The sequence below is a fragment of the Engraulis encrasicolus genome, chromosome 12, assembly GCF_034702125.1.
Source record: "Engraulis encrasicolus isolate BLACKSEA-1 chromosome 12, IST_EnEncr_1.0, whole genome shotgun sequence".
In the NCBI taxonomy this organism is placed as follows: Eukaryota; Metazoa; Chordata; class Actinopteri; order Clupeiformes; family Engraulidae; genus Engraulis; species Engraulis encrasicolus.
The window spans coordinates 9,346,613-9,490,791 of NC_085868.1; the positions used below are offsets into that span (position 1 = coordinate 9,346,613).

Genomic DNA, 144,179 nt, shown 5'->3' on the forward strand with positions numbered 1-144,179 from the left:
GAAAGAATTGTTCAGAAGAGTTCAATAATGGGCTATGACGTGGTGTGATTTCAGTGGGTAGCCTATACAAAATACAGATGTGCTTGTCCGTTGATGTCAATAGGCCTAGCCTATCTTTTGTTATTTAGAAGGAAAGATTGTTTTGTTTAAATAGGCAGCTGGCAATTTTATCATATGCTAGGCCTATAATTTGCTCGAGTTGCATATGTTTGTTAGTCGCTTTGGACAAATCCATCCGCTAAAAATATTGCAATGTAATCAATGAGTGTATGCTCGAATGTTATTTGAAATGAAGGTCATTTTAAGTAGGCTACCTATATGCAGCTTTGGCTGTGTTGTGCTGGTTGAAAGGACACACTGGTGGTAAATTCAATGGCACATGCAATGGTTACAGTGTGCGATGGAATTGGACATAGCTACAACACAGGCCTGCGCACGTAGGAACAGGGCAAACGTGATAGACGATGGAGGGAGGTATGGTGCACATTGCACTGCACAATCAATTATTATTTATTAAAGAATTCGTCTAGCAGTTAAAAATGACAGCCTTGGCAACACCGATAATCTCAAGCCAACAAATGCCCACTCTTGGCAAGTCTGGGGGCGATCGCAAAAAAACTTAATTTCATTATGAACTTGTGAACTTTTCCTGTATCTATTGCGCATGCTACTCCTGGCGAAGAATAAATAGCCTAATACATAAACAATCACAACTAATCATAGAAGGGTAAACGTTGCCTCTAATAGTGTAACATTTATTCTCATATAGCATGTAGAAATCTTTATTTCCTCCCCCACCCTCCCGAAAAGAAAGCTAGAGTGGGTAGGCTACTTAATTAAATTCTAATTAGGACACTATCAATATGCTATTTAGCCAAGTAGCCATTGTGAGAAGCCGTCCTTTTAAGGCGGCAAATGGACTCCGGCTCTTATCTTGCCTTCAAGAGACGCCTTGAGAGGGGTTGCAAAAGATAATTTATAGCTTTTAATTACTCTTCATTCCGCGTGATCAGCTTGGCGTTCATCACCGGAGAGTGAATAAAACCCAGTCAAAAGCACTGTCACTATCCCCTGGCAAGACGCTTAATCAAAGCAAGCAGAGCCATATTACACACAGCTCGAAGCGCTACGCAATTTCTAAGGTGCTGATAAAGGCCACTGAATAATGCGGGAGTCATCGGAGACACCATTTACAGAAATGACTTTATTGACGGTTTAACGTTTGTAATTCATTTTACCTTTCATCTACTGGGTCTGGATTTGTTACAGTAATGAGATGATAAATGGCCTGACGGCCCGTGCCCCGTATAGCCTATTGAATGTAACACTCACAGCCTTTTGCTAAATGTCCCCGAAATCACTTAAAAATCGATGTTGCAACTATTTTAATTTCATTATGGCCCAGTTTGAAATATCGTCAATTTTCCCCTCTGTGAGTCACAGCACTAACAGATAGTTAGGAATCACACTTTTGTGAGAAATGTGTAATTGCAAAAGCCTATAGTGGATGCTGTTTGCTTAGAGATGCCGTTTCACTTGATCATATGGATGTATCCAAGTCGGTGGCGACGCATAGCCTGGTTTAGTACTGAACAGGTCATTTGGCTTCAAATACATTGGGCGAAAATAAACATGGGGAATAAACCCATCTAAACCCATCTCACTGTTGCACAAGTGAATATGTAGTCTAAATCGTTAAAATGAAGGAAAAGAAAAATAACCCACGCGGTATATTGCACGCTGAATGATTGGCCTCGCATCCTATTGGTAGACACCCCCCACACCCCCACCCCCGAACGGAAGGAGAATGGGTCCTCTTGAGAGTCACCAGTTGCAATTATGTGACAGTGAGATCAAACTGTAGCCTACACACATCACCACCTTAACCTGTCCCTGACGGAAACGCGTGCGTAAACGCGTGCGTAAAGCAGGTCCGTGTACCTGCCAGTCCTAACGAACCATTTCAATTAGCCTATCACAGAGGACATGTGGGGTTGAATACGGCGGATGGGTCAGTTAAACCATTGAGAAATTGAAATTGCCTTCGGATTTGGCGTCTGAAGTGTGGAGTTACGAGCAGTAAGCAGCCAGTGAACATGTGCTATAGCCTACTGAAGGCTTTTTGTTTCTGAACGTGCAGGTTTTGTGCAGGGCCAAATCGTTGAATAAGTTTATTGTCTTCTGGCCTGGATCAAACGGGAACATGTCATGATGGACTGTATAACACACGTGGCAGCGAAGAGTAGACTAGTGAACTTTCACTAAACGAATATACTAAAACGATTATTCGGTGTACGATATAATAGTTGGCTGCCTATATCCCATTATCCTAGCTATGAAATGAATATGCGCATTAATAATAAACATTGTTGTGAGAGGATGCATTTGTTGAGGAACCAATGGGGCTATGCATTAGCCTAGGGTACTGATGAGACAGACAGATAGATATTTTAATGTAGCTTTAGACTATGGCTATTGGCCATTGGCTACATTATCCGTGCATTTAATATTATTATGTGTGTCCTATCTGGTCATAAACGAATTTATTTTTTAGGCCACAGTCGTACACTGTAATAGTATGCAGCATATACCCCCCCACATACACACACGCGCGCGCGCCCCCGCGCGCACACACACGCACACTGTCAGCAGAGCTCTGACATACTTTCTTGGCAACTTCAAATAATCCTGCTCCCACCACAATGAAAGAGGTATTTTAAAAGAAAAGATATGTTAACGTGGTCGCGGTGAAGAACAAATACAAATAAGGCCATGATGTAATGGAATGTATTTCGGTTTGTGTTGTCAAAAACTAACTCATTTAAATAGTATACGGAATTACACCATTGGCAACATTTGGACACTTACCATTTGGTGCGCTATCCACTTGACTGGAAAGAGGTCGCGGGGTAGATCATTTTTAAAGATGGCATACAGCGTCTCATTTTAACCTATGGTAGGTAAAAGGAAGCCAAATCCAGGGCATTTGTTTTGGAATTATGCTGCTTCCCAGTGGCCACGTCGGGAACGGGTTGTAGCCTAATGCAAAAACACATCAAATTCGTGTCACGTTCAATTCCCTTTCAATAGTTTCCTTCTGAAATTGTCATGCAAAATACGCACGCATGGGGTCCTCATAGACAAGAGGAGAAAAGGAAATGCTATGGGACAAAAGTTCACTACATGAGTTCAAAGGTTAACCACCCATTTATAAAAAGCTGTTTAAAAAAAAAAAAAAAACTTGGCATTTGATGTCTTTTATAGGCTACAAAGCAGACTTAGTGCAACATAGGCCTAAACAACAACTAGGGTTTATTATTTATCATTACAAATCGCAGGTGAAGTTAAATAGATTAGGCCTACCTAACTAAATTATTTCGTTGAGAGATTTTAACTAATTTACAGGTAGGTTCGGACGTAGCACCCTGCGACAACCACACCTGAATGACATCGCGACTGCGTGAAGACTGATGTGAAGGACTTTAATTGTTTTGATTTAGCGTTTTCAGTGTTCCATGTGGTCAAAATTGGGAAAATATTAGCACAATCAAAAGAATGACGGTGTGAACACTGTTTCCTACATCATTGCGACAACCACAAAATTAACCTGCAGAGAGCAAACCCATGGGACAACAGCGCTTACAAGTTTTACCTTTATCACATATCAACCTATTATTATTATTATTATTATTATTATTATTATTATTATTATTATTATTCTCAGCCTATAATTATTATAGGCCTAGTTTATGTAGGAAAAAAGGCCTAACTAATGCTCTCGTGAATCCGCCTATGGGCCTAGTGCACTGGAAAATGATTGTGTGGACATTGCTTTAAAATTCAGACAACACAATGTGTTGTGTGTTGTTAGTGTGCTGGTCTTACCACTCTCGGCATTTTGAGAGGGCTACGGGTGAGAAGCCACTTTGTACGGCTCGTTCGTTCTTGACGGGGCTCTGCTGCCCTCCAGACAATCCGCTTCAGCCTTTTCACGCAGATGCGCTACGTAGTCTACTCACCTAGAAATCAGTGCCGTGGCGCAGCGCTGGCCCGCCAGATGTAAAATGAGTGTTTCCCGCCATCTGCTGGCGGCAGGAAAAGCGCGTTGAAGGAACAAGCAGCCCACAAGTAGTGTGGAGTGGAATAGCTTTGTATGTAGTGCCCTCTACCGATGAAACGATTTACAACACGTTTTCCTAGATGATAGGCCTATTACAACTGAAGGCGTCCTCAAAGACGTTTGGTTTCCTGGGTTCTCTGATGAATCTTTTGAGAAACCTCAGCATACTTGCATATATATATATGCCTACATACATAACAGGCTCCTCGTGGAACTTGTTGGTTCCACAGATGACTTGTTGGGGTTCCTCCACATTGGCGAACACGTTGGAGAACATTTAATATTACTGTGTAATTTCCACACCCAGTGAAAACAGTGTAAAACAGTTCTACTGCAGAACTCTGCTTGGCACATCTGCTACACTCACCGCACTAAATCACATTTCCATTCTGGTCACGGGAGCCTATGTTCAGAGGTGTCAAAAGTAAAAGTAAAAGTAAAATAAAGAAACGCAGTTTCTTTCCAACACAAGTAACTTATCCGAAACAAGTGGACCCGTGTAGCCTGTACTTGTCTTACGATGAGCTAACTATGCAATGGTTGGATCAAGTTTGTGGTGGGTCCTTGTAAGGTTTTCAGTGTTTTTCAGTAACAACACAGTCCATCTCATTAGGTACAGTGCAGTAACAACCGTATCTCACTCATTTCGTGAAGTATTCACGAAAAAAATAGATCAATTTTCGTGGTGCATTCACGTTATTGCCCGCCTTTCGTAAAGTCTTCACGAAAATAATAGATTAATTTTCACGCTGCCTATTCACTTGAATTGCCCGACTGTTGCCTAGCGACCCACTAGTTTGATGCCCTTTCGGTAGCCTACCGTCACATGGTAATCAAACATTTCAAACAAGCAATTTAGGGTTAGGTTTAGGGTCAAGGTTAGGGTTAAGGTTAGGGTTAAGTTTAGGGTTAGGGTTAAAGGGACAGTTTGGTCAATTTCAACATGCAGTTGTATTGCTCACGCTACCCTTGACTTGTCAGTACCTGGTGAAGCCACATTTTTTTGACTCGGCCCTTTCCGAGATCTGAGCTATTCTAATGGAGGCAGCGTTTGTTTACATTTTTAAAAAATGAAACATAGGCCAACTCCAAATATTTTCCCAAAAGGTACTGCTGTTTGCTAGTTGTCTGCTGATGTTTTATAACCTTTTGGATGTTTTTGGGAATAAATAAAAATGTTTTTTTGAAATGTAAACAAAGAGCTGCCCCCATTACAATGACCAGGATCTCGGAAACGGCTGAAGAAGAAAAAAAAAAAATCTCAGGCACTGACAAGTCCAGGGTAGTGTGAGAATTACAACTGCATGTTGAAATTGACTAAACTGTCCCTTTAAGTTTAGGGTTAGGGTTAGGTTTAGGTTTAGGTTTAGGGGACATAAGGCGTAAGTACCGAAAGGGCGTCGAATTAGTGAGTCCCGAGTGTATCAGCAGTGTTCTGTCAGCACCCCCTCCCCGCCCCTGCAGACGTTTGGATAACCATAGCAGCAGTGGGGAAATTCAAGTGAATAGGCAGCGTGAAAATTAATCTATTATTTTCGTGAAGACTTTACGAAAGGCGGGCAATAACGTGAATGCACCACGAAAATTGATCTATTTTTTTCGTGAATACTTCACGAAAGGCGTGAGATAGGGCTCGCAGTAAATGGTGTAACAGCTATGTAATGCCATGTGCTAGTGTTGTAATTACACCACAAATGTACTTTTACTTTTAATTTTGACACCTCTGCCTATGTTCCCCGGGTCCTATGTTCCCCTGTCTTTGTATGGGACCAGGGAACTTAGGACCCTTTTTCTAAAAAAGGGTTCTATGTTGCCCGCGTTGCATGTTTCCGAGTTTTCAAATTGCGCCCTTCCCAAAACCATCCCTAAACCTAACCTGTCAGTAATGCAATGTTTCTGAGTTGTAAATTTGTGCCCTGACCAAAACTATCCCTAAACCTAATCTGTCAGAGGTGCAACAACAACCTGCGCTTTGCCATGCGGCAGCAGTCTACTTGGAAGCAGCGGGGAACATAGAACCCTTTTTTGAAAAAAGGGTCCTAAGTTCCAAGGTTGTGGGGAACATAGGACCCGGGGAACATAGGGATGACCCGCTGGTCACGGCACCTGTGTATCCTGGCTCTTCCTGTGCAGTCTCAATCGCAGCGACCCTACGAAATGGGAGCACAGGTACAATACCACTGTGCTCAGGTGTTGCCAATATCTTGATTACGGCACACCTTTGGTGTTGCGTTGTTTCAATAAACTTCTGAAATTCCTCTTGTCTGGATTTATTTTCATCTAGCGTTGCATTAAGTTTTCATCCAAATCTTGTTTGCTGGTTTTCTTCATGCCTGGGATCATAGGTGTGAACAGATAGGGACAAGGTGGTGCGAAAGCCCCTGCCCCTTTGCCCTCGTGGACAAAGAATGCCCTTTTTGAAAGTTATTTTTTGGAAGGTTTTTTTTTTGTCACAATTTGATTTAATTGAATGATTCATGATCAAAAGCACGTGACAACAATGCCCCGAAATACTGTATAGCCTCTTTAGCCTAGTAACACAGACAAAAAATCCTTATGCCTCCAACCCCCCCTTCAGTACCTGCCCTCCAAAATGTCTGTGTACGCCACTGCCTGAGGTGGTACAAGATGTGCATTTGTGGCAAGGAATAAGCTCCACCGCATCATCAAGTCTATCTTTGGTGTCTTGGACTGGTCAAGAATGTCCCTAATGTTTCTTGACCTTGAATGGGTAGATAATGATGGATCTCTGAACAGGGTTGAACATACAAGATCTGTGTGGAGAACATTCCAATGTTTTTTAATGATCTGAGTGATCTGACTGCTGAGGGGTGTAGGTGGTACAGCATATCAGAGAATGGTCTATCTTTTTCTCTGGTCAAAAAACCTGTGTGCTTGATTTACTTTGACCAGTGCCTGGTCCAATGTTTTCCTGCTGTAGCCTTTGTGCGAAAAATGTACACATTTTTCAGATTCAGTCTGGAAGCCATGATCATCACTATTGTTCAAAAAGCTGACTTTGTGGAGGTCATATTCCATGTTAAACTTAATTGTGTTGTGCAGGCAGTTGATATACAGCAGAATATAGTTCAGAAGATGTTCTGAGCCCTGCTATACAAATAAAAAAAGGATGCTGTTTGAAAAAGGTTATTGGAATAGATAGGGAGTTTGCGTTAGTTCTGCCAGGAAGACTCAAGTCACGCATGCATTTTGCGGAGCCAATCGGCGGTCGGCATTTCCTTTATAGTGACGTGTCTAACTCTCCCCTCTTGCTGGCCTAGGTGCGGCCAGTTCAAAATCTCCTCCTCCATCCCCACCACCACCAGGTTGGTCCAGTCTACCTGTCCGGGGGTTAAAGGTCCAGTTCCTGCTGCATGGCTCTGGCAGGCTCTACTGGATCCGCTGACGCAAGACCTGGGCCAATGATTGGACCTACGCCAAAGACTGTCTACCTTCTGCCAATTTCTATTGTCAATTATGTTAACATTAAATCGTTTAAAACTAATTCCTCTCTCTGAGTCTTTCTGGCTGAAATAACTTTCTTCCAACATGCCTAGAATGAGATTGGCAGGAGGAAAAACAGCACCCATAGCTACCCCCATTGTCTGCAGATAAAAGTTCTGACCAAAAAGAAAATAGTTCTACTCTACCCTCTACTCTTCTGCTGTTTTGACTTACGGCTACATGCCATGTACGTATGAATTGTGCTACACAAATTAAGTTATTATTATTATTATTATTATTATTATTATTATTATTATTAATCCCAATGATGGGATTAGTAAACGTTAGGTTACGTAAACTATTAGTAAACGTAATGACGTTAGTAGAAGTAATGACGTTACAAAAAAGCCTATCTTGCATCTTTGTAAAAGGAAAAAAGAGGAAAAAGGGAAGTGACAAATTCAAAGAAAAGGAAGTGCAAAGATGAACAGATGACTAATGCAGTAAAACTCAGTTCCTTAACCTTGTTCTTGAGCCGCTGTAGCCGGCGTGAACAAGACAAATGTCCTTATACAAGGACAGACTGCTTTCTTTTAACAAACTTCAGCCATTACAGACAGAAGATGACAGAAGACGGAATATACGCAAATGCTGATGATTTTCAGATGAGTTGTGAGGTTTCTGTGGGAAAAGAGAGCAATGTATACGCTAATATCAGGCCTGAAGATGCTGTAGTTTCCAAGCCCTCTGCGGCTGTGAGGGACTACTCCAGATGGGCTATTATGGGTCTGGGGCTGCTGTGTGTTCTACTGCTTGCACTCAGCATAGGTGTGAGTGTTCAATGCATGAAGGAGAGAGACCAGCTACAGGCTGAGAAACAGCAGCTGCTATCCAGCTACTTGGACATCAACATGGAGCGGGATCAGTTACAGACCAACAACACCAACCTGACCAGACAGGTGGACCAGCTACATGCCACCGAGATCGAGCTGCAAGACCGAATCTCTATATTGACAAAGCCATGTCCCTCAGGATGGGTCTATCACTTCAACACCAAATGCTACCGCTTCAATCCCAATCCCAAAAGTTGGTCTGAAAGCAGAGCACGCTGTCAAAGCCTTGGAGGAGACCTGGTGGTGATTAGCAGCAGGGAGGAGCAGGATTTCATTCATGGACTGGCTAGAGGGAAAAATGTTTGGATTGGCCTGATGAGGGTGAATGGAAAATGGAGATGGGTGAATGACGATGAAGCCTCCATCACTTTCTGGGGTGGCGGGCAACCCAATGATGTCGGAGAGGAATGTGTGGTGCTTAACTCAAGCGAAAACCCCTCACGCAACTGGCATGATTACCTTTGCGGGATAACGCATGCCGGTATCTGTCAGATTTCTGCTTACATGTAGACCTTTCTTCAAAAGAAACTGCACTATATGGACATTTTAATTGGTACAGTACATGCCTTATCAAATGTTAGCTTAAATGCTATTCCTTAATGTAGGCCTACCATTGAAGTCTTCAGCTGAAGCACTGTTCAACTCTGTGATTTTGACGACTCATTGTCATTTCCTTGCATAGTAGTTGAATCAGTTTTAAAGTTTTAAATTTAGATTAGATTAGATTCTTTATTGTCCCATAGGGATATTTGGTTTCACATCAGACTGTTCAGTTCCATCAGGTTAGATCTTGTAGTACACATCTCATTTGCTATACATAGGCTATAGACACAATTTTCACACATAGACACATAAACATCCTCAGACATTCACCACCTACAATACATATACACACACATATAGTCATATACACTTTTGAAGTCAGAATTGTTACTTGTTGGGAAGAATAAGGCAAGTGCGCTTTGAGGAGAGACCCGAGTAGGGTGGGGTGCAGTGGATGAGTCTGTCACTGGGGCCGGAAATACATTACAGATACTGAGGTGCACATTGACTTGTAGCCTTCATATGTAGAAATGAAAGTCTTTGTGATGGAGATGGTGTCTGTTTGTTTGGGCACACTGTAAAGGAAAATCAATCTATGAGACTCTTTTAACAATACTGAGGTCCAAAAAATGACATGTAGCTTTTCGAAGTGGAGGCTGAGAGTCTGTGTGACGGTGTCATTTTCTGTGTTTACTTGGAGATCAGTGTACACTGTAAATACCGTAGATAGGCTACCTATGAGAATGTTACAGATATGAGGTTCAAAAAATGACACATAGCCCTCGTTAGGGGAAACAGAGATTCTTTGTGGAGGGGATGTCACCTGTAGTGTAGATGGTGGCATGGGCAGATTTATATGAACTGGGGGTGACATAGTCGACAAAGCAGTAAAAGGTTAGGCTTACTCCTTTCACTTCCTTTTTACACCATCTAGTGGTCCTGTGTCTCCAGCAAAAGAAATCTGCTGCCTAGGATAACTTGAATATGTGAATCATGTCACAACCAACTTCCTGTAGCATTCCATGACGTGTGACACAGAGGGCGAGTGATGTTTCTCAAGATGGTGTTTCTCAAGCATGGCCACACGAGAGTGCAAAATAAAGATTGACCTTTGAATATCTTCCGCATTGACACTTAGACAGTGATACAATCTGATGAAGGTGTCATGAGTCATGGAAACGATGAACACAGAACGCTTTCTCGCAGAAAATACAAAAAGGGGGCTTTACCTTTGGCCCAGAAGTTAGCAGTTTTAGAAAAATATATATATGGGTCACTGACAGATAAGGGTTTGTACAATGAGACATTATAAAATGTTTCAATACATAATTCTAAAAAAATCCATAAGGATTTTTAAAATATATATAATTCTATAAAATATATATAATCTATATAATATATAATCTATAATTTGTATTTCTGTGTGTTTCATGCAATGACAAATAGCTTTTCAACTTTTCTTTACAAAATGAATGTCTCGTTGCCCCTAAAACGTGAAATGGCATAACGGCAATATCATGTGAAATATTGGGTATTTACTTTCAAATGCACAGAATAAAAGGGTGCTTGCCATTCCATAACTGGCAAAGAGATCACATTAATATTATTTCAGAACTGAATTTTATGTGATATTATTGTGTAGAAACAGACAAATGCTGAGCCATCTATGGCACTTTCTAAATTACTCTAGACAAAGCATTTTAAAACGAGAAAAAAAGTTGTCAGCACATTCAAATAGAGGACTGTAGCTTAGTCACTGCGAAATTTCCTGCAATACAAGAACATATTAATTGAAAATTATGGTTACATCAATTGACACAAGCCTGTAACCAGTCTGTATCAATTGATGCAACCAGTATTTCCCATATGACAATCTTGATTTTAGAGTCAGTTTCTTCTTTACAGTAACATTAACGCTAAATTTTGTGCATGTGAGGTTCTCTCTCAAATTTGCTAGTGTTGTGAAGTAGCAATATGATACACTGTACCACAAGTAACAAGTAGGTACACACACTGAAGGTAGCTGTCACTAAACCATCCAGGCATGTTAGGCAATTATTGTAATATTTTCCTTGTTCAAATAGGCCATGTTAATGTTTTTACCGTGCTCATGTGGCTCTCACTCATGCTGGGATTTTCGCCTGGAATCTTCCACCCAAAGGATGAATTCTGTTACATTACTTACACCGCAAGGGCTGTGTCGAATGAGAGCACAAATCATTTTTTAAAAACTGTATGCAACATGACAACAGAATAAGTCAAATGTAGACGGTATGGGTCACTATTGTCCCAATAGTAATGGTGGGGTGGCGTCCACGCCAATGTCTTATCCTATGTGTATCGCTCGGTGCGTAATTCCAAGAGCAGTATAATGAAAAGGAAGAAAGGAGTCGCACACTGGAGCTGAATGCAAGATCAAAAACTGTATTAAACAAAGCCGAAAAAAGTAAATAAAACCGACAGACAGGGGACAAACGTTTCGGGTCTAGCCCATCATCAGTGTTCCCAGTTTGATACAGTTTTTGATCTTGCATTCAGCTCCAGTGTGCGACTCCTTTCTTCCTTTTCACTATTGTCCCAAACAATTTAGATGGTGCACTATTAGAAGCCAGAGGGCTACAGATTTGGTGCTTGGGCCTGTGGTGGTGATGCTTACCTCAGAGGCAGACTGAGCTTCATAGATAGTGTGCTGCAGCACATTACACGTCAAAGGTTGAGGAGCCTTCTTAGAGATGGTGACGGAGCCAAGCAGCATGGCAGCACAGTGGCTTGTTCCGAGTGCAGGAGGAGGCCTACAGCATCATAGCCGAACAGGAATAACAGGTTTCTTCCGCAGTGTGATCAGAGAGATAGTCACGGATGGCCATGCCTCAACAAAAACATCACAGCGAAAGCTAGATGTTCTTTCCTGTTGTAGTCATATCTGGAAATTATATTTAGTAGTTACATAAATCAAATGATGGGAGACACGCATACCTACATCAGAACTGTAGGCTACCATGTGCAATGGAGTCAGCAATTAATAACAATCTATCCTGCCATCAAAATGTAAACATCTATGCTATTAAACATTACAATGTGTTCCAATAGCATCCCCTGAGATGATATTGATACTTTGAGGAAGCAGCATACCTAGACAAAACATTGTTGCAATGGTATATTGCCAAAAGTATTCACTAAGCTGCCTTGACTCACACATGGACTTAAGATTCCTAACCCATGGGGTTAAATATAATGTCTGGCCACCTTTTGTCACATCTATTCTTGCAACGCTGTCCACAAGATTGAGGAGTGTGTTTACAGGCAATAGGAATTTTCTACCATTTTTCCAAAAGTGCATCGGTGATGTTTGTCGAGGAGGCCTGGCTCTCAGTCGCAGCTCTAATTCATCTCAAAGGTGTTCTATCAAGTTCAGGTCAGGAATCTGTGTAGGCCAGTCGATTTCATCCACACCATACTTTGTCAGCCATGTCTTTATGGACCTTACTTTGCGCACTTGTGCACGGTCATGTTAGGAGAGGAAGGGACCCACTCCACACTGTTCCCACAGGGTTGGGAGCATGGAGTTCTCAAAAATGTTTTGGGATCCTGAAATATATTAGCATAGTAAACTAGCCCCACCCGCCAACGGCCAAAATTATTTTTTTGCCTGCGAGTGGGTCTAGCCTCAGACAATGCCCCGGGCCCTGAAACTGGCGGACCAATCACAATTCAGGAGATTTGATTTGACTCTTGGACGCAAAGTGAGCAGGGTTTTGAGCCTTGAGGGTCAGAGCGTTTGCCTGTAGGCACAGACACGGTTTGAAAAACAACAGGTTGTTCCCATCAACAGTCTTCCGATGTCTCATTGATCGGGGCCAGGCTAAATATTCACATTCTATCTCACATTTAGTCTGGCTTGCCAAGCTAGAAACATATAGCATTTCGTATCATCCTGAAGCAACTGAGGTGTGCAAAAGTGCCTGTTTGAACAGAGCACCCAAACACCTTGTGAGAATGTGCAAATATATATTTTTATTTTTTCATTTTCCCTAAGCCTTCATGACCTCTTCTTTTCTGAAAATATACACAAAGTTATAAGTTCTATGCTCTGTTATTTTACACCTTAACTATAGGGAGGGAAAGTAATCTCATCGCCCCCTGCTGGCAACGTTCCAACCCCCTGCAACAAATGAATGTTTTTTTTTTCTTTGAAAAATTACATCTCGGCCCTGACGACGAAGTAGAAGTAGTGGCAGTCATATTATGGGCATGTTGGCCCGTTTTATCGAATCAGGTGGTAAAATGTTCGGTTTTTCACTGATCTGAGCTGATTTTAATATTCTTTAAAAAGCTAATACAGAACTACACTGACTGGCATGTGTGGCTTGTTTACTCCATGTAATTAGCATAGCCAAATTAGCATAGCCAAACATGAGCCAGAGAGGTGGTTACTCGTCACCACAGAAGCCATCATATCTACTAGAGAATTTAGAACCATACCAAAATGATCGCGTGTATACATGTGTAATAAGAAGACAATGTGGAACTCATAGGATTACAAGAATGTGAAGATATGCGAAGAACTTGCGTTCGTTCGCGTTCATTTGTTTCTCTGTGTTGTCAACGAGGCGCGAAGCACAGCATGCTGGGAGCTGTAGTCCGTTTCCGACCAGATTGGCACAATTTCTATTTTTCTTAAAAGGGCAAAAAATGACTCAAGATTTTCACAGGTAGTAGTTCATGCTATTGTGTACGCTGAAAAATGTGTCTGGTGTTATAGTTCCAAGTCATATCTTTGTGGGATTTAAAAAAAAACTTGTCTATGGGAGTTTCAATAGGATCACCCTGGTGTTTGGAACGTAACCGCTAGGATCGCTGTTTTCCACTTTCCCTCCCAATAGAAGGCATCACCATTGACAGCAGTATCTTTTACACAGCTCCCTCTGGTGGTTTAAACAACAAAAATAAGTTGTAAACACATTGGCATTCAGGTGTAATGAGTGTGAAATGTAAATCGGAACTTACACTGAAATACAAACCAGTCTAATAAAAAAATAAGAGAGTTCAGTTCATTTGCACATTTTTTTGTTTCCATTAGCCAATCTATTTCTATATGTGAATGCCACATTTGAACGATGCAGCTCAACATTGTTTATGTAACTGTGACATCGTTAACTATTCCACTCCCTTTCGTGCGTGACTTTACCTGGCGTACAAGGAAGTACCTGAGTTAAATTCGGAGAGTACAGGCACCCCCTTGCACAAAAAACAAAGTTCTAGGCTACTGTTGAGTGTTGACAAAATGATACTCTATGACTACTCTGGTCTCTACGAACAACAGAATAATGACATAAATATTCAAGTGCATTCGTTTTACCCGCAGGTACCGACGCAGACCTTGGACCGTCGTCGTGTGTTAAATGAGGGCTTGGAGAAAATGCCACGGAAAATAGGTAGGTAGCCTAACCCTCGAAATCGGCCATGACATTGCGTAGGCTAATTGCCACCTCTTTGACTTTGTATTACAGTTGCTGTACATTATGCCTCAGAAACCAAGAATTGTTTCATATCATAGGCTATACAGATGGATTTGGGGCACGAGACCACGGCTATAAAGGAGTGCGTGTGAAGAACACAGTGAAGGAATTGATAAAGCAGCAGCGCGTGGAAGGCCCACAGTGCCAGGTAGGTGAAGTGATATTTTAAGTAACACGATTTAAGTGCGCGTTTTCTGTCAACAGTTTAATTAACTTTAATTAACTCAATTAACAGGTTTTGACTCTAGACTATTATTAACTCCGTTACGCATTCAGGGTAGGCTTAAAGGTCGATCGCTTCCCGAGTCCAAACCCAATAAAACAGTGACACAAGATGATAGGCCTACTTAACAACACTTTATTTCAAATTTGATATCATTATCTCCATAAAGAATATGTTGGGGATTTTATACAGGACCGTGGAAATAGGCCTATGCCAAGAACCTGACCAAGAAGTAATCCAGGTTATTAACCTCGTGGTAGCAGTAAATCATCTAATACTAGAGCCTAGAGTCCTTATCTTCTTAGTAAATAAATGACACATGTGGGCTATCTATTAGCAGATTTACCACTTCATTCAGGTTATTGTTTTCCCACTCTGTCTTTTTGTAACTGTATCAGACGCACTGTTAATGGCACAGAACAATTTTCTGCAAGGACAATAACCAATATCTATCTAACAACTATGCTACCATGTTCTTGGAATCCTCCCTACTTGGAATGATAATAATAATAATTAAGCACTCAGAGAGGGTCACTGACTCAATAACTCCTATAATACAAGATTGTTCAAGTCTTTCTGCCTTGTGGAGTCAGAAACTGGAATGTCAAAATTCTCCCCATCAGGCCATGGGGAAGAATCTTTCAAGAAATTCCTGGATCACCACCAACATTTAATCACTTGTTCATTTTGTCATTTCCAACAACTACAGACAGACAAAAAAAAAAACAATCCAATGCAGCCGAAAACATAACTAGCAAAGTCTTGCTGAGACAAGCCCACTTAATAATAACAAAAGCTACTATCTCTATACTAATAATAATAACAACGACAGTATGGCGGATATGTGCAAATATCACACCGTTCCCATTGCCAACAGTCAAACCGAACAAACAACATTCCAATCATATTGCAGCTTCGTGATCCACAGTTCTTGACTTGCAGTTATGGAAGTACTGCGCCTGTGGAGTGTCAAAATAACCCATGAGAAAAGTGGCTCTTGATTCACAAGAACTCACTAGACACACTTTTCTAATCAACTTTTAATCATTGACATGGATTTCAAGCGCCACTGGAATCTATGATGGCCAGTGTTCTAAAAGCTGCACTGTGCAGAATGTGTCTAGAATTTGGTACGGCAACTATGCTGCTCATTGAAACTGTGCTGCCTATTACCAAATTTGATCTTTTCATGAATATTTACTAAATAATAATATTTACTGGTATAACCAAAGTACAGTAAGTTTTGAAGCTGAAAATGTATATTTCTGGATATTCAAAATGGCGGACCATGGAGAAGATCCCCCTGTTCATGTATGAATAGTGCAATTTTCCCAGTCATAATGAATACATAGAATTTAGTGAAGTATTCATGAAAAAGGTAACATTTGTATATATAGGCAGCATGAATTCTGGAAATAAACCACAAAACATATTACACGTTGCACCTTTAAAGGGACACTGTGTGAGATTTTTAGTTGTTTATTTCCAGAATTCATGCTGCCCATTCACTAATGTTACCTTTTTCATGAATACTGACCACCACCATCAAAGTCTAAGTATTCATTATGACTGGAAAAATTTCACTTTTCATACATGAAAAGGGGGATCTTCTCCATGGGCCGCCATTTTGAATTTCCAAAAATAGCCATTTTTAGCTGCAAAAATGGCTGTACTTGGACCACACTAGAAAATATTTGTTTATTACTCAGTAAACTTTCATGTAAAGATCAAATTTGGCAATAGGCAACCCAGTTTCAATGAGCAGCATAGTTGCAGTACCTTTTTTGACCATTTTCTGCACAGTGTCCCTTTAAGGCGAACTAGGGCGAGTCCAAAAGCTCAATTTGGCAAGACCAGCGTCAGTTTGTTTGAAAATCTGATGGGAGGTTTTAGAATAATGTATTGAAAGTCCTAGTTGTTCAAACTCTTATTTGTCAATGTCAAATATGTGCCTGTGTTTCATTTTTATTTGTTGGGATACAACAACACAGAAGTTCAAAGATGTGAACTCAAAGATACTGCATTCCATTCAGTCAAATAGAAATACTGTAGTATTGCTCTACACATGCTATTTCATAACGTCAATGGTAATTGATTGAACAATGTGTCTTTTGATGGCTTCACAGTTCCTCCCAGGACAGGAAGCAGGAAGTGAATACCCAGGTATGTGTTATGTAGGATAATTGGATTTATACAAAGTGGTATTTTTCGACATGACATAATCATGTCCTTTGCTGTTTCAGTTTTGACATCCATCCTACAAGTAAGGAAAAGACCTTCTGTTGACTCCTTCAATCATATCCAGGCGAAAAGGCTGTGTACAAGCAACCACAACATACCGGTAAGGTGGCTAATGCTACTTTTCTTTTTCCTTCACTGTGTGCTTGTGTTTGTGCTGCTAACTCCTTACTTGGCGTCGGCGCCATACATATGGCATAAAAGTGTCAAAACAGTGTTATGACACAGTCATGAACGAGCCATAAACATAACATCGATGTCATAAACGTTTTATGGTCATGAAAAGTTGCAGCTGTCTTTACCATAACCGAATGTGACTTTATGACAACAGTCATACTATTTTTGACATGTTTGACAGTGTCAAGACACTGTTATGACACTGTCATGTCATGCTTATGACCCAAGTGTCAAGTAAACTGTTACCGTGTTTGTTTCCCCAAACAATAATGGAGGTTGGCATTAAACTAATCTTGTAAAATTGAGATTCGAAATGCAAAACAACTCCAGAATGATTATTTCCAGATTTTTAATTGTAAATCAATGACCCTTTTAATTTCCCTACGCCATTGAGTGTCTTACAATCAAAATAATGAATAATGAATAAGTCCAATGGAATGTATAATCTTTTGGTTTTTAGTCCCTGCAGAAAGAAGTCCAAGCATATGATGAGAACCCTGCGCTGCCTGAATTCATGACCAGCCGGCTCCATCGAGCCACTCTCTTTACTGGCACCGTGACGGTACAAGATCGAGGCCCACACCCTTCCACCCTGCCTAACCTTAACCTTAATACCCAAACCATGGCCACATTTTCCAGTTCTGACTCCCTCTTTGCTCCATGCTCTCAGCCACAAATGTTTGGCATGGCTTCATCATCTTCACCCAAGATCTTCCATTCGCAGTCACAAATAAGAAACAGCAGCAGTGTCACCCAGGGTTCCTTCCTTCAGTGGCAGATCCAGCAAGAGGAGGAGAAACTCGCTGACCTGACCAGTGACCAGTTAATCTTGCAGGATGGTGATGGAGACACGTAAGTGTATTTGAAATAGAATTGAAAATGAACTGACACAGACAGCAGTACATAGACTTCCAGATTGAAAAAAAACAACATCTGTGTAACTGCAAAGTGCAAGGTTACACATTTTAGCCACATAATAATCAAGCACGTATTATACTTATTATTCAATTCTCTCCCAGATACCTCCATATCGCTGTGGCACAGGGCAGGAGGGCATTTGCCTATGTGTTGGCGAAGAAAATGGCAGTGATGGGAGTGCTTGACATGAAAGAACACAACAACCAGGTGACACATTTACCTTTATTGCACTTTCTGTGTTCGACACTCGCTTCCAAAGTTGTTTATTTACCACTTGTGTGCCAACTAGTTGTCCAGGCACACTGGAACACTTGTGCAGGCTCTCTGAGTGGTCTAACTGTGTCTATGTAAATTTGAAGCGAAATTTGCCTTAAGCTGAAATACATTTTCACAAGGCCGGCCACGTCGCAGTGCATGCCGGCAACTTGAATTAAGAGCCTTATTAACCTGCAAAAATGTTGAATGGAAGTCAATAGGGCGAGTCGAGCTAAAATCCTGATTCGGTTTGACATGTGCTCAGGCAAGAAATGCTATTTTAGTTTTTGTGCTAGAATACTGTAGGTAATAGACCACAACATGCGCCTCACGTATTTGACGTGAACTGAGGCTAAAGGGGCGCAGCCAACCTGACCAGACATGCGACTTCTCTTGTCTAGTCCAAATAATTACATCATTTTGCATGCACACAACTCACAACATGCTTGTGAAGTAAAGCCAGCAACCATTAATGGTTATCTGAGGTACAGCATATGTTTGATTTAGGTGGAATGGTGAGGTGGATCAGGAAAATAGGTTTGCTCGGTCCATTACAGCCCAGTCAATTTTCTTCCAAGGCCCATGAGCCGACCGGAAGGGGTGGAGATTTAGGCATCCCATAAAAGTGCATAGTTTAAGCATATGGGAGAGAAGAGATGAACTGGCATTTCCAGTTGGCTAGTCAGGCATACTTTTCAGGCATGTAAGGTATGTTCTTTTTTTGCAGAGTGCACTACAAGTGAGTGTAGCAGCAAACCACCACCTCATCACTCAGGATCTGTTGGGTCTTGGGGCCCAGATGGACACAGTGGACTGCTGGGGCCGCTCTCCTCTACACGTGTGTGCCGAAAAGGGCCATATTCACACTCTAAAGGTATGTGCCTTAATGCAAACTTTCAATGACCATCCCCTCCAGACTAAAAACAAAGTTAAAGGGACACTGTGCAGGAAATGGTCAAAAAAGGTACTGCTATTGCCAAATTTGTGGTCCAAGTACAGTCATTTTTGCAGCTAAAAATGACTAATTTTGGAAATTCAAAATGGCGAACCACGAAGAAGATCCCCCTTTTCATGTATGAAAAGTGCAAATTTTCCAGTCATAGTGAATACTTAGAATTTGATGGTGGTGGTAAGTATTCATGAAAAAGGTAACATTAGTGAATGGGCAGCATGAATTCTGGAAATAAACAACTAAAAATCTCACACAGAAACAGATTACATGACGTACATTTTTAAAAGAATGTAGTATTCCATATCAATCTGCACTGGCTCAATCATTTTTTTGTATGACCAGTGCATGAAAAGAAATTGACAATAAAGCCGACTTGACTTGACCAACAACCTCCTTCACTGGATCACCGCTCTTCAAAGATCAACGTTTCCACTGTAACCCTTTAGGAGAAATCCTCCGTCTCACAACTCCATGCCCCTAGTGTTGTGGTGAATTGCTTTGTGGCATATACAGTAGACCTTGACAAATACAACGATTGTACCTCTTCTGACTTCCAACTTTTAAATTTAATTTTTACAATACAACTTTGAATCATAGCAAACATTGAAACATTGCCCACATGCAGCAGGATTGAAATGTAAGTTTCTGATTTTTTTTAGGTTATTCAAGAGTACATGCAAAGCTACAGCCACCAGATGGACGTAGACAACAAAAATTATGACGGTGAGTGATGATAATCCTCCACCATTTTTTACATACTAGCGCCTTGACTTGACAATGCAGCGGTTCCCAATCATTTGCTGCTGGGAACCCCTTTTGGACTCGAGATATTTTTCGTGACTCCCCCCGCCACCTCCCATTTTCCAAATGCAAAAACATATTTTTAGTTTTAAGTTTAAGTTTCAATATAGATAAATACATTTATTACTCATTTAAGTGAATTTAAGTGGTCATTTTATCCGCCCCCCTTCACATGAAATATGACATTTTGTAAGGGAATCTCAGGAAAGACATTTTCAGCACAACTAAGTTATATTCATGGGACCGAGAGAAAGTGGGGTCTGTTTTGAAGGTGGCTGCCTTCTATGTAGGCCTAGAGTGGGTTGATCCTGGTTTGCGTTCATACTTGTAGTACGGCCCTTGGAGGACTTCTACGGCCCTTGGAGGAATTTGAAGTGGCCCTTCGAATGGAAAAGGTTCCCCACCCCTGCCTTAAAGGTTCCTGACCCCCAGTTTGTGAACCAGTCCTAATGGACCTTGCCAGCAACCTGAAACTTCGATTGACCTCTTCTCTCCTCCGCCACCACAGGGCTGACTCCTCTGCACATTGCCGTCCTCTCTCACAATGCCACGATCCAGGATCTGCTGAACCACGTGGGTCCAGTTTCCCTGGAGACTATGCAATTGGAACAAAGGAGGAGGCAGCTGAAGGACTGTATCCAGACTCTGATGGACATGGGTGCATCCTGTGGGACACAGGTGAGGACATGCTGGTTCATGAGGATAATAACTAACATCTTCTAGCAGAGTAAGATAAATCAAGCCCATACCTTTCTGGGATCCATGTAATATCAGGTGAACACCCATTAAGGAGACCTTCGATTAGGAGACCTTTAGGAGAATTTAGGTTGAAAATAAATGGAGTTCAGCTTAGCGCTGTAGATGGAGGTATCGCACATCTTATGCAAGGCTGACAAATGTCAATTTTGCAGCAAAGCTCATCATTTGTACATGTAAATGCAAAGATTGAACAGACTGTTGTGCAGTGCCATACTGTATGTGCGTTCTTGAAAACTGATCTGTAATGATCACGGTCTCCTTCCCAAGGACACTAAAAGTGGACGGTCAGCCCTGCACATGGCGGCTGAGCAAGCCAACGTGGAGCTACTGCGCCTCTTCCTTGACCAGCCACAGTACCTGTCTTTTGTCAATCTGAAGGTGAGCCAAAATTGGTAATAAACTATTGTTTCCCAGTCAAAGGAAATCTCTGTATTTTACCCATACGTTTTACTGCATTTTGAGCTAGTCTGTTATGAATTTGTGAGAAGGATCTGTTTTATAGGTGAAAACAAAGCATTTTACATTCTGCAGAGAGTGTTTGCTAAATCCCTCCCTTTCTTTCCTCTGCCTATTTCTTTCATCTCAACACAGGCCTACAATGGGAACACAGCCCTGCACATGGCCAGTTCCCTATCTGGCCGCGTGACCCAGGTGGAGGCTGTGAGGATGCTGATGCGTAAAGGAGCCGACCCCAGTGCCAAGAACCTGGAGAATGAGCAACCTCTTCAGCTGGTTCCAGAGGGAGAGATGGGAGAACAGGTGAGGAGGGTTCACACTGTGTTGTACCTTATCTACACAACCGCTCAAAGGTTTTAGAACACCACACCTTATATACATGGGTTTCTTGTATACAAACATTACTGTCTGCGCACACAACTGAGAATCCCCCTGCAACCTCTGATTGTTTGGAAACTGTTCCAAAAATGTGCTCAAGTCGATCATCACTTCTTGTTGTTTTTGTTCATGCACCCCTAGTGTCTATCACCTACTGTAGTTGGCCAGGTCGTGCTACTCATCTAAAATTACACATTAGTGTGCGCTGTGGTAAGAAGGTTTTCTGTGCCGACCCCTTCCAGAGCATTGAGAATGTGCCAGGGGACATGCAGTGGGGTCACTATCTCCTGTGTTTGTGTATGGCAGCCTACATGCATGGCCCGCTATACCAGTTCTTTCTTGAGAAATGAGTCGTGATTCTATTCCAAAACGATTGTAGAAGGACATCTAAAGCCTACTGCATACAGTACGTACTGTAGAGACTATGTAAGCCTACACAGGGTCCCTCCATGCAATTGAACAAATCTCCAGACACTTGCATCTCAAAAAATGATTGTCCCTTAGACATCCAAGAGAAAGGATCACAGTCTCCTTTCCAAATTACAGGCCATTTTATATGAGGAAGGCAGTGTTGACCTCATTCAGCCATTGTTTCTCGGAAAATGTGCACAATAGCAGGAGAAATGCGTTCACAGTCAGGGTTGCGTCCTAACAGGTCACCTTTCACAGAAGTGTGGTTGACTTGGAGTCGCATGTGGTCTTTTGCTGTTCTATTTCCTTTATTTGTCAGCAATGTACTTAAAAATGAACGTCTGAAACCCACTTTAACCCACTGACTGCTATGGGCAGTCATGGGTGAGCGGTTAGGGCGCCAGAGGTTGCCAGTTCGACTCCCTACCCACCAGGTTGATGGGGTGAGTAATTGATCAGTGCTGTCCCCCATCCTCCTCCCATGACTGAGGTACCCTGAGCATGTTACCATCCCACCGCACTGCTCCCCATGGGGCGCCACTGAGGGCTGCCCCCATGCACGGGTGAGGCATAAATGCAATTTCGTTGTGTGCAGTGTGCAGTGTTCACTTGTGTGCTGTGGAGTGCTGTGTCACAATGACAATGGGAGTTGGAGTTTCCCAATGGGCTTTCTATCTTTTCTTCTTTTCTCTCTGATGCCACTAAGGCACCTTCAAAAACACCTGCTAAATGGGAAAAGGTGCTCTAAGCCTATAATAACCTAAATATCTCAGGCTCAGAAGCACATTAAAAACATGAAATAAGTTGCATTTAAAAGCGATTTTTTTCGTTTCAAATATTTACGAAACTTAAATTCAATGTTTAATTGTCTGTCTGTCTTCCCATGCGTATCATGTATTCTATGTTAGATGCATTCACTTTTTTCCCTACACTGTTGTCTGATTGTATCACCTAACAGCATTTTATGATTTCACTTGTAGGTCCGCAGTATCCTGAAAGGCCGTAATGCTTGGACAGTCCCTCTGTAGGTTCTTCAAACAACACTGTCAGTTAGACAGTCAAACATTTGTACAGAAACCATTTGCAAGGATATTGCAGATGTACGTTGTTTTTATGAAACAGACCAATTGTGTTTGCTACTATGTAGCAAAAACACTCGTGAAGTGTTGGGTATATATGAAGAGTTTCGTTGCAAAAAGACGCAGCCACCATTTTTGACTTCTATATTTTATTAACCTTTAAGAGTGTACCGTCACACCGGTGTGACGGGAATGTTTGGGCAGTGAAAGGTCTATAGAATTCTGGGTGTCATTCAATACAATTTGGAATTTTAGAATCTTGCATTGTTATAGAACGCATTCTTTTTATAGAATGTTCAAAAACCCACCCTCTTAAATGTCTGTTCAGAAGTCCCATCATCTACGTGTATGTGTGAATTCCTGCCATTCACCTAATTTGAGAACATGCTTTTCAGACCTATATAAAAAGCATTTTGCAATGCAATGCAATGGAATTTCCAATACAAAAATGTCAAAAATTGGCCAAAATGCTCCAAAATGGATACAGTATATGTCATTTTGCAACAAAGCTTTTCATATACATGATGCATATCGGGGCAGCCGTAGCCTAATGGATAGAGAGCTGACCTTAAAGGTGCACTGTGTAATATTTTAAGCATTTTCTTTCCAGAATTCATGCTACCCATTCACAAATGTTGTGAATGGGCAGCATTGTACCGCCATTTAATTCTACGTATTCATCATTACAGGGAAAATTGCACTTATCATACATGAAAAGGGGGATCTTCTCCATCTCCGCCATTTAGAATTTTTGACAATAGAAATTTTCAGCTGCACTATTAAATTATATTAATTTATTATTGAATACATATTCATGAAAAGATCAGATCTGGCAATAGGAAGCACAGTTTCAGTGAGCTGCATCTACTAGCATCTACTCTGACCACCATCCTTACACAGTGCACCTTTAAGTTCAGAGGGTTGCCGGTTCGAGTCCCACCCTTACCTCTCCGTACACCTCCATCCATGGCTGAAGTGCCCTTGAGCAAGGCACCTAACCCCACATTGCTCCAGGAACTGTAAATGTAAACTGTAAATATAAACTGTAAATAATTTTAAGTCGCTTTGGATAAAAGCGAAGCCAGCCAAGTGTAATGTAATGCCAAGTAAAAAGAACATGATGCCTATCACAGCCCTAGAAATTATAACGTTCTATCTGACATCCAGGGCCGGATTAGCACACAGGCTAGATATGGCTGCAGCCTAGGGGCCCACACCATCCAGGGGCCTGCTGATTGGTTAAAGTGAGGAAAACAATTTTGCAGAGTTGCATATGCAGTAATGAAAAAAGTATCTTGTGTTAATTCTCCCCCTAAATAATTAATAGCTCGGAACTATGACACTTTGTCATTTTGTCGTGATTTTTTTCCCCTGCCAGGGGCCTATGGCAACCTGTAGCCTAGGGGCCATCTAAATCCGGCCCTGTTGACATCATTATCAAAATGGACTTATTTACTTATTTAAATTACATTAGTGCTTATTAATATAATAGGGGGTGTATGCCTTTTTGTAGTTAAATCATAGTAACAAAAATGCTGTTGATACTTGTTACAAAGCTTTAAGTGCCCGACAGTGAAAACATGAAATGCAAATTAAACGGACCAGTCATGTTCCAGATTTGTATTATACCAATTGTAGCAACCTAGCCTGTGGGACAAAAAAATCTGGATCACCCTTTGCAGATTCATGGCTTTCAAAGTTTGCACATGTCAGCCACTTAAATGGAAATGTCACTATTTCAAAGCTCAAAGATCTTGGAAATAGTTGAAGAAAAAATTAATGTGTCTTCACCCCCCCTTAAAGCACAATGAATGCTCCCTGTAAATAGATCATTAAAATGTACATTTATTTTAAAATAACATGCCTCAACAAAATTAGAATAACAGCAAGTCTATTTTCACTCTAAACTATAGAACAACTTGAATGTTTAGTGTGTAATTATCCAAATGATGCTGTATGAGATGAGAAATAAAAAAAATCTTCCATACATGGGAAAATAAAAATATAACAATAATTTAAAAATGATTTAAAAAAAAAATGATGAGAGGGAGAGAGAGAGAGAGAGAGAGAGAGAGAGAGAGAGAGAGAGAGAGAGAGAGAGAGAGAGAGAGAGAGAGAGAGAGAGAGAGAGAGAGAGAGAGAGAGAGAGAGAGAAGCAAGCCTAAGGAGTGATTGACTGCTGCCTTCCTATTGCTCTCTCAATACTAGAGGTCTTGAATTTGTATACGAATTGTTGGCACTGGCACTGATTTGAAAATGAAACTAACTAGAAGTTAACTTGTAATTTTGGAGAGTAACCTTGAAAATGATCACGATAACTTATTTGGATAAAAAGGACATAAAAATAGTTCATGTCAGTGAAGGAGAGTGCCTTTGTGGAGAACCACTAATGTAGTTGTGGAATTCAAATTCAGCATTCTGTAATGGTCAAAGGCTGACCAACTATGTGGAAATTATAAGGTGGTGGGTATTATTGATTATTTAGGTGTTTGATGTTATTGTTTTTTCGGTGTCTATTCTAATATTGTTTTTGGTGACATACTTTATCTACTTATACTGTACCTTTAACATTATGGAAATATTCTCTGTGGAGTTTATGTGTATCCTGTAAAGCAGGGGTGTCAAACACAAGGCCCGGGGGCCGGATGCAGCATGGCAGATGGTTCAATCCATCCCCAGACTCATAGAAAGAAACTTAGAATGACAAAAAAGAAGTAAATCTCCAGCCCATTACAAAGTTGCTGCAGATCTCTGAGATTTCAGGTTTTCAATACTTCAGAGCAAACTTACGTTTCCTCGCTGTTTACAGTCAATGCTTATGATTTAACCACTGTCATCCACTTCCAGATGACTCGCAATCTGATTCCGATATCAAGTAGACATTCTTGATTACTTCACGTTACTGGTCTGGCCCAGTTAAGATGAAATTACTGTTATGTGGCCCCTGAGTTGAAATGAGTTTGACAGCCCTGCTGTAAAGTGTGTGTGTATATACATGTATACACTCTGTATGTATATACGATGGTGTGGTTATATGATTGCATTTTTGCCTTCAGCCATTTTAGACATTAAAGCAAGAAATATTAATTGTTTAAAATAAACAACTCAGGAAGTAGTGATCAGGTTTTAAAGGACAAGACCGTTTTTAGAATCAACAGTTATTTATAGGGTAAAATACTGTGTTCTACTCACCCGTGGTAGTTTTGTGTCATTTGAAGCAGTCCCAAAGACTGAAGGTTTGATGACGCCACTCTTCCAGTCAAGTAAATGCAGGCTCTAAAGACTTAATTCTTACATATTTTAATTATGATACAGTAACACTAATAGCATGCAGTCAATGTTTTTGGTATAAATAAGGGCCCGATTGCAAAAAATGGTCTTGTCTTTTAAATACATAAAAGTATAATAAGTCTAAGGAAAATATAATGAAAGCATAGGTATAAATTGTATAACTCTGTTGCTTAGCTAGGGAAAATCAATCATGTAACGTTCTGTCTATGCAACATTTTGGGTAGCACTTAACGCTGGTGACATGAGATGACACGCATGACATGAGTGTCTTAACAGTGTCGTAATACAGTCATGGACGTGTCATAAACATGATATCAATGCAATGATCATTTAATGACTGTTGACATTAAGTGACATTTGGTTTTGGTAAAGACAGCCCAAACAACTTTTCATGACCACAAAACATTTGACATTGACATAACGTTCATGACATGGGTATAACACTGGTGCCAAGTAAAGTGTAACCTATTTTTGTTAGGCCTACTAGTGTTTTCATTGGTATGCTATACTGTATATATTTTGGAGCTTGAAAACGTGTCACGCTTTATTCAAATGTCTTCACTTCTAGTCATATTTAACATTACAGGAGACTGTTAACGTGGAAAATCATATGAATATATACAAATTTTCAACAATGAAAACAATATTCTTTTTCGTTGGTGTTGGGAATATCCAGTATCCTTTTGTTATGTTTGTGACCCAAATAAAAAAAGATTATAATTTTGCTTCGGGATTCTGTGGTCATTTGTGATGTTAAAGGGGTATGCCACTATTTTGGGGCTTAATACAGTTAAAATTGTTGGCCAGGGTTTATAAAGGTGGTAAAGTGTCTTATTTTTAATGTAAGCCGTTGTCTTGCTTGCTTAACATGAGTTTTTGATGTACTGTATACATTTTCTCTTTGCGCTTTTTGCATGGCCGACCTGAATGATGAGATACATTCACAGCACAGGCCAAATGTCAGAGGCGTCAAAAGTAAAAGTAAATTTATGGTGTAAGTAAAACACTAGCACATAATATTACATAGCTGTTAAACCATTTGCTCTATTGTACAGTACCTAATGATGCAGATAGACTGTTACTTAAAAACACTTAAAACCTAACACGAACCACCACACACTTGATCCAACTAATGCAGAGTCAGCTGATTGTAAGACCAGTACACTGATCTACTTTTTACTCAGAGTTACCCATGTTGGAAGCAACTGTTTCATCTGAAGCATTACTCCTTTTGCTAAAATTTGGACTTTTGGGGTAGGCCTTTTATGATGCCCAGAATGGTAAATGTTGCGTAGAATTCATTCAATTACAAGTGTCACTTTCTGAGATTAACTGAAAAATAGAATACCAAGCATAGATTGTGAAACTTCATGTGGTATCAATATTTAAAAATTGTTATTTATAAAAGGTCAAAGTATGCAGATATGTGCATAGCCCATGGTGCAATAGGCCTGTTGACAAAACCACGACGGGCGATTTTCTGAGCTTCCATGTTGAGTTCTGAGAACCCTGTTGGTGCTCACTACTGTAGATGATAGGTCCCAGGGCCTCCAGTATTGTGTGAAGTGCTCCAGTCGTCCTTAAAATGACACTGTGTGAGATTTTTAGTTGTTTATTTCCAGAATTCATGCTACCCATTCATTAATGTTACCTTTTTCATGAATACTTACCACCACCATCAAATTCTAAGTATTCATTATGACTGGAAAAATTGCACTTTTCATACATGAAAAAGGGGATCTTCTCTATGGTCCGCCATTTTGAATTTCTAGAAATAGCCATTTTTAGCTGCAAAAATGACTGTACTTGGGCCATGTTAGGAAATATTAGTTTATTACTCAGTAAACTGAAAAGATCAAATTTGGCAATAGGCAACCCAGTTTCAATGAGCAGCATAGTTGCAGTACCTTTTTTGACCATTTCCTGCACAGTGTACCTTTAAGCAAGTGCACTCGGTCGCACGTGGTTGCATGCATAGTTTTTGGCACGCAGCAAGCATGTCCCGGCCTAGAGAGGTTGTTAGGCCTCCCTTAGCGAAAAAAAAGTGTACCGCGAGTAGGCCTATACTGCATTTGTACTAAAGTGTGTACTAAAGTGTACTAGTATACTGCTTTGAAATAGGCCTACACTTTTTTTATTTCATACTTCAGTGTACTAGAAAGTATATGTCATACTTCAGACTAAATTGGAACATAGTAAGTAGGCCTAGGCCTATATAAAAATAGGCTTTCAGCCTACCATACAGTTCATATTAAGACCCTAAAAGCATACTTTAAATAGGCACTTCAAAGCATAACATATTTAATAAAGTGTACTTTAAGGACACTTAGTTATAGTATATAATAATCTGGCATTCTACGGTTTTTGTGGCTATTTCAGACACACAGGCCTATTTACTAGGCCTATAGGCCTAAATATAAACACATTAGGCCCTCACTGTACAATTTAGCCTATAGAACTACACTATTCAGACATGAATGCCAAAATGTACGTTTTTTTTTTTTTAAAGGGACACTGTGTGAGAATTGTAGTTGTTTATTTCCAGAATTCATGCTGCCCATTCACTAAAGTTACCCTTTTCATGAATACTTACCGCCACCATCAAATTCTAAGTAGGCCTATTCAATATGACTGGAAAATGTTCACTTTTCATACATGAAAAGGGGGATCTTCTCCATGGTCAGCCATTTTGAATGTCCAAAAATAGTCATTTTTAGCTGCAAAAATGTGGTGTGTAGCCTACTTGGATCACACTAGAAAATATTTGTTTATTTGTAGCAAACTTTCATGTAGGCCTAAAGATCAAATTTGGCAATAGGCAGCCCAGTTTCAATGGGCAGTAGTTGCAGTACCTTTTTGACCATTTCCTGCACAGTGTACCTTTAAAGAAAAGAAAAAAGAAAGAAATCTCCCTAAAGCATGAATTGAAACCGAAGGTCACTCAAACCCTGCAGACGGTGCGGATGGTGCTTGAAACTGGAAGGTGGTGTCATCAGGCTACCTGTTTCGGGGTGTGGCCACGATGCTACCTAAACCTAGTGGGAAGAAGCTCTGTGTCTGCGCTGACGGAGTCCGCGCCGGAGGTCAGCCATTTAGTAGATTCTATAGCCTATGTTCTTTTTTTATTATCACCGTCGGGAGTGTTTGAGCCCTTGGACCCTGGGTGTCTTTTAATGTATCCTCCCTGCTCTCGCTTTCTTTCAGAAACGATGAGTCGCGCTATCTGCCTGGCTCTACTTATTGTAGTTAACCTCCACCAAGGTAAGCTATCTCGTAGACCTACTGTAATCAACTGAGACAGAAACTAAGTAACCCTTAGATGTAAATGATAACGGAGTATTCTTTTAATAAACAAGTGTTTAATTCAGATAAGACGCAGGCCTACGCTATCGATATGATACATTCATTGATTGAAGACACCTGGCTATTGAAGTCAACGTCGCTTCAGGTGTGTTTACCTGAATTTTTATGCTATGGCTACCTAAACTGTTTTTCTGCTCTGGACAGGTTCTCTCACTACTAACTTTCCAGTTTTTCAGGTTTAGTCTCTCTCTCTCTCTCTCTCTCTCTCTCTCTCTCTCTCTCTCTCTCTCTCTCTCTCTCTCTCTCTCTCTCTCTCTCTCTCTCTCTGTCACACACGTCATTGTGTCTTTCATCACATGGTTCACTACATTTCTTTCTCTCTGTTTCATCACAGCTGTCTTTGCCATCCAAGTGATTGTACCCCAGACTGAGCGCAGCACTGCTCTCTTTGCCTCTGTCACCTTGCGATGTGATTACTCCACCTCAGCCAATCCAGCGGATGTGTTGGTGAAATGGCGATACAAGTCTTTCTGCCAGGATCCAGTGCTGGAATATCATTCCACAGGTGACCTTCAATGCACTTGTTACTTCAGAAGTACTGGGTACTCATAAGCTTATGGTATATGGATGTTACACAGTGCATCGTAGAGCCGACCTGACATGAATAGCCCATCTGATACTTCACCCCATTCTGCCCAAACGGAAGATATCCATCAGTCAAGCCTGAGTTGTACAATCAATATTTTCATCACCTAACATTTAAACGTTGTTATATGTTGGCAGTCGTGGGTAAGCGGTTAGGGCGTCAGACTTGTATCCCAAAGGTTGCCGGTTCGACTCCAGGTTGGTGGGGAGAGTAATTAACCGGTGCTCTCCCTCATTTTCTTCCATGACTGAGGTACCCTGAGCATGGTACCATCCCGCTGCACTGCTCCCTAGGGGCGCCATTGGGGACTGCCCCCTTGCACGGGTGAGGCATAAATACACTTTCATTGTGTGCAGTGTGCAATGAGCACTTGTGCCGAGTAGTGTTAGTGTCACAATGACAATGGGAGTTGGAGTTTCCCAGTTGGCCTTTCACTTTCATGTTTAGTAATATGGTATAATGCAAAAAGTAAAGTCTCTGAATACTAGCCTGATAAACCTATACTGTACTATAACTTTGTGTACTACTGGACTAGTAGACTGTAAATATTAAATCTGGCACGGCACCATTAATAAGGTTATGGAGCTAATCAGGGCCTGATTAACGCACAGGCTAGACATGGCTGCAGCCTAGGGCCTCATGCCTGCCAGGGGTTGGCCAAAGGAGTTAACATTTCAATAATTGTGTATTTATATCAAGGATACAGTATTGGAAAAAAAATGCCTGCCATACTACATGGAGTTTTAAATCTTGATAATACACGTCATCCTTCATTCTTATCTTGGAGTTAGGACACCCAATATTGTCCCAAGATTTTGCCTTTCGAGGGGCCCCACGGCAACCTGTAGCCAGATTAATACAGGTTAAATCGATTCAAACGGTTTAACTGCACACAATTGCCCAGCACAGTCATTTCATCACTTTGCTTAAGCCTTTACATTGACTCGGTAAACAGATTCAGAAAAAAATAGATACACACAGAGCGTTGTGATTGAAGGATGAATTGCCTCCAGTTCTTGACCAACATGCCAGGAGATAACGTTTTCCCTCTTGGCATGTTAGTGTGGTTTACTAATGTACTTGAATACAGTTTGTATCTTCAAAATTTGAGTGTTTGTCTGCTGGTGAGGCGGGAGGGAGGAACTTTAAGCAACTGTTATTGTATTGTATGGGTTGACACAAAATACTGTATGTTGCATGTTTGAGGCCAGCAATTCCTGGAAGAATTTCAACAGTTAACCTTCCTATTGAACATGATCAAGACCATGGTGATGCATATTTTGTGCAACGGGGACTTGTCTGACCCATATCATACCAAAGGATGGCTAATTTCAGTAAACTAACTAGCTCAGGGGATTGCACCCCTTTTCACAACCATAGTCTAGATCTGTGTGCGTCAGTGCTCCTTTGGGGTCTATGTATAAAATATTGAATTCAGAGATGCAATAGATTATAATAATGCAGTTCTTAACTGATGGGAATATTGAAGACAGACTGGGATACTTCTCAGTGACTAGACCCAGGGATGACAGGAGCACAGAGCATACTATTCAAGGTTTTTATTTTTTGGAGCACTAAGTGAGTGACGTTTCGACGCACTTGCGTCTTCTTCAGAGTCGCAGGTGCGTGGAAGCGTCAGTCACTTTGTGCACCAAAAAATCAAAAACCTTGAGTAGTATGCTGTGTGCTCCGGTCATCCCTGGGTCTAGTCACTGAGAAGTATCCCAGTCTGTCTTCATTCTGCGGTCTGGACTGTGAGCACCACAAGGGCTGAATCGCAGACATCCTTCCTTTAATGGGAATATTGTTTAGCTTATTTTTGCTTATTTTGTCTTGGGGTGTGTCCTGCGAGAAAATGTGGAAATTCAGTTAAAAAGGTTTGAACCAGGTCCGTATAATCTGTGTAATCTGATATAATCCGTGTAATCTGTGCCTGCATGGTATGTGTATTTGTCAATCTGACAAATCAACTAGGTGTTATGCTACCTAGGTGAAGCAATGTCAGAGGTTGTGTGTTCATACAGTTGCTCCATAATGGCATATGAAAGTGCATTAAACAGCAATAATGTATTTTGTTCTCTCCCTTTCGGCGTACCAAGCTGCATTGCAACTGGGTCAGGATCCATCTAATGACTGTCCCGATCGGCAGCGCACAGTTCGTGTTGTTGCTCAGAAAAGGGGCACCAATGAGCCTACACTGGGTGCCGAATATCGCGAACGGAAGATCTCCATCCAGAACAGTACGTTTTCTTTCTTAATCATTCAGTGTCCTGCAGTAAGCAAAAAGTGAATTAGTCAATTAATCAATCAAAAGGATATATAGTATAGCACATAATCATATTTTGTTGTCATTCAATATCCTCTTGAAAGGAAAAAAATATGGATAGTATCAACCAAAAGCTAATGTAAATAAATATGATTCTAGTTAATATCAACCTTACGAGTTTATCAAAGGCAGATGGAAATAAAGCTGTTTTTAGCCATTGCTCAGATATCTGTTTGCAGCATAATGGATGAATGCCAATTCACCCTGTCTGGATTGAAGTCTCTTGAGGTACCCAAATGCTGGAACCAGCTTCCTGTCCAAATTAGAACTGCCCCAGCAGTTCATTTTCATCTGCCTTAAGTCATAGCTAGTCATCTACTCTCTACAATACTTTCTACGTTCTATAATATTTTTTTCTTCTCTTTACTCTTCAGCACATTGAATGACAGTCATGTATGATAATGCGCTATATAAATCCTATTGCTATTGCTAAGCAGTGTTCTACATCTATGGAGCGCATGTATCATAATCATGTGCAGAGATGGATCCAGAACTGTCATTAGCAAGCATGTAGCTGATCAAAAATGGGCAAAATAGCCATAGTGGTTACAGAGTTTTGACTTTTAGTGCCAAGGGATCATTTGAAAAAACTCCCGCACACTGACCATTTCGCTGTTTTCTTTAAGATACGTTTCGTATACTTTACCTGATGAAGGTCTAGGACCGAAACGCCATGTATTAAAGAAAACAGCGAAATTGAGTTTTTTTCCAATTGGCTGCTGAGTGACCCATGGGCCATCTCCGACGCACCTGCCAGCTGAGGTGTGCGGAAAAAAAAATTCTGGTCAAGTTTAACGTAGTGCTGAGAGTAACGAATTCAATTTCACTTGACTATGCTCTTAGTAGCAGGGTTCTGAAATCCTGTGCTGATCAACTAGCCCCCGTATATGCTGAGATCTTTAATTTGTCACTTGCCCAAGCCGTTGTCCCATCTTGTTTTAAACACTCAATCATAGTTCCTGTGCCCAAGAACAGCAAGCCAGCAGGCCTGAATGACTATCGCCCAGTGGCCCTTACATCAGCAGTTATGAAGTGCTTTGAGAGGCTTGTGAAAAAACACATATGTGACACCCTGCCCAGTGCTTTCGATCCTCACCAATTTGCCTGTAGAGCAAACAGAAGCAGGGACGATGCCATCTCAAGCCTTCTACATACCACACTGTCCCACCAGGATGAGGGGAGGGAGAATTATGTTAGAATGCTGTTCATAGATTACAGTTCAGCATTCAACTCAGAATAGGTGTCACTTCAAGTCAGCTGACCCTCAACATTGGCTCGCCCCAGGGTTGTGTTTTGAGCCCACTGCTCTATAACATCTACACGCATGACTGTACAACCACCAGCAGCTCAAATTCCATCTTAAAGTTCGCTGACGACACCGTGGTGCTGGGTCTCATCTCAAACAACAACGAGACAGCCTACCTGAATGAGGTGGATGACCTAGCACTGTGGTGTCAGTCCAACAACCTGGCCCTGAACGTCAGCAAGACGAAAGAAATGGTAGTGGACTTCAGGAAGGTGCAGAGCAGGGCATACACGCCACTTACCATCAGCGGGGAGCCTGTGGAGAGGGTCTCAAATTACAAGTACCTGGGAGTACACCTGACTGAGGACCTCTCCTGGTCACTACACACTCAACACCTGACACCTTTCTCCGCCTACTGAGGAAGTTTAAGGTCTCCACTCCCATCCTGACCACCTTCTATTCATCAGCGGTGGAAAGTGTGTTAACAGGCTGTTTTACGGCCTGGTTTGGAAGCTGCACACAACAACAACAGAAGGACCTACAGAGAGTGGTGCGCTCTGCAGAGCGCACTATCAAAGCCAACCTTCCAGGACTCTTGGGCCTTTACACTAAGAGAGTGGTAGCCAGGGCTAGGAAGATTATGCAGAATGTCTCACACCCTGACTCTTACATGTTCACCCTACTTAAGTCCTGCAGACGTCTCAGAACCATTCAGGCCAGAACAGACAGAATGAGGAAAAGTTTTTACCCCCAGGCAGTGCGACTGCTGAACAGAGACTTTTTTAAATAATAATTTTCTTTGTTTTTTTCTTTAACTTATTTCTCACCTTTTATTTCCTTTTTTACTTTACTTCTTTAATTTTTAATTTTTAAGATGCAGAGCTGATGACCCCATCATCATTTCACTACAAATAATATGTAGACCTATGTGACAAATAAAAGAACTTGACCTTGAACTTGAACTTGGTATACTCCCTTGGAGTGAATAAACCGTGATGTTTGTTTGTTTGTTTGTTTGTTTGTTTGTTTGTTTGTTTGTTTGTTTGTTTCTGCAGAAGCTGATCTGATTATCAATGAGGTGATGTGGTGGGACCATGGGGTGTACTATTGTTCCATTGATGCCGCTGGTGACACCAGCGGAGACTCAGACAAAGAGATCAAACTTATTGTTTAAAATAAACAACTCAGGAAGTAGTGATCAGGTTTTAAAGGACAAGACCGTTTTTAGAATCAACAGTTATTTATAGGGTAAAATACTGTGTTCTACTCACCCGTGGTAGTTTTGTGTCATTTGAAGCAGTCCCAAAGACTGAAGGTTTGATGACGCCACTCTTCCAGTCAAGTAAATGCAGGCTCTAAAGACTTAATTCTTACATATTTTAATTATGATACAGTAACACTAATAGCATGCAGTCAATGTTTTTGGTATAAATAAGGGCCCGATTGCAAAAAATGGTCTTGTCTTTTAAATACATAAAAGTATAATAAGTCTAAGGAAAATATAATGAAAGCATAGGTATAAATTGTATAACTGTGTTGCTTAGCTATTGAATATCAATCATGTAACATTCTGTCTATGCAACATTTTGGGTAATACTTATCGCTGGTGCAATGCACATGACATGAGTGTCTTAACAGTGTCGTAATACAGTTATGGACGTGTCATAAACATGATATCGATGCAATGATCATTTTATGACTGTTGACATTAAGTGACATTCGGTTTTGGTAAAGACAGCCCAAACAACTTTTCATGACCACAAAACATTTGACATTGACATAACGTTCATGACTTATTCATGACATGGGTATAACGCTGGCGCCAAGTAAAGTGTATCCTATTTTTGTTAGGCCTACTAGTGTTTTCATTGGTATGCTATACTGTATATATTTTGGAGCATGAAAATGTGTCACGCTTTATTCAACTGTCTTCACTTCTAGTCGTATATAACATTACAGGAGACTGTTAACGTGGAAAATCATATGAATTTATACACATTTTCAACAATGAAAACAATATTCTTTTTCTTTGGTGTTGGGAATATCCAGTATCCTTTTGTTATGTTTTGTTATGACCCAAATAATAAAATATTATAATTTTGCTTCGGGATTCTGTGGTCATTTGTGATGTTAAAGGGGTATGCCACTATTTTGGGGCTTAATACAGTTAAAATTGTTGGCCAGGGTTTATAAAGGTGGTAAAGTGTCTTATTTTTAATGTAAGCCGTTGTCTTGCTTGCTTAACATGAGTTTTTGATGTACTGTATACATTTTCTCTTTGCGCTTTTTGCATGGCCGACCTGAATGATGAGATGCATTCACAGCACAGGCCAAATGTCAGAGGCGTCAAGAGTCAAAGTAAATTCATGGTGTAAGTAAAACACTAGCACATAATATTACATAGCTGTTAAACCATTTGCTCTATTGTACAGTACCTAATGATGCAGATAGACTGTTACTTAAAAACACTTCAAACCTAACACACACTTGATCCAACTAATGCAGAGTCAGCTGATTGTAAGACCAGTACACTGATCTACTTTTTACTCAGAGTTACCCATGTTGGAAGCAACTGTTTCATCTGAAGCATTACTCCTTTTGCTAAAATTTGGACTTTTGGGGCAGGCCTTTTATGATAAATGGTAAATGTTGCGTACAATTTATTCAATTACAAGTGTCACTCTCTGAGATTAACTGAAAGATAGAACACCAAGCATAGATTGTGAAACTTCATGTGGTATCAATATTTAAAAATTGTTATTTATAAAAGGTCAAAGTATGCAGATATGTGCATAGCCCATGGTGCAATAAGCCTGTTGACAAAACCACGAGGGGCGATTTTCTGAACTTCCATGTTGAGTTCTGAGAGCCCTGTTGGCTATGTGCTCACTACTGTAGATGATAGGGCCCAGGGCCTCCAGTATTGTGTGAAGTGCTCCAGTCGTCCTTAAAATGACACTGTGTGAGATTTTTAGTTGTTTATTTCCAGAATTCATGCTACCCATTCATTAATGTTACCTTTTTCATGAATACTTACCACCACCATCAAATTCTAAGTATTCATTATGACTGGAAAAATTGCACTTTTCATACATGAAAAAGGGGATCTTCTCCATGGTCCGCCATTTTGAATTTCTAGAAATAGCCATTTTTAGCTGCAAAAATGACTGTACTTGGGCCATGTTAGGAAATATTAGTTTATTACTCAGTAAACTGAAAAGATCAAATTTGCCAATAGGCAACCCAGTTTCAATGAGCAGCATAGTTGCAGTACCTTTTTTGACCATTTCCTGCACAGTGTACCTTTAAGCAAGTGCACTCGGTCGCACGTGGTTGCATGCATAGTTTTTGGCACGCAGCAAGCATGTACCGGCCTAGAGAGGTTGTTAGGCCTCCCTTAGCGGGAAAAAAAGTGTACCGTGAGTAGGCCTATACTGCATTTGTACTAAAGTGTGTACTAAAGTGTACTAGTATACTGCTTTGAAATAGGCCTACACTTTTTTTATTTCATACTTCAGTGTTCTAGAAAGTATGTCATACTTCAGACTAAATTGGAACATTGTAAGTAGGCCTATGTAAAAATAGGCTTTCAGCCTACCATACAGTTCATATTAAGACCCTAAAAGCATACTTTAAATAGGCCTACTTCAAAGCATAACATATTTAATAAAGTGGTATTTAATAAACACTTAGTTATAATATATAATAATCTGGCATTCTACGTTTTTGTGGCTATTTCAGACACACAGGCCTATTAACTAGGCCTACAGGCCTAAACATGTACACATTAACTGTACCATTTAGCCTATAGAACTACACTATTCAGACATGAATGCCAATTTTTTTTTTTTTTTTTTTTTTTTTTAAGGGACACTGTGTGAGAATTGTAGTTGTTTATTTCCAGAATTCATGCTGCCCATTCACTAAAGTTACCCTTTTCATACTTACCACCACCATCAAATTCTAAGTAGGCCTATTCAATATGACTGGAAAATGTTCACTTTTCATACATGAAAAGGGGGATCTTCTCCATGGTCAGCCATTTTGAATGTCCAAAAATAGTCATTTTTAGCTGCAAAAATGTGGTGTGTAGCCTACTTGGATCACACTAGAAAATATTTGTTTATTTGTAGCAAACTTTCATGTAGGCCTAAAGATCAAATTTGGCAATAGGCAGCCCAGTTTCAATGGGCAGTAGTTGCAGTACCTTTTTGACCATTTCCTGCACAGTGTACCTTTAAAGAAAAAAATAAAGAAAGAAACCTCCCCAAAGCATGAAATGCAACCGAAAGGCAAGAAAGGTTACTTAAACCCTGCAGACGGAGCGGATGGTGGTTGAAACTGGAAGGTGGTGTCATCAGGCTACCTGTTTCGGGGTGTGGCCACGATGCTACCTAAACCTAGTGGGAAGAAGCTCTGTGTCTGCGCTGACGGAGTCCGCGCCGGAGGTCAGCAATTTAGTAGGCCTATTAGCCTATGTTCTTTTTTATTCTCACCGTTGGGAGTGTTTGAGTCCTTGGACCCTGGGTGTCTTTTAATCTATCCTCCCTGCTCTCGCTTTCTTTCAGACACGATGAGTCGCGCTATCTGCCTGGCTCTACTTATTGTAGTTAACCTCCACAAAGGTAAGCTATCTCGTAGACCTACTGTAATCAACTGAGACAGAAACTAAGTAACCCTTAGATGTAAATGATAACGGAGTATTCTTTTAATAAACAAGTGTTTAATTCAGATAAGACGCAGGCCTACGCTATCGATATGATACATTCATTGATTGAAGACACCTGGCTATTGAAGTCAACGTCGCTTCAGGTGTGTTTACCTGAATTTTTATGCTATGGCTACCTAAACTGTTTTTCTGCTCTGGACAGGTTCTTAAATCGATTATATCGAACGTGGTGTTACTTGTAACTCAATAGGCATATGCATGAAAGCAATCATGATGCTACTAATTGATCTCCACTGAAATATTGTTACAAAGTGATCATAGAGCGCGCATTTGCGTTAGTGAGTCAGAAATTCTTTGTTTGTGTGTTGGCCTAGTGAAACTGGGGGCTGAAAGAATTTCCTGTTCTCTCACTACTAACTTTCCAGTTTTTCAGGTTTAGCCTCTCTCTCTCTCTCTCTCTCTCTCTCTCTCTCTCTCTCTCTCTCTCTCTCTCTCTCTCTCTCTCTCTCTCTCTCTCTCTCTCTCTCTCTCTCTCTCTCTCTCACACACACGTCATTGTGTCATTGAACGGCTCATCACATGGTTCACTACATTTCTTTCTCTCTCTGTTTCATCACAGCTGTCTTTGCCATCCAAGTGATTGTACCCCAGACTGAGCGCAGCACTGCTCTCTTTGCTTCCGTCACCTTGCGATGTGATTACTCCACCTCAGCCAATCCAGCGGATGTGTTGGTGAAATGGCGATACAAGTCTTTCTGCCAGGATCCCGTGCTGGAATATCATTCCACAGGTGACCTTCAATGCACTTACTTCAGAAGTGTTGTTGGTCTTTTTGTGCTTTTATTATGATTGGATAGTGAGGGTGTGAAGAAGGGAAGTAGTTGGGAGAGAGATGGGTAGAGCTAGGAAGTAAGCCAGGCCACACTCGACCCTGGGTACCAATGTATAAGCTTATGGTAAATGGGTGGTTTTCAAAATGGGGGCTGGGTACCGATGTGTGGCATGACCCATGTCAGGGGGGGCCTTGACTGGCATCTATCGGTAGGCCTATATGGGGGGGCCTTGTCATGGTAATGCTTTTGGAACCTGAGTACCCATGTATAAGCTTATGGTATATGGGTGTTCTACACGGGGCGTCGTTGAGTACCACACCTGACATAGCCCATCTGATACGTCACCCCATTCTGCCCAAACGGAAGATATCCATCAGTCAAGCCTGAGTTGTACAATCAGTATGTTCATCACTTAACATTCAAATGTTGTTTGCTACTGGACTAGAATAAAACATTAAATATTTAGTCTGGCACCGCGCCATTAGTGAGGTTATGTCAGGGCCACTGCAGCCTAGGGACTCCATACCTGCAGGGTGGCCCCCGGTTGGCCAAAGGGGTGAACATTTCAAGAATTGTGTAATTGTGACAAGGATCCAGCATTGAAAAAAAAAATGCCTGCCATACTTAAATATTGGTAAATACAGGTACACAAAGAGAGGTGTGTTTAAAGGATGAATTGCCTCCCGTGCTTGACCAACATGCCAGGATATGTGTTTTTTCACACTTGCCAGGTTAGTCTAGTTATTCGCAGAAGTCCAACTACAAACTGTCGCTCAAATCCCCTGTAGTTGCCCAAATTGCTTCAGTCTTCTCTCTTGCCAGCGACTCAATAGAAAGTCAATTACTTCCTGTCGCTGGAGTCACTCAAGTCATGTCTGGTCTATTTGTGCCATTATGCTACAAAGGTGAAGCAATGTCAGAGGTTGTGTGTTCATACAGTTGCTCAGTAATGGCATATGCAAGTGCATTAAACGCCAATAATGTTTTTTATTATCTCCCTCTCAGCGTACCAAGCTGCATTGCAACTGGGTCAGGATCCATCTAATGACTGTCCCGATCGGCAGCGCACAGTTCGTGTTGTTGCTCAGAAAAGGGGCACCAATGAGCCTACACTGGGTGCCGAATATCGCGAACGGAAGATCTCCATCCAGAACAGTACGTTTTCTTTCTTAATCATTCAGTCTCATGAAGTAAGCACCAAGTGGTTTTATCAATCAGTCAATTAATCAATCAAAAAGATGTATAGCACATCATCATATTTTGTTGTCATTCAATGTACTTGAGGAAGGAAAAAATAGGGATGTTATGAACCAAAGGCTAATGTGAATATGATTCTAGTTCATATTAACCTTACACGTTTATCAAAGGCAGATGGAAATAACACTGTTTTAGTGTTTTATTAAAGCCAACCATTGTTCAGATATCTGTTTGCAGCATAATGGCTGAATGCCAATTCACCCTGTCTGGATTGAAGTCTCTTGAGGTACCCTTTGTAACTGAGGCGTTTCTGCGCAGTCTGCCACTCGGGGCTCGAACCTGCCACTGCTCCAGTCCGGGCATGGGAGGCACAGCATAATACAGCTGAGCTAAAGGACCAGTCTGATATCTCGGTGCTACCGATACTGTATGAGGCTTCGGGAGGGAGGTTTACTAACCTCTGTTACGCTGGGGTCACACCAAACGCAGATTTCAGTTTACAATCCACCTCACGCTTGTCAGTTATATTTAATCTAATTGTCTATCAAGTCACTAAATGACCTAGGCCTTATATATTGTAGATATACGAGAGCAGTATCATCCTAAAAGGTCTCTAGTCTTCAGTCTTTTCTACTGATTGTGCCTAGGGTAAAATCCAGACAGGGTGAAATGGAATTTAGTCATTATGCTGCCAAATGCTGGAACCTTGCCTGGCTCTTGCCCGACCTGTAGTTCCGCACAGCTTTGTGAGCTCCACTACTAGGTCTGGGAGCATGTAGCAGGATTCCATTTCTCCAGTCAAAAAAATAATCGCAGCATTTATTACTTCAATATCAACAAATTCTTTCAAAACCATTTTCTGTTGATCTCTAAAGCGTCAATATAGTCTATCATATGACCTGTGACTCCCCAATGTGAGCTGCCAGTGATATTGAAGTGATAAATGCTCAGCATTATTTTTTGAGTCCAGAAATTGAATCCTGCCACATGCTCCCAGACCGATGTGTGTGTTTGTGTGCCACCAGGGGGCTCCAGAGCACACACACGGAGGTCTGGTAGGAACCAGGCTAGCTGGAACCAGCTTCCTGTCCAAATTAGAACTGCCCCAGCAGTTCATTTTCATCTGCTTTAACCCTATTCAGACTGGGCTTTTTTGGCATTCCTGGGCCTGGGGGGGGGGCTCTTTTGACCCCCCCCTCATAACTCATGAACGGAATACAGTATCACTACGAAACTTGGGGGAGATGATCTACATATGATCATCTATGAATGACATAATTTTTGTGTAATTATCTGGTATTATGACGTCATTATGACATCATTATGTTATTATGCCCAAAATATCGCCATAATAGATTTTCCAACAAGTCTAGGTAATGCACTTAAATTTTAATGATTTTATGCTTCAAACCACTTAAATGCTCACAAAGTTGGCTGATGCTAATGGAAAAAACTAAAAAATATGAAAAAATATGGCGTCTTAGATATGGTAAAGTGATTTTTGGTCAGACATACCTGTCAGAAAACCGTTGCCATGGCAACGGCAAAAATGATAAACCTAATCTTTCGCTACCTAACTGTAGCCAACTAAATTTTAGGAAAAGTCACAAAGTTTCGTAGTCATAGCTTATGTCGTTAAGGAATTATACAACATCAAAGTTGGTGCGGGCACTTTTAGCCCCCCCCCAGTCTGGATAGGGTTAAGTCATAGCTAGTCATCTACTCTCTACAATACTTTCTACGTTCTATAATATTTTTTTCTTCTCTTTACTCTTCAGCACATTGAATGACAGTCATGTATGATAATGCGCAATATAAATCCTATTGCTATTGCTAAGTAGTGTTCTACATCAGCGGTTCCCAAACTTTTCCCCCTGCGCACCCCCTTGTACATGTCAGTGTGGTTCGCGCACCCCCCTAAGCAAATGCTTTGGTGTGCTGATGGCCACGCAAGTATGATTCACTGCATATTATGCACAGTTGTTTTGGGGAAATCTCTATTCCAATAGTCTAGGAGCCAAACTACACTTCAGATGGACCCTTCCAGCATACAATTCACCATACAACTACTTAATGTTCATTAAGTAAGGGTTAACGTTCGGCGAGAAGGTCGCTACCGTGGAATAGCAGCACGACAGAGAGAATCTTTAGACCCCGACGCGGAGCGGAGGGGTCTTGTTCTCTCTGAAGTGCTGCTATTCCACAAAGCGACCGACTCGCCGAAAGTTAACCAAACAGTGCCGTTGTGGAACACCGCTAGGCAACAGCAAGGTAGCCAGGACAACAGGTGTTGTCCATCACAGCAGCTGATTAGAAGAGTCTTGTTGAAAAGTCGCTTTAGCAGTGAAAAGTCTTGTTGCCATTGACAGCGGTCTGTTATAGACCAACCCGTCCGTTATCGAAAAATAACAGACGTGCGAACGTTGGGGAGCCCCGTTGAAATGAATGGAGCATTCGACCGATGACGTCACAACCATATAATAATGCTGGATAAAAACTCACATATCCACCATTGCTCTATTTAGCTCGCGCACCCCCTTATGGCAGGCCGCGCACCCCCAGGGGTGCACGCACCACAGTTTGGGAAACCCTGTTCTATATCTATGGAGCGCATGTATCATAATCATGTGCAGAGGTGGATCCAGAACTGTCATTAGCAAGCATGTAGCTTGTCAAAAATGGGCAAAATAGCCATAGTGGTTACAGAGTTTTGACTTTTAGTGCCAAGGGATCATTTGAAAAAACTCCCGCACACTGACCATTTCGCTGTTTAATTTTTAAGTTTAATCTTTAATATACGTTTCGTAAACTTTACCTGATGAAGATCTAGGACCGAAACGCCATGTATTAAAGAAAACCGCGAAATGGTCAGTGTGCAGGAGTTTTTTTAAATTGTCTGCTGAGTGACCCATGGGCCATCTCCGACGCACCTGCCAGCTGAGGTGTGCGGAAAAAAAATTCTGGTCAGGTTTAACCTAGTGCAGAGAGTTATGAATTCAATTTCACTTAACCATGCTCTTGGTATACCCCCTTGGAGTGAATAAACAGTGATGTTTGTTTGTTTGTTTGTTTGTTTGTTTGTTTCTGCAGAAGCTGATCTGGTTATCAATGAGGTGATGTGGTGGGACCATGGGGTCTACTATTGTTCCATTGATGCTGCGGGTGACACCAGCGGAGACTCAGACAAAGAGATCAAACTTATTGTTTATCGTAAGTATAAAGCCATGCTATCAAAGTGGTGTTTGTGTTTCCTATGATTCAATTAAGTTCCTGATCTGTTGTGGGCAGCAGTGGTTGAATAAGGGAGGTAGTCTTTGGATGGTTGGAGGCTTGCAGGTTTACCAGGAGGAGGAAGGTGTGTGTGGTCTATCTGTACACACCTTCACTCATGACTGAAGTGCCTTTTTAAAAAGGCACCTAAATTGGCATTGCATCTAAACCAATACCCTGTGCCTAATTAGTTGTATGTCACTTTGAGTGATTTTTTTAAAAGTGTGGCTTAGAGACTTTAAAGTTTGTGTGCGTCTGTGTGTTTTTCCTCAGACTGGTTGACTGTGCTCTTCATCGTCATCGGGGCGCTGCTGCTCCTCATCCTCTTGTGTGTCTGCTGCTGCCAGTGTTGCCCCCAGCGATGCTGTTGCTACGTACGCTGCCCCTGTTGCCCTCAGCAGTGCTGCTGTCCAGAGAAAGGTAAAAGCACTGCAGTTACTCTTCACACACACACACACACACACACACACACACACACACACACACACACACACACACACACACACACTTAAATATTAATTGAGCGTAGTTCATACTACGATGTCTCTGGCAAAAAGAGGGACACAGAGACAGGTCTGACATCGATAGAAATCGCATATTTTTATTTTATTTTTTTATTTATTTTATTAAATAGGCATATCCGCAAGAATGGACGGACACCCCATAGATATAGAAAACTCAATGTCGTGCTGATGGGTAGCTGTGGTGTAATGGTTAGGCAGATGGACTGTAGGACTGTAGATCACAGGAATGCAGGTTCAATCCCCACCCTTACAAATCCCTTCCTCCCTCCATGGCTGAAGTGCACTTGAGCAATGCACCTATCCCCACACTGCTTCAGGGACTATAACCAATACCCTGTAATACAGTATTTGTCACTTTGGGTAGAAGCGTCAGCTAAGTGTAATGTAATAATAGTAAGTGTAGTGTAATGCTACAATGCTTTCGTAGCACAATTTAGTGAAGTAATGGCCGTTGGGTGAAAACGGTTTTATTGTCTGTTTGTACCTGATCTGACTCTCGCCAGAAGAATATTGGCTACACCTTTTTCCGCAAACATATTCGCTTTGCTGCATGCGCATGTTGACAGCAATGCATTCTGGATGAAAATGTTGCATGATGGTTAGAAATCTTGTCCGGCTTACCAAATTTCAGTCGTGTCAAACTATCGCGGGATCAATGCGACTACAGACGGACCTTGCAACTCCTACGGTTGCTTATCCCCGTTGATGCTCATCTGCATACAGTCTCCGCGGGGACACAGCACTGAACTGATAGGCCAAAAGTTCCCTCACACGCATATTGTCCCACACCCCTAAAAAAGTTTGCACTGCAGTCTGAAGTTTGCAACTTCAGTTCCTCCTCCCCACCTGTCCCCCCCCTGACCTCACATGTGGTGTGCTGCTAGTAGATCAAACTGGTGCGAGCTCTTCGTCTTCTGCAACTGTAGGAAGCACACCGATCTGGTTGTGTTTGTCCTGGCTTCTATTGCGCTTGATGGCAGCTGTTCAAATTGAGACTGTGCCAAGAAATTCACTTTCTTTTCCTGATAGTTTATCATGTTACTTTCCCCACATCAATACATGTAATGTGAGTGCATACCATCTTCTGGCACAAAAAACAGTTTAACATCTCATCCTGTGTTTCAGTGCTTCAATAGCCTAGCCTTTTATTTTGACAATTCACATTAATCCTGGACACTAACTTGCACTATACTTAATAGGTCCTCCACTATCGATATATTATTGCTCTCTGTCTGTTCTTCATTACTTGTATAGTGCTGTACTCTGTATTGACCTTACACTCTGCATTTGCTTGAATGTCCTCTTTGTAAGTGACTTTGGTTAAAAGCGTCTGCAGTATGTGATGTAAATGCTATAGGGACTGTAACAAATACCCAATACTGATAATCAGGGCTCTAAATTAACTTTTTTTTTCATCAACAGCCAAAATAGTAAATAGATGTTAATCTTTCTAGCCAAACACACACTCACCAATGAGTCAAAGTGGCTAGTAAGCTTTATTTTCTACTAACCAAACTGACTTCACCAGCAGTTGGTTGGTTTGCAGGTGTTAATTTAGAGCCCTGCTGATAATAATCAATGTCTATTTGGATGAAAGCGTCAGCTAAGTGTAATGTAATATAACTGATATCTATTTTTCCACACCCCTTTCCTGTGTAGCGGTGATGCAGCACAGAATGATGAAGGAAGCCCAGAAGGCCATGACGCCCTGGATGAACGGCGGCCAGCCAGTCTACGCTCCCATGAGCTCCCACAGCTCCTACCAGATGAACCCCATGCTGTACGCAGGTCAGCCCTGAAGGACAAGTCATTTCTTTGGAATGGAGTTGCATGAAACTTGGGGATGGATGGATGGATGGATGGATGGATGGATGGATGGATGGATGGATGGATGGATGGATGGATGGATGGATGGATAGATAGATAGATAGATAGATAGATAGATAGATAGATAGATAGATAGATAGATAGATAGATAGATAGATAGATAGATAGATAGATAGATAGATAGATAGATGGATGGATGGATGGATGGATGGATGGATGGATGGATGGATAGATAGACTTAAAAGGCGCAACACCCACTTGAAATGTACGTTTTCATGTTTTCTAACATTTTTGGACGAAGTGTAGAAACATGTTTGGGCTACACCCCATGCTTGCAATGTAAATGAGTCATAAACAGACTATGGGTTCCATGAAATGGACTAAAAAGAAACACAAGATATGACCTCTTGAAAACTGATCATGACATTACGTATGAAATAGGTCAAAATGGGCCCAGCACCATATCCGTCATGTCATCCCTATTCAGTGCCACCATGTATCAAGTCTCTTTTTGCTTGTGAACATTAGACAATCCAGAATTACCTATATTCAGTTTAATTTTGTTCAGTTTAATTTTGTACAGTTTATTTTTTGCTTTTTAAATTCTCAGGACAACTTTTTCTTTCATTATTATTTCCCCCCTTCTTTATGTAAATATTATTACTACATAGTAGAGAGCAGTTGCGACCTTCATTTTACTGCCAAATGTGCCAGCACAAGAACGCGTGTGACAAATATAATCTTGAATCTTGTATCTTCTTCCCTTCCCAGGTTCTAATTCTGGAAAGATGCCCATGACGCCAATGCAGCCCATGCAGCCCATGCCTCTTCCAGCGCCACAGCCCGTCATGGCAGCCAGGGGTCCAGGGAACGGCAGCGTTGCTATGGAGAGTGGCCACGGAACCAACCATGTGCTGGACTACCTGGAGAGCCAGGTGCACCGGATGGACGTGACCAGCCCTCTGTTGCAGCCACAGCCCAACAGCCACATGCCCCCTCCGCCTCAGCACATGCCCAAACACGTCCCTTTCTCCGCCGGTCCCCCGAGCATGCTCTCCGCCCTGGACGACGGCCCTATGAATCGCCGCCCACCACCCGGCACAGACTACAGGCGCCGTGGCAGTTTCTCCAGCGTTGACCGGCTGGATCGGCCTCAGTACGCCATGAGCCGCAGCTACAGCCAAGAGGACATGCTCAGCGATCGGGGAAGAAGGGCCAGTCCCCACGACCGGGACGGGTATCGCCCACGCTCCCGGTCCCGCGACGACCTCTTCGCTGCCGACCGGCGGCCGAGTCCTCACAGGCAGGACAGGAGATACTCGCCCCCCAGTGCCCGGCACGACTCCTGGAGCGACCAGGACAACAGGAGGGGCGGCGGCGGGGCGAGAGGAGGGCCACCGCCCAGTTACAGGGAGTACGAACCAGGCCAAAAGCCCGGCAAGCGCCACCCCCCTTCGGTAAGTAGTAAAGGGGATAACTACAGTTATCTGTAAGGGCAGCCGTGGTCTAGTGGTTAAGGAGAGATAAGCTTTAGGTCAGAGGGTTGCTGAGGGCTCAAATCCCACCCTTCCAGCCTCCACCTCACTCCATGTGCCCTTGTGTATATTCTTGCCATTCAAATATTTTGAGAACACACATTTTAAACCTGTAAAATGCAGTTTGCGATGCAATGCAAAAAAGTCAATTACCCAAAATTTCCAAATTCCCAAAAGACATATGCTATGCCCGACGAAGATCCAGGATGATCGACACGCTGCTGTTTTAATTTAATAAAGTTTATTTTTGGGAGCGTATTCAGCAGTGTGCAGACTTACCTTCTTGAACTGTTTGACACTTTTGTCTGGCACCTGCAACAAATGACTTTGGATGTGTGCACCCAACCCAAAACTAATTTCCCAAAATTTTGGGAATTTTTGCAACTTCATTTTCAGCCAGAATGCAGTCTAATTTTGATTTGCCAACCAATATGCTCTGGTCTGTCAAAGCCTGCCAAAGGTTTTTAATTACTTTTTGGTTCTTTTATTGTTTTGTTTTTTTTCCAGGACAAGAGTTCTCGCAGTGGCACCAGCATAGTGATCTGACATCTCTCTCGACTCCCAGACATTCTGATTCATGCAGATACAATTCAATTAAGTGCAAAATAGGTCAGCGTATACAGTGGTTCCCAAACTTTTTCTGCCGGGACACCCTTTTTAGAATATTTTAGAGGGCCCCCCCTTATTCCAATCCCCAAACATTATTTGTCTGTAAATATTGCTAAATTCCAATTGGGTATTCACAGGAAAAGGTAATAAAACATGTATTGCCCTTATAAGTGAGTACTGTTACTAATTTACAGTTATGTTAACTTTTAACCTGTGTATTCCCCCCACTTTTATGTATATATTAATAAAAAAGTCCATTCTGTCTGTGACTCCCCTGCACTATCTCCAGGGGTCCCGACCCCCAGTTTGGGAACCACTGGCATCTTGTATCTCCCTGTTGTGCCTTTTGATTTTATGAAGGTTATTTTGTGTTTTTAAAGCATTTGGTTAATATCTTGCCATTTTGGGAAATCCCTATCCCTTGTATGTACTCGTGACCTGTAAATAGCAATGATTGATTTTCTATTCTATTTTTAAATTTTAACTGGACATGACATGTTTTTATTTTCCACTGTGTGACTGGCGGTGATTGGGTTACTACTTACAGATGGACAGATTTAATAAAAAGGAGAAAAAACTACCTTTCATTGTGTTGTCAGTGATGTGTACTTTTCAGATCACCGTAATTCCCTCAATTTTCAACCAAGTTTCAAGCCGTTTGTTTGTTCTATGGAATAAAAAAAACAAAACTAAAACATAAAAGTTGAATTATTTATAATACTGTATTGTGATGAATATATTAGTGGTTATTTTGGGAGACGCATTGACATATTTCCCTCCAGGGCCCCCCTGGCGAGGGTTGTGCCACCCTATTTTTTTTTTCTGTTCATCCCCTTTCACATTCATAAGCTGTGTCTTAGATGGTGCACCTGTGCACTCTGGGGCACCATGTTTCACTGCGTAATGAATTGGCCATACGCGCGGAAACATGAACATTGAAGTGCACCATTTGAGATTCAGTAACAGGTCTGTGTGTCGGTGATATTTTAAGTAGCCTATTATGTTCAGATATGCAGTGGATTATTATAATGCAATTCTTAATTCTTACTTGGAATATTGTTCAGTTTATTTCTCATCTTGGTGTATATTAGTTCAATTTATTCAAGTAGCCTATTTATTTTTGTTTTCTATACTTCTGCTAACCTGCCTCCATAGCACCCCCTCGCTGCCTACAATTTGAAAACCACTTGTGGGTAGTTGCCAGCAGGTGAGGGTGACTAGAGGTCATATATAATTGCAATGGACTTATTGTCTCCTCGCACAGTTTTAAGTTTACCAGACTCAATATTGATATTCTGTTGTAGTTTATCCTAATTCAGATTCGGGATTCAGGACAAAAGAAACATATTCAATGCTAATGAGAGACCCCTTGATTATTGCCTTCTGTGTTTGCTGTTCAACCCCGCTAGTAGTATACTATTGTATTGTTTATTTTTTTGCGCTCTAAAACCAGGCACGCCGCGGGGCACAGACAGGCCAACTTTTCCACTGACAGCAATCTCGTGGGTGTTGTACATCAGCCGTGCAGCTCAGAAGCCCAAGCATCGAAGCAGGTAAGGCGACAGAAAACATTCTGTGAAGTGTGTAGAAATTGGTTGTGAGCGCGCACCGTTCAGCAGCCGCGAGGGCGCTACGTCACCAAGTAAGCGCATAAACTGCTGTGCCAAAGTGGGCCAAAAAGGTACTTTGCCATTTCAGTCCACCCGTCCCGAATTTCAGCAAGTCTTATCTGGTGGTCACCATAGGCTACGGTAGCGTGGCATCAGCGTGCAATCTGCAGCGACTAATGTTATTAACTCTACTTTGAAAAACATTGTGTGGCACAGAGAATCTATCTCTACCCGTCCTGCCGCGCATCACAATGTCAGTGTGCCATCTTCAATGAAATGGAATCGGTTGCCACGGATGGCGTTTGGGTACGTTCTGTTGTGATAGAAGGCCTATACACATTCGAACCCACAGAGACAACCGAAGAAGGCAGCCCTCCCATCAGGGCGAAAACCACGGAGGGGTTCAACGGGAATGTTCTGTTTGGAGATTTTCTGTTCAAAACACAAAAGTAGCTCAAAATGACAGACATTCTCGTGTCCGTGGTGTCTGAGGCGAAACATGCCTTCCCAACACTTTCCAAACTTTCAGAGGGTGGTAGGTTGAATAGAAATCTTCTCGCCACTAAGATGAAAACACGAATTTTGCCAATAGTGCTCACGAATTGTTTTAACCATTAAAACGGCATTTGTTTTCAGATGTAGATAACATCTGGTCGGATGTTTCCTCGTTCATTGAACGCCAGATGTCTTTGCAGAAGGTGAGAATACACATCACCAGTCTGCCAAGACGGACTGACGGACTAAATCTATGCAATATAAATTATTTGAATGTTTCTACCGGACAGCTGTAAATAAATGTAATAGCATTCTTCATTTTTGATGTAATGTGTTTAGCTTAAACATCTGTAGTCTAAATTGCCTCTTCTCTCTCTCTCTCTCTCTCTCTCTCTCTCTCTCTCTCTCCCTCCCCCAGGGAGTCCAAATACATGGTCTGGGTACATTCACCTTCTGTCAGAAAAAATTAGATGTAGGAAATAAATACATTCTCATCCAGAGACCAGTATTCCTGTTGTCAGAGAAGCTCTCGCTCTCTCATGGCATAAGACAGGTAAAACGTGTCCTTGTAGGTGAGTGTTTACCACAAGCTCTGCCATATGGCCTATTACAGTGGTTCTCAAACTTTTCTTCTGTGGGGACCCGCTTTTGCACCTGGGAATGTTTTGCGACGCACCACCCCTGATATTGTTAGGCAGTTTTTGTCCATTGATATTGTTAGTTTCCATTAATAGTTTGCTGCTATTGCTAGAAATTCACAAGAAGGGCAAACCTTTAATACTGGTATTAACCATATGCTGTATATAACCTTAAATATTAACCATACACACAAGCTCTGTGACTAACTAATTTTTTAGAATTATGTGATCTGCTAACCTGGAAGTCCCTCCTGTCTGCCATCCCCCCGTGGCCTCCCACCCCCTAAGTGTCCAGACCCCCAGTTTGGGAACCACTGTCCTATTTGTATAATGATTGTCAGTCTTTTCCAGATGTGGAGATTTGAAGAGAAATGGTTTACCGCCATTATAAGGTCATTGCCTTAGCAGCTGAACAACTACTTATCTAGCAGTTGTAGGCCTAGTAGTAGTAATATTATATTCAGTGGGAGGAAAATGTTAGTACACCCTTTGGAGGAAGCCATTATTGTTTAAAAACACTGCAATAGTAAAAACATGCTATAGACTGGTGATTGCCAAAATTGAATGGAAATTGACATGGGAGCAGCTTGCTGTTTCAGGGCCTGGGCAGTTTGCCTTCATCAGGGCAGCAATGAACTCGCAAGTTTTTTACAGGAACATCTTTCCAGGACATTTTACAGGAAAACCAGTAGTCTGTCACACAGTTGAGGACACTTTGTGGACTTCATTTGGCTCCCTACTCCAATGTCCCCCAAATACACGAGCACACTGCAAATCTTTTAATTGAGAGATATTTTGTTATAAGTTTGTCGTGAGTCTGTTGTTGATGTCCTTAATGTTTGTTGCTCTCCACTCATAACATAAATGGACATGAATTGCTTCAATTGAGCTATCTCCCCACATGGGGATGCAACGTAGTTGGGGGGTTTGAGTGGGGGTGGGGGGGCTTGAGGCTGGCTACGGGCCTGAAATCAGACCATGTTTTATGACAAGCTTGTGTGGAAATGTAAGACAGTGTACTTGTACTTCCTCCCACTGTCTCCCAAACAAAGTATGAAGTGAGCAAAATATTTGAATGGTAGCCAATTTTCATTAGTTTAGTCATGTAGCCTAAAATGTACGTTTTTGGTGATGTGTGAGACATGGTTATTAAATTGCCTGAATGTAACATTGGTGTTTTTTTTTTCTCGAGCAGGTGATGTGCCAGAAGTGTCACTTAATTTCTCAGCCCTCACAGCAGAAAGCCTGTTTGACCGGGACGTCATTGAAGGATGTGTCCGGGAGACTCTAATATTACTGCTGCGTGCCATTGCCACCCAGCGCTCGGTCCTCTTCACCTTCAAGGGGATTGGCGTGCTGGTCTTTCGGAACTCGAAAGTGAAAATGCACTTCTCTAAAGACTTCCTCTCCAGCATGGATGGTGGGGGTGGGGGAAGAGCACTGTCTTCCCTTGGGAATGTAAGTATTACATTACATTACACGTTGCTGATGATTTTATCCAGAACAAAGTTCAGTTATTATAAACACAGGGTATTGGTTACAGCTCCTGGAGCAATCTGGGGTTAGGTGCCTTGCTCAAGGTCTTTTCAGCTATGCAATCAGATAGGATGAGTGGGATTCAAACCGGCAATCCTCTGAAATGGTATGCTTGTCACCATAACTACGCTATAGTGCATATCTCGCCATAGAATTGATGATGCAATTGCAAAGAAATGAGGCATGTGTCCATATGAAGCTGGTTAAGCTAGTCCAGAGCCAAGGAATTCAGAGTTGTGACAACTGAGTACAGGAAGTAGGTTGGTGACATGATTCACATCACATATGTTCAAATAATTCTAATATAATAATTAATATAATATATAATATAATCTATTATAATAATTCTAATATATAATCAAATAATTCTTCTTTTGGCTAGAGACTGACACAGAACCACTACATTGCATGCAAAGATGATGTAAAAATGGATTAAAAGGAATTACTTTTACCTTTACTGCACTTTCTAGGTTCCACAGTCACTTCCTGGAGCTGTTTTGGAACTACCATGTCAATGGTGATCTGTGTGTCAAAGGCTCCATGAGCTGCCTGCCATCGTGGTCTTGTTTGCAGAATTTTAGCGGTCCCTTGATTAGCTTAACCAAACAGGTTCAGGAATGTGACCTGCCATTGTAGCTTTGTAATGTTGCAAGCGAACAAGGAAAAAGTGGGGAGCCATTATTGAAGGCAAAAGGCTGATCATTTTTGACATAACACATATTCTTAATGACATATATTTGGTATCATCCTTTTTATCTCGTTTGTTTTACCATAATGGGATGCACTATAATATAATAATATAATAGGGCAGTCATGGGTGAGCGGTTAGGGCGTCAGACTTGCATCCCAGAGGTTGCCGCATCGACTCCTGACTGGCTAGGGCCTCGTTTCCGAAAGGGCCTTAAGTACTACTTAACGCTACGTGCTACTTAAGTTCACACGTAACACCATCGTAGAGCTCACGGAGCGTTTCCCAAAGCCAACTTAGCAAAGAACCATCGCAGGTTGACACGTAACTCTAAGAGAAATCCACGAGTGTTCTGGAGTAGTCTTAACGCGCTAAGATTGATCGTAACGGCATGGCACAGTGGAGACACCCACAGGATATGAAGGGAAAAGAGGAAACTTGCGCATAAGATTGGTGTTTTAAGACGCGAGTGGCATGGCACAGTGGAGACACCCACAGGAAAAGAGGAAACTTGCGCTTCAAGTTGATGTTTTAAGACGGGAGTGTAAATATCATGGTACCACAGTTGACACTGTAACGAAAATAAGAAGGTAACATTAATTGTGTAAGTGTATAAAATAAAAGCAATGTGTTTGGAAAATATTTTACAGGCAGTAAAATAGTTCAGCTGTGTTTGATAAATCAGGGCATTATTAAACTGTGATCAATCATAATTTGTGTGGGTGCTTCGTGAACAAGAACAAGGCATCCACACGCAAAATAAATAGGGGGCTTCGGCGACCAGAGACAAGAGTGGTGATGTCGGAAGGGAAGGCCACTACCAAAACATAAAAAAAAGTAAAACGGTCAGCGAGTCGTTGCGCCCTCTTTCATTTTCAAGTACCCTAAGGGAAGGCGACGCAGAAAAGACACGATAGTTGTAGGCTAAGGGTAAACTATGACATAAAAAAGGCAGCGATGGGGATTCGTGTAGATTTTTTGTTTTAATAACAGCAGACTGCCGTGCAAAATGTCCCCCACAGTTGTTCGCTGCCCAAATGCGCATCCCAATTTGGAACTCCTAGGCCTATTTGTCTTCTTAAATATTAAGCACGGTAGCCAACTGCACGCGCTTTGTCTGGTTTAACGGCGTATCTCATGGTTTTGCATGCTTTCATTGTGTGTGTGTGTGTGTGTCTGTGCATTTTACTTCATTTGCCAACAATAACACCTGTCGATAGTTGCAAACTACTATAAATGTAGTCCCACCCTTAAAGAAAACAACTTTTGATACTGACACACGTCTTACATTTTGTAAATGGTTTAGAAGCATGACGGCGCAGTTCACTCTGAGGACACTTCAGCACCACATATGTGGACAGCGATCCTTAAGAGCGACGCTACGAATGATCTTAGAGGCTGTGCACGCGCGTTCATGTCGTAGGAAATCTAAGAACATTCGTAGGATCACTGGTTAACGACACACGTAAGGCTAAGAACCATCGTTATTGGGAAACGAGGCCCAGGTTGGTGGGGGGAGTAATTAACCAGTGCTCTCCCCCATCCTCCTCCATGACTGAGGTACCCTGAGCATGGTACCGTCCCACCGCACTGCTCCCCATGGGGCGCCACTGAGGGCTGCCCCCTTGCACGGATGAGGCATACATGCAATTTCGTTGTGTGCAGTGTTCACTTGTGTGCTGTGGAGTGTTGTGTCACAATGACAATGGGAGTTGGAGTTTCCCAATGGGCTTTCACTTTCACTTTCACTATTTTTGGTATTGTCTAATGTTCAGTGTGGAACACTGGAATACTAAATGTTTTGAATGTTTTTTATGAGTTGAGATCACTTGGCTGCAAACCATATCTACCTTTGGGTTCTAATAAACGTTGTCTAATCTAAGTTATCTGCTTTTTTAATGTTTTTTGTTTCCCCAGAGGCCAGGGTCCAGCAGCTCACTGTCTTTAGACAAACTGAGCAGGCCTGGAAGCTGCAGCAGCACGGTCCAGCTGCCCTGCATCCCGCCCCCGACAGCCAGGCAGGAGGTAGGGCCAAGTCGCCCAGCCCATAGTGCATGTGACACAGCCCGAGAAAGGGGCAGAGGTGAGAAATTATGGGCCTACTTTATTATTAATTTGCAATTTAATTATTATCTCCGCCAAGGAGGTTATGTTTTCGGTCATGTTGGTTTGTTTGTCTGTTTGTCTGCCTGTCTGTCAGCAGGAGAACTCAAAAAGTTACAAACAGATTTTTATGAAATATTGTGGACTTGTTGGAAATGACAAAAAGAACTGCTGATAACATTTTTATTACAATTTTGGTGGTGATTCGGATCACGATCCGGATCCTGGAATTATTTAAAGTATTCTTCACTATTGCGGGATATTTTGACATTCCAGTTTCTAACTCCACAAAAAACAAGGCCGAAAGACTTGAAAAAAAATGTGGTGTAACATAGTCAAAGGTTCCCTTAAACAACTTCTATGGTGGAGGTCTGCACTCTTTGAGTGCATTTCTAGTTTTTATATTATTTTTATACTTTATTATTCATTCTCTTACATCAACATTCAGATTTTGCAGATTTTGTAATTTTGTAGACTCTTCTCATGTTTTCCGATGTCTGGGCCATGAGGCTGAAACGGATAAGTACCAGTTTTAAATCAATACGTTATGTTTTATGCTATTAGAAACTCCGTCTTTGACATCTCTAAAGGGTCTGACTTCAACCAAAAGTGCAAGCCTAATAGAAAAGCTGTACACAACCCCCTCAAAATGCCACCAAAAGCAGACTTCACTCAGGTAAGTTACCAGACAATACGTTAAGGCACTGTTTATATGTACATACCCCGGGCATTTTCAAAAACGAAGACCTTTCCCTTTGTTTGGGCCTTTCATTTACACACAAATTAAGGATTTTCCTGTTCCTAAAAACTCCAGCAAAAGATAAGATTAAAAAAAAAAAAATCCAGTGTGACGTTTGTAAGATAAACAGAGATTTGAATGGCATTCTCCTTACCATGCTCAGGCTTAACGCATCAATGGCAGCTCTCTGCAGCATATTACTTTTTTTTATTTCACAGATTTACAATTATTATTTCCATTATTTGTCTTTTGAATTGAAGTCATACTTTCCATTGTAATTGCCACTCCGAGTCAAAAAAAAAAGAATGAACAGGAATGTAAGGGTCATTCTATTCAATTCTGTATTGTGCCCGGGTCGACACCGCTGTGTGAATACCTTCTGGTGGGAGTGTATTTTGCTAAGATTTGATGGGTGCTACCTAAGGTATATTGAAGCGAAGACGCATTGTGTCCCATCCCACAAGCTATATGAGCCTCATCCTCGTGTTTGTTTTCTTTTGGATTAGTGAGCCCTTGCAGCCAGAACACAGTGCTTTGGATGAACTGAAAGTGAAGAAAGGGAGAGACGTTCACTTTAACCTAGCCTGCAAAGATCACACACGTGCTGGACAGGTTGGTATTTGCTCTTCCTTGTGTGGATTGAAATATCTATCTATCTATCGATCTATCTATCTATCTATCTATCTATCTATCTATCTATCTATCTATCTATCTATCTATCTATCTATCTATCGATCTACATTACATTACATTACATTACATTACATTACATTTCAGTACATTACACTTTTGTACAAAGCGACTTACAACAGAGCATGTAATCACATTTACAGCATACAGCACTTGCAGGTACAAAGTGTACAGGAAATGGGTGCAAATGCATAGAGGGGTTAGTGTTTTTTTTTTTCTTCCAGAATGTATCAGACATGCCGATTTTTTTTTTTGCAGGAGCTATGTTACCTCTGCATGCAGAGAAAGAAACGCAACATTCCCCTGTACGTGGCCGAGGAGAGATGGCAGGAGGACCAGGAGGAGGCCAGACTCTTAATGTTGGGCGAGGAGGAGAAGGACCAGCAGTACCTGAAGGACACAAAGGTATCTATTTGACCACACAGAAAACGGTAACACTCAACTTGATCCCGCCGTCATAGACATAACAGTGTCGTAACAGTGTCATAACATGGACGTGTCATAAACGTTATGTTCATGTCATAAACATGTATGGCTGTTGACATTAAGAGATATTCTATTATGGTAAAGACAGCCCTGACAATGACAGCTTTTCTTGGCCATAAAATGACATTGACATGATGTTTATGACTGTCATGACACTGTTTTACACTATTATGAGACTTAAAAACTGTTGTGGCATCCGTATGACGTGGAAAGGAATGAAACCCGACAGTAGGGTTGCACTATTAATCGTAATTAATCGAAAACCGTGATTATGGTCACGATGATTAAACAAATAAATATCATAAATGAATTGTGATTGCAAAAGGGGCAACATAGTCTTTGAAGCCAGAACATGTTGACAGGCTGCTCTTTCTGGCCAACAATCTGTAGGCCCGTGTAAGCTTTATGCTTTTGACTTTTAAATAATTATTACAATTCAATTTTATGTTGTTCATCCCTTTTCTAAAACATTCCTGGCTATATTTCATTTCGTGAAGAGCCCCTAGACCGTTGACATCTCTGGCCTGTGCATTATTCCGGCACTGGTACTAACCCCAACTCCGATGAAGTTGGGACGTTTGGTTAACAGTGAATAAAATCAAAATGCTATCATTTTCAAAACACTCAATCTATTCATTAGATGGAGAATAGTGAAAAGACAACATATGAAGTGTTAAAACCGAGAAAAAATATTGTTTTGGGGGACATATGTACTCATTTCTAATTTGAGAAATCCAACACGTCTCAAAAGAGTTGGGACGGGGACAATAAATGGCAGCAAATGTCGAGGAAGACTAAAAACAAAACAAAAGACAACACCTAACAGTTAAATACATTAACCGATGAGATGATTTTATATAAAAAACAGTGTTAATTCCTATCTTGGACATGATTTCACCAGCTTAAATGGTGGGTGTATTCCTTGTCATGTTTTGCAATGTTTTCCTTTCTGTAGTGCTTACAGTGTGACAGGTCTTGACCAAAAACCCACCATTTTATCACATGCTGGTCCTTATGATGGAGCCAAACTGTTAAAACATAGTAGAGAGTGCAATTTGACCTTACTATGTGGCAGTAATCGAAGATCTCCCTTCAAAATATAATGCATGAGTGGCTTTTCATGCTGTTTAAAACCCATTTATACCATTCGGCACTGTATTTAACTCTACAGATGAGTGAGAACATCTTAACCAATGCACTACTGCATCCACATGCCATCATGGAGGCTGACTTTTGAAGCTAGCACTAACACAAGTTGGATGGTCCATTTTCACTGTAGCACAGGATGTGCAATGCTCTATTATTGTCAAAAAGAATGGACTTCTACAACTTCTGCTGACTTCTGTAAGCAAAGGACAGTTTCCCATGTCTTCTGGGTCTATTTCAAGTGAGCTCAGGTGCTTAGGAGAATGTTAAACCCCTGTGTCATTTTCATGCATTAAGCATTCTTAATATGGTCAATTTTCAATAGCTCTAGCACTCCAGGAATTAGAGTGAGACTACAGCCAATATATATTTCATGATGTCATGAACCTATACAATGATTTTATTAACAAAAATATGTCTTATATACACTCAATCGTGGTAAATCAAAGGGAATTCAAAAATGTATGTAATAACTATGGTAATTATTCCCTTTGCATCTTTAATTCTGAGTGACTCAGCCTCTCTGTGATGATCTTATACCTGGACACCTATATTGTCCGTCAGTACAATTCATTTTGAAATGTTCTTCTTTGTTGTTTTATCTTATTTGGATGTTTACTAAATTTCACTGATCCCCGTCCCAACTCTTTTGAGACGTGTTGGATTTATCAAATTAGAAATGAGTACATATGTCCCCCAAAACAATATTTTTTCTCGGTTTTAACACTTAATATGTTGTCTTTTCACTATTCTCCATCTAATGAATAGATTGAATGTTTTGAAAATGATAGCATTTTGATTTTATTCACTGTTTACCAAACGTCCCAACTTCATCGGAGTTGGGGTTTGTAGTAGTCTTATAGTCAGGATTCAGGATAATTTTAGGCTACATTCAGATGGAAACGGACATGTCTGTACTGAAAACGCAGTAGTCCGTTTTCTGTTCCACATGCATTCACACGATTTTGTCATATAGGTTGAGCAGAAGAGAATTCAAGAAAACAACAAGAAAGTTGCTGCCTTCAACTTGGATGTTGCTGAGGCCATGAAGAGGACACGGGCATTGCGCCCATCTCAGTTCCATGTAAGTTGCAACTTGCAGAGCCACAGAAGTAAGAGTTAGATTCCCATTATTACAAGATGTATGTAGATGTAATAGCATTGAAAACAACCCCCCTCCTCTCCAACCCCTCTACACATCCCCTCCCCAACAAATTGTTTATATTTCCTTTTCTTTTGCAGCCTTCTTACATTTTCAGAGTACGGCAAGACACTCCTAACATTTTGCTGAAACAAAGGAACTACATGCAGAATGTTATGGACCAACAATCTTGCAATTTGCAGAATCAACAGCTTAACAAGCAGAGCCAGGAGCTAATAGGTTATTTACAGCAAGTCCAACTTTCACACGAGTGAGTTGCGTTACATTACATCACACTGAGCTGACACTTTTATCCATAAGTAGTGTTTGTTACAGCATAAATGCTTGCAAATAAACTGAATATGTATTTTGTGTATGATTTTACTTCAGAATTGCTCAGCAAAACTCACTAATGAACGTGGAGAGATACAATAGCTCTGAGTACTATCGGAAAGCACTGGATGCTCAGGTGACGCACATAACATGTTTTCCATTCCATTACATGAAAATCTGGTGTCAATCGTTCTCCAACGGACCATAGCTTTTATTGCCCAAATCATGCTACTTTGCACTGTTGTACAGGTAATGGATAACGGGCTACGAGTTGTCCCGATATCAGGGGAAATAATGGACAAAGCAGAAGTGTAGAACAGCCTGACGGCGCAGACATTTTCCCCTGGATATCGGGACACCCCAAAGGCCGTTATCCTGCGTATCACCTGGTTGTCATGCGTATGACGCCGGCATCAAGTCAAGTGTTAACCCTCTGTTTTTGGCCAAAGTGTAGAGTTGCTTTGCTAGAATAACATTGTTGTATAACTTTAGTGTGTTTTTTTCAGATGCAGGTAGAACAAGAGAAGCCGAGAGTGCACTTCAAAAAGGGTATCGTCCTTCCCCCCATCATCAGACCATCTGGCATTGTTGAAATGCAAGAACAGGTAGGCTACAATTTATATGTACTACGACATACCTAAATATTCAGTTTTCAATAATAAGCCATTTCCATGCTCCCAATTTGACAAAGTACTTTATGTCCACACAATCGCTATTCTATGACATACTCTGAAATCTATGAAGGATTAAAATAGTATAAGGAGCGCTAGGATTGCATTTAGATTTGACACTGGCTTCCAGTGAGATTTAGAATTGAGTTTAAACACTTCTTATAGTCTATAAATGGCCACTACAAATGGTCTATAAAAAGTCTCTAAATGTCAAAAGCCCTATACAGTATAGAGCAATATCATCCTAAAAGATGTCTAAGGTCTTCACGGAGTCTCCTCTACTGGTTGTGTCTAGGGTAAAATCCAGACAGGGTGAAATGGCATTTAGGTGCTGTTTACACATATCCGTATATTTTTAAATGTGGATATTTTTTTCATCTGTTTACATGTAAGCACAACATGTGGATAAACATTTTTTAAAATCCCACCCTTCCACTCCCTAACACACCCCATGGCTGAGGTTCCCTTGAGCAAGGCACCTAACCTCCATTCTGCTCCAGGGACTGTAACCAATACCCTGTAAATAACCGTAAGTGTCTTTAGATAAAAAAGTGTCAGCGAAGTGTAATGTAATAATGTAATGTAATGTTGGGACTGGTCTTATTTTGAACACTGTGTATCTGTTTGTGTGTTGGCTAGACTAGGGACTACCAAAGACCAGCAATCAAAGGGTCAGATTTTGTGTTTGGGGCGTTTGACAACAACCCAGAAGCTCTAGTGCAGCAACGGCAGATGGCACAAGCCCTCTATCAAGACCAACTCTGTACCGCCACACAAAAGAAGAACGAGGCAACACTACACCAAATTGTTCAGCGAAGGAAAGAGAGGAAGATGCTTCAGACATGCCAGAAAGAGTAGGCCTACGTTCATTTCACTGAAATGTTAAATCTTTTATGTTTTTGAAACCAGGAACACATTACCACTTTTCTACCACTTAAACTATTGGAGCACTTTTGTGCAGCTCTGAATCCAGAATCCACATCAGACATTTTTATTTTCATTTATTTTTTACACCAACCATCTGTTTCTTGGTCATTGAAATTAGTGCTGCCAATTGATTCAAATATTTAATCATGATTAATTGCATGAAAGTCATAGTTAATCTTGCATTACATTAATCCCACTTTTTTGTATAGGCAAGCAGTATTGTCCTTAATGTAAAGAATGTGTATATGTAATTGTCGCCGACTTGCTACACGTATGTGATCCATGTTGTTAATCTTCATTGATTTTCCCCTGTCATCATTCTATTACAATACTTTAGAGAAATGTGGTTGTTTGGTTAGAAACCATCCATGGTCTTGGTGATTTTATTAACATGACAACTCCTTTGACACAAGGACACTACGACACAAATCCTTTGACCCAGATTTGCAAGTATCAAAAGTGCTGACAGGCTGAAACATCTCATGTTCACAAAGGCCTCAATATCTCTGTTTCTTGTCGATTTTGGTTTAGCTTTGGCTAGGTTGGCAATGGAGGCCACCTAGAGACACACAATTTTCATTGAGGTTTAAGTCTCACCTTTCAACAGAGCCATAACATGTCTAAGTGGCCCTATCACATAAAATGAGGGAAAAACATAGTAAGGCAATTTTGCTATTCTCTGTTAGATCTCTTTTGTGGTCCATTTGACCAAATTCTGAAAACTCTATTAACAATTAAAAGGGATGTGGCTATCTTGAAAATTCCAAGATACTGGTAAAGTGGTCACAGTACTATCCAACACACTGTTACAAATCCAACAGGGCCACCTAAGTTTCATTTTAAGTTCTTGTCGGGTTTTAGCCGTTCTTACTTCTCACACCCCTCTCTTTTTTCTGTTCCCATGGTTTCTATTTACCCACACAGACTAAAAGAGGACAGGTTGTCAAACTATCATAAACTGTGCAAGCTAAGGAAGTCGCTGGAGGGCACATGGGGGTGCATGGCAAACCTCAAGCACCAGCGAGATAAAGAGGAGAGAAACTTCATCAGGTGAATGTGTTATGTCATTTTTTAGCTTATTTTGTCAGTGAGACATTTTCAAAGTAGAGAGCTTTATTCTTTTTGTTTGCTTTTTTTGGCATTTTGAGTTTTTCCAAGAACCACAGAAAATTGTGTTCCTTATTTTGTCTGTTGGTTACTGACTTTTTTCATTCTTAAAAGTGCCCTGTGTAACATTTTCAGTAGCGCGTTTCCCCCTTTCTTATTTTTTGAAATTTGATTTTTGACAGATGTGGTAGTCGTCTTCTGATCAGCCAATGTGACCAGTACCACCGCTGTGTCCAGTGCCAGAGGAAGCCTGAAAACTCTGGCCAGAGCAACATCTTGAAGGAAACACGCTACATTGCTGGGTCTCGACTGATGGTGTAGGCGGAATATCATTGACCACAGTTAAATAAATCATGTTTGCACTGTGATTGTACGTATTTCTGGATTTCTGTGTGTGTCAATGAAGCCAAATTGAACAGCTATGAACAAAAAAAATACATAAAGGAGAATTCATGTGTCAAATGAAAATTGGAACGTTAAAATGTGCGATTCTGCGTTAGACCATTGCCTTCCAAAGTTGACCATAACACGATGGCCACACAGTCTGCACTTACACCAGAAGAGTGTAAATACACCAGAAGAGACCAAAGCTACAAAAAGTCGCTGGACTGTGTTCATAGCAAGAGGGATTCAAGCAATAAAAGCAACAGAGGATGCCTGAATGCATGCATTCTGCATGTAGAATGCATGTCTTTCTACATTCCAATTGGCAGCGGCTGTCGCCAAACTGTATCATAGCTAACTAGACTGCTTTCTCGTGGAAAGTTGTTTGTTGGGGGGTAGCAGCGCAGTCTTGATGATTTCTTGGGTGTCCTTCTGTGTGGTGTTGAACAACTGGACGGCCCTGGGGACAAAGGACATCCGAAGCCTGTCTGTCTGGGATGGCACGGAATCTGTAGCTGAAAACGCTTTTCTGGTTGTCAGAGACTGGGTGCAGGGGGTGATTGTCATTGTCCATTATAGAATCGAGTCTGCTCCGTGTCCTCTTCTCAGCAGTGGTAGTAAGAGCCTCCAGTTCTGTGCCAACAACAGACCCAGCTTTCCTCACCATGTGATGTGATGGTAAGCACATACGACTCTACTGTACAGATGCAAGGTGTACAGGGGCAAACCAACATACCTTCTAGGACCCTCGACCAGTGCAAACACATGTCTTCATTTGATGGTCAGCCCAGTCCTGAGCTCTTTCTGAAACTGGCTCTCCTCCGAAGTTCACAGGGTTGGGGAAACCCAGAGAAATACATAAAATACCACAAGTCTCAAGTACAGGTCCATAGCAGGCCAAGTATATCCCAATGCCTGTGAACACCTTGGTGGACCATACAAGCCTCAAAGGCTGGCCAAACAGGACCCAGCATGCGGGCAGGTGCATCCAGCGCCCTCACCTGTTCCCCAAGTCCCTCTCTCTGAAACAATAATCTGATCCATGACCTTATAGGCCTTAAGACCCAGAAGTTAGTCGACACCCCTCGTGAGGTGTGGACGTGTTAATGTGTTGTCTATTTCCAAAGCTACCTAACACTTATACCTGGTGTGCCAATTACATTGTCATAAAGTCATACCTTTCAAACTGCTGCAGTTCTTCCTGAAATTTAAAAAAAAGATGGATTTTACAAGGAATGGATGCTCTCATAGGCCTATATCTTATATACATTTGAACAGAACAACTTCTGATCACAATGTAACTGCATATTTGTAGGCTATTGTATGAATTTAGCATCACCAATAACCCATAACATGACACCAAGTTAGTAAATTATATAATCATGTTTTATATAATTATGTTTTATTAGTAGTGTGTGTGTGTGTGTGTGTGTGTGTGTGTGTGTGTGTGTGTGTGTGTGTGTGTGTGTGTGTGTGTGTGTGTGTGTGTGTGTGTGTGTGCGTGTGTGTGTGTGCAGTCATAAAGCAATAAAACAAAATTTTATTAAACAGAAAAAAATAGCAACACAAAATCCTGTGGAATTATATTTCATACTCTAGATGTCCCGCTATGTAATAACGTTCAAAAGATAAACCAAGAAGTTTATCGAAACAAAAGAATGAGTCATGATGAACTCAAACTGGAAATGTCTGACAATCGCGACTTTTGTTTTGATTTTTGTGTGTGCAATGATTCCATATCCGGTTTGGACGTTCTACTTCCTCTACATTCACGATGCTTTTCTTTTGTCGCCCACTGAACAGTGCTGCTGCGAAGCCCTGAGAGGAGGAAAAGAAAGATGTCAGAGGGCTACTTAGAGGCGGGAAACGAGATGCCGACCAAAAAGCAAAAATTAAGTAGCGACGAGAATAGCAACCCTGACCTTTCAGGCGACGAAAATGTAAGTGAAGTGTGACACCAACATACATTATATTTAGCATACTGGGTGGGCAGTAGAGCATGTGAGTTGTACCAATTCCAAAAGTTGTGAGCAAGATGTGCGTTGTCTCTCGTCTCTACCACGTATTGCCATTTGTGTGTTCTGCTTCAGAATCGATCGCTGTTGTCCTATAATCTTTATTATCGAGTGTCAGTAGTGATATGTGGACTTGGGTTTAAGATTTAAGAGCGCATGCCTATGTCCCATACGCTTTATTATGATGTACATTTTCCAAACATACAATAGCCTACATCGGCTAAGACGCAGGATGGCCTGGTGGTGATGGACTTTCAGACATTCTGGACTTTTCAGACTGCCAGCAATGGCAAGCTATTTTGACATTTGAAATCTTAACGGGATATTGCAGATTTATTCAGATTTGCAGTTTTCCCTTAAAGTTGTCATCACACATAAACTAGTGCATGGTGCAGTTCAGCACTGCAGTAATTGACAGTATTTGGCACACCCCCTCTCACAACTCCATGCATCCCTAAAACCATTCAAGTACTGCAGGAAACATAATTCAAAACAGTAAAGGTTTTTGAGGCAGAGACCCACTCTGATGCATAATAACAATAGCAGGAATGCTTACAGATTAGAATAATGCGGTTCTCAACTAATGGGAATATTGTTTACCTTATTTGTTGTTTGTTTTGGTTTGCTGTAGTTATTCAATTTATGTAATCATTTATTTTGTTTAGCTATACTACTTGTTCAGCAATGTAATGTGCCTGTGCAAAAATCTTTTCCCGGTCTATTTAACCCACCATCAATTAAAAATATAATACAGAGGTGGAACAAGTTGAGCAAGTCACTAGTAATGCCTGATTCGCACGAGATGAGTAAGTTATTACATGCAGACTTTGAATGCTAAGTTAGACTGCAAACTTTTGACTCCCAACATTTTCAGCAACTTGGAGATTTCTTGATGGTTCTTGCATATAATAAACGAAGCATCAATGTCCTGTTTTCTTGTTGACAAAAACTCTGCAGTCCTCCATTTTATTATCTTTATAGCAGCTACATGTGTCTTCCTGGTGTTTTAGTCATAAATGGTTTAACCAACACAATTTAATCTATAAATGACCTGTCTGTGTTTTTCAGGATGATGCTGTCAGTGTTGAGAGTGGACTCATTGAGCGTCCAGACACACCCACAAACACAGCTAATGCTCCTGGCAGGAAGAGCTGGGGCAAGGGCAAGTGGAAATCCAAAAAGTGCAAATACTCCTTCAAGTGTGTCAACAGCCTGAGGGTAAGTGTGTCTTTTACTCTTCAAAATGATGACCCCCAATGCCTTGCTATAAAAAACTTAATTAATTGACGTTGGTGATATTCATGAAGAAACTCATTCGTGAATTGTGCTCTTGTGTCCATGTGAATGAACGGGTTGTGCCCAAGTGTAGTCAAGTACAAAGTGCAATGTTTTTACAGACCCCCCCCTTTCTTTTCTTTTTTCTTTTTTCTTTTAAACAGGAGGACCATGGTCAACCTCTGTTTGGGGTCCAATTCAACTGGCACAGTAAAGAGGGTGACCCTCTCGTGTTTGCTACTGTTGGTAGCAATAGAGTAAGTGGCATTTTTACCTCTGCTGTAAAATACTGTTTGAAAACATAAATGTGAAATAGTCAATATGGCATGCTTATACAATCTAGCTCCTGCCTATTTAAGCAAGCTCCTATTTAAGCCCTATTTACCTATGTTTGAGATGCTGGTTCTGTGGACATTTTTAAGGCCAGGCTGAAAATATTCAGGTTCTCAGGATAGTTCAGCTATTCACCTGTAATATATTACTGATTAGCTTGTAGTATAGACTTTATTATTTAGTTCACTGTTTCATCCTTTCATTGTAGTTTTTATTTCCATTTAGAAATTGTATACGTTTTTGATGTAACTTGGATTTTCTGTTTATGTAATTTAGGTGTACTTTTATCTCATCTTTTTATCCGTATTGTATGTACTAATCAGGAATTTGTAAAGTGTGCTGAGACCAATGCTATGGTGATCCACACTATAATAAATTGAAATTGGATTTAATTATCTACAGGTGACCCTCTACGAATGCCATTCTCAAGGAGAGATCCGCCTTCTGCAGTCATATGTGGATGCAGATGTATCTTTTTCGAATGTACTGTACAAGTAGTGACATAAAGTGTTTTGTACAATTCACATTGCAGAATTTGTTTTGGATATTTGAGAGATGTGACTTTTTGAAGTTCTCTTGTACAGGCCCTCTGAGTCAATGAATAGAAAAAAAGAAAAAAGACATTAAAAAGTGATCCAAATAGAGAAACCAAATAGAGAGAACAAATCTATGAGTTTGGTCACATCTTTAATTGCATGGAAGAAACTATTAAATTATCTTCCCTTTTTTTAGTTGAAATACTGGACATCTTTGTCAGCAAAACTTGCTATACTTTGGTCAGACCAGTAACATCAGTTTATTACTTAGTGCATATATTCATGAAAAGATGAACCGTCCCTTGACAAACTTGTGAAAGGCAGATGAGAACTTCTACACGTGTGCCTGGACGTTTGACAACAGCACCAGTCACCCTCTGCTGGCGGTGGCCGGATCGCGAGGCATCATCAGAGTTATTAACCACATCACCATGCAGTGCATCAAGGTAGGGAACAGCATCGGTAATGATTTTTGTAACCGTTCTAGTAGTGTTGCGCGGGTCACCCAATGACCCGCAGGTGGGGGAGTTTGGAAACAGTTTTTCTAAATAGTGCAGTTGTGGGTGCATAGCGGGTGCTGGAGGTGCGGGTACCACATGCGGCCCGCACTCTCACTCAGTGTGGCCCGTAGATAAACTGATGATATTTTTTCATTTGTTTCGTTTTCTCATTGAACTGCTATTTATGGTGACTTTTTGATTTTGTGCCACAGTAACAACAAATGGGAGCACTTTCTTTTAAACCACGTTTTGTCTTTGTTGCTCATCAGATATCATGTTAAAATGCAATATTTTAATATACATTTGGGTATAGGTTTTTTTGTCTGCATTAACTGATTACATTGTAAATCTGGAAACTCTGTTGATTACAGCACTACGTTGGTCATGGTAATGCCATCAACGAGCTGAAGTTTCATCCGAGAGACCCCAATCTTCTACTGTCCGTTAGCAAAGGTATGTACTGTCAACTGAAGGTGGCTGGTTGAGGTTGATCTTTGGCTAGGGACCTTGCTGTCATCCAGAAAGAAGTATCTTGTAACAAGTTTTGTGAATATTGGTCAGACCTTTTTTTTTCAAATTCAACACAATCTAAAATGGTGGTATGTAATATCAATAAATAAATGAATACATATGAAAATCTTATATTCAAATAGATCATGCTCTTCGGCTGTGGAACATCCAGACAGACACGCTGGTGGCCATCTTTGGTGGAGTGGAAGGCCACAGGGACGAGGTGCTGAGTGCCGTAAGTCCACACTGCAATAAGTGAAATCTTAAGCTACGTACATTCACTACATGTCACTACTAGTTACTGGCTTTGCTGGAACACAGAAGCATGCTATTGACTTCTCTTGCTGAGTAAGTAACTAGTAGCGATTTTTGTGTATGCATCTTACACATAGCAAGCTTGTTTTATTAGTTTCAAATTAAAAATCTAGTCAGTCTTAATTTAAGAAAAAAAACAGTTGTGCAAGATATCCTCCAGGGATGCAGGGTGATCATGCACAGTCTGTGTCCACAATTACGTTACTCAGTACAAAATGCATCACTTTGCCATCTGCAGGACTTTGATCTGCTGGGCGAGAAGATCATGTCGTGTGGAATGGACCATTCTCTGAAGCTGTGGAGAATCAACTCCGAAAGGATGCAGAAAGCCATTAAAGGCTCTTATGAATACAACCCAAGCAAGACCAACAGGTACGCATGCAACTACAGTTCTCAGGTCCATTAAAGTCAAGAAACATTATATAAAATTCTGAATGCAATTTCTTTATTGAAAAGGAAGGATTTAGATTTGGTGGAATGGCTGTGTCCAGAAGAGTCCCCTAATTTTTTTATGTGTATCATGATGAGCATGCATCTCAACAAACTTATTTTCAAGTAAAAACACCCAATCTTAATTGAACACTAAGTCATTTGCCAATAAAACAAGATTTTATTGATCAGATAATGGGTCAGTTGGTCTAACATGGCTGGCCATGTGGAACAGTGGTATCAAAAGTAAAAGTAGAAGTGAAAAACCCTGCCACAGATTACATCCATCACTGGTGACTGGCTGTGTTAGACCAAGTGACTCATTGTCAGATCATGAAAATCTCAGTTTTATTGGGGAAAGCCTAAAATATATGAACAGATTTGGCTGAAGTACTTAGTTTTCTTTGGCTAGAGGGGTCAAATAGGCTACTTATTTCCCCAATGAAAAAATAGTACTTTAAAGTTATTTTCTGTATTTTCTTTTTGATATTATGTCTCTGTTAGAATGCAAACCAACAATATCAGTAAGGGATCAAATGCTCATTACTGCCTCATTGTATTCATGTTGATATTGAATTGTAATAGTTAACTGTATCACATGACCTGTGACCTCAATGTCAGCAGAGGTCACATCCCACTTACCTCCACATCTTAAAATAACAGTCATGGTAAGGTATGTACCGTACACACTATGGTAGAAATGTCATGCTTTCATCACAAAGTGCACAAAATCTTCATGAATGGGAGCTTAAAAACTGCAGCGTTAGTTTGAATTAACTGGAAAACTGCATTGCATACTGATTGAGTGTGTGTATATCATTCTTTGTTTTCCAATCCAGACCTTTTGTGTCACAGAAGATCCACTTTCCAGACTTCTCAACGCGTGACATCCACAGGAACTATGTAGATTGTGTTCGATGGTTAGGGGACTTGATCCTCTCTAAGGTAAGATATTTTGTGCTCAGTTTCTTTTTAAGCTTTTCAGTTTTCAAAGAAATTCAATTATTCAATATGTGAGTCAAGGTAGGTGAGGGAATACTTTTGATAATTAAGTATTGTATTACCAAAGGTATTTGCTAATCTGCCATGACTCACATGTGAACTAAACGGTCATCCCATTTCTAACCCATAGGGTTCAATATGACATCGGTCCACCTTTGCTACTATTACAATTTCAACTACCGGTAGTCTGCGAAGGCCAATCCTCATCCTTGAGTGGTGTGTTTATAGGAAATTGGTGCATTGGTGAGGTCACAGACTCATTCTGGTCAAGAAGGCCTGGCTCTCAGTCTCCGCTTTAATTTATTAAAAAGGTGTTCTTCTGAGTTCACGTTAGGACTCTGCAGGCCAGTCAAGTTCATCAATACTAGACTCTGTCATCCATGTCTTTATGGTCCTGTACTGGTGCAAGTCATGTTGGATGAAAATATTGCTTGCTCCAAACTGTAGCCACAAGGTTGCGAGCATTGAATTGCCCAAAATGTTTTGATGTCCTGAAGCATTCAAAGTTCCAAGCAAGCAAGGGGCCAAGCCCAACTCCTGGAAAACAAGGCCACACCATAATTCCTCCTCCAACAAATTCCACATTCGGCCAAACCTCCAAACCCAGACTAATCCGTCAGATTTCCAGATGAAAAGGTGTGATTTCATCACACCAGAGAACAGGTCTCCACTGCTCTACAGTCCAGTGGTGCTTTACACTACTTTATCTGCACTTAGTCTGATGTATAAAGGTCACAAAGTTTGGAGTTCTGTGGCAATAGCCTGTGCACAAAGTCGACCACCTCTTTGCACTATGTGCCTCAACATCCACTGACCCCTCTCTGTCATTTTACGTGGCCTACCACTTCTTGTCTGACTTGCTGTCCTCAAACTCTTTCATTTTCTTATAATAAAGCCAACAGTTGAATGTGGAATACTGAGGAGCGATGAAATTTCGTGACTGGAGTTGTTGCACAGGTAGCATTCTATGACCGTTCCACAATGGAGTTCACAGAGCTCCTGAAAGTGGCCCATTCTTTCACAAATGTTTGTAAAACTAGTCAGCATGTCTAGGTGCTTTATTTTTAGGGATGCAGAGATATCACTTTTTTGAAAGCTACTACGAATATGAGTACAATCGTTGCAGTATTATTTGCCGATACCAAGTATTGCTGATACAGATACTGCATATTTAGGCTATTCAGAAATTGCAACATTTTTTGTATATACTGTATGGGGCACTTAAGTCATGCCTTCTACTTCCTGACCATGGGGCATTAAATTGCAAAAAATTGAATGGAAGTGAACGAGGGGAGTTGTGGTGGATTTGTGGTGCATACATGGATTTTAAAAGTTTGGATTGACGCCATAAAACCACTCATTTCAAGCCACTATACATGCATGTATCAGTCTGACTTGCCAGGCTATTGAATAACCTGAAATGAATTGAAAATGCTACCCTACGGTTCATTGATAAAGTCACTTATTTCTGCACTTGATTTTCAGTCGTGTGAGAATGCCATCGTCTGCTGGAAACCTGGCAAGATGGAAGATGACATCGACCACATCAAACCCAACGAATCCAACGTCACTATCCTCGGGCGCTTTGATTACGGCCAGTGTGACATCTGGTACATGCGTTTCTCAATGGATTTCTGGCAAAAGGTATAAAGCTTTTATTGGATGCTTTGACATGATTGTTCAGTTGCAAATGAAACCTTGCATTGCATCTGAAATTCTTGCATGACTTGGTAAGAGTAAACACTTTTTTCCAGCTTGCAAACTAAATTAGTAGTTGTTTTATTAAAGGCATGAAAGGAGCAAAAGCAGCTTTCACCAAGAAACACGTTGCGGAATACTGTGACAAACTTCTTTTCTTTTTTCTTTGTGCTCTATGAAGATGCTTGCTCTGGGAAACCAAGTGGGCAAACTTTACGTCTGGGACCTGGAGGTCGAGGACCCTCACAAAGCAAAGTAAGACTTCCCAACCAATACATGCACGTGTTACATTATATTGTATTGTAATATATGCATGCATGTATTGTAACATAATACACGTTACACTATTACATACAGTGCATCCAGAAAGTATTCACTGCGCTTCACTTTTTCCGCATTTTATTACGTTACAGCCTTGAATTCAATTAATCTCTGTCCTCAAAATGTAACATAAATACCCCATTATGACCATGTGAAAAAAAGCGTTCTTGAGAGTTTTTGAAAATGTATTAAATTTTCAAAAAAACAAAGAAATCATTTTTACATAAGTATTCACAGCCTTTGCTTAATATGTTGTAGAACCACCTTTGGCAGCAACTACATTCATTTTGTCATTTCGAAATTAAAAGGGAGGTCATCGGTGTGTGTTTCAACCTTTCTTTACATTGAAATTTTACATTTTGAGTCTACACCTGGCTAAAAGAGATGGGTGTGAGTTTTAAATGAAATCCTATGGAGAGTATCATAATCTGCATCTGTAGTCACAGTGCATGTTGACATGCATGCTTCTTTAGGTGTAATTCAGATTTCCATTGTTGACGGCATTCATACATCCCCAAACGATGTCAGTCCCACAACCATGGTCGACTACCCAGATGATGCACTTTTTCTGTAAAACTCACTCGTTTACCAACACACATCCTTGGCGCCATTTAAAGAAAATGTGTTTATCTTGCTCTCAAGAGAGATGAACAGACCAAGGATATGGATCACTGGAACCATGTCGTGTGGTCTTATGAGATCAAGATATACAAATTTGCTTTAGATGGTGTTAAGCATGTGTGGTGGTAAACAAGTGAATTGTACAAAAAAGTGCATCATCTGGCTAGTCTAGCATGGTAGTGGGACTGACATGGTTTGGGGATGTATGAATGACGTCAACATTGGAAATCTGAATTACACCTAAAGAAGCATGCATGTCAATATGCACTGTGACTACAGAAGCAGATCATGATACTCTCCATAGGACTTCATTCAAAACTTACACCGATCTTTTTTAGCCAGGTGCAGACCAAAATGTAAAATTTCAATGTAAAGAAAGGTTGAAACTAGGGCTGGGCAACGTTAACGTGTTAACGGTGCGTTAACTATTGAGGTCAATATCGGCCAACAATTTTGTTAACGCTATAACGCAGCAGGTTTTTTTTTTCCTTTCATGACCGTCGTTCGTGGCTTTTATTGCTTCTGTTGCTGCTTCCAATGACTGCTGACAGAGAAGAAGAATGTCTAAAAGTAGGCAAAACAAAACAGGCATAGCCTACAGAAGGATGTCAACTTCTGAATGGACATTTTCGGTACACAGTTCTACAGTCCTCCTTGCGCAACTCTCGAGCAGCATGTGGCTTGCCTTTACAGCTCGCAAGGTTAGTCTATTGTACGGTCAGCATGAAAGGGTAGTCTACTGTTATGCTGGCCGTCTATCAGCTGTCAATAACAGGGTCTCCGCGGATCCTTAAAAAGTCTTATAAAGTCTTACTTTTAATATTTGTTTTTTAAGGTCTTATAAAGCATTATATTTCGCCATTTTTTGGAAGTGTGGTATTATATTTACGTGGGAGGTCTTATATTTCATCTGGGTAGCTTGAGTGTAAGAGAAAGGTCTATTTTATGACGCTATAAACCTTATTTAACTGGCAAACGTCCCTTATCAAGATGCGGAAAAGTAGATGAAATTGATCTTTGTTTGTGGCGCAGCGCAGCCCGCTGGCCACACAGTGGGGGGCAGCCGCAGACCTGTGGGCGCAGCGTCTAGCCTACTTGCATGTTCTAGTAGAAACAGTCGAAAAAGTGGTCGAAAAAATATGAACGTGAATCGAGATGGGTAGATAGATGCACGTTCAGTGTAATGTGGCTTGAGGACAAGAAATAAAACGGTTAGCTGCTATCCAAAGCAACGTCGGAATATGAAGCTTGATGTTAACTGTGTCAGGAGGACGCATAGCCTAATCAGTCGTTGAGTGTAAGTTTTAAATTATGTCTATCTTAAGCATGTTAGCCATGCCCTCGCGTTTGGGTAGAAGCGTTTGCTAAATGTAAAGGGTTCATTTCATAAAGTCCATTATGACCGTATTCGAAAATAATTGTTCCTTCATACAATAGCCTACACTTTCAAAATCGCCTCTAGATACGTGACAGGCTATTGTGCCTATATGCCTCTGTCAAATGCAAAATGATTTCGTTAACATGATGGCAGCATGAGGAAGTGAGCGCGAGGCAATACGAAATCGGATGAGTAACAGAATATGTACGACGCCAATGATCTGGCGAGGTGCGTAATGTCCAAATCGGTAACCAGATGGGCAACGGTAAACGCGCTAAATGCTTGTTATGGACATGCTGGAAATCGCTTCCAAGTTGTGCGCTGTTTCTTGCGCCCATCTAGAGAACAACAAACTACAGACAGGCTAAGCTCAAAGTAGAACGCTTGCTTCTGCTACCCGTCTCTGATAAAGCGAGCTGGAGAGGAACGGCACTCAGAGTAATCATACATTTAACCCTTTTGACACCAGGTGTCCTCTCTCCTTATAACAAAGTGCATTCAACTATTTATCCATCAGAAATTATGAATTGTTGAGCCATGTTTAATGTGTACATTTAAAGGCATTTGATGAACATTCATCTGATTTTTCCATAGGCCGTCAAAACATGCGTAGGACCCTCAATTAAATGCCAGTTGTCAGTTAACTGACCATATGCATGCATGGTGTCTGTAGGCCTACAGATCAGTGTTTACCCTAGGCTACACTATAAAAGCACAGTAGTCATATAATATTGTTTATTATATATAATTATGTACTAGGCCTACATTTCATTATAGCAATGCAAACTAATAACATTAGCAATATTGCAATGCCTCACCCCGAGCTGTGGTCTTATATTTTATCATCAGAGGTCTTATATTTGTCTTAAAAAGTCTTATATTTGGTGATCCAAAATGTGCAGAAACCCTAAATAACACCACGCAGACTTAGTGTGCATAACTGATAACTAAAGCCCTGATCAAAAAGCGGACAGAGATATTACATTCCTCACGCAACGTTTTGGTATCTACATGGCGCCGCGCGTGCATCGACAACTTCGTCAGCATTTAAGATAGTGTTAGTCATGTCAACGTTATTGTTTTGAAAGTTGTAAATGCTGTCAATGCCAACAGACAGTCAATTAGGGCGGAATTCTCCCGTCTCCACTTACGTCGGTTTTACGCACGCACCTTTTACGCGCTATGATCCTGCGCGTATTTTCCCCTCTGAAATATTACCACACCCCTCGTGCTTAACTCTGAAAAACAGCGCGTAGCCCAACATGGGCGTGATATATGCTAAATGGGGGGATGAGTCTTCCCCGACTTCATCAGTTGTGGTTTCAAAGAAACCACGGAGCATGGATTTTCAGATCAACCATGTGAAAACCTCGGCAGTCCATTGAGATCCAAAACTGAACTTTAACTTTGAATTTAGAACCACGTGCCAAAAGTCCTCGTGCAAAAGCATATCAAAATCTAACCTCAGCTCATTTTCACAAGCACAAGGCAAGGCGAGTAGTCGAGGTGAGATAACGAGATGGAAACGCAATGTGTACCTTTGGCGGGAACTCAGCTGAGCGTTTTGGTGCGCAACAGGTTGATTGAAATAATAAACATGATGAAACGTTTGGTTAAAAATGGAGTTTGGTGTGTTGCCTAGTCAAGTCCGGAAATCAAAACCTGATTTAAAATGCTGATAATTCCCACAGTTAAAACAACACATTGTATTTGCTTACTTTTAAAAGTGCTTCTCCGCTTCTCTGTACAGCAACGTGACATTAATATCATTAGAAATATGTAGATCTCAGCTGTCCGTCAGCACATTACACTTAGGCTACATGCATGCTGAAGAATGAACAAGGAAATCGATCGTAATGAAAAAACGGAGACTTTATTATTCTGTCGCAGACATGGGAATTAATTGGACATGGGCATGCAATGCCAAGCCAGGACTTAAACGCGCAGCTGATGGGGTGTAAAAGAGACCAGAAGCGAAAAGCCAAAGACATGATCTGATATGTAGGCCTACATTTTTACGTTTAGCTGTAATGACATTCAGGAAATATTTTCTGCCTTACAAAAACAGATAGAACAACCTGTAGCCTACCTCAGTATGTGGCGGTTTTGTATGTCGGGCATCAGTTCAGAAAGTTTAATAGGTTACATGCACATATGCACGAGTTCCAATAAATCACAAAAGTGGAGGAGTTGCAATAAAAAACCTTTACTTAACGTCGTGGCTACAACATTATCACCCCGAAAATGGTGAAGGTTGTTTTGAAAAGGCATACTTTGGGTGGCTGTTAGGATGACTGGAATAGCGGTCTAGTCTGACGTGCCTTGTCAATTTAGCCTACTTGTGCATGGTGCAACGAGGTGTTTTTGGTTTTGGTTACCGTCCATGGAGACAACATGATGATCCTCATACTGATTAATTAATTAGCTGCTTTTGTTTGTAAGTTCACCGATATGAGAACATGCTCTGGGCAGCTGGTCATATTTTGTCACAATTAATGTAGGATGTTTATGAATTTCGATTTGAACTCACGCTGACGGTTAGGAACATCAACAAAGCATAGGGCCTACCGTGTAACATGTTCGAAATGCGAGCCAAGCGAGCATCAAATGCAATATTACATTTTACCTCATAGTGGCGCTTGACCTTACTACAGCCCTTTGATGCGCGTAAAGGCAAACGCGCTTAAGTGCACGGGAGAATACGCTTAGGATTCATTTACATGCGAAACTCCCTGATTTTGGCCTGGCCCCACCCAAAGTGCGCAACTGGTAAAATCGCGCGTAAACCCTGCTTAATCACAGACTTGAGTAACCGCGGAGGCGCTGTTAAGCGCTTTTTTTGACTTAAGCGGGTGGGAGAATTCCGCCCCTAGTTTCTAGTCGCTGAAACGCCTTAGATAATAGCGACAGAGAGAAGGCGGGACATATCTCACAGTTTTTTTAAGTGACAATTTTTTTCTTCTTGTAGGCCCATGTAGACCATCCTAATTTGAATTTCTAATATACTGTATCAGTTTCAGTAGCCTACAATCTTCAATAGCCCAAGTGTAATATTGTATGCAATCATTTGTTTCATTTGTAGGCCTACATTGGATAGGCATATAGCCTACTGTATAATTTAGACTGATAGGTTGGCAAATAGCCTACATTTCCATTGTGGAATATTATATTAGGCCTCCATAGGTTATCTACACAGTGCATACACAAATTATTATTAATTATATTATTTTATTAATTTATAAAATATTTTTATTTCATTTAATATTTATTTAATTTATTATTTATTATTATTTTTTGGGGGTTTCATGCGCTATGCGATTAATCACGATTAATCACAGAAAGTCATTGAGTTAATGTGATTAAAGATTTTTATGTTTGCCCACCCCTTGTTCAAACACACACCGATGGCCTCACTTTTAATCCCTTTTCATTTCGAAATGAAAAAATGAATGTAGTTGCTGCCAAAGGTGGTTCTACAAAGTACTAAGCAAAGGCTGTGAATACTTAGGTAAATATGTTTTCTTTGTTTTTTTTTATTTTAATACATTTTCAAAAACTCTCTAACTCTTTTTTTCACATGGTCATAATGAGGTATTTATGTTTCATTTTGAGGACAGAGATTAATTGAATACAATTTGGAATAAGGCTGTAACGTAATAAAATGTGGAAAAAGTGAAGCGCTGACATTTACAGACTGACATCAAAGTGCAGGACAGGACAGGACAGGACAGGACAGGATAGACATCATTTTGCAGCAAACCTCTTCAGTTGTGTTTGAAACATGGCCCAATCTGCTATTTAAGATTGTTGTTTTCCCCCTTCCCTCTTTAGGTGTACAACTCTGACCTTGCCCAAGTGCACCTCAGCTATTCGGCAAACAAGCTTCAGCCGGGACAGCAGCATCCTCATCGCAGTTTGTGACGACGCTTCAATTTGGCGATGGGACAGACAGCGATAATCCTCCAAATGTTTCTCATCTTGTCATCATTCCCCTGTATTCAGACATGCAAACCCCACTTGCCTGCATTCTCATGCATTTATGTCATGAACCGTAGTTACAAAAAATGTTTTTATTCTATTTGGAAATGTACTTTATTCAATAAATCCATCATGTTTTCAGTATTTCCTACTTTAAGATCTCTTTTAATTAGGGGTGCTACTGCATGAAAATGCATTAATAATCATTTTTGGGGTTCTCTATTATCACTGTGTTGTTGTTAAATGGGTTTTGAGTGTGTGCAGAAAGCAGCGACTGAAGGAGTTTGAAAAAAGGTAGAAGTATTTATTATTTTTTAAAAGTTAAGACAAAGGCTGCTTGAAATCCCATGTTTAAAGGCTCAATATGCGATTATATGTCATATGACATCAAACATGTTTGATATCTACAATTTCTAGTCGACAACTGTTTTAAAAGGCAAATTTCTATTTAAGAGCATCACATACCATGAAGGTATTACATAAGCGGAGGTATTGTCAAGTTCTTTGAGTGTTTCGTTTTTCCACCAGGGCAGAAGAATTCGGCCTGTACTGGCTAGCATTCTGCTTATTGGATATGGATTTGGCTGCTGATATAATAATAATCTAGAGGCGCAAACAAATCCAACAAAAATACTCAAATGAGTTATTTTTAGAACTAGTTTTGATTTTAATATTGATATCTCAAGGTGAAAATCATACAACGAAAAAAGTGTGTATTCAGGCATTTTTTTTCTCCACTCGTCTCGGTTGTACTGCAGCTAGTCTGCGATCAGTGCTTAATTTGTCAAGAGGGAGGTTCTGGAGGATCTGTGATGTATTTCCATGAGGTTCCATCCAAGGTTCCGGAGCTCTCGTCTGAGGTTCCGGAGCTAGCTCCCCCTTGCTGCCCCTCAAATTAAGCACTGTCTGCGATCCCGTGCAACTTCACGAGTGAGCCTTCTCAAATATTAGGTTTCTCTGCTGTAGTCTAATGCTCCACCACCACCAGGACTATATTAAGCCAATGTGGTGTCCCCAGGCACAATACCTCACCCCCTTTATAAACAATATTATTTGTATCTTGGTGTGCCCCCTCACTGGTCGAAAATGCTTGGTGCCTTTGGGCAATGTGCTGCTTGCCCTAATGAATAATCCGGCCCTGGCCACCACCTCTATGCTGCTTCCTCAATTTACGGTAGGCCTAAGTTCTGTGGAAAAGCTTTTCTAAGTTGATCATTTTTTCTATTTTTTTCTATTTTTTCGAAAGATCCCAGGAATTGCAAAGCATAGGCCTATAGTGAAAAATAGACAATCAATGAAATGAAAACAAACGAGGGCTACATTACAATAAATCAATATCTATTACTTTGTTGCTCTTTTTAATGTTTACATATTTGATGGATTTCGCCTACAGTAGCCTACAAATACCAATCATAGTTTATGTTATGAATACAAGAATTGTTCTGAAATTAGACATCTGTCCTGATTTCTCAATGAGAAGGATTAACAAGTTTCTGTTAGCTGGGAGCAATGTGGAGATAATGCTCGATTAGTTGGATTCTGATATTTCTATTGTTTCAGTGAGTTTAAACCAAAAACGGGGGAAATTGGTCGACCTGTGCGGAGGAATCTATGAAACACACGCGCCTAGGCATTCGAAGCTTTTATTTTGAATACAAAAATGTGTCAGGAAGTGCTGTAAAACACCGGAAGATTCGCTTAATGTTTATTTTTTATTTTATGCAGTACCTGCCCGAATGCCAATATGGGGACAGAACAACCTCTTACACACAATTTAAACTCATGTAATACAAATAGTAAGTAGAATGTAATTCCTATGTATCATTTTCCTTTCTTGTGCATGCGTTAGTAGTAGGCCTACGCAAATTAAAACCACAGCCACCTCCACTCATTGCTGTTGTGACAATATAGATCTGCAACACTACTCATTTCAAAATGTGCCTTCTCTATACGTGGTCGACGTTATTGAAATGTCGACAGGGGGATCTTTTTTAAAAAAGAAAAAGAAAAATAGATATCTGGATTCTGACAAGCTTGACAATGTACAGTTCTCTCCATGGGAACCTAGTGTTGATAGTTGTTGATGCTCATTTCAGTTTGACAGGGTTCATCATCATGGATGGTGTATACACTATTTGATGGTTTACTTTAGGCCTATATGATTATAGGCAATCATCTAGATATAAATGCTATTCGTTTCATGCGTGATTGAAATGCCCTTAATGCTTGCGGCGACCAGATTTCAGTGCGAGATGGTGTGTGAAGGGATGCGATGTGCACTGGAAGGGCAATAATAAATGGATTTCTCATGTTTATTAACATTCCGCTGCGCTCAGACAAGAATTCCAAAATGCTGTGCGGCTAATTAGAAAATAATATATTTTATTTGTCATGTCAGCATTTTTTGTTTATTGAATCAATAAAATATTGTAAAAGGTTAGAAAAGGCCACACACATCCACAGTGCTTCACAAATGTCACCCACCCAAGTAGGCCTATCACAGCCATATTCATACACATTTATGCTGTTGTATGTAACTATGCTTCAAAGCATAAGTTCAGTAATGGCCGCTTGGTATATGTTCTCCAATCTGTTTGTCCTGCTCTCCATGGACCTATATCTACTGCCAAAAGGTATTCTCAAATAAGTTGGCTACTCTCAACTGATACACGACACAACAGGAAATTAGGCTACTCTCCTCTTTTGAATCACTCTTCTCTTGCATTTTCCTCACCAACGGCAGGTCTTTCATTAACAAAATGGACAAACTGCACCTTCATTACATTACATTACACTTAGGTGATGCTTTTATCCAAAGTGACTTAGTTATGAACAGGGTAGTGGTTACATTTCCTTTGCCTGATTATCATTGACTTTCAGATATCGTACCGAGATGTTGGTCTGACCTAGAATTTATCGAATAATGTTTCCCAAATGGCCTCCCTCGGTTTGCCTCTGGTCAAAGCCAGAAAAGGCTGTGTCTAGGTTTAAACCAAACATTTTCTTAGTCCCAATGAAACGTCTCCGCTGAAACTGTGTCACTGCATTGAACACGCCCTTACCCAGGGCTGTTGGAGCTGCTCAAAATGTAAGCTTATTGCTTCCCGACAAAGTGGGTGGAGTTCCCGATTTCTCAGAAGCTCAGAAACAAAATTTGTATCGCTCCTGGCCTGACTAGTGCAACGCTGAAGGTGATGTGTCACAGGGCATAGCCTGGCTAACAGTCCCTGGAGCAATGTGGGCTTAGGTGCCTTGCTCAAGGGCACTTCAGCCATGGATGGCGGTGTAGGGAGAGGTAAGGGTGGGATTCAAACCAGCAACCCTCTGATCTTACGTGTACATATTTTCTGGCAGTAATATGCGTTTGTCTTCCCTTTTAGGCTTGGTGGTCGACCTGTCAGGACAAGGCAGAAGTAAATTGGATCCAAATGTACTTTCCTGTATGGACGCTCATACGCTCATCTTAGACAATAACAATATAATAAAGCTGGAAAATCTAGATGAAGGCACAGAAATTAAGCAGGTACAAGTACATGCTTGTGGTAATTGTGTACATAAAATGAAACGTGTGTGGTGTAAAAACGTGAATTCCCAGCGTTCAATGTGTGAACATACAAATATGTAGCCAAAATAATTGTTTAATTTTTATATAAACATGTTTATGATTGATTATCAGCCAGTAGTTCTCCTGATGATCAAAAAGGAAAACTTTGTCCATCACTAATTGACAAACATTGACATTAAAAACAATCTCTTTACTTTCAAGCTGTCAGTGGCAAGTAATCGACTGGTGCGGATGATGGGAGTGTCAAAGCTGAAAGAGCTACGATGGCTGAACCTTCCCAACAACAGCATTGGCTACATCGAAGGACTAAAGGACTTGGTGCACCTGGAATGGCTAAACCTGGCTGGTAATAACTTGAAGGTAAATCAAAGTGGATTTTATGATGCATATTGGGGATGCACCTAGTCAATCAAGGCAATCTTAATTGAACTCCGAAAGGATACAGTATTGACAATTAATGATCCAGGGGAAAATAATGTAATTTTTGCCCCTTTTTGTTTAAACTCAGTTAAAAAAGAAGAAATACAAATTCAACGTATTGGACATTATCTCCACAATGAATTTGTGTCATGATAACTGAAACTTGTTAATTATGGTCATTCTCACTGAGAAATCAAGGGAGATGTCTGATTTCAGGAGGGTGACTAATAATATTGTCCTTAATTGTATATTTTACCTTAGCGAATTCATACCTTGTTGTTGCTTTGGTGTGTGTTCTTTAGGTGATGGATGAGCTGAACTACTGTGTTGCACTGCAGTATCTGGACCTGTCAGATAACAACATATCTGCCATTGGCGATATCACTAAACTTTCTAATCTAAAGGTAAGCATTGTATGATGATGTATCTGAGCATGTTTTTTTTTTTTACAGTGTGGCCCAAGTTCTCAAGGTTTCAATGTAACTTTTACCTTGAGAAGTACATGTAAACCAATATGATCCTATTTATTTTGTCTCCTAGGCATTACATCTCCATGGAAACACAATCACATCTCTGCGAACTGTTCCAGTGTACTTTCCACAAACCTTAACGATAGTGACTTTGGCTGAAAATGAGATCAGAGACCTCAATGAGGTATGTACATTTACGAAACATTTATGAACTGTAGAATTATGGGCTAGGAAAACTTTTGGGTCTGTTGATGTATACTTTTGTCATTCAAATTGTCTCATTGTTTATTTATATAGCACATGTATTATATTAATAATATTGCCCCATCTCCTCATCATAAAACCGTCTTTACTTTGGGTCCACAGTTGGACTAAAATAGCATAAAATTCAGGAGTCAGAAAGCCTTGTTGATGTGTGTTCACGACATTGTTTTGAATAGAACATCACTTACTGTAGTACATCTGTTCCTTTTCTTGCTGCCTCATCAGGTCTCATACCTAGCTTCTCTCTGCAACCTGGAACACCTGTCAATCATGGGTAACCCGTGTGTAATGACCCCGTCGAGCGCACCAGGCTGTGACTGCAGGCCGTATGTGCTGAGCTGGTGCCAAACTGTGAAGGTGCTGGATGGATGTGCGGTGTCCAAAGAGGAACAGTAAGTCTCAAATGTTTTAATATTATCATTTGTTTCTATTGATAGCCTCAAAATAAAATGTCCTGAGTCTCCCGAAGGTCACTGTTGATAACGTTGGGTTGTGCAACACATTGTTTTACTTGTGGAAATTGTATGAGGTACATCCCCTTACAAACAAAAACAAAAATGTTGTACAGCCTGGTTTATCCCTAAATGCAATCATTTGGACAAAGAATATGGTTCATATCAGTCGTCTCTGTTTTAGGTAGGACAAAAAAGAAAACTACTGCATAATGTAATATTTTTGGACATGAAAAGATTGCAGTAGCCTGCTGTGGCTTTCATCAGGGGGAGCATAACAATCTATGCATGGCATGCAGCAACTCAAACCTGATTTATTTTGTAAAGCATTGAGTTGCATACTTTGTATGAAATGCACTACAAAAATAAACTTGCCTCCCTTCCCTCTCAGCCCGAGTAGCTAGCCAACAGTCTCAATAAATGTCACAGAACAACATCTTGGCTGAGCTCTATTAATTTATTCCTTGTTTGTTTTCTGACACAGACTGCAGGCAGAATGGATGCGTAGTCAAGGTAAAAGCCGTAGCTTTCACCCAGGACAGCATGAGGCCCTGATGAAGTACCTGACCTCGGTCTGCCCTCTGGATGACAATTCAGTATTTCAGCTTACAGACAATGCCAATGTAGGCAGAGTTCTACACAAGCCAAGGTACTGTGTTTTGTCATCCTCTACTTGAAGTAGTATTCAAGTTCCTATCATATAAAGGCAAAATGCAGTAACTATGCTAGCATTGACACTTAGAAAAAGGCTTTTGAAGTGTTGGTATTAGGTTGGATATTGCAAATTCGACATAGCATTATCTCTTAAACGGAACACATTGGACCATAAGGCTCTGTTACAAGATAAAGGAGGTGTTACTAAGATCATTTTCATTCAGCACACCTCTGCAGAAACTCACCATGTTTTTTACTATTGCATATTTCAAGTCATTTCTTATTCACCAATTTCTGCATTTGTTTCTCCCCTTCTCCCAAACAAAGGAGTGCAGGTGTGTGTAGCCCTGCCGAATCCCTCCCTGCTGGTACAGGACAGCAAATTATAAACAATTTATCTGAGAGGAGTTCAGTATATCAGGCTACGGATCTCCACAAAGAAGGTAAATGGATTAGAAAATCTTTTTGTTCCAATAACACTTTTTATCCTTTTTACAACTTGAATTCAAAGTACCCTATTGCAAGTGTAATAGGGGTAACGGTTTCCTTCAAAACCTGTCTCTGTTAACCTTTTAAAGAATCCATAGCAAATAGAAAACACAGAACAAAGGAGAAAGAGAACTGCACTGCAGGGCAATACTTTTCTGGTAGCTTCACCTCTAATTATTCTCATTCTTTGACAAATACTTTGTAAAGACATGTCTTGTGAACACTGATGGCTTTGCAACAGTGCGTTTGATAGTTCTGTGACTGCGAGACCAGTGTCTTTGCAATTTCTAGACAGCCACATCCCTCTGGAAGACTTCAAAATTGTTAATAGACTTTTCAGAGCTTGTCAGATTTCCTTTGTGGCCCATTTTCCTAGAGGTAAACTCAGTTTCCTAATAATTAAACACACCTGATGTAGCGTGTTGGGCTCATTCGATCACACCCTCTCTTTTCATACAAATGTGCATGACCTGGAATGCTGAAATCCAATAGGTTTTCATGTTTGTACAAAGGTCGATGTTGAGAAAATATGCATAGAATGGACTATATAGTCAGAAAACTTGTTAACAATTCTGCACAACCTGTAGACTTACTTTTACTATATCAAATGCAATTTCTATGGAGAACAAGCAATGGACAACAAGCTCGACAGGTGTAGTGAAAACCAAGGGCCTTGATCTGGTACCTGACTTGTATATGGATGGATGCAATGATGTACTGTACATGTGTATTTGTGTTTTTGAGCAATGGAATGAATATCTACAGCTCGAGGCCACTTTATTAGAATAGCATGAAAAAGTTGATTTATTTCCATAATTCCATCAAAAATGTTAAACTGTTATGGATTATAGATTCATGGTCCAGTTTTTTAACTATTCCAATCGTTCAATTGTTTATTTTTGCATATTTTGGGCTTCCAGCTAAAAAAAAAACATGAATTGGGGAATTCGCATCATTAGAATATTGTGATAAAATCACAATTTTCTTCAGCAAAATTCAGGTCACATCAAATCAGTTGAAATTTGGTACTATCTACATATCATGCAACGTTCAATACTTGTTTGATACTCTATCTGTCTTAATAAATACCATGATGTGTTTAACATTGCAGTCAATGGCAGAAACAGTACATGGGAGTTATGGAAGCCCATATATCCTTGATGCTTTGCTGTCAGCTGTTCTTGTTTGTTGAACTGGTGACCCACCCTTCACTCTTCAATATACCCTGTAGATGTCCATGCCACGTTTTGGTGTTTACTCACCAGTTTAATTTTAACTTACCAGAAATAAAACCCCATTCATTTTCAATGGGGTTTCATTTCTAGTGATTTGGAATTAAACTGGTGAATTAGCGCCAAAACGTGGCATGAAAATCTACAGGGTATATTGAAGAGTGAAGTGTGGGTCATCAGGTCAACAAACAAGAACAGCTGACAGCAAAGCATCAAAGATATCTGGGCTTCCATAACTCCAATGTACTGTTTCTGCCATTGACTTCAATGTTAAATGCATCATGGCAGTTATTAAGACAGAGAGAGTCCTAACCCAGTATTGAACATTGCATGTTATGTAGAAAGTGCCAAATTTCAACTGATTTGATGTGACCTGAATTTTGCTGAAGAAAATTGCGATTTTATTACAATATTCTAATGTTGCGATTGCGAATTCACCAATTCATGGGTTTTTTGAGCTGGAAGGCCAAAATATGTAAAAACAAACAATTGAAAGATTGGAATAGTTAAAAAACGGGGCCATGAATCTATAATACATGACAGTTTAACATTATTGATGGAATTATGGAAATAAATCAACTTTTTCACACTATTCTAATAAAGTGGCCTGGAGCTGTATTTATGTTTTCATACTGTGAGACCAAAGACAAATTTCATGCTTGCATGACAATAAAGTCTATTATTCTGCTTGTACTTTTGTCTGCAGAAAACATGTTGCAGGAGCGCTTCTCTCCCAGTCTTTCATTAGTCCTCAACAAAGATTCTTCTTACTTGGCGTCGGACGACGTGCAGACAGATGAGGAGAAGCTCCATGGCACTCAACTCTCTTCGGAGTCCTTCTTCCTCCCAGTGGCGTCCTACTCCACATGCCCCTCCATGCACACCGACGAGCACGATGACAAAACAGACCATCACACTCGTCATCCATTCCAGCCTGTGAAAAGTAGCAGCAAGACATCCGGAGGGGGAAAATGTGGAAATACGTTCTACCCCATTGTACCTTTGCCCATATTGTCTCACACACAAAGTTACCCATCTCCGATGTTTGGACAAAAGCGATCAGAAGTGGAGGGAAGCTTGTGTCCGTCGTGGAACACTAACACAAAAACTACGAGTGAAAATGAATGTTGGTCGGGAAACGAAAAATCGGCCGCCATTGCAGAGAGGGATGGAGTGGCGGAGTGCTCTGTGGTATCGGCTGCAGTGAAAATCCAAGCGTGGTGGCGGGGCCACATGACGCGGCTTCACAACGCTGAGGCCAAAGAGATGCAAGCAGAGGTCCGTTTGCATCGCATGCAGGAGCACATCATCTACTTGACTTCAGAGTTGCAGAGGTAAAGACTCACACAAGCACACAAACACACACACATGCATGGCGACATGTTAGACAATAAAGATTATTTGAATTTGAAAGATTTGGCAGGCTGGTAGGACGTCATGATAACCTTTCACTATGAATGGTTAATAAATGGTTTATTTGAACAAAGCTAATCATTAGCTAACCGTTCGTAAATCATTAGTAGTAATAATAATGGTTGCTAAATACAGTATGTTGGATAGTTAGAAAAGTGTTGCAATTTACATTTTCATAACCTGACGTGTATTTATAAAATATTTTTAAGGCTATAACCATAACTAAATGTCACTTAATGACAATTGTCATAAATATTTATGACACGGACATAATGTTTGACACGTCCATGACTGTGTTACGACACTGTTATGGCACTGACATGTCATATCTATAACACATTAAGTAAACATTATACATGACTGTTTTCTGCGCAAGGGTACGTAAAGAACAACAGCAAGAGAGGCTGCAGAGGATGGTTCAGGAGGAGGCTGTCAAGAGTCTGTGGAGTCAGGTGAGTGCAATGTAGCATTCCCTACTAACACAGAAAGTGTTAGGATGCCTTAGAAGAACCAAACCAAGAGAAAACATTTACAGAACGTTTCCTTTGGATATTCAGAAAGCCAACAGAAATTCACTGTGGTTGCACCTTGCACTTGCTATGCAAATTGAGGCTGATAAAAAGAGCATTTAGTCATTAGCAAGTGCAAGGTGCGACTACAGTGAATTTCTGTTGCTAAGCGCGAAAAAAAATTCAACTGTGCCCTGATCAAAACCATTCCTAACCGCTTCTGCAGCTTTACTTGGCAAAACAAGCAAGGGAAGTGGTGAAATTGTTCCCTGACCAAAATGCACCCCTAACCATAACCTTTCCCAGGGCGTTAACAGAGTTTACATGCAAAATTGTAGTGCACACACGCTATATAGGGTTAAAATCGGCGTGTTATCCAAATGAAGTGGCATGATGCTATGTTGAAATGTGTTTTTTTGTATTTTTGAAAAGATTTTTGTATCAAAAATGTTTTTTGTGTAAAATGTTTAAATAAAAAAACACTTAAAATTAAATGCATTTATGATAAACATAATATTGTACCTTTTTAAAATTGAATTCATTCATTCATCCTTCATTAAATGTAATTCTTCCTTTCCAGCTCCAGTCCCTGATCGCATGGCAGAATACAGTCACAGAAAAGATGAAGGATTCTACTGTGTCCAGTTCCTGGCCCTGTCCTCCTGTTGCTGGTTCTGAAAATCATTGAAAGACTGTTTTTTTGTGTGCCAAAGGCGGCGGAGCCATGCTCTTATGGCAACCACCAGGACAATACCAATCCATGAGAGCAGCGTTTGGCCATGCACAGTTGCTAAGGGATGACATGCCCATTTTTATGGTATTTTTATGGACTGTGGATGGTTTACAAGGGAGTTAATCAGACTCAACCTCAGTAGCCTGTGTTAAGGCTATAAAAAGCTGTATGCATCAACCAGCAAGAATAAACCTCCACAGTCTATGACTTACCACCAGAACATTACCAGTGATGAAGCAACTCTGTGACTTTGTGTTCTGTTTTCCACTTATGCAGAAGATTTGAAATACAGCATGGGGAATGTAGAAAGGCAGCACGGCAATTCTGAGCAAAACGGAGAGGACCTGTTTGTTGGATATTTTAATTTCAATTAAAACGGTCCCTTTCAGAGAGTATTAGATACTTGTTCATTAGCCATTGCATTATATTTGCCATTTTTGTTTGGTGCTGCCTTTTTTTGTAAAGTAATGATTGCGTTATGGACATGTGAATGTTATGAACTGTTTATTTATACTCAATGTAAAATATTTTTTCTCAAAGTGTGTCCATTTTATTAAGGAATATTGTATTATAATTATCTGTATACTATTAGGCGTTTACCCAGAACACTTACCGTACTCAAGTAGTCACCATACCTCATAGTAATTAGTATACTATATTACATTTGTCAAACTTTTACATTACATTGCATTTGGCAGACGCTTTCTAACCACAGCGACTTACAATCGAGGTCATAATCATACCCTACAGCACTTGCAGATCAAAAGTGCACAGGAAATATGCAGTGGTGCATTTCTTGAAACCATAGTTTCTAAAGTTAGCTACTTTGTTGGTTGCCATGCAATTTCCCTCTGTCAACTACCCAAGTTGCTAACTGCTAACAACTACGCTTTTGAGAAATGCACCCCAAAACAATTAGTGCAGATGCCAAGTAGGGTTAGGTTTTTTTCCTGTCAAAGTACATTAGCACTTAAGTAGAGTGCACACACACATGCCATAAACTTCAACTGCTCTACATCATCAATCATGATCCAAGCATGTCTGTTTCAATATATCTGAATCCTCATGACCCCTCCTTGCTGTAGTATTTTAGTGGCTAAAACTTTTTTTTGGACTTTTATCATTTCAATATCTTGCTTGTTAGATTGAATGACTTCTTGCCAAAATCAGTCATGTAAAATACACAAGCCAAACGTTTTTACCAAACCTTCTCATTCAATGTGTTCCCTTTATTTTCATGACTACAATACACTATACATTCTCACTGAATAAATGACAATGCTGAATAGAATGTGTATGGTATGGCATTATGTGTACTTTGTACTTAAAATCTCTGCACAATACAGTGTTGGGTTAGTTTTTTTGTTTTTTGCTTAGAATTAGGGTTCCTTGTAGGTTATGGGGTAAATTCCACCTACCATTTGGTTTTCTGGCAATACGGTCTGCTAGGAAGGTCATAGGGTAGTGATTACTACCCTCACATTCAGCTGGACGAGACCTTACCAATCATGTATGAACCGCAATTACACATCAATTGAGAACAGAGCTTTATAGCTTTTATACCTTTTAGACACACACACTCCAAAATGCCACATGACATTAAAAAAATTAAATAAATAAAAAAAAACCTTCAAGATGCCCCAATAAGAATTTGGGCAGTAACAGTAATATAACCCTTTCCCCCCATTCTACATGACCCCAGGATGCTCTATACATATCAGTTCTATGTAGTAGTAAACTGGCAAGGGCTCTAGAGCTATTCTGCAGTTGGTCATCATAGCTTGTTATGTACCATAAAGCTTGGAGTTTGTAGTATACACATATAATAGATTTGGTGTACCTTTTTGCATAGCAATGGTTACTAGATCAAGCATTTCCCTCAGAAATTCCAATGTGTTTTGATATCTGAATCTTGATTACTTGTCCAAATATCAATGTTTAAAGCATCAGGTCAAGTCAAGTCAAGTTTATTGTCAATTTCTTTACATGCACTGGTCATACAAAGAATTTGAAATTGCGTTTCTTGCTCTCCCATGCAGACATAGACTAATCTAGGTAAGGACATAGACAGTATAGACATAGACAGTACTCATACATGGACATAAGACAGTATGGACGTAGACATTGCTCATACAGACATTTAAAGTGCAAGACTGGACAACAGAAGACTTGTAGAGAACATACATTAAGAGGAGGTATTTTGTTGTGCTTTTTCTAAAAGTCCTTTATAGCATTCTGACATAGTAATAGTAGCATTTGAAGAAAATAAATAATTAAAAAAGGTTTATTAAATACACCAGCAGCAGTATGTGTGTGTGTGTGTGTGTTTGTATGTGTTTTGTGTGCGTGTGTGTGTGTGTGTGTTTAGTGCAGGTAGAAAGTGCGGTGTGCGTCTGTGTGTGTGTCTGTGTACCTGTGTATGTGTGTGTGTGTGTGTGTGAGTATGAGTTGTGTGTCAGTGTGTGTATGTTTGGGTTTAGTGCAGAAAGTGCGGTGTGCTTGTGTGTATGTGTGTGTGTGTGTGTGTGTGTGTGTATGTATGTGTGTGTGTGTGTGTGTGTGTGTGCATGTGTATGTTTTGAGTTAGTGCAGGTTGAAAGTTCAGTCAGGTGGGTATATACTAGCAACATGTGTGCGCATGTAGACGTTGCACAAAGTTGAATAAGGCTATTGAGAAGTTGGGGAAGAAATGAATCACCGAAAACAAAAACAAAACAGAGTTGGCAGCTAATGAACCAATGGGCAAATGAAAATTCTACTTTCGGATGATACACCATCCATGCAATGATTGGTAGACAAAGTCTCAAATACACTTGGAATATTCATTGACTGATAAACATTAGGTGCGTTTGCAACCAAGCATCTATTTGCTTGACCATGACTAGATCAGATTGGTCTTAGAAAAGTAGGGATGAATGAAGAGACAGGGGAGAGTGAAGTGTTAATTCAGCACTTTATTGTCTTGACATGTAACTGTCGTGTCAGGTAAACAGAGTTTGGGAGGGAATGTGTGCGTGCGTGTATGTACATAGTAAGTGTGTGTGAGAAGTGATTCATCCAAAATAACATCATCAGCCTACATGCTCAGTGCAACAGGTCTTGAACTCTCTCTCTCACACACACACACACACTCAGGGTACATTCCAATATACACACTCCCGTCCTCCACTTGTGCTTGTAGAATCGCCCCGCCTCCTGGCCCCCGCCTCCGTGGAGAAAACAATAGAGTCTCCCAGCTGTCAGCCTAGCCACAACAACTTTTGAGGGACTGTTTTTCATTCACCATCACAATTGCATATGAGAAAATGACATTAGAATTGGGCAGGCTTTTGCAAGATATTGAATTCATTTTCTGTCGTTGGTGACATCCTCATGAGGTCATAGACAGGCAAGTGAGCAAGGGAGGACGGAAGTCCGCATATTAGAATCCACCCAGTGCTCCACACACCTTACTTCACCTTCCTACATTAACACTTCATGCATGGTGTGTGTGAAACTGTATGACGGCGTAGTTGCCGCTGGTCATCCAAGTGGGTGTGGTCTTCGTTAGCTCCTCCCCCTGGCCCTCTCTCAGACCGACCTACACACACACACACACACACACACACACAAATATTAAACATACACTGTAGGTGTACAACTTTTGATGCACTATGTTTACAAATCAGCTTCTGTTACATTTGCAACTCAGGGTTTGGAGCCAGAGGGGCGTAAGTGACATTTGACCAACTTTACAGGAGAGCCAAAACAAAATTGTGACCTCTATTTAATCAACTATATTTATTTACCTTTAACAACAACAACATCATAGCCATGAACATAGTTAAATGAGGCAGTCATTTATTAAAAATATGATGTCATGTTGACATACTGAACATATTCTAAAATCTTGAAAATTGCTAAAAATACTGAAAAATATGGCCAAAAATGCATGATACGCCTTTTGGGCACCAAACAATTGGAATGTTTAGAGAAGAAAAAGGATATATCTGCTCATCCTTGGTTAAAAACAATGTGATGAATAAGTCATGATATCTTCCTTTTATTTCAAATTCTGTATTCAACAACGACATTCTGATGTGTCAGTCTCTCCACTTCTCAATTTAGTGTTAATGCAATGTACCCTGGCCATTTCCATCCTATGCAAGTACACAATTCAATGCTCACCCCTGTTTTCGCATCCATTTAGTGCTCCAATCTCTTATTATTACTTCACATTCATGTTTTTAATTTCAAACACTTGAACAGCGTAACATTTACTGTACTTACAAGCAGTTCAATTTCAATTCTATGGTTTGTATGCACTTCACTTTAGCATCTAAGCCATAGGTGTGAATGGAGATACGCCCTTTTGCCTCCAACACCAATGGCCACTTCTGAGTTAGATCTTTGTTGTTTTGTTATTTTATTCAATACAGGTTGAGTTCCGATATGTCTTTTTGGCACAGTTAGATAGAGCTCATCAAGACCTTTAATTTGATATATAGAAGTCATTTTTGTCAAAAATGCCACTTACGCCCCTCTGGCTCTAATATAAGCCCTCTACATCTAATATAATTTCATATGGAGTATGGATGAGAATGAGTGAGCCTGAATGAAAGAGTATGCCCTCTACAGGCCAAGGAGGTAGTACACACACACACACACCTGCACATTAGCCTTGAGAGTGCGCAGGGACACCAGAGGGGCGGGACTAAAGCCCCTGAGAGCCGTCTTGAATGGCGTGTGAGTTGGCCAATCACGATCGCTGACCAGCTTGCGGTAGTTCAGGTCCCCCTTGAAGATCAGCAGGTGGGAGGAGCTTAACAGTGCGTAGAGATCAGGAGCAACCCGACCTACACACACACACACACACACATACACACACACGTAATTTGATATGATGCAATATAATGTGCATATTATATATTGTACTGTAGGCCTAATATACTGTAATATGTCATAGAATATAATGTAATATAGAAATTTCAATTATCAAGTAGTTATTACCCATGTCACAGTATGAATTATTATATTGTAATGTAATCTTTTGTTTAAGTTTGTTACATATTGTAATGTAATGTAATATCGTGTAGTATTAGTAATATTGGGGAGGGTCCAGAGTTATATTTAATATAATATGTAATGTAATAGCATATAGTGTTACATATTGTTATGTAATCATATATTGTAAAGTGTAATGTAATGTAACAATGCAATGTAATGTAATGTAATTATTATGTAATATAAAGTAGTTAGTAATTACCCATGTCACAGTATTCATGGGGGAGGGTCCAGAAGGCATGGTCATGGTAAAGCCACGTCCCCTCCTCCAGGTAGCGTTGCCACTGGTGACCGCAGGCCGATACTGCCGCGTGATTGGAGGATGCTGCCTGAGAGATCGTCCAATGAAAATCTCGCGCAGTGACGTCAGACACGAACCAGGGGAAACGCTTACCGTGGAAATGCACCTGACACACACACACACACACACACACACACACACATACACACACTCACAGATTAGATATGTACACACTCACTCTCTCACACACACACACACACACACACACACACACACACACACACACACACACACACACACACACACACACACACACACACACAGAGATTAGATATGTACACACTCACTCTCTCTCACACACACACAGATCAGACAATTACACACCAAACACACAGATCAGATATGTACACATCACACACGCGCACACACACACACACACACACAGCCCAAATACATACACATACCACACACACAGACTTGGCTAGTAAGGTATCGGCTCACTTCATTGGCCAGTCCGCTGGCCAATAGGAAGTCTGCGAGCAGCAGGTCGGTGACGAGCTCAAAGCCGGCATTGTCAAGGATGAAGTCGACACGGACACCAACGCCTGACCCCTGGAGACACGACCACACCGCAGCACTCTCGTCCAATAGGATGAAGGCACGCAGCGCTGCCAGCGAATCAAGAGGACTGGCCTTCAAATGATAATACACAACATGGCATCAGTCCAGTGCGTGAAGATAACATGCCGACTTGAACCGCCTATCGCGTTTGTCCATCACGGCTTTGCATGTTAACTCCACAATGCCCTGCTGTGACAGGTTAGGATTAGGGATGGATGGTCAGGGCACAATTTCTTGTTTCGCTCTTCTTAGCAAAGCTAAATCGGCAGAAATGTTGATTTGCTGCCTGGTTAGGGGTAAGCATGGTTTTGGTCAGGGCACAGCAGCGCGTTTGCGTGTTTAGCAACAGAAATTCGCTGGCACGACGGGAAAACTGTGCGAATCAGGTCACATGATAAAAGTGCTTTCCCACATAGTTGAGGAGCACAACTTTACCTGCAAAGGCATCGCACCTCAATGCGAAATGCGTCGGCGTGAAATAAATATGCCTCTGCATGATGCCAGTTGGAAATGAAAATACCAAAAAAGTTGGGACATTTGGTATTTTGTGAATAATAAATAAATGTTGTCATTTTCAAAACATTCCATCAGTTCATAAGATTATTATTATTAATAATAGTAGTAATAATAAATAATAATAATCATAAATAAATAAATAATAACTCGCCTTCTGAGAGTTGTCCTGCCCCGCAGAGATGGACAGGTCACACTTGTTACCCCACAAGGAGACCTACACACACACACACACACACACACACACACACACACACACACACACACACACACACACACACACACACACACACACACACACACACACACACACACACACACGTAAGATACACACAGCAGATCGGGCGGATGGAAAGTAATATTTGCTGAACATTACAAAGACACGCAGAGGACACACACACACACTGACCTGCAGCAGAGTGAAGAGGTGCTCCATCAGTGTGTTGTCCTGCGTGTGTGTGTTGTCTGGCGAGCATGTGTGTCTGTGTGCGAGCGTGTGCCTGAGGTTGTGTGTGTGTGTGCAGAGCGTTGTGATGGCCGGTAGAGAGTCCATGTAGCTCTGAGTCTTCCCCTCGCGAAACACGTCGAACTCACGCATGGGTGGGCTGCACACACAAACGGACACACATGTGTGCACACACACACACACACACACACACACACACACACACACACACACACACACACACACACACACACACACACACACACAAACAGAGGTAAGCAAACTGTTAAGGGGTGAAAAGGTGAGAAAGGTATGAAAAAGTATGTTGGGGGCTGGTCTTGTGGTTAGAGAATTTGGTATATGTGGGGTACATTACACAGTAATATCTACCCTCTTCGATATTGAACAATAACGCTTGCAATTATTTGGGTAAAAAGTTTATAAAGGACAACAGCGTTGCACGACCCTCGCAAATCCTTCGCGAGTTCCATGCATTACGAGGACATTAATAGTGATTTTCTTCATGTGTGTTCATGTGCGTCACGGGGAAGGACTAGTAATTACAGGAAAAGAGAGGAGTCACCGGAGCATCTTCAGATGTGGAAGTTTACTTGTTTTATTGGGCAAGTGCCAAGACTGCCAAGAGTGTTACTAACCATAGTAACACTCTACTCCACACTAAAGCTCCATAGTAACCATAGTAACGGTGTGCTACTCCACACTAAAGCTCCATAGTAATCATAGTAACCCTCTACTTACTCGAGGCATAGTGATTAGAGTGTGTGTGTGTGTTCACTTGAGACATAGTGCTTCCTGTGTGTGTGTGTGTGTGTGTGTGTGTGTGTGTGTGTGTGTGTGTGTGTGTGTGTGTGTGTGTGTGTGTGTGTGTGTGTGTGTGTTCACTTGAGGCATAGTGCTTCCTGTGTGTGTGTGTGTGTGTGTGTGTGTGTGTGTGTGTGTGTGTGTGTGTGTGTGTGTGTGTGTGTGTGTGTGTGTGTGTGTGTGTGTGTGTTTTTACTTGAGGCATAGGGCTTCCTGTATTCGTCTGTACATGTAGCATTCCACGTAGAGCCAGGGAGACTTGAACCAACTGACAGCAGACTGCTCCTGTAAGACACACACACACACACACACACACACACACACACACACACACACACACACACACACACACACACACACACACACACATTTAGCGTAGCACAAACAAAATTTTAAATGAGTCTAGTACAAAGCTAAAAGAATCTGCAGTGCACTGCATCTGAATCTGCTCTGCTCCGCAAAAGTTCGATTACATTGTTTTCAATACAACCCCGCACACTGGAGCTGTTGTCTGTGGACCTCGGCTGGTGATTAGAGACAATTTGTCGGAGCCATCCATTGACTATCCCTTCTCTGCTGTGGTGAAATTGTGTGCGGGGCTCGGAATTATGTCGAAAGCGAAAGTGCTCCGCAGTGCTGTCGGAATCGATGTGCGGAGGCCCTAAGGATACATGTGGCACATCTCCAAATGAAGAGGACAAGACACAAACACACACACACGGCTCCAAATCATGCTGGATACTGAGCACAGACACCCACCCACCCACACTCACACACAAACCAATCGTGCTGGACATTGAGCACACACACCCACACCCACACCCACACCCAAACCCAAACCAATCCTGCTGGATGCTGAGCAGATATATGATGGCCCGTGTTTTAGTGTCTCTCTCTCTCTCTCACACACACACACACACACACTGTAACACACTTACCCCCTGTATTCTCTGTTGGTATTCCAGGTAGCTGTTCCAAGTGTCCACATCTTCCTCTGTGTCCTCTAGGTGAATTACAGATTTGTCCGTCTGCAGCTCGTTACGAAGCTTCGACAGGCAGTGGATGGCCCTCTTCTCAGCCTCAACACCCTCCTACAGACACACACACACACACACACACATACACACTGCAAAGTAGGCTACTCTCCTCTTCGACACACACATTGTTGCACACTGTTTCCGTTTGCTGCAGTTGAGTTGGTAGATATTATGACAGTCGGGCAGACAGATAGCCTACACACAACTTCACAGAGCCGCAGAGAACAGTCTGTCCCCACCTACCTCGCCATAGTCCTCGAAGAAGTTGTTCTTGTTGCGATGGATGGTGTCGATAACCTTAGTCAGGATGGTCGGTAGTCGGTCCCGCACTGTCAGATAGGCGAAAGACCTACCGAGAAGAACACCACCACACAGTTAGTTAGGACAACCGCGATACAACACGGTGCTCTTTCTCTCTCTCTCTCTAGACTGCTGACAGCTTTTGCTGGACCCAGGGCAAAGTAATCTGAAAGGGCCCCCACCCAATACATTATGATGTAATGAGAACCCAATTCTGGGCCCCTGTCCCTGGAGCCGGGACAACTGTCCCATATTTGTCCCCACTGTCGGCTTCCCTGTACACACACACACACACACACACACACACACACACACACACACACACACACACACACACGCGCGCGCGCGCACACACACACACACACACACACACAGTCGTGTCTACACTCTTGTCAATCACAGCGGTTCTATTTTTCCCACAGCACCAGAGCCTGTGGCTACCCATGTCTCAATCAAGGGGCTTCGGAGCGCTGATTTAGCAGCAGAGCAAACAAACCACAGCGTTGTCATCATGATACAGAGGTGACTTTGCTAAAACACGTTTCGGCATCTCACAAAGCTGAATCCTAAAGCAACTTCTGATCCGCAAGATATGAACAGCATTAGCGGCAATTCATGAATCTCATCCCGCACCTCGTAATGCGCTTATCTACTCACAGACACTCCGAGCTGCGGACCATTCAAGCAACGAACCAATTGCTTTAAAACCCGAAGTACGCAACGCAACACCTCTTGGGTGGTAGAGACACGGCAGCACAGCAATGTTGTAAAAACGACGTTAAAACAAATGAACATACCCTTCAAATTTAGCCGATAATGAGTGTGGCACTTGTGACAAGACTGCATTGGAATCCATGTTTGTTTACTATGCAACTTCTGGTCAACGGATGTGTGCGCCACCAGGCGGCCTGGAAGACACAAGCCACCAGAGAAACATCATGAAAACGTTCAGTAGTAGCAGTGGTCGCCTGCAGCAGAGAAGTGAAACAAATGATTAATGGGTTTCAATGGAACTGCCCAAAATATATATATATATTTTCTCGTTGTACATATTTCCCCCCCGAAATTCAATTCGGAAATAGTCCTTAAATTAACCCGTAGCCTGACACTCTTAGGCTATTGGGAGGGAAAGTGGAAAACAGCGATCCTAGCGGTTACGTTCCAAACACCAGGGTGATCCTATTGAAACTCCCATAGACAAGTTTTTAAAAAAATCCCACAAAGATATGACTTGGAACTATAACACCAGACACATTTTTCAGCGTACACAATAGCATGAACTACTACCTGTGAAAATCTCAAGTCATTTTTTGCCCTTTTAAGAAAAATAGAAATTGTGCCAATCTGGTCGGAAACGGACTACAGCTCCCAGCATGCTGTGCTTCGCGCCTCGTTGACAACACAGAGAAACAAATGAACGCGAACGAACGCAAGTTCTTCGCATATCTTCACATTCTTGTAATCCTATGAGTTCCACATTGTCTTCTTATTACACATATATACACGCGATCATTTTGGTATGGTTTTAAATTCTCTAGTAGATATGATGGCTTCTGTGGTGACGAGTAACCACCTCTCTCGCTCATGTTTGGCTATGCTAATTTGGCTATGCTAATGACATGGAGTAAACAAGCCACACATGCCAGTCAGTGTAGTTCTGTATTAGCTTTTTAAAGAATATTAAAATCAGCTCAGATCAGTGAAAAACCGAACATTTTACCACCTGGTTCGATAAAACGGGCCAACATGCCCATAATATGACTGCCACTACTCCTACTTCGTCGTCAGGGCCGAGATGTAATTTTTCAAAGAAAAAAAACATTCATTTGTTGCAGGGGGTTGGAACGTTGCCAGCAGGGGGCGATGAGATTACTTTCCCTCCCTATAGGCCTACGTAATGAAGGCAATCAATCACTTGATTGATTGACTAGCCTATGTTAGGCCTAATCATATATTCTATTACAATATTATGCCATAATCATGTATTCATATTAGTTCATATATTCATACTATTATGCTATAATCATACCGTATATTCACCCTCCATTAGGCCTATTGTGCCATGCAATCATATATTCAATATAGTGGGTAGGCTATATTTATTACACGCGTGGCTACTTTTCAGTAGGCCTAGTATTGCATTCAATGACCAAAAAAGATGTAGCCAGAGTTTGAAGGGGCAGGTAGGATAAAAGTTTAATTAATCACTGTCCCAAGTCAGCCGATGCTTATTTGAGTCAGTGAACGATGACTCTTGCGACCACTTCCACGGTCCGCTGTCAGAAAACCCCACATTTTTGACAGCGTCTCGAAGGAACCACTTCTCATTCGAAAAATTGTTTTACATACCGTAATCAGATTTGTATCAACTGCTGGCATTTCGGGATGAAAAACATTCTCACAGCAAGTTTATTTAAACAGCATTTTTTCATGTGTAGATTTTGAGACAGGCATGCCACGGGCATCGCACAAAGTACTACGTCATCCTACATTGTGCCCCTTTAATGAAGGCTTTTAAACTTTAGCAAGGAGTGCCTCAAAAGTTGTTTTTCATTTTTTTCAGTATTGCAATGACATCGCCTGTCTGCCTACCTGTCTGTTTGTCTATCTACCTGTCTGTCTGCCTGTCCACCTGCGTTGCCTGTGGTCATCCTCAGGGGGTGCCAAATCTTCATCCGGTACATCCAGGGTTCTCACCATTATCCTAACTCCCGTCCTCTCTTGTGCTTGTGGCCTAGTGATTATGTTGGAAGGCTTCATTGAGGACAGAAAATTTGATTCAATATCTCGCAAAAGTGCTACACAATGGTCAATTTCTCATTTACAATCGGGATGTTGAGTGGGGAAACGTCCCCCAAAAGTTGCTGTGGCTATGCTGATCGTTTTCACTACGGGCCCCAAGTACAGGTCAAGCATGGGAGTTTAGGATAATGGAACCCCTCGTGTTGTCATGGGCTCGTTTTTGATGGTGTGCAGTCTTTGCAGATCTGTGCAGTGCGCATGCAGTGCACATTCTGGTTAGAAATTGTGTTGTGACTGTTTACGGGAGTGACTTCTGCTCCTTATGTCACATTGCGTCAGGCCATCGCGGGAACAGCTTTTCTGCTATGCTGCCATGTAGTAGTTCGTATCTCGCTGTACTGGCATGGGACCTCCTCCATGTCGCAGTGTGTGAGTGTGCATGGAGACATGTGTGAGGGAGACATTTAAAAGATGTCTGTCTTGGGTAAGTCGGGTATGTGAAAGACATTTCAGAAATGAAATATTACCCAGAGTGGCTTTAAGAGACGTCCCCTCCGGTATGTGTGTTTGTGAGAGAGGCACTGGCATAGAGCAGGGGTGAGGAACCTTTTTCATTCCAGGGGCCACATCAAATTCCTCCAAGGGCCGTATAAGTCCTCCAAGGGCCGTGCTTTGAACACAAACCAGGATTTCCCCCTGTACTTAAGGCATATATTGAAGGTAGCCACCTTCTCTAGGTCCCCTGAATACAACTGAATATTTGTATATTGTATTTTTGTATATGTGTATACAACTGAATAAAAATTATACTGAATCAAAATTATATCGGGGTCCAGGTAAAACGGCGTCTAGGGCCGGAAACGGCCCTCGAGACATAGATTCCCCACCCCTGGCATAGAACATTAGAGTAGAGGTGACCACGCCCCCTTTTTCGTGACAGTCCTAGCAGCCATTATTTGAAAGTAGACCTGGGCAATGTAAATGAATGGAGAAAAACTGGCTTTATCATGTCAACATTTCCATTGACACACTATACAACTGTCAGGAAGACTGCAGAGGGTGACCAACACAGCACAAAAGACCATAGGTTGCCCCTGCTTCCCATAACCTCCATATACGACCCCCACTGCCTAAACAGAGCCATGGATACCTGAAAGACGACTCGCACCTTGGCTTCCATGTGTCCTAAAACTGTTTTTTTAAATGTATTTTATGGACTCATGTGATTTCAATAACTATTTAGCCTGACATTTCAAATCTTGTCCTTGATTAAAGGGGTATGCCACTATTTTGGGGCTTAATACAGTTAAAATCGTTGGCCAGGGTTTATACAGGTGGTTAAGTGTCTTATTTTTCATGTAAGCCGTTGTCTTATTTTAAGACAAGTTAAAAGAGGGAGCATGTCGCTAAGCTAGTGAAAGTCAATGGATCCGTGTAGCATGTAGCAATGCTACATGGATGCATTGACTTTCACTAGCTTAGCGACATATTCCCTCTTTTAACTTGTCTGAAAGCAAGACAACGGCTCACATGAAAAATAAGACACTTTACCACCTTTATAAACCCCAGCCAACGATTTTAACTGTATTAAGCCCCAAAATAGTGGCATACCCCTTTAATGTGTCACTTCACATTTACACAGTTTTAGGCCAGAGTGGGGCCACGTTGTCCATTGATTTGCATTGACCGAAGAGCACAGGTCTAACTATTGAAGATGGAGGCTACACTTGCCGTTTTCCAGTGCTGTCACAAATTGCTGTATCACCTCTTGTCTAATGTTCTACCTCTATGGACATTGATTGGATAAAGTAGAGACGATTCAAGCATGTACTTCTCCGGAATCCATGAGACGTGAAGCGAACGCCCCTTTAAGAGACCAGTGGAGGTTCAGAATAAATCACTTGGCGCTGTAGATGGCGGTAGCACACATCTTATTAAAGCCGCCACCAACCTCCACAGAAGGTGAAGAAGAAGGAGGGGACAAGGCCCCCTTAGGAGACTGAACTTGAGCATTGGGTAGGGAGGGTTTGATTTGTAGTATATTGGTTACAACAAACAGAAAAGAGAAACCAAGAAATCAACACTAAGCAAAAATATAAAACAAACAACAAACAAAAACATTACACGTAACAGACACGTCATTAGCCAACAGAGCATTTACTGCAAATACATTTAATGTACATAGCAATGAGCAACCTTAATACAATATACAGTACATCTTTATGACAACACGCAACCTTCATACAATACACATCCTTATGACAATGTACAATCTTAATAATACACAACCTGTAATGTATATAAAATATCCTTTGAGAGTATGACAATGAGTATAAAAATGAGAGGCATAAACAGCCACTCCGGTAACATATCCCAGCACTAATACTAATACTAATCATCATCAGCTTGTCAGAAGAGTCCATCCATCGTATTCTCTGAGTAGTGCTGACACCAACACTTTTGATCAATAGTTACAACACAAATATACAGTAATGGCACATTAACAACAACTTCACATAAACAAAGCTTTACCTTTTTGTTTCCAGTTGAGTAAGAGGAACAAAGACAACAGGCCAACAAAGACTAAAAGACCAGTTAACATGAAATGCTGAGCCAGGCTAATCACTTATGATACCATGGCTAATCAATGCGGCATGTTTTTGTCAAGTTTCAATTACTTCTGTGAATATTTCCGGAGCAAATGAATGTTTAATCAAATTAAAGCTCTTCACGCATTGAAAACACCAAGACTGACACAGAAAACAGCCAATAAAATGTTGTTCAGCATTTTTTCAGTATTGCTTTCAGTAGAAAATGTAATGCATTGCAATGAATCGTAGAATCGGATTGAATAGATTCAAATCGAATCGTTACATCCAGAATCGTAATCGAATCGGATCGTGAGGGCAGTGCCAATGCACACCACTAATAACTAGCACATGTCTTGGCACTCAAACCTCACAGGCACATGTGTATTGGCACCGTGGTTGCCAATTTAGCTTATTTTAAGCTACTTTGGGCCTCTTCTTTTGAGCAGTCGCTTTAAATTGTGTACAGTTGCGGGTTGTATTTATTTTGGCTTGTTCTTTTCAGGGTTGGGCTTGAGGCTTGCTTCTGCTCTGCCAGTGATTTGTTTGAATATGTTTTGATGTTTGTAACGGTGTTTCTCGAAGACGACTGTTTTTCTCCCTCACCCTTACTAGTTAGCCTACAACAATATTGCTAAGTCAGCTGCCTCTGTCACTTTAGTGACCACACAGACACTTGCAAAGAGGAAGGTCTCCTCTGACATGGCACGCGACCAATGACCTTCACCCGTGCTTTTAAAAAAAAAGTCATCTGTCGCTTCCTTTGGGCCTTTTTAGGACGCCGGTCACTTATTTCTCTCACAAGATCTGGTAACACTGATTGGCACTCACAGGCACATGTGCATTGGTTAGGATTAGTATTATGTATGGACTTAAGAGGAGGCTGTGTGTGTGTGTGTATGTGTTTAACTGTTGATGCGCCTCTGCAACTTCCTCCTCGTCCATTAGCTTCCTGTCCCTCCAACTGCCACACACACACACACTCGAAACCTAAAAATACAACTTCACACACGCACACAAGAACGGAAGGCCTAACCTCAAACACAAACACACACACAGTAGATGTGACCTCAAATAAAACTCTTAAAACTTAGCTGCCCTTAATACACACACACACACACACAAACACACACCTGAGCTATTCTTTTGGCACACACAGCTCCCACTGCTCAACCAGGGTACTGATTGGTGGTCTGTTCATCTGTCGGTTAGCAAGACAGAGCTGAGGGATTGGTTAAGGCAATAATTGACAGAGCGGTGTGATTGGTTAAGACAGTAACTTGCTTCTGCTTCTTTGCTTCCACCCCTCACTAGTTCATCACCACCAGAGCCATGTAAGTAAGACTTGGGCTAATGCCATTGACCTCAGTGTTCCATTTTTACGCCATGTTCCAATGGCGCCTCATGGAGCCTTTGACACCATTGACATAGTTCCAAAATATTTCCAGAAAGTGAGCGTCTAACACAGAAAGTGCAGTTAAGGTAAATGTATTTCATATTTACGTCATCTTTGCTTGTTATGTAGTGATTCTGTGTTAGTCCCTAGCGAAAATAAAGCAACTGAATAGAACTATTGGAATCTATGTGAATCATGTCACCAATCGACTTCCTGTACCCTAGTTGTCACAACTCTGAATTCCATGGCTCTGGTCACAATAACAAACACACAACATGACAAAATGTGAAATACAAAAAAAAAAAAAATCCAGGACATGAGAACATGAAAATTTAAATGTAAGAAAAATCAGCAGGAAAGTTTGTACACTTTAAACATAGACAATTTAGCTAATGTTGTAGCATGTTATCATCTTCTATTATTCACAGATAGAGATCAGGGCAAATTGGTCTTTAAGTGGACCGGAGTTGAGTGAAGACAGGTGAAACGTGGGGCGGATTCATTATTAGTGGGAATGGGGTAAATCGCAGGGCGAATTGGTCTTTAAGTGGAGCGGAGTTGAGTGGAAACAGGTGAAACATGGGGTGGACTGATCTTTAGTGGGAGTGGGGTAAAAGACGGAGCGGAGTATCAGCCCGTCAGCAAAGTTCTTCCGATTGGTTAGTCTGGCTCAAAGTCCCGCCCCCGCTCGTGGAAGGAGAGGACCGCTGTGTATCAGGTGCTGGCCAATCCGAAAGCCGGTCTGTACCGTGGACTGGCGAATGGGAGGCCTGGGGTGAGTGTGTAGACTGGGGGAAGGAGAGGGGGAGTGAATGGTCGGGCTCGTGTGTGTGCGTGAGTGCATGGGGTTCGTTCGTGTGCATGTGTGCAGGTGTATGGTTCTCCTGAGTGTGCGTGTGCCCCGTGCAGACGTGGCGTGCCGCCTGATTTGCACGGCAGAAACTCTTCCCACACGCCTGGCACCTGGCGAGAAATAAGAAATGTTAGCATTAACAATATTAGCATTAGCCATTCAAATTAGCCTGGGGGGAAACAAGGGGCATTAGCATTAGCCAGTCGCATTAACATGGAGGGAAACATTATTTTTAGTTTTGGTATATTACCTGTATGTATAGGGGTTTTTGTATTTACTTGTATGTACAGGTGTGTACTGTATATTTGCCTGTACGGTTTCTCCGTTTGAATGTAGGTGTGTATATTGTATATCTGTATGTTTACAATACTTGGATGAGGTCAATACATATTCCGATATCTGATTGAACAAGACGCGCCGTATGTGTATGTAGGTGTTTATATACTTACCTGTATGCACGTGTGTGTGTGTGTGTGTGTGTGTGTGTGTGTGTGTGTGTGTGTGTGTGTATATGATGTGTGGATATATTTACCTGTACGGTTTCCCTGTATGTATATATGTGTGTTCTCTCCAGTGGCTCTTCTGGATAAACCGCCGCCCACACGTAACACACGAGTACTTCCTGCGTTTGGCCACACCCCCCACTCCAGACCCTTGGCCAATCACATCCAGGCTGTCCACGTCGATGGGATTTGGCTGCTCTAACAGGGCGTTGTTGACTTTATCCAATCGTGCGCGGGCGTGCAGGAACTCCAGGCTGGTTAGACCCGCCGCCCCTGCGCCCTCCAGGCTGTCTGTGTCTGTGATGTCATCGGTGATGTCAGAGGGGGTGTCGGCCGAGGGGGAGCAGGACAGCGATTGGCTGAGATGGGCCGTCGGCACGGAAATAGGAACGTGAGGTCGTCGTCTTGGAGATGGGTGGTTGGCTCCGCCTAATGACACACCAGGCCCCTCCCCCTCACCGTCCCACAATGCCGAGCTGCGGAACGCCGCAGTGATGGCTGCAGTCGCCATGGAGATACCTCCGCCTCCTAGCAACAGCTCCAGCCTCTCAGGTGACGAGGTCATGGTGATGCCGCTAGGGACTGTGGGTAGTGGAGGATGACAGTCGGAGGAGGGTGAGTGGGAGGTGTGTGTTGGAGTGTGTGTGAGCGAGTGTGAGTTTGTGTGTAGCGTCAGATGCTCGCGGAGAGCCGAGCGCAAAACGAAACTCCGCCCACAGACCTGGCACACGTGCTGCTGTCGCCTCGAGCCGACGCCCACTCCCCTTCCCATGATGCTTGGCTTCACGTGCCGGATGGAGCATGCTGATTCACCAGTGGAACAGGAAGTTGAATTTGATTCGCCGGCTCTGGAGAGCACGCCCCTTCCTGGCACTGTCCCATCCTCCTGCTCGCTCCAACCCTCCGCCACCCTCGGGGGTGTGTGTGCGTGTGACTCCCGCTGCTGGTCCATGTCCACATCCGTGACGTGTGTGTATCGTCGTGTACGTGTGAACGGAGATTCCAAGCCATGATGCGGGTCCATGTCGGCAGAGGGCGAGTGTGTGTGTGCGTGCGCGCTTGTGTTCTGCATGCTGGAAATCTGAATGCCGTACAGGGCGGCGGCTGAAGCAGGAAGCGGTGCGTGCAGGTGGGCGGGGCTTGCTGTGTCCAATAAGGCGCGAGTGTGTAGGAAGTGAACTGCCAACGAGAGGCCAGAGGGATCCACGTCAGCTGACAGGCGGCCGGTGTACATCAGGTTTAGCAACGCACTGAAGACATCGGGCTGGACGTCACACACCTGCAGACGCACACACTCACTAACACACACACACACACACACACACACGCACACACTCACTAACACACACACACACACACACACACACACAGAGGAAATAATGTTAATAGTGTACTTAAGTTAAACAACGCACAGAAGTTGGATGAACGTTGAGGTCGATAGGCAGGCTGTTACCATGAGAACAGACAGCAGCCTTCAAAAGAGCTAAAACACTGCAGTCCCGCCTGGACAGCATAGATCAGGGAGGGCGACCAACAGAAGCTTGTGCTTAGAAAAATGGAAACCTTCCACTGGTTGCAGCCTACTGCCCCCAAGCTCATCACATATTTTTCGCTCAACTTCAACTTCTCTTGACGCTTTTGAAGCCTTTCACGCTACAAATGCTTTTGCAGCTTTCGCCACTTGCTCCTCCGTAGAAAGTGAACTTCCGCTTTCCACGCCAGCAACGCCTGCTGTCTGTTCCCAGAGGAAGTCAGCATCATTTTTCCCCCCTCAACAATAATATGCTACTTGTGATGAAAAATGATTGCCTACCAACCAAAAACATGCTCCATTTCAGTCTCTCCATTCATTCGCGCTCTTGACCAAGTGGCAAATGAAATGGCAAAGGCTTCTTAGAAAAGGATGACGTGCATGTGAACATTTCTGTAGCAGTCAGAACAGCTAACTGAGCTACATTAGTTTCCAGCAATTGTAGAGGCTACATTAAATGGACGTGCGCTACTGCACAATCAAAATTTGTGTTAAGAAAAAAATGAAAAAAGGGGGAAAAAAGGATTTCTGTAAATATCTGTGACATAATCATACTTATCACAGCTGTCAATAGGCTACCTATTGGCACACTGACCCTTCTCTGTCTGTCTCTCCCTCTCACGATCAGCATCTCAGCATATGATTGCCTATTTTTCCATGGTGAATTGATATACCTTATTTAACTCAGGTTAAGTGAATTGGGTGTATTGGTACAACCCGTGTGTGTGTGTGTGTGTCTGTGTGTGTGTGTGTGTGTGTGTGTGTGTGTGTGTGTGTGTGTGTGTGTGTGTGCGCGCGTGCACGCACACAATTGCGCTTTACCTGTTCTGGTGTGTGAAGAGTGTTTTAAAGTAGTCACTGAATGCTGCCAGTACGGCCTTGTGGGCTCTGAACAGCACGTCGCCAATAGCAATGGTGACATCACACAGGAAGCCGAATTCACGCTGGGAATTTAACTGCTGCAGCAGGAGCAAAGCATGCTGGGATGCCATCCTACACACACACACACACACACACACACACACACACACACACACACACACACACACACACACACACACACACACACACACAAACAGGAGAAAGAGAGAGTTTAACACAGCAACATCACTACAGCACATCCCATACACAGAGGAAGTAGAGAGAGAGGGAGAGAGAGGGACAGGTAGAAAGAGATAGATGGGTGGGGGGCACAGCAAGGTCGGTTTCCTGCCTACGGCTGGCCACATTACACGCACGCACGCACGCACGCACGCACGCACGCACACACAATCATGCGAATACAGATGCTGTACAGGGCTCCAACACCAACCAACCGTCCAAATGCTGGTGACATTTCAGTTTGGCTGGTAGAAAAGACCAACTGACTAGCCACTTTGACCCATTAGTGAGTGAGAAAGTCAAAGTGTACTTTATTGTCAAAAATCTATGTAACAGGGTTTAACATAGAAGACTGAAATTGTGTTTGACCTGACCAGTCTCTAATGCGCAATTCGACTAACATATAAATAAGACATTGACAATAATCACACACCCCCAAAAGACTAACACACTGATGCATGAATTCACATTTTCTGACACATTTACCCACAAACACACATGTGTAGACAGCAAAGATTAACATATTGATACAGGCATACAATTTAAACACACACAGGGCAGTAACGTCAAACGTATGTTTGGCTAGTAAGATTAACATCTACTACTACCCATTTTGGCTGGTGATATAATACTATACAACTATACAACTCTAAATTACATGTATTCAGTGTTTTAGTTTAGTTTATTTAGTTTAGTTCAACAGGGACCATGCACAATACACATTGATTACAGAAGTAAAAAGATGGCTTGTGCCAGATTATAGCTATAAAGCTAATTTCCATCTGCAGTCCCTGGACAGGTAAAACAAATATTAAAATACAATAACATACAAGTGGTCTGACTATAATGATTCATATTACTCAGTGTGTCACCACCAAAAAATGCCACACACACACTAATATGTTGTTGGACCTGCTTTCGCCTCTATTAAGGTTTTCACATGATCTTGTATTGCTGATGGCACATTTCTGAATACAGTGTAAAGCTCTCTCCAGCACATCCCTCACAGAGGTTGATGTCTGTATTCAGTGGAGACCAATCCATGTGAAAAAAATGTCTCATGCTCCCTAAACCTTGCTCTCAAAATGTGATCCCGATGAATCTTGAAATTGTCATTTTGGAAAACCAGTGCTGAGCCAGTTGCCTGTGTTGTTTTATACTGTACTACAACAAGTAACAAGACAAAAAAAAAGAACTGTAGTATTTTGAACCCTTCCCTGAGCCTTCCTTTTGTGCTGCTTAATAGACATGAAAGTTGCCTAACTATCGAGTCCACATGTAGGCGAATTCACAGGCTTGACAAGTGGGCGTGGCACCCATTTTGGAGGACCTCATCTCCACAACCAGTAGACATACACACCGTAGGTAGGATGAGAATACTTGAGATTCTTTCAATGGGCATCTAAAGGTACGGAGATATCGGGCAAATCGAAGAGGGTCACATGAGGAGATTCTAGGCAATCATGTGAATTGACATGGAATGAGCCAAAGTTCATTCTCTTATTTTGCAGTCAGAATGTTGGATGGGGGAAAGTTGCCCATTTTTTGTGACAGCAGGGAAATTTTGTTTTCTGCACAAAGGCGGGGCATCAGCGTAGCAAGAGTCCACAAGCAAAAGGAGGGGATGGGAGGTACTATTTTGAGATGGACCCACTTCTCACACATGCTCTCGCTCTTCTCTCTCTCCTTAACATACACGGCTCAAACATGCTCCACCACTGTAGTTTCATACAGGAAGGAAAACAAGTCTGTAACCAGAATGTCCAGTCGGTTGTTAAGCAACCCCCCCAGTTATGCAGAAGCCCTTTACCCCCCACCCATTTGGAGCCACCAGCCAACAACTTATCAATAAGACAACATTGGTTATTGAATGATGATTTCAAACTTAAATTTCCTGTCACTCTGTATGTGATTAAGGAGAAATTGAATACTTATTCAACACTAAGCTATAGCCTATTCGATATGAAAGCAAAAAATATGCAAGTGATGAATAGATGTCAATAAAGATTGATCACAAACAAGACAAGACAGCCGACTGTGCCTCCTCACTCCTGACTGGTCAATAAGTGCCCCCCAGACTGATAACTGGTCAACAACACAAGTCAGAGCTTTGTCCACCCCGGCTGACTTCCCTGAGTATCAGTCAGAGTCAATACCTCAACTCAAGATGCTTCACTGCTTCAATAGTCTTCCATCTCTAGGCCTACTCAGACCTTCACTGGTGACTGACCGCATGTCCCTTTACAGACACTTCAGTCAGTAAATTTCGCTCTTCAACCTTCAGACAACCAGAGATGCCTAAATGCATCAAGTGTGAATAAATATGCCTAAATAAATAAATAGCCTACAAGATGTGTGGTCTGTAGCCCCGCCCATAGCGTAGACACGTGGACCCGCATCCCCCCGAGTGCACTTCCCGTAGTAGCAAACTGACTACAAGGTTTCTGTCTTTCTCTCAGCCTGACAAGTAACCGCCAATCCGTCTGTACAGAAGTGTCTTTCATTTCACAGTCCGACTCGCCTATGGCTGCTCTGCACTCCCGGTAGACAATCAGACACGGGCTTATTACCGTTTGCCTGTGTGATCGTGAAGCGAAAATAAACGGCGACTCGGTGGACACCCAGACACCCGGGGGGAAGGGGTGGTCACCGGAAAACACTCTCAAACTTCAGACTGATACTACCGTCTCAAACGGTTATAAAGCACACATGTTTACACTGTGCCCTTACCTGGCCAAACTCCGTCTTATTTCGGGGACTTCGCAGCGCAGCTGTAGTTGTTGTTCGCTGCTACCGGGGACTCCAAATCCGTTGGCTACACCGCGCTCGTGCTCTGCTGTGCTGCTCTGGTGCTCTGTTCCTCTCTACAGCAGCGCGCTGGCGGCGATGGTCGTTGCTCGGTGCTTTCCGGTCGGGTTACGTTACAATCACATGACCCACCCGGCCCTAACTAACCAACACACACTGCCCTAACAAACATCTCTTAAAAACGGCAGTTGGAAGCGCCACTGCACGGGGCGTTGCGATAGGCACTCTCATCTTATGTCAAGCGCGCGTGGGCTGCACTGACAGTTCCATATCGGTGTGTGATTGTTTATGAAAACAACAGGCAATCACATGGGGGCGTTGTATTGTATGGTAATTCATAATCTCTACCGTTTAAGGAATTTTAACATAGGGGGACATATAAGGATTTACCCCCTGGGCCCCAGCCCACACCCACACACAGATAAAGCAGAGACGTTGAGAGGACTACCCATATTTGCATTTTCGGTTGCTGAAGGCGGTTAACTCTTTCTCATAACAAACTCGCTAGAATCGTATAGTCCACTGAGTGAGTGCGCGCGCGAGCGCGCCTGCTCCAAGGACAAGGCAGACAGTTGGGCAAATAATAGCCAGACAGGCATAGGCTACTATTATTATTTAATTATTTTCTGTCGATTATAGACAGGGGTAGATTAATGCACGGGCCTACCGGGCTTGGCCCCGCGAACACCGACCCAAACCAGCCTTCAAAACCACCTTTGTAATAATAATCTTTTACGCCGAGAAACATTGAGTGTGGAAGATAACCAATAATAATCTTTCCAAATTCCTTCATGTGCCAGCCAATATACTGTACAATGTCCTGGTATAGTCCCCAGGCCAAGCCAAGTCTGGGGGCCCAAGGGGGGCAAGGGGCCAGGGAAACTTGGCCCCACGGCCTCGACCAACAGAGGGCCAGAGGCCCCAAGGGGCCAGGGCCAGGCCAACATGGCTCCTCAGTCATAACCCAAACCGGCCTTCAAAACCGCCTTCGCAATAATAATCTTTCCAATGTGCTTCATGTGCCAGCCAATATAATAGTTTCCAATGTGTAGCGGCCATATGCCTTGTGTTATGTCCGGTTTTGTAATGGCTTTTATTTTTGATATCCACTGTGGTGCGTCACGTGACTAGGCTGGCAATTAGTTTTGTATTTAGGCACCTGGGCACCGGTAGACTGGTAGGGAGAGGGGCAAGGAATGGGAGAGCACAATTTTCGTTGACCGCTCACTCAGTAACATTGCTCTTTACGCACAAGCACTTTAACTCTTACCGGCTACGCACTGCACGGTGGCGGTTTTAGGATGTGCTTTTAATCTTTTGTACTGGATTTTAATCAAACTTTGAAGAACAATAAAGGATGACAACGTACAGTAGGCAATGTTTGCGCGTCAGTTCGAGTAACTCCCTCCAAGGCCTCTCGGTGGCACCTAGGTTTAGCCACCACACAATGAACTGGTATAGTCCCACAGGCCAAGTCTGGCCCGGGGGTGGGGGGCCCAAGGCCGCAAGGGGCCAGGCCAATTTGGCCCCATGGACACGACCCAAACCAGCCTTCAAAACCACCTTTGCAATAATTTTCTTTCCAATTATTTGATTTCATGAGTTGCTTGTGTGACTTGTGTGTAGGCCTACCTACTGTTTGGTAGATTCGGCATTCAAAATTACGCTTTTGGCTTTCAGTCATGGCTTTCAACATAGCATCACATGCGTGGCCATGTTACATTAATTTTGTCATCTCAATATCTCAAATCTGAGGGAGTGAGTCAGATGGGATTTGCCATTCCTTGCCCTAAAATTGATTAGAATGCAGGAAATTGCATCTAAAAATATTTTTTTTAAGGCGGAGGGCCCCCACACCTTGCCAAATATGTGCTGCCGTGCCTCTGCACACACACTATGAACGTACGTATATAGTTCTGCTCAACTCTATAGCATGGGGATACTGCTGTGTATCATAACAATTACCTGCTAGCTGTGACCACTGTGTATAGTTCTCTTAGCATGTCTGATTAGCAGGGTCAAGGTGCGTTTTTTTGGGAAGGTATGGGGGGCCAAGACAGTGTCTGGCCCAGGGGGGCATCATTTCTTAATCCGCCCCTGACTGTGTCCTGCAATCGTGTTGTATCTTTCCATTCTGTCAGACAGACAGACGAAGGACCCAGATGCGTCACGTTACACAGAGTTTATTAGGGGTTCAGGGGGTTGGGAGGTTTGTGTCCGAGAACCTGCGTGTGTGTGCGTGTGTGTGTGTGTGCGTGTGTGTGTGTGTGTGTGTGTGTGTGTGTGTGTGTGTGTGTGTGTGTGTGTGTGTGTGTGTGTGTGTGTGTGTGTGTGTGTGTTCCCCAGTGGCCGAGAAGGTTCTTGCGGAGCAGGTGGTGGAGGTCCGGGTTCTCTGGGTCCTGGGGGGGGGACACACACACACAACAGGGCAGATCAGGCAAGGCAGCAGTACCGTTCAGGGCAAATCAGAAATCTTGGTCACAAGGCAGGTCAGAGTTACCGGAGAAGTCGGAGTCGAAGGTTCAGGATACAGGATACAGGTTCAGGAGCCAGACGTGAAGAAGCCAGCAAACAGGAGTTCCACTTGCAGACGATCTGACAGAGAGGTACTGGAGGACTGAGGTTTATATACACAATGAGAGGCAGCAGGTGACAAGAGACAGCCAATGGTAGCCACAGATCATTAACGAGAATCAATTGGGGTCAATAGACAGCAGAGTCAGCGATGGTATACAGGCAGCAGAGTTACTGCTCGTTAAGTGGCACCAGGTGAGCCTGATTGTGGGAATGACAGGTGAGAATGAGTGGAAAGTTACCAGATGAGAAGGGAGAGTTGTAGGACCATGACACATTCAAATGTATTGATATTTATTTCCATTCTAAAAATTGTGGTCTGGTTTATAGACTAGCTGAAAGATTCAGACTTCAGCCCATTCGTCTGTGAAAGGGTCACAAAATAAGAACCACGTAGGAAAGCTTGTGTGATGTTTTTTTTTTCTTTTATTGGGGTACAGAAAACACAGATCAGATGATTTGTCATTTATCTCATAGCAAATAATACAGCTGGGTTTGTGGGGTGTGGGGCGACACACACACACACACACACGTAATAAAAATAAATAAGAAAAATGAGCATCTGCCGTAGGCAACTTTGTGCGATGTGAAAGGCATATCAGATGATTTGCCTATTAATATTACATTACATTGCATTGCATTTGGCAGACGGTTTATAACCAAATCGGCTTTCAAAAGAAGACAATCATAGCCAACATAACTAGCAAATACAAATAGCACAGGAAATATACAGAACAACAAGTGCAGATGCAAAGAGGGGATAATATCATAGCAAAAAATAATACTTCCAGGATCAAAAAATGAGAATAAATTCTCTGACTAAGGCACTCCAAATTAAAATGTCTTTATTAATATGACAGGTCCTACATGGACATATTAAAAACAAGGCCCACGCGTAGCGGCATGAGTGCCTTCTTCAGGGCAGTAACACAAAAGAACAGAGTAGTGCATTTGTTAGGGGTGTAGGTAAGGACAGGTGCAGACAACTAGATGATTAGTGCTGAGCTTCTCCAACTGCTGAGTCCGCCTCTCACACAGCTCCCAGCAGTAGAGATCTGTCAATCAAACTGGCAAAACAAACTTGGGCCCGCCTCTCACTCGGTTCCCAGACAGTAAACATTCACAAAATCAACAAAAGGATACATATTTTACATGTTGTAAGACTACACAATCTACATATATGTACATGAAGTAGCCTATAAATAGATCTAAGCTCCATGTTCTCTTAACACTAGAACTACCACGGAGGGGTCAATTGACCTTTTTACCTAAAAGCCCCACCAGAGGGTCATTTGACCCTTTGGACCCCCTGCGGACACTCCTTTTGTTGTGGAAATGTGGCTGTTAGCAGCTCACAGCTGTCACTTGAGACACAGAGTGTGTGTGTGTGTGTGTGTGTGCGTGTGTGGATCATTTCCAATGCCTGTTGAGTGCTGTATCTCTGCATCTCCGTTCCATGGAGAGGAGCTTCTTTCACCACAAAATTCTTGAAGGAAGTGAAGCAGTAGTCCACATGCACTGGTATTTATCCATCTAACAATTGCCAGGTTACATTCACATGAGTCGTTATGGTCACATGGCATGGGAGATTCACACGTTACAGTTTTTCTCGATTGGTTTGGCTAATTTCTCGAAACTGAGATGACATTCTCAAAACAACACGGACAAATCCCCAAACCAACTTGCAATTTCCCAAAACAGAACGGCATTTTTCATTGCTTTCATCAGATATCAAATGCTTTGTACATGTCTCAAATGTTTAGTACATCTCTGCAGATGGATATGTACAGTACAAATACCCTTCAGTTGATACATTCAGCACATTTTCCAAATAAATTGACCTTGCTTATCTAAACGAATTAGACAATTCTCAGTCTAATGGTTGCCCTCTCCAAAACACGTCAGCATTATTTCATTGTGTAAGTCATAATATGCAAAGTGGTCTACGCAATTCCCAAAACAGTCAAGGACATCATATTTTAAGAATTTCATTACATAGTAAATTCATGACAGTGTTCAACAGGTCAGATGGTATTGTAACTTTACTAGTTAGTAGAAAATAATTTTACAACCGTGTATACTACAGTTTCCTCTGTTATTTGGCTAATTTCATGACACTTTTTCAAACGACATTCTGTTTTGAACAATTGCTAGTTGCTTTGGCATTTGTCCATGTTATTTCGAGAATGTTATCTCTGTTTTGAGAAATGAGCCAAACCCATGAGAAACCTGTGATATATGGGCATTACTTTCTGTATATGAATTTACAGTAAAGAAAGTTACTGATAAATGTCCTTGGTAAATTATCCGTGTTGTCAAACTTCAATGGTTTCACTCACTTTTTCATTTTTATACATAGTCGAAATCTGTTAGCTGAACGTAGACAGAAGGACTAAATGAATGCAAATGCAATTGAGAAGGATCTATGCCATTTTGATGGTACTGACTATTTATATGTGAGACGGTTTAGTGCTGATGCAAGAATGAGGTGTTTTGGGAGGTATATGACATTTTGCTAGTTATCTGAACTGTTTTGCAGAAGTGTAAGAATGTTTGGCCAAATGACCCAATGGTTATAGGAATGTCATCTCAGTTTCAAGAAATGAGCCAAACCAATCGAGAAACTGTAATTCAACCATTATCTGGTTGCAGTCATATGATTCGTCATGATCACATGGGACATTCACACGTTCATTGATGACTTATATGAAGAAAATGTGCTGACATGTTTTCAGGACAACCATTACACTGAGAATCAACCAATTGGGATAGATCAGCAAGGTACATTCATTTGAAAATTCTACTAAATGTAAGCTGATTGTGTTAACTGTAGGATACTTGTACATAGCCATTTGCAAGGATGTACTAAATGATTGAGACATGTACAAAAGCATTTGAAATTTGATGAAAGCAATGATAAATGCCATTCTGTTGTGAGGAACTGCAAATTAGTTTTGGGATTTGTCCATGTTTTGAGAATGACATCTCAGTTTCTAGAAATGAGTCAAACCAATGGAGAAAAACTGTAACACACTCTCCGCCAAACTGTGCTATCTGTCTTTGCTGCTGATATCTTCATGCAAGTTGCTATTTACCTGTGGTGATTTTGGAGGCTGACCGCCCTTGGGAAGAAGCTTTCTGTCCCTGTTTGTCTTGGCTGTTAGCACTGTAAGGTGTGACCCCCTCACCCCTCACCCCACACAGAGCCCCTAACAGCCTCATTACCATAACAAAATGAGTGATTAGTGTATTAGGTAAAAGCCACCGGGTCAAATGACCCCTCTCTGGTACTTCTAGGTAGGCAGAAAAATCCTGGTAGTTCTAGTGTTAAAAGACCATAGAATGCTAAAAACAGTTACAGGAAAGGTACATAATCTATTTCTTCATTCAAGCCTGGAAATTCCATTGCTTTTAGTTTCCAAATCCAAAATGTTTCTCGTTGCAATAATAACTTGAGTCTATCACCACCACGTATTGATGTTTTTACAATTTCAACCCCTTGAATTTTCAGGCTTGAAGGATCACTGCGGTGTACATCCTTGTAGTGTTTGGCCATAGGGTAATCTTCATTCTGGACTCTAATTGCATACTTGTGTTCATAAAAACGCTCTTTAAGTTTTCTTTTCGTCCTGCCAACATAAAAACATCCACACGGGCATTTAAGACAGTACACCACATATTCAGAATTGCAATTAATAAACCCATTGGTCTTGTATTCTCTCTGTGTTCTCGGGTCATGCAAACTCTTGCTTTGGATAACTCCTCCACAATGGTTGCAAGAACCACATCTATAAGTTCCTTTTAAATCTGTCTGTAGCCATGTTTTTTGTTTGGGGGCTGGTAGGTAGCTCCTGACAAGTGTATCCTTTATAGATGGTGCTCTCTGGAATACAGTAATGGGTGGATCTGGAAAGACATTTCTTAAAAGTGGATCACTCTGCATCATCTTCCAATTAGATTTGATAATTTGTTTCATTCTTTGGGCACAACTGCTGAATTGTGTGACGAAACAAGGTCTAGAGTTAGTCTTGGCTCGGTCAGTTTTCTTATTTTTCTTTTTTAATAAATCAGACCGAGGTATTGAGCGAGCCTTCACTATGGCATTGTCAATTAACTCTGGAGAATAGCCTCTTTTGCAGAACCTTGATTTCATGTCTTGAGCTTGCTCTTCAAAATCAGTATCTCTGTCACAAATGCGTCTGAGACGCTGAAACTGGCCAAAGGGAATGTTATTTTTGAGACTTTTTGTGTGAAAGCTATCAGCCCTCAGTAGTGTATTTCTGTCACTGCTCTTCCTATATATAGAAGTGTGCAAAACATTGTCAACATCTATGGAAATCAACAAATCCAAGAAACTGATTGATGTTCTTGAGTATTCAATGGACAATTTTATGTTTGGATTCGTAAGATTTAAGTACTCATGAAACTGTAGTAGCTCACTCTCAGTCCCTGACCAAAGCAACAGGATGTCGTCGATAAAGCGAGACCAGAACACCAGCTTATCACAGAAGAGATTTTTAGATTGATTAAATATGTATTTTTCTTCCCAATGACCCAAAAACAAATTGGCATAATTTGGCGCAAAACATGCACCCATGGCTGTGCCCTTGAGTTGCCTGTACAAGGAGTCTTGGAAAAGAAACACATTATTGTGTAAAGTCCATTCTGTGAGAAGGAGTAAAAATTGATTAGGTGGCAGAACATCAGACCTGTATGACAAGTAATGTTGGAGAGCTTCAAGCCCCTCCTTGTGGTCAATATTGGTATATAAGGCAGCTACATCAAGAGTCACCATATAGCAATTTGTAACATCTGCCATGTCTCTGAGTTTGCACAGCACATCAGTTGTGTCTTCAATGAAAGACGGCAGATCTCGCACCAAAGGTTTAATGAAATGATCCACAAATTGTGAGCAAGGCTCAGTTAAAGACCCATTGCCTGAAATGATAGGCCTCCCTTCAGGATTCTTCAAATTCTTCAAATGGATCTTTAACTGAGCAACTGATGTGCTGTGCAAACTCAGAGACATGGCAGATGTTACAAATTGCTATATGGTGACTCTTGATGTAGCTGCCTTATATACCAATATTGACCACAAGGAGGGGCTTGAAGCTCTCCAACATTACTTGTCATACAGGTCTGATGTTCTGCCACCTAATCAATTTTTACTCCTTCTCACAGAATGGACTTTACACAATAATGTGTTTCTTTTCCAAGACTCCTTGTACAGGCAACTCAAGGGCACAGCCATGGGTGCATGTTTTGCGCCAAATTATGCCAATTTGTTTTTGGGTCATTGGGAAGAAAAATACATATTTAATCAATCTAAAAATCTCTTCTGTGATAAGCTGGTGTTCTGGTCTCGCTTTATCGACGACATCCTGTTGCTTTGGTCAGGGACTGAGAGTGAGCTACTACAGTTTCATGAGTACTTAAATCTTACGAATCCAAACATAAAATTGTCCATTGAATACTCAAGAACATCAATCAGTTTCTTGGATTTGTTGATTTCCATAGATGATGACAATGTTTTGCACACTTCTATATATAGGAAGAGCAGTGACAGAAATACACTACTGAGGGCTGATAGCTTTCACACAAAAAGTCTCAAAAATAACATTCCCTTTGGCCAGTTTCAGCGTCTCAGACGCATTTGTGACAGAGATACTGATTTTGAAGAGCAAGCTCAAGACATGAAATCAAGGTTCTGCAAAAGAGGCTATTCTCCAGAGTTAATTGACAATGCCATAGTGAAGGCTCGCTCAATACCTCGGTCTGATTTATTAAAAAAGAAAAATAAGAAAACTGACCGAGCCAAGACTAACTCTAGACCTTGTTTCGTCACACAATACAGCAGTTGTGCCCAAAGAATGAAACAAATTATCAAATCTAATTGGAAGATGATGCAGAGTGATCCACTTTTAAGAAATGTCTTTCCAGATCCACCCATTACTGTATTCCAGAGAGCACCATCTATAAAGGATACACTTGTCAGGAGCTACCTACCAGCCCCCAAAACAAAAACATGGCTACAGACAGATTTAAAAGGAACTTATAGATGTGGTTCTTGCAACCATTGTGGAGGAGTTATCCAAAGCAAGAGTTTGCATGACCCGAGAACACAGAGAGAATACAAGACCAATGGGTTTATTAATTGCAATTCTGAATATGTGGTGTACTGTCTTAAATGCCCGTGTGGATGTTTTTATGTTGGCAGGACGAAAAGAAAACTTAAAGAGCGTTTTTATGAACACAAGTATGCAATTAGAGTCCAGAATGAAGATTACCCTATGGCCAAACACTACAAGGATGTACACCGCAGTGATCCTTCAAGCCTGAAAATTCAAGGGGTTGAAATTGTAAAAACATCAATACGTGGTGGTGATAGACTCAAGTTATTATTGCAACGAGAAACATTTTGGATTTGGAAACTAAAAGCAATGGAATTTCCAGGCTTGAATGAAGAAATAGATTATGTACCTTTCCTGTAACTGTTTTTAGCATTCTATGGTCTTTTAAGAGAACATGGAGCTTAGATCTATTTATAGGCTACTTCATGTACATATATGTAGATTGTGTAGTCTTACAACATGTAAAATATGTATCCTTTTGTTGATTTTGTGAATGTTTACTGTCTGGGAACCGAGTGAGAGGCGGGCCCAAGTTTGTTTTGCCAGTTTGATTGACAGATCTCTACTGCTGGGAGCTGTGTGAGAGGCGGACTCAGCAGTTGGAGAAGCTCAGCACTAATCATCTAGTTGTCTGCACCTGTCCTCACCTACACCCCTAACAAATGCACTACTCTGTTCTTTTGTGTTACTGCCCTGAAGAAGGCACTCATGCCGCTACGCGTGGGCCTTGTTTTTAATATGTCCATGTAGGACCTGTCATATTAATAAAGACATTTTAATTTGGAGTGCCTTAGTCAGAGAATTTATTCTCATTTTTTGATCCTGGAAGTACTATACCTTGGACTAAAGAGCACCCAAACCCAAGAAGCCAACAAACTATCTGGATAAGAGCACGCCATACTCCACAAACAAAAAATAATACTGCTGGGGGGATGACAAGTGTAAAATAAAAATAAATACAAATGAATAAGAAAAATGACCATCTGCATGACGCCAACACATTCATGCTTTGTAGTCACACACACACGCACACACACTTTGTAATCCTACACACACACACACACACACACACACTTTTTAAAAATATAAACCCCCACCCCCCCACCTTATGGGGGACCTACGGTATATGTTTTTCCTTTTCTTAACATCATCTTAAAAAAGATAAAACATTTAAGAAATTAACAAAAGCAAAAGGTAACATACAATAAAAGGATACAGAAAAAAGGATATAGGAGAAAAAAAATACAAAATCCAATAAGTGTCCCCCAACACTTCAAATCACATATTAACAACCCCCCCCCCCACACACACACACACACACACATTTTGTAATCTCACACACACACACACACACACTTTGTAATCGCGCACACACACGCTTTGTAATCCACACACAAACACACACACACTTTGTAATCACACACACGCTTTGTAATCACACACATGCTTTGTACTCGTGCGGACACACACACGCTTTGTAATCGCACACACACACACACACGCATTGTAATCATACACACACACACACTTTGTAATCTCACACACGCTTTGTAATCACACACACACGCTTTGTAATCCACACACAACACCCCCCCCCCCAATGGGGGACCTATATTTTCTTCCTTTTCTTTTCATTATCTTAAGATAAAAAATTAAAGAAATTAACAAAAGCAAAATGTAACGTACAAAAAAAGGATACAGAAAAAATGATAAAGATAGGAGAAAAAAAAATACAAAAAACAATGAGTGTCCCCCAACACTTCAAACCACATATTAACCCCCCCCCCCCCCCCCACACACACACACACGCTTTGTAATCGCTCACACACACACACACACACACACTTTGTAATCGCACACGTTTTGTAATCACACACACTTTGTAATCACACACACACGCTTTGTAATTGCACACACACACGCTTTGTAATCGCACACACACTTTGTAATCGCGCACGCACACACACACACGCTTCGTAATCGCGCACACGTTTTTTTTTTTTATAAACCCAACCACCATCCCCCCTTATGGGGGACCTATATTTTCTTCCCTTTTCCTTCTATTTCTTTTCATTATCTTAAAAGAATTGTTTTTTTGTTTTAAATTAACAAAAGCAAAATGTAACGTACAACACACACACACACACGCTTTGTAATCACACACACACACAAACACTTTTTTTTATAAACCCAACCACTGCCCCCCCCTTATGGAGGACCTATATTTTCTTCCCTTTTCCTTCTATTTCTTTTCATTATCTTAAAAGAATTGTTTTTTTGTTTTAAATTAACAAAAGCAAAATGTAACGTACAACACACACACACACACGCTTTGTAATCACACACACACACAAACACTTTTTTTTATAAACCCAACCACTGCCCCCCCCTTATGGAGGACCTATATTTTCTTCCATTATCTTAATTTTTTAAAAATCTTTACATAAAACATACAACACACACGCTTTGTAATCACACACACACGCTTTGTAAATCGCTCACACACACACACGCTTTGTAATCGCTCACACACACACACGCTTTGTAATAGCACACACACACACACACACACACACACACACACACACACACACACACACACACACACACACACACACACACGCTTTGTGATGCACAAAAGGTCTATGCCGATCCATGTCAGTGCATGTTGACAGTGAACGCATCTCTCTCCCAAGCGGCGAACGCATCTCTCTCCCAAGCGGCGTTTCCGATTGTCTCCCGCGTCTTAACACTGGCCGTCAGAGCATTGAAGAAATCTTAAAACTCAAATGTTGCCTAGTAGAACAGGTCAGGCATAAACGCGTTGTCCTGACCGTCTATTACCAAGACTATGCGAAGCGACACAGAAAGGACGGACGGCTCTGCTCTGCACTTTAATAAACAATGGAATCATCCGATGCGAGGCACGAGTTTAGAGTGACCGCTGTAAAATAAAAACTGAACAGGCAATGCTTTGATCATGTCTTGTTAACTTTGTTGGCCACGAAGTATAGTGACCAAAAGTTAACAGCAACTTTGAAAAAGGGTCAAGACATCATAAGAAGAAAACGGCCGTCTTGTAAAACGTGTTTGTGTGAAACGGTAAACGATAGCAAGAACAGTCGGCCCGATCTTGGCTGAATGTCGGCACTGTCGGCTGAGTGTCTGCTCGGCTGACCACTGATAACCGTGACTCAGCCAACACTTCATAGAACACTGAAAATAACTGTCACTTCATGCAGTAACTGAGCCAACACTCTGCCGACACTGAAAATAACTGTCAGTCTCATGCAGTAACTGAGACAACACTATCGGCATACGGTAATAGGGCCATTATTGGGCCGCGGACAAAGCCAGAATTGGGCCGACTGTCAGCACTCGCGAAAAAAGGATCGGGCCATTTGCTGCGTACATATAACGTGACCAAAAATGTAAGCTAATGTAGCTGCACGTTAGCCTGAGTATCATCCTCCGTAGTGACCGCGCTGGCTCAATACTTTCGCTTGCTGACCACGGAGTCTGACCCTGCAGCCACCCCCGGCAGTTGGAAATTATCTCACTTAATGAGGGAATTAGCCTTTCGCAAAACCCCTCCCACAAACGGCCGCCAACCAATCCGAGCTCAGCAACGGTAACTAAGGAGTGTAGAACTTGTCGAGGTCCGTCAAAAACCTACGATTTCAGGGAGACATACAACGTGTGCCTATGGCACCGTCAGGGTCCGACACCATCTGAAGATTAATTAGGACCTCATTTTTTCACTTTCCCGAAGCAAAAACCTCAAGCGGACTGATAACAGGGATGGATTAAGCCATGTGAAGGCTATTAGCTCCAGGTGATCATATTTAAAATTAGCAGGCTAACTGTGTGTAATGGAGCGCTGCTCCTTTAAGGGAGGTCTGACGCTGCGGCACACGTCACCACGCCGCTCGTAGAGGCTTATGGGAAGTCTCTTCATAAACACTGCCAGTGGCTAGTATTCGGTAAGCCTGCAAAGTTCTCCTTTGCGCGTTTCATCGCCACCGGCGAATGCTGTGGTTGCTTCTCCCCTCGCCGTCGAGAGGAGTGCGGTGTCCAGTTCAGATCTAGGAGATGTGGACCATTTCTTGTCCTCGTGAGTATGTGGACCATTTCTTGTCGCTGTTTATGTGCTAGCCAGCAGCTAGTGGCTAACTTCGCGTCTGCTGTTCTATAGGTTGTGATTCCAACTTGGCGTCTCTTACTTGGCTAGAGTGATCTCTTGCTTCTCCACTGGCAAGGACTTCGGTGGACAATACCAACGGTTACCTTGCGCATTTCCCGTCTCCTGCACGCCGGTATGTATTATAGTGGGTTAGCTTGTGCCTTTACCCAGCCCTGACTGTTTGTTTTCGTACCATGGTTGCTAACGACGGCCATTATTATGGTTTCAGCGTGTGGTCGCTACCGGCGCCTCGGCCGTGTACCTCTGTATTGGCACTCCGACTGTGAGAATCGCGCATCGGTGCACCCTCATCTCCGGGTAAGGTAACCTCTCGGCAGCAGAATCGTGTCATAGTGGGTGTCCTGCTAGCTTGGCTAACGCTCTCCTCCTCCCTCGCAGGTTGTATCCGTGTGGCCGTGGTCAGACACACCACGCGTTTAGGTGCACGAGCGGCGACTTTTAGCCCCGGTTGTGTGGTGCCTCTGGAAGCCGGGAACCCGTATCTCGGCTGCTGCTCCGGCCTCGGGAAATTGGACATTCGTGTGTGTGCGTTGGCGCGCTTAGTTCAGTGTGTGTGTGTGTGTGTGTGTGTGTGGGCGCTCGGCTCGGTGTGAGCTGGTGTGGGAGCCATTCCACAGTGTGTGTGCGTGTGTGTACGTTGGTGCGTGTGAGTGTGTGTGGGGATACCTAGGGGACTGCACTGAGCTGAGCCTCGGGGGGTTGGTTTACCTCATGTTTTGATTTTCGTTTTCTTTCGTTTGCTGTGCCTAATTTCCTTTTTTTTCTTTATTTCATTCAATTATCTAATTTCTTATTTACTTGCATGTGTTAATTGGATTTTGATTTATTTTGCATGGTTTGCTATGATTTCTTGTTGTTTCTGTTTGCCGTGAATTATTTCTGTTTGTTGTGAACTATTTCTTTACTTTTTCTTTTGTTAATCCTGAGGTGTGCCATTCGCCCTATTGTGTTAGCCGTGCCAGCCCCTAGTGGCAAAGTATGACAACCTGAGTGTGGGTTCTAAGGCCCTAGGCCTACCAGGTGTGTTGTCTATTGTGAATTAGTGAACATACTTTGGGGCAGGTATTTACAGATCCGCGGGTGTGGTGGCAGCACGCCCACCCCCGCACTTTACTGTTAACGTGAACATACTTTGGGGCAGGTGTTTATAGATCCGCGGGTGATTGCGACAGCACACCCACCCCACTGCACTTTACGAATTGTGAGTAATTTTTTATATTTATTACAGAGAGTGAGAAGAATATATTTTTATAACGCAAAACAATAATAAAGATTTGAATTATTAATTGTCACCACTGTCTCTGTCTCCATTGTGCACGAACCTGTGTTTGCCTGGTAATCTATTGTGCGGGTACATTGTGTGTTGGTCCGGGGTATCTGTAACTACCCCTAATTCATTTCCTCCGGGGGCTCCACCCCCGGGGGTGGCGTAGTCGAACTACTTCCTGTAACGGTCTCGCCCACTACATTTGCAATCGTCTTGTTTGCTAATATAGCCCTTGCATTTAGCTGGCAGAAAACGTACCCTAAACAAATAATCAATGCATCGCTCAGACTTAAGGACAATATTATATGATATTATAGTATTGGATCCACGGCATTATGATTCAAATTTTATTGGGAAACTACTAGTTGCGTTGTTTAATATGCGCCAAATGCACAGCCCACGGAGCAGCCCCCACCCTCTCTCCTTCCCAGTTTGTGTCTGTGTATATGCGTCGAGTGTGACAGCAAAAAAAGTAACACTGAAATGGGGCTGCGCTTGTTCCAACCTTGTTATGAAGATATTAACTGTCAACTAAAACCATTAAAGTGAACAGAAGAGAAACGCCCAGTGTGACTGCCCAAGAGCTGCGCAGTGTCAGTGCCGAAAGCCCGTCAAAGGTCTTGGCGGACGGCAATGTCCCAGTTTACACCAAGCACTATCAAATGTCCTGGTTACAGACATCACATCGCCATCATCAAGTTGTTGTATTTCAGTTGAATATGTAAGAGGGCTTGGGGAGGGGCTTAAACTATCAGCGAGCCTATTGGCTATTCAGATACTGAACGAATATCTGAATTCCAACTGCCGGGGGTGGCTGCAGGGTCAGACTCCGTGGTCAGCAAGCGAAAGTATTGAGCCAGCGCGGTCACTACGGAGGATGATACTCAGGCTAGCTGCACGTTGCAATATAGCCAAACTTATTAGAGAAAACCTGATGCAGCCCAAGTCCAACTTGAATGCATCAGAAGTGAATTCGCCTTCTAGTTGGGTGCGTCACGTGTATATAATAGAATATATGCGCATGTACATTTCAGCTACCGTATTACCTGGAATATTTTTGAGGGCTGATATTACAAAAAACAAGTAGCTAATTTTACTTTTCTTTTCTCTACCTACCATTCAATCATGAGTGATTGGCTCTGTCCACCCACCAGTTTGAACTAAATAACTAAGAAATAAGATTTTTCCGGGGTTGTGAAAGGGGAAAATAAGGGATAAATCCGATTTGGCAAAAAATAAATCCGAAAAAACGGAATTTGAGAAAAAATAAAACGGAATTTGAGAAAAATTATAACGGATTTCATAGGGCCCTAGTCCTGCAAGACCAGGGCGTGTATTTAGAGGGGGCGTGGATTGTAAGGAGGGTGTGTATTAACTCGACCCTGATTGGTCTTATTTACAACGGCGTATGACGTCACAGACAGTCTAGTTAAGAATAATTTGTGTGAGCCATGTTAGAGCATCTATTTGTATCTACTGTATGTCACACCTGCGCTTACATTGTATACACTTGTGTTTCTCTATAGGGTTGTCTCAGTTTATTGCAAATTGAGTGCCTATGAGCTGACGTTCACTGTAAATCTGGCTGAATTGTTTATGTGTGTGTGTACGTAGCCTTATGCTGCCAGTGCTGTTGAGAGATTCTTACGGGTGCCAAGTTTGTCCAAATGTTGCAAATTACCCAACCATGGTTGCACATGTGCAAACCCATGAAATAGCAGCCATATCTCACAATGGTAATTGAAAGTTTAATGCATGTCAGTAATGTTTTATATTCTGTATTCTTAATGCTTTTATCAAACAAGTAACATATCAATTACCTTGTGATGCAGGGAACAAAGAATACTAACAATTTTTTTTTGTAATTTACTTTTCTGTTTCTCTTTGGTAGGCTACAAAATCTATAGGTGCCATCACAACTGCGCCAAAACAAAGTCTCCCCACTACCACCCTGTGTGTGCAACCATTACTAGCAGTAAGACCTCATGCATAAAGCACGTGCAGACCTGCCCTGGCATGAGGACACCACCTCCAGCTGAAGGCCGCAGCACAGAGCCCAGTGCCAGCCACGCACCCGCCACCTCCATCCAAAGTAAAACATGTCAAGAGGACCACTTGTTGCTTTTGCAACTTAGTTCTGAACAAGAAGAACATCAAATGGCACAGAAAAAGGCAGGTCAACTGACATCAATCAGGAAAGGCATCTTGCCTTGCGTTGTGGGGACCACCTGAAAGGATTTTTTGTTGTGAGGAGAAGCTTCACTGGACCAGCAAATCCAGTCCATGTACAGAGATGCACATGGGGAGTTGAACATTGTGTAGTTTGTGAATTGGAAAATTGCAAGAGTGCAAAAGGGCGTTGCAGTTTTCCAGTGCGTCCTTTAAAAATCTGTCACATACTGCCCCGTGTTACAGTCCAACGAGACTGTTCTGGAGGAAAATGTGCTAAACGACATGGTGGGGGAAAGATGGTTTTCCTCCAGCACAAAGAAAACCTGTCTGGAGAGACAAGCTGTAGCTCGTGCTTCCTCATCCCCTCAGAGCACAGCAGAGAGGCACGTTCTTTGAGAGAGGTTAATCAGTCAGTCAATGCGGCGTGTGGATTGCACAGAGCATTCATTATTAGAACTTGTTTATCATTTTGAGAATAAAATTTCCAGTCACATACACACCCACACTCACACACACACTAAGGGAGATGTATTGCCCGTTTTATGGCATTGGGGTTATCGAGATAAGATAACCCCCTTCTGCAGTAATTGCGACAACTCCCTACAGGACGAGAAGGCAGCCATGGGTGAATCAATTGGCTAATGTCATCTTGACATTTGAATGAAATAATGCCACATTGTTTAATTTCAGATCTGCTGTCCCTATCTCATAGAGCAGGGCTATTCAATTGGGGGGCCAGATGCGCCCCAGATCCGGCAGCCATTCGCAACAGTGAAACGCCCAGTGTTGCCAATTTAGCGACTTTTGGCCACCTCTGGCGATAAAAAAAATCATGTAGCGTCTTAGCGACTTTTCAGGCTCAATCTGGCCGAATCTAGCGACTATCTCGCTTGTCTTGTGAGAGGCAAAACAGTCTCCCTCCCCACGACACCACACAATGCATTTTCAGTGGCGGGTAGAGACAGTACGTGACACATGATGCACTTAGTCAGCCTGCCATCAGCAGCTAAGGTGCTTAAATAAACTTTTGATGGCATTTTTTGTTAAAAGTTGGCAACCATGCCAGAAGTTATCAGCACGAACTAAGGTTTCAGAATCACCTGGTTGCCAACATGGGACTTGACCTTTAAGGTCAAATCTGAAGGTCAAAAGGTCAAACACGGTCAAATAACAGTGTTATTTAGTTACAAATTGTTACAAAGTTGTTAAAAGTGGGCAACCATGCCAGAAGTCATCAGCATGGATCAAGGATTCAGAATCAACTTGTTGCCAACACTGAACTTGACCTTTAGGGTCAAATTTGAAGGCCAAAAGGTCAAAAACAGGGTATTTTGTTGCTAGTCTTTTTTGGGAACTGTATATTCATGGAATTCTTTTTAAAAAGTTGGTAACCATGCCAGAAGTTATCAACATGGGCCAAGGTTTCAGAATCACCTGGTTGCCAACTTGGAACTTGACCTTTAGAGTCAAATATGAAGGTCACGGTCAAATAACAGTGTGATTTCGTAAAAAAAATGTTAAAAAGATGTTGAAAGTGGGCAACCATGCCAGAACTCATCAGCATGGACTAAGGATTCAGAATCAACTTGTTGCCAACACGGAACTTGACCTTTAGGGTCAAATTTGAAGGTCAAAAGGTCAAAACCTATGTATTGTAAGGTTAGACTTTTTTGGGGGACTGTGTTCATGGAAATCTTTTTCAAAAGTTGGTAACCATGCTAGAAGTTATCAGCATGGACGAAGGTTTCAGAATCACCTGGTTGCCAACATGGAACTTGACCTTTAAGGTAAAATATGAAGGTCAAAAACAATGCATTTTCTGATTAGTCTTTTTTGGAGATCTTTATATTCATGGAATTTTTGTTTTCAAAAGTTGGCAACCATGCTAGAGGTTATCAGCATGGACTAAGGTTTCAGAGTCACCTGGTTACCATACAGAACTTGACCTCTAAGGTCAAATTTGATGGTCAAAAGGTCAACCGAGGTCAATAACAAATCAGGTTTTTGGTGATGTGCTTTCATAAAATACAAGTTGTTTGCATGGTACTGTATATTGAATAGTTATTAGTAGGCCTATAATTTAATATGATTTGATTTGGCTTATCATGGTGGGGCTCTGGCCTGTCATCCCTAGACATTCATCATAGCCCATTAGCATAAAAATTAACTTCAACTTGTATTTTCACTCTGGTCATCTAAATTACTGTATTCTTCTTTGTGAAGCACATTAAGCTGCTGGTATGAAATGGGATATGCCTTGGCTCACCAGTAAATTTGCTTTGCCCCATCAATTCACAGGCTTTCCATAGTAAAAACAATGACTTCTGTTATTTCTAATGTGTTTCAAATTGTTATAGCCATGAAGGATACTTGCTGATTTGCTATGTCATATCATGATTAGGAAATGAAACCTACAGTAAGAGTAGATCACTTTTCTTGATGTTATCATAACTACTGTAGAATGTTCAGTTGCAATTTCCCAGGCTTAAGTTTTTGTGTCACCTGTCCAAAGCAACATGCTTATCTTTGGGTATTGATCAGTCTAGACATGACTTGTTTCAGAAAGACAAAATGGCAATTGATATGTTACCACCAAGTGATGCATATGGATTGCATCTTGCATAAGCACATCAGCAGGCAAATGTATGGCTGCAGCAGTGTTAATTTCGTCAGCTTTTTTTGATTTAGTCGTAGTCTTAGTCACAATGACGAAAATCAGTATTAGTCATGGTCATATTTTAGTCCTTGCCTTCCCAATTTAGTCTTAGTCTTAGTCTAAATGACGAAAATCAATTTTAGTCTTAGTCAATTTTTAGTCATTTTAGTCAACACTGTACATAATAGAACTTCTCCACACACGGCTTCTCTTTTTAACATATACCATTGACTGTACAGAATAAACCTTCTCCGTACACTGCTTCTCTTTTTTAACATATATCACAATGTACAGAATAAACCTTCTTCACACATTGGTTCTCTTTTTCTCTATTTCATTTAACACCAGTGTTAATTTCGTCAGCTTTTTAAAATTCAGTCTTAGTCTTAGTCACAATGACGAAAAACAATTTTAGTCTTCGTCATATTTTAGTCATTGCCTTCCCAATTTAGTCTTAGTCTTAGTCTAAATGACGAAAATCAAAAAAGGGCATTGACAAAATATTTTAGTCATAGTCATGGTTGACGAAATTAACACTCTGCTGCAGTCTGACAAAGTACATATTAACGAAGACACAGAGGAGACAGGTGGATGGAAAGTTGTAGACCAACACTTGATGGCTGTGTGGCAAAGGAAACCTCCAGTTCCACATAGTAGCTTAGGACTGATAAGATGTGGTTGTAGAACCAAGTGGCCAATACATGCCTGCAGTTGCCTGAGGAATGGACAGCCCTGTATACCTGCATGTGATTAACATGTAGAATGTTTAAACGCCGTAGGGATAGAACATGATCTGGATGACACAACCTTTTTGTAATAACAGCAAGAATTAGTAATGTGTCGTTCACGAACGAACCGTTCGTTTTGAACGAGTCTTTGAAGTGAACGAAGCGAACTAGTTCCCCGCCTCTCGTTCACTTCGTTCGTTGGTGAATCACCGGTCTGTCACTAGTCAGTCAGACAGTAGCAGAAGTGGTCGTCCAATGAGCATTTTAATCTGCGCAAAGGGGCACCACTTTATCTCTATCTTAATATTAACAGAGTTTTTACACATACCGGGTATTTAGTTCATAATTTAGAAGAGCTCAGCAGTTCACATAGTCCACAGTTCACAGCTCTGAACGAGCTGAGCTCTCGTTCCTGAACGAGGAGCCAGTGAACTGCAGCCAATGGTTTCCATGACCACGAATACACAACTTAACGTGGCAGAGGCAAAGGCATACTTCTAGTTGGAAATGCCACTTGTAAATGATATTTTATTCTTTTTTTAATGGGTGATACTGTTCAATACATAAAATTAATCTGCAAAATAGGTTTCAGTTGATATGTTTAGACACGAGGAGCACCTTAGATCTACACAGCACAGCGAGAACGAACTGTATTGAGCCCGCGAACGAGAGACCAGCCTGGGCGCATAGCAACAGTCTCCATGACCACGAATAAACAACTTAACGTGGCAGAGACGAAGGCATACTTTTTGGTTAAAAACAGCTTGTAATTGGGCTTTTTTAAAACGTGTGCTGCTGTTAAATAAATAATATAACTAGGCAAAATGAGTTAAGTTGATATGTTTGGACATGAGAAGCACACAGGCAAAGTAGGAATGCCCCCCTCCTCCTCTCGTTCACTGAACTAGTTCGCTCGTCATTCACCCCTTGCTCTCCTGCATTGTGGCGTGACGTAATCAAATTGAACGACTGAACGAACTGTGAACGAACGAATTCCTCAGCAGAACTGAACGAAGAGAACGAACTGGCGCGAAAGAATCGCCATGCCCTTCACTAGCAAGAATAGCTCCTTGAAATACATAAATATTCAGTATGTACTGACATCACATTTGAATTTTAATTATCATTTTAATTATTATTGAAGTAAAGGAACAATATGATGAATTACATTCTTGTTATTGACCATTTGCAATAATCACTTTCATTCATACCCTAATAATAAATACTATATAACTTCTAAATATACAGTCCCCTGAAGTATTGGAACAGAAAGGCAAATTTCCTTGTTTTTGTTATGTTCACTGAAGACTTGGGTTTAAAGGTACTCTAAGTAGGATTAAAAGGTTCATTAATCACTGTTCAGAGTCATCTGATACTTATTTGAGTCATTAGTAGGTGAAGGGTGACTCTCGCGACCACTTCCACAGTCCACTGTCAGAAAACCCCAAATGCAGCTTTTGACAGCGTTGTCCGCTTCGGGAGAAACCTCATCAAAACAGTGTTTTATTTTCTTTAATATTATTTGTTCCAATACTTTCACTCACCTAAAATGATTTAAATAATAAGAAATATCTCCTCCAGGTACTAATTATTCAATACATCATGCAAACAACATGTATTTTATGAAAGCACATCACAAAAACCCAAAACATTTTTATTATTATTATTATTATTTTTTTTACCTTGGTTGACCTTTTGACCCTTTAAATTTGACCTTAAAGGTCAAGGTCCATGCTGGCAACCATGTGCTATGAAACCTTTGTCCATGCTGATAACTTCTAGCATGATTGTCAACTTTTGAAAAAGAATTCCATGGATAGGAAGCCCCCCCAAAAAAGGCAAACCAGAAAATGCATTGTTTTTGACATTCAAATTTGACCTTAAAGGTCAAGTTCCGTGTTGGCAACCAGGTGATTCTGAAACCTTAGTCCATGCTGATAACATCTAGCATGGTTGCTGACATTTGAAAAAGAATTCCATGAATATACAGTTCCCAAAATAGACTAACCAGAAAATACATTGTTTTTGACCTTCAAATTTGACCCTAAAGGTCAAGTTCCGTGTTGGCAACAAGTTGATTCTGAATCCTTAGTCCATGCTGATGACTTCTGGCATGGTTGCCCACTTTTAACATAATTTTAACATTTTTAAACTAAATAACACTGTTATTTGACCGTGGTTGACCTTTTGACCTTCATATTTGGCCTTAAACGTCAAGTTCCATGTTGGCAACCAGGTGATTCTGAAACCTTAGCCCATGCTGATAACTTCTGGCATGGTTGCCAACTTTTAACAGAAAATGCCATCAAACATTTATTTTAGGGTCTTGGCAGGCTGACTAACTACGGTGTGGCAGCTTTTGCGATATGCACAGGAATTCTCATGCACATGTACATCTGCTTGTATGAGGCTACGGCAAGCGATATGGGACAAAGATATGGCAGGAACCGAATGTCAACAAACCGAGATACACAATCTTCGATATGGTCACCAAATGTTTTGGGACTGTCATTTATGTTATGCCTACACTTTGGAATTAGATCAGAGTCTTGTTGTTACACAGGTATATTTGATTTACCTCAACTGTACCCTGTACTTTACTCCGTCTACCCCAGTGTTGCCAATTTAGCGACTTTTGGACACCTCTGGCGACAAAAAAAAACATCTAACGACTTAGCGACTTTTCAGGCTCAATCTGGCCAAATCTAGCGACTATTTCTCTTGTCTTGTCCCCACGACACCACACAGCGCATTTTCAGTAGCGGGTAGAGACAGTACGTGACACATGATGCATCACGGTGTGGCAGCTTTTGTGATACGCACAGGAATTCTCATGCACATGTACATCTTCTTGTATGAGGCTACGCCAAGCGATATGGGACAAAGATATGGCAAGAACCGAATGTCAATATAAACCGAGATTACACAATCTTCGACATGGTCACCAAATGTTTTGGGACTGTCATTTATGTTATGCCTACACTTTGGAATTAGATCAGAGTCTTGTTGTTACACAGGTATATTTGATTTACCTAAACTGTACCCTGTACTTAACTTTACTCGGTCTACCCTACAAGCAGATACAGGGGGCATGAGAATCCGGTGCGTATCACAAAAGCTACCACAACGGCTCCTTGGGACAAATTTAAATGAGCACTAGCAGGCTGGCCGCACCGACCGCAGTGAATCTCCGGCACATGGCGACAAAAAACTCATCTGGCGACTTTTTAAAACGTGCATTTTCGGGGACAAATTCATCGTTTTCCCACATAAAGCTGGGCTTACACTGTGCGACTTTTACCCCGATTTTGCCCCGATTTGGCACTCGCACGACTTTTTGAGAGTCGGGCCGATTTCTTGCTCAATCGCAGGTCAATCGTGAGTCTCGCATCGTGCAGTGTACATGGGGAAACGACAAGCGATTTCGCCTCACGATCGTGCAATCGCAGGGTCGCAAGAAAATCAAAACGGTTTGAAATTCTGGTCGTGGCTCGTGCGTAAATCACACAGTTAAAGCAGTGCTACGACCCGATTTGACACTTCACATGCACAAATTCATAGGGCCGTGCGATTTGCTGTTGAGCGCGACCTCATCTCCACCTCAGGTGCGCATGTTCCCTCCTCTGCAGACCGGGGAAACATGCCTGTCGCGTCGTACGGTGGAAGCATTTCGCCCGCATCCGACTGTCGGCTCGTGTAGTGTGAGGACGTGAGTCGTGAGTTGTGAACTTTCAAACAGTGAAATTCCATCGTGCAGTGTGAGCAGAAGCTTAAGACCCACGAGTGAAAATATCGCACAGTGTATGCCCGGCTTAATTCAGACTCTGCGCCGCCGTCAGAAGCGTTTCCCACGTTTAAGCAGGGCTGCAGATTAGCTCTGATCTCCAAAAAGTAGCTAGTACCGCCCATTTGTACTGTGGACCAAGGCATGCGGGCACGTTTTCTGTAGACCAGCGCGCTGTGCGTGACATTCTGACGTCATCTAGCGACTTTTCAGCAAGCCCATAGCGACTTTGGCTGATTTTCTTTTGGCAACACTGGTCTACCCTACAAGTAGATACATCCGGTGCGTATCACAAAAGCCACCACAACGGCTCCTTGGCAGTGTTGCTAGATTTTCTACGACAAATAAGCGACTGACGTCCTGAAAACAAGCCCAAAATAAGCAACCGAAGGGGTGGGTCGTCAGTCGCGTGCCTAGTCAGGGAAGACCTTGCTCTTTGCGGGGGTCTGCGTGGCAGCTAAAATCCCCTCAAGTGACCACAGAAAGTGGGAGTTAACAATGCTGTAGTAGGGTCACTTGTAAGGATGAGTGAGAAAAAACGAGTTGCCATTGAGAAACACATTCAAATGACCGGCAGAGCAGGAGAAAACAGCAAGCCCAAAAAAACTGCTACCCGCAACTTTACAAAATTCAAAGCGACTGCTCAAAAAAAGAAGCCCAAGGTCGCTTATAATAAGCGGACTTGGCAACACTGCTCCTTGGGATATGCATATGAATTTAAATGAGCACTAGCAGGCTGGCCGCACCGACCGCAGTGAATCCCGGGCACTGGTGTCAAAAAACCCCTCATCTAGCGTGTTTTTGGTGCATCTGGCGACTTTTTAAAACGTGCATTTTCAGTGACAAATTCATCATTTTTCTGACTAGATCAGCGCGCCGTGCGTGACATTGTGACGTCATACGTAACGTCATGACGTCATCTAGCAACTTCTAGCGACTTTTCAGCAAGCCCATAGCGACTTTGGCTGATTTTCTTTTGGCAACACTGGAAACGCCATAATGGCGTCTCGCACTACACATGCTCGGATGATGCCAGAGGCGAATAGCAAAAAGCGAAATTAAGGCATATTCGACATAGACCACGACAAGTTACCGTTTGGCTCGCAGTTGGATGTTTATTCAGTGGAAGTATGTGCGTAATATCAACTCCATCCATCAAATGCAGCACAGTCCCCGTTACTTTCACGTGAGGTTCAAATGGACATTACTCGACAAAAATGCAATTCTGGGTACCAACAACTGAAGTAGGCTACAACATAGAATATGTACCACATATAGGGGATTACCACCCAGATTTGGTGTAGTGAAGGGCATGGCGATTCTTTCGCGCCAGTTCGTTCTCTTCGTTCAGTTCTGCTGAGGAATTCGTTCGTTCACAGTTCGTTCAGTCGTTCATTTTGATTACGTCACGCCACAATGCAAGAGAGCAAGGGGTGAATGTCGAGCGAACTAGTTCAGTGAACGAGAGGAGGAGGGGGGCATTCATACTTTGCCTGTGTGCTTCTCTTGTCCAAACATATCAACTTAACTCATTTTGCCTAATAATATAGTTTATTTAACAGCAGCACACATTAAAAAAGCTGAATTACAAGCTGCTTTTAAACAAAAAGTACGCCTTCGTCTCTGCCATGTTAAGTTGTTTATTCGTGGTCATGGAGACTGTTGCTATGCGCACAGGCTGGTCTCAGTTCGTTCTCGCTGTGCTGTGTAGATCTAAGGTGCTCCTCGTGTCTAAACCTATCACCTGAAACCTATTTTGCAGATTAATTTTATTTATTGAACAGTAGCACCCATTAAAAAAGAATAAAAGATCATTTACAAGTTGCATTTCCAACTAGAAGTATGCCTTTGTCTCTGCCACGTTAAGTTGTGTATTCGTGGTCATGGAAACCATTGGCTGCAGTTCACTGGCTCCTCGTTCAGGAACGAGAGCTCAGTCAGCTCGTTCAGAGCTGTGAACTGTGGACTATGTGAGCTGCTAAGCTCTTCTAAATTATGAACTAAATACCTGATGTGTAAAAGCTCTGGTAATAATAACAGATCACATTATCAGATAAAGTGGCGCCCCTTTGCGCAGATTAAAATGCTCATTCGACGACTACTTCTGCTACTGTCTGACTTAAGCCGGGCATACACTGTGCGATATTTTCGCTCGTGGGTATTAAGCTCCTGCTCACACTGCACGATGGAATTTCACTATTTAAAAGTTCACATCTCACGACTCACGCCCTCACACTGTACGAGCCGACAATCGGATGCGAGCCAAATGCTTCCACTGCGCGACGCAACAGGCATGTTTCCCCGGTATGCAGAGGAGGGAACATGCGCACCTGAGGTGGAGATGAGGTCGCGCTCAACAGCAAATCGCACGGCCGTATTCATTTGTGCATGTGAAGTGTCAAATCGGGTCGTAGCACTGCTTTAACTGTGCGATTTACGCACGAGCCACGACCTGGATATCAAACAGTTTTGATTTTCTTGCGACCCCGCGATTGCACTATCGTGAGGTGAAATCGCTTGTCGTTACCCCATGTACACTGCACGATGCGAGACTCACGATTGACCTGCGATTGAGCAAGAAATCGGCCCGACTCCCAAAAAGTCGTGCGAGTGCCAAATCGTGGCAAAATCGGGCAAAAAGTCGCACAGTGTAAGCCCGGCTTTAGCTCTACTAGTGACAGAGACTGGTGATTCACCAATGAACGAAGTGAATGAGAGGCTGAGAACTAGTTCGCTTCATTCACTTCAAAGACTCGTTCAAAGCGACCGGTTCGTTTGTGAACGACACATTACTAATTTGGTGCAATTTGAGGACAAATTTCAATAGGCCAACTGCGACTTTGAATCACTTATTTCCCGGGATTCCCGGGATACGGTTTGTCTTTTCCTGGGATTTGATTCATTTTCATTTTCAGTCCTTTTCTTTATTTACCGTGCGTTATGCCCAGCTTTTATTGAATACAGGGCAGGTTTTGAAGTTCACCAAACGAGCATAAACTTTGTGCAAGTCATTAAAACTCTTTTTTTACCAGCACTGACCTGTACACTGTTTCATGTATTAACTAATTGCACTTTCTGCCTCCTCGTTTCACATGTGATAAATAAAGTGCTTGCACAGGCTGTTGTTTTAATTTCGCATTTCTTTCATGTCCACTTAGTATGCTTTATCCAATTAGCCATGGATGCAGGATCATTCACTGGACTGGACACTATTGTAAGAGGTGAAATTTAGACCACGATTCAGGAACGACAGACAACAGGAGTAAAGGTTGTGGTCGTTTTATTTTTACAATTTCATAAAATACAATTAGGAGGGAAAACCACCACAATATCCATGCAGCCAGCAAACTGCTATCGTCTTTGAATAAATGAATAAATAATCACAATCTGGAGACACTCGGACGATAGTAGCCTACAAAAGTTAAGTTACACACTCAGCCACTGCTGCCGGACGTTGGCTCGTTATACTTAATTCAACTATAACACGCGCAATAGCCTACCCAAATGCAACTTACCCACAGTTCCCAAAGCGACCGGCCGCACGCAATGGATACCTACAGCGCACGTCCCGGCACGACAGCTTGGAGCAGACAGCTCAGCAGCCCTGCCCCACCCCAGCGTGTAGCGCACAAGTCTACACTATTGTCCGAGTGTTGTTATTTCAAGAAAGCAAACTGTCACCTTTGGCAGCAGTGAAACGGCATGTTCCTGATTTTGCAATAAATAATGTGTGTGTTTGTATTTAAGAAGACTAAAAGTCAAATATTTGAGAGCAGTCGCTTCCGCTGCCGAGTTGCCTTGCGACTCGCACACTCGTGGCAAAAACGAAACTTAAGCGTTGATCCGATCCGTAGGGGATTCGCTGCTACCAACAACTCAGTCAGGATTCGTCTCAACGAGTCGCCGAGGGCGCCGCTGCTAGTAATGTCGTTCATGAATGAACCGGTCGTTTTGAACGAGTCTTTGAAGTGAACGAAGCGAACTAGTTCCCCGCCTCTCGTTCACTTCGTTCGTTGGTGAATCACCGGTCTCTGTCACTATTGTCAGACAGTAGCAGAAGTGGTCGTCCAATGAGCATTTTAATCTGCGCAAAGGGGCACCACTTTATCTCTTAATGTGATCTCTTGATATTACCAGAGCTTTTACTCATACCAGGTATTTAGTTCATAATTTAGAAGAGCTTAGCAGCTCACATAGTCCACAGTTCACAGCTCTGAACGACTGAACGAATGCATTGTGGCGTGACGTAATCAAAATGAACGACTGAACGAACAAATTCCTCAGCAGAACTGAACGAAGAGAACAAACTGGCGCGAAAGAATCGCTATGCCCTTCACTAGCCGCTGCTGACTCGGACGAGAGGAGTGACAGCAGTGGCTTTAAAGTCTGTATGCTGTAACGCAGTGGGTGATAGTAGAGTCACTAGTCTACAGACTGAGATGTAAAAGCGTTGGCAGAGCACTGTTCCCATTTAGAAATGTAGGCTAGACCTCAACAGAGTCAGAAGCACACAGATAGGGAGTGGGGATCCGCGACTCAATTGGCCACAACAGGCAGGATGGATCAAACAGGCTCGATGAATGACGAGGCGGGAGTTGGTTCCGTTTTACTCAGTGAGTGTTCGTGACTGAACAGCAAACTGAGATATTAGAGAATGGCTGTTGTAGTCAACTAAAGAGGATATATTCCAGTTTCACAATTTCTCGCGCTGTAACTGCCATTTTGTTGACATATTAATGAAATGCCATCTGACCCGCCTTTGGGCCTTTGGCGGATCAATGCATGGCAGCCATCCGGTCTGTCCGGAGGAGGTCTTCATCCGGTTGTCCAAACGGATCATCCGGGTTTTAATCAGCGCTACTACTGGTGTCAAGGCTGCCAAGTGGCCGCACCCTCATTGGCGAAGTAGGTCCTGATCGTGTCCCTCACCTGAATGGCCTCGCGTTGTTGCTGCCTACTCTGGAAATGGGCTGGAGGCCCGCTGCATCGCCGTCTGCGTCCGTGGGCATAGTCGGTGGCAGGTCCTGAGGGGCGGCGGGCTGTAGATAATTGTGGAGCATGCAGGTTGCTTTTACGCAGGCATCGACATGTTCTTCGTCAAGCTCAATGACGCGTTTGTACATGCGCCACTAGGCCGTCAGAATCCCGAAGGTGTTCTCAACGACCAACCACGTATGGGACAGCCTGAAATTGAAACTGCGATGGCTGCCAGTCTGGTGACCCGGAAAAGGCATCAGGAGGTTGCGGCGCAGAGGGAAGGCCTCGTCACCGACAAACGCGTGGGGCTGTGGTCCAAGGTGTTCCGCTCCCGGCAGCGGCACATCACCGGGCAGGTCCAGTTTCCCCTTCTGCAACTTCTTCCCGAACTTTGAGTTGGAGAGCACGCCGCCATCACTGGTCCTCCCATACGAACCCACGTCCACCACCCGAAAACAATGGGTCTTTCTCAAAGCCTAGGCCAGTGTCCTTCCAAGTGTATCAGCCTAATTAGTCACGCCCAGTGATTGGATACCCTTTATTAGTCACACCCAGTGATTGGATATTCTGTAGAGTTCACCAAAAAGTATCCAAACACTGTGCGTGACTAATTAGGCTGATACACTTGGAAGGACACTGGCCTAGGTTTTGAGAAAGACCCAATACCTGTGGTCCACCACAGCCATCAGGATGATGGAGTACGTACCCTTATGGTTGAAAAACAAGGAGCCAGACTTTCCCAGAGCCTTCATTTTTGACGTGTTTGCCGTCGATGGCGCCGACACAGTTTGGGGAGTCCCACCGACGGCGGAAGCCCTTCGCAATGCTCCTCCAGTCCTCGTCCGTCGGCGTTGGCATGTATTCTTCCACCAGGGCATCCCAGATGGCCCAGGCTACTTGGTTGACAATATTACACACCGTCTTCTTCCCCACACGGTAGCTGTTGGCAATCGTCTGGTAAGAGTCTCCCGTGGCCAAGAAGCGCAGGCATACAGTCCCAGGAAAAAGTTTGTACACCCTTTGAATTTTCTTACATTTCTGTCAAAATTGATCATAAAACATGGTCTGATCTTCCCGGAAAGCTCAAGAAGGAACAATCAGAGTCTGCTTTAATTAATTCCACCCAAACATTTACATGTTATCATATTTTTATTGGTCATAAGGCCATAACATTCACAGGAGAGCAGAGCATAAGTAAGTACACCCTTGCATTAAGTAGGTGTTAACCCTCAGTTAGTTGCAATATCATCAACCAGACTTGTCCTGTAGTTGCAGATCAGATTAACAAAACAATCTGTTTGTATCTTGTCTCCCTCTTCTTTAGAGAACTGCCTCTCGTCAGCAAGGTTTGTGGGATGTCTGGATTGCATAGTTTTCTTGACTTCATGCCATGTACAGGCATGCAAACTTGCCACCTTTCGGCGAAATTCGCCGTTTTGAAATAAAAATGGGTCATTTCTGTGAATCGTGCAGATCCGAGGAGAAAATGTTAGGGGGGGGGGTGCTCGAGCGAGGAGAAAAGTGTAGGCCTACCGCAGAAAATGTCACTCTGTAATGACAGGAGAGATGCTACAACCGACAACGACGTTTGACCAATCACAGTATTTGTATGTGTCGGCAGAGCCAATAACAAGAACGAGCTCAATCTAAGTCCCGCCCTTCATACTTTGGAAAACAGCGGTAAACCGGAGTCTCTTCAGTCGGCTGGACTGGCGAGAATTACTTTCTCAATCAATATGAAAATGTCCAGACGATCTGTCACAGATAACGTTTCCCAGAGAGGTGTGAGTGAGTTTGCATGGTTTTGCAAGACTGCATGGTTATCGAACAGGTACCCCACACCTCTCATGATCAAATGGCTTAACTGCTCTAATATTCATTTCGGCGTAAAGTTATGCACAATTGCTATTTAAGATCATGATTCTGCAGGCCTTTTCTTGTATGACAACAATAAACAGGACGCTAGCATTTCTATGAGAAGTGAGTGGATGTAACAGCGACAGTTGGTTTAGTTGTTTTTCCTGATAATTTGACTCAGCAGCTTCCCTGCCTTCGTGAAAAAGTATTTCTTCTCAAAAGAGCTCCGTTAATGGAAGCTTGGTTACACGCCGCGTGTTCCTCTTATGCTGCTTCGGTTAATTGTTTGACATGTCCATGCACGTCAACAGTAGAATATTTCATTTTCTGTTTGCTGTATTGTTTAGCTACCGGTAGGCGATACGAATTATAGGCAATGCAATTGACATCTGATTTTTGCGCGAGTGAATCCAACCGGCAGTAGAGTTTTAATGACTGAGTGGGCTGTGGGGAAAGGCTAAAGTAGCTACCAGGTAATAAACCAGGTGAAGAAGCGCATGTAGCCTGCGCGAGGTAACCAACATCGTGCATCACTGCAGGCCGTAATGCGCAAGAGAGGGAGAGGGGGAGAGAGAAGCCTAGGCCAGTCCGTCTAGCCTTTGACACGGGACAAATTACAACAGTAGGCATAATCATTCCAAGTGTAATCCCTAGTATATCATGACATATTAAAAATCTACCGATTTATATTTAGTGGAACATACTTTTTTTTCAAGGTCAAAGTTGGAGCTTTCCTCCCGTCCCTACTCATTTTCCACAGGGAGATAACAGATACTAGGTGAATGGTCTAAAATTTGAGCTGTTTGAGTAACATTTCAGTAGCTAATTCAAACTGTGACAAAGTGTTTGTTTTTTTTGTATTGGAAGTTTTGATGATTAAATATGCAAATGAGATCACAACCAAGCAAGTGTTGAGGGGGTGTTGAGAAGGAGACTGCTGAGAGGAGGGGGTTCTTAGTTGCCATTGAGGGGCATTAGTTAATTTTATTTTTCAATAGGCCTTGGGGGGTTTTGATTTGGTCAGTGTTCACTGCTCTATCATGATGTAATTTAAAAACCTATTCTAGCCTATCTATCTACCCACCCACCCAACCCCCCATCAGACATTACAGCTAAATCATGGAGTAACAAAGTTGGTTGGCAGTTCTCATATTCACTGTCCCTTGGCCGCTGGAGTATGCTCAAAATTCACAATTTAAGGACGTTTTTAGCTAAATCTTCTCCCCCCTAGTTTGAGACAGTTATGACCATCCACTGCGCACACCACACACATGCACCTGCCTGCGTGTGTGTGCACTGCACTAAGCCGTGCCGCGCCGCGCCGTGCCGCGCCGCACTCTTGTCACCTTTTTCACCCCTGACCAGTTTGCATGCCTGCATATAATTTCAATTGTTTTTTGTCAGGGCTTTGACTGGGCTATTTCAGAATGTGTATTTCATTATTATGAATCCATTCTAAAGTCGATTTGCTTCTAAAGTATGGGTTGTTGTCACATTTCAGGACCCATACTCTTGTGTGCTTCAACTGTGTGACAGACTTCCTCACGTTTTTTCTGTAAAATATCACAATAAACCTGAGTTCATTGTTCCACTGATAATAGCAAACTGTCAAGGGCCTGAGGCACCAAGGTAGCCGCATATAATGATGCTCACGCCACTATACGCAGAAGAGGAGATGTAACCAAGAATAGCTAAAAATGGGATTCATTCTGCCAATCTAAAATGAATGGGGTTTCTGTCCAAAAAAATATTGCTGCACCTTTGAGGTTGGCGAAAAAGCATTTATATGCTTCATAGAATTACTGCAAAATATTCTGTAGTTCAACGTTGAAACCAAAGTTGAATTGTTCAGGGGAACACACAATGTCATGTTTGGAGGAGAACTGGAGAACCACACCTTCACAAAAACATCATCTCCACCTTTGAGTATGGTGGCGGGAGCATCATTATATGCGACTACCTTGCTGCCTCCGGCCCTTTTCAGTTTGCTATTATCAATGGAACAATGAACTCAGAAGTTTTTACAGAAAAAAAGTGAGGTAGTCTGTCACACAGTTGAAGCACACAAGAGGATGGGTGCTGAAATGTGACAACAATCCATACTTTAGAAGCAAATCGACTTTAGAATGGCTTCATAATAATGAAATACACATTCTGGAATAGCCCAGTCAAAGCCCTGACAAAAAACACTTGAAATTATATGGCATGAAGTCAAGAAAGCTATGCACTCCAGACATACCACAAACCTTGCTGACGAGAGGCAGTTTTCTAAAGAAGAGGGAGACCAGATACATCCAGATTGTTTTGTTAATCTGATCTGCAACTACCGGAAACATCTGGTTGAAGTTATTGCGACTAACTTAGGGTTAAAACCTATTGAATGCGAGGGTGTACTTACTTATGCCTTGCTGTCCTGTGAATGTTTACATCTTATGGCCAATGAAAATATGAAAACTTGTAAATGTTTGGGTTGAATTAGCTAAAGCAGACTCTGGTTGTTCCTTCGTGTGATTTCCGGGAAGATCAGACCATGTTTTATGACCAATTTTGACAGAAAGGTAAGAAATTTCAAAGGGTGTACAAACTTTTTCCTGGGACTGTATATACAGGCACTAGTCCGGGGGTATCGGGCGACGAAAGTTGTTCCGCTGCATTGTGATTAATGGGCCAACCTTTGACAGTAAGCTGTCAAACTGCTCCACCGTCAGCCTGAAGGCACCCTGGAACCTGGCCACATCCAGCCGCAGCTCCTGCACTAGACGGTAGCCCTCTCCATACTGCTCCCGAGCCAAAAGGATGTCATGCACCCACATCCTCCTCCTCCACTGGCGAGTGCTTTGGAGATCCTGCATCAGGTACAGCAAACTGACAAACGCGACGATATCCTGGTCTTCCATGTTGAAAATGATGATAATTGGGGCAGCGAGTCTGAATTTATGGAACACATCGTGTACTCCACTAAGCGGGAGGGCATTTCATTTGCTCCGGACTCAATTGCAGGAGCCAATGTAAAGGCTTTATATATATTAAGCAGGAT

General features: G+C 41.9%; 8 protein-coding genes and 1 long non-coding RNA gene across 11 annotated transcripts; 7 read left to right on the forward strand and 2 right to left on the reverse strand.

Annotated features, from left to right (window-relative positions):
- Positions 1 to 8,186: 8,186 nt before the first annotated feature.
- Positions 8,187 to 9,566, forward strand: LOC134460042 (CD209 antigen-like protein 2). The gene has a single exon (XM_063212523.1). It carries the CDS (start codon positions 8,188 to 8,190, stop codon positions 8,965 to 8,967), a length of 780 nt encoding a protein of 259 aa, XP_063068593.1. The 5' UTR covers position 8,187; the 3' UTR covers positions 8,968 to 9,566.
- A 4,664-nt stretch (positions 9,567 to 14,230) lies between these two features.
- nfkbiz (nuclear factor of kappa light polypeptide gene enhancer in B-cells inhibitor, zeta) lies at positions 14,231 to 24,022 on the forward strand. Of its 2 annotated transcripts, XM_063212525.1 has the most exons (12): positions 14,231 to 14,435; positions 14,558 to 14,667; positions 16,869 to 16,905; positions 16,986 to 17,083; positions 17,618 to 18,009; positions 18,177 to 18,282; positions 19,058 to 19,204; positions 19,942 to 20,005; positions 20,592 to 20,761; positions 21,110 to 21,220; positions 21,434 to 21,601; positions 23,068 to 24,022. In XM_063212525.1, exons 1-12 carry the CDS (start codon positions 14,285 to 14,287, stop codon positions 23,113 to 23,115), a joined length of 1,602 nt encoding a protein of 533 aa, XP_063068595.1. In that variant the 5' UTR covers positions 14,231 to 14,284; the 3' UTR covers positions 23,116 to 24,022. The 2 variants fall into 2 exon arrangements, with proteins under 2 accessions (XP_063068595.1, XP_063068594.1); XM_063212524.1 differs by lacking the exon at positions 23,068 to 24,022 and having other exon boundaries at positions 21,434 to 21,685.
- An 8,481-nt stretch (positions 24,023 to 32,503) lies between these two features.
- LOC134460045 (uncharacterized) lies at positions 32,504 to 36,080 on the forward strand. Its single transcript, XR_010036959.1, has 2 exons — positions 32,504 to 32,646; positions 35,034 to 36,080. It is a non-coding gene; the product is annotated as an uncharacterized LOC134460045 (long non-coding RNA).
- Positions 36,081 to 38,335: 2,255 nt separating this feature from the next.
- ildr1a (immunoglobulin-like domain containing receptor 1a) lies at positions 38,336 to 49,022 on the forward strand. Its single transcript, XM_063212526.1, has 9 exons — positions 38,336 to 38,426; positions 38,547 to 38,603; positions 39,267 to 39,437; positions 40,486 to 40,635; positions 43,768 to 43,887; positions 44,221 to 44,367; positions 46,131 to 46,259; positions 47,070 to 47,755; positions 48,341 to 49,022. Exons 1-9 carry the CDS (start codon positions 38,366 to 38,368, stop codon positions 48,377 to 48,379), a joined length of 1,560 nt encoding a protein of 519 aa, XP_063068596.1. The 5' UTR covers positions 38,336 to 38,365; the 3' UTR covers positions 48,380 to 49,022.
- A 1,388-nt stretch (positions 49,023 to 50,410) lies between these two features.
- LOC134460047 (coiled-coil domain-containing protein 81-like) lies at positions 50,411 to 63,120 on the forward strand. Of its 2 annotated transcripts, none has more exons than XM_063212527.1 (15): positions 50,411 to 50,587; positions 50,689 to 50,750; positions 50,966 to 51,119; positions 52,381 to 52,643; positions 55,327 to 55,492; positions 56,077 to 56,188; positions 56,758 to 56,863; positions 57,200 to 57,346; positions 59,550 to 59,657; positions 59,816 to 59,985; positions 60,105 to 60,183; positions 60,554 to 60,652; positions 61,358 to 61,572; positions 62,570 to 62,695; positions 62,935 to 63,120. In XM_063212527.1, the coding sequence occupies exons 1-15, from the start codon at positions 50,512 to 50,514 to the stop codon at positions 63,071 to 63,073; spliced, it is 2,022 nt and encodes a 673-aa protein (XP_063068597.1). In that variant the 5' UTR covers positions 50,411 to 50,511; the 3' UTR covers positions 63,074 to 63,120. The 2 variants fall into 2 exon arrangements, with proteins under 2 accessions (XP_063068597.1, XP_063068598.1); XM_063212528.1 differs by having other exon boundaries at positions 60,560 to 60,652.
- Positions 63,121 to 64,888: 1,768 nt separating this feature from the next.
- Positions 64,889 to 78,191, forward strand: eed (embryonic ectoderm development). Its single transcript, XM_063211599.1, has 12 exons — positions 64,889 to 65,076; positions 66,220 to 66,369; positions 66,591 to 66,683; positions 67,162 to 67,227; positions 67,616 to 67,741; positions 68,167 to 68,248; positions 68,449 to 68,540; positions 68,859 to 68,992; positions 69,889 to 69,994; positions 71,537 to 71,695; positions 71,931 to 72,004; positions 77,901 to 78,191. Exons 1-12 carry the CDS (start codon positions 64,975 to 64,977, stop codon positions 78,025 to 78,027), a joined length of 1,311 nt encoding a protein of 436 aa, XP_063067669.1. The 5' UTR covers positions 64,889 to 64,974; the 3' UTR covers positions 78,028 to 78,191.
- A 1,548-nt stretch (positions 78,192 to 79,739) lies between these two features.
- On the forward strand, positions 79,740 to 89,539 carry cep97 (centrosomal protein 97). Its single transcript, XM_063212529.1, has 11 exons — positions 79,740 to 79,843; positions 81,428 to 81,570; positions 81,814 to 81,972; positions 82,335 to 82,436; positions 82,573 to 82,686; positions 82,992 to 83,158; positions 83,703 to 83,867; positions 84,200 to 84,315; positions 86,300 to 86,927; positions 87,383 to 87,458; positions 88,096 to 89,539. Exons 1-11 carry the CDS (start codon positions 79,792 to 79,794, stop codon positions 88,201 to 88,203), a joined length of 1,830 nt encoding a protein of 609 aa, XP_063068599.1. The 5' UTR covers positions 79,740 to 79,791; the 3' UTR covers positions 88,204 to 89,539.
- A 1,648-nt stretch (positions 89,540 to 91,187) lies between these two features.
- On the reverse strand, positions 91,188 to 98,155 carry armt1 (acidic residue methyltransferase 1). Its single transcript, XM_063212530.1, has 10 exons — positions 98,068 to 98,155; positions 97,214 to 97,319; positions 96,872 to 97,024; positions 96,130 to 96,218; positions 95,076 to 95,271; positions 94,821 to 94,883; positions 94,034 to 94,225; positions 93,494 to 93,698; positions 92,896 to 93,083; positions 91,188 to 91,828 (listed from the first exon to the last, which is right to left on the reverse strand). Exons 1-10 carry the CDS (start codon positions 98,124 to 98,126, stop codon positions 91,724 to 91,726), a joined length of 1,356 nt encoding a protein of 451 aa, XP_063068600.1. The 5' UTR covers positions 98,127 to 98,155; the 3' UTR covers positions 91,188 to 91,723.
- A 3,998-nt stretch (positions 98,156 to 102,153) lies between these two features.
- Positions 102,154 to 110,871, reverse strand: LOC134459294 (zinc finger and BTB domain-containing protein 2-like). The gene is made up of 4 exons (XM_063211601.1): positions 110,715 to 110,871; positions 107,706 to 107,876; positions 105,382 to 106,650; positions 102,154 to 104,959 (listed from the first exon to the last, which is right to left on the reverse strand). The coding sequence occupies exons 2-4, from the start codon at positions 107,873 to 107,875 to the stop codon at positions 104,635 to 104,637; spliced, it is 1,764 nt and encodes a 587-aa protein (XP_063067671.1). The 5' UTR covers position 107,876; positions 110,715 to 110,871; the 3' UTR covers positions 102,154 to 104,634.
- Positions 110,872 to 144,179: the final 33,308 nt, after the last annotated feature.

Coding starts and splice junctions, on each gene's coding strand:
- eed (XM_063211599.1), top strand. CDS start 64,975: ATGTCAGAGGGCTACTTAGAGGCGGGAAACGAGATGCCGACCAAAAAG. Junction 68,993..69,888: donor AACCCAAGCAAGACCAACAG/GTACGCATGCAA, acceptor TTTCCAATCCAG/ACCTTTTGTGTCACAGAAGA. Junction 72,005..77,900: donor GAGGACCCTCACAAAGCAAA/GTAAGACTTCCC, acceptor TTCCCTCTTTAG/GTGTACAACTCTGACCTTGC.
- cep97 (XM_063212529.1), top strand. CDS start 79,792: ATGGGGACAGAACAACCTCTTACACACAATTTAAACTCATGTAATACA. Junction 83,159..83,702: donor GCGGTGTCCAAAGAGGAACA/GTAAGTCTCAAA, acceptor TTTCTGACACAG/ACTGCAGGCAGAATGGATGC. Junction 87,459..88,095: donor TCAAGAGTCTGTGGAGTCAG/GTGAGTGCAATG, acceptor CTTCCTTTCCAG/CTCCAGTCCCTGATCGCATG.
- ildr1a (XM_063212526.1), top strand. CDS start 38,366: ATGCTACCTAAACCTAGTGGGAAGAAGCTCTGTGTCTGCGCTGACGGA. Junction 44,368..46,130: donor GTGCTGCTGTCCAGAGAAAG/GTAAAAGCACTG, acceptor TTTCCTGTGTAG/CGGTGATGCAGCACAGAATG. Junction 46,260..47,069: donor GAACCCCATGCTGTACGCAG/GTCAGCCCTGAA, acceptor TTCCCTTCCCAG/GTTCTAATTCTGGAAAGATG.
- LOC134460042 (XM_063212523.1), top strand. CDS start 8,188: ATGACAGAAGACGGAATATACGCAAATGCTGATGATTTTCAGATGAGT.
- LOC134459294 (XM_063211601.1), bottom strand. CDS start 107,875: ATGGCATCCCAGCATGCTTTGCTCCTGCTGCAGCAGTTAAATTCCCAG. Junction 106,651..107,705: donor CTCTTCACACACCAGAACAG/GTAAAGCGCAAT, acceptor TGTGTGTGTTAG/TGAGTGTGTGCGTCTGCAGG. Junction 104,960..105,381: donor CATACAGGGAAACCGTACAG/GTAAATATATCC, acceptor ATTTCTCGCCAG/GTGCCAGGCGTGTGGGAAGA.
- armt1 (XM_063212530.1), bottom strand. CDS start 98,126: ATGGATTCCAATGCAGTCTTGTCACAAGTGCCACACTCATTATCGGCT. Junction 93,699..94,033: donor CCAGCGGACTGGCCAATGAA/GTGAGCCGATAC, acceptor TGTGTGTGTCAG/GTGCATTTCCACGGTAAGCG. Junction 91,829..92,895: donor CTCTCAAGGCTAATGTGCAG/GTGTGTGTGTGT, acceptor GTGTGTGTGTAG/GTCGGTCTGAGAGAGGGCCA.
- nfkbiz (XM_063212524.1), top strand. CDS start 14,285: ATGATACTCTATGACTACTCTGGTCTCTACGAACAACAGAATAATGAC. Junction 17,084..17,617: donor CAAGCAACCACAACATACCG/GTAAGGTGGCTA, acceptor TTTGGTTTTTAG/TCCCTGCAGAAAGAAGTCCA. Junction 20,006..20,591: donor AGACAACAAAAATTATGACG/GTGAGTGATGAT, acceptor CCGCCACCACAG/GGCTGACTCCTCTGCACATT.
- LOC134460047 (XM_063212527.1), top strand. CDS start 50,512: ATGACAGACATTCTCGTGTCCGTGGTGTCTGAGGCGAAACATGCCTTC. Junction 51,120..52,380: donor GGTAAAACGTGTCCTTGTAG/GTGAGTGTTTAC, acceptor TTTCTCGAGCAG/GTGATGTGCCAGAAGTGTCA. Junction 59,986..60,104: donor CAAGTCCAACTTTCACACGA/GTGAGTTGCGTT, acceptor ATTTTACTTCAG/AATTGCTCAGCAAAACTCAC.